The sequence below is a fragment of the Lygodium microphyllum genome, chromosome 17, assembly GCF_053477565.2.
Source record: "Lygodium microphyllum isolate KBCC chromosome 17, Lygodium_microphyllum_v1.1.10, whole genome shotgun sequence".
NCBI lineage: Eukaryota > Viridiplantae > Streptophyta > Polypodiopsida > Schizaeales > Lygodiaceae > Lygodium > Lygodium microphyllum.
The window spans coordinates 68,785,935-68,930,113 of record NC_141151.1 but is presented as its reverse complement, the minus strand read 5'-3'; the positions used below and the strand labels follow the sequence as shown (position 1 = coordinate 68,930,113).

Sequence of the window (144,179 nt, the reverse complement as noted above, 5' to 3'; positions counted from 1 at the left end):
CAAATAAATTGCTCACATGGTGCATCCTAAGAAATGCCCATTGCTAGATAACAAATAGCACATAACTAGAAGGGTTCTTGATTCTAGCGCTTCAACCTAAAGCTCTTGTCCTTGATAAAGATACACCTAAGGTGGAAATCAATTATTAGTAATCTTGAACCTTATTGGGAGGACTTTGAGCCAACTAGACAATAATTAGGCCAATGAATGGGAACCCTATGTAGAAGGTTTCATCATATGATCAAAACTACAACTTAAATCACTATGCTTAGAAGATTGTCATATATTTCTATTCCATATTATTTCTATCTAACTTTTACCTCAATCTTCGAGGGGCTCAAGGCACTTTGACTTCATACCACAAGCAAAGAAGGTGACCCCTATAGTTGAGTGGGTCAATCAATCTTAGGTTCAAGAGTCGAGAAGAGGAAGCCCAATGAAACATTAAAGATGAAGAGTAGTCCAATGTACAATAAACACATTATGACCCTTCTACACTTCTGGAGGTTATAAGGCTTATGGTAATCATAAGGATGTGCAAATGATCTAAAGATAAGGTTGCTTCAAAATAAATTTATATCAATGCCTCCTTGATCCATATGTAAGCCAAGCATGTTGTGCTTGCAAAAGCACCAAAGGTGTTCATCAAGCTTCCTCGACTAGATACGGTCTCTTAGAATGCCATAATTGCTAGATTAACCAAACATTGGGCACTATAATGAATACTTTAAATTTTTTAGATGCATGTTAGGCAATCACCTCTTCAATATGCAATCACATGTACATACATTTTGAAGGCTTGTAGTAACACATAGATATTCCATGAGAATTCCCTGATCAATGGATATGTTGAGTACAAACACAATGTTGAAGCTTTTGAAATGCATTTAATGCATGTGAGATGAGGGCCTTAGTGTAGATTCAATCACCTTGGCTTATATTTTGAAAACTTCCAATAGCATTGTAGCAACCGAGAAGGATAAAGAGATACATGTTAAGGTTGGTAGGTTGGGGCTAACATAAATTATGAGATCGTGTTAGGTGACACACTTGATGAGCATGTTTGCTAAGCATGGTATGCTTACAAGAGCACAAGGTGTGAATGATGAGTTTCCAACTTGAGATCTAGTCTCTTGAAACACTCCAATCATTGGGTATGTTTAGCATGAACAAAGTGATAAATCTTTGAAATGCTTCAGGTGCATATGTTTCCCTAAATGAAGTCACTTTATTTGCCTTTTGAAAGCTTGCAAAGCATAAGAGCAATTGAGAAAAGGGAAGAGCAATAATATAGATGAAATACGTGTTTGATGAGCCTCCAACCCTAAACATACTCTTTTGGAATGCTCTAGTCACTAAATATGCTGAGCTTGGTAATGTTGAAGGGGTTATCAACTCGTTTCATATATTAATAGAGCATTCGAGAGCCAGATGTACTGTTGATTATTGGTAAGTCCTTTGATAATGATAATGACTTGAAGTGCTAGAAAGGAGGAATTGCAAAGTGTGGAAGGAGTAAGGACTTGTTTTTGGAAGTAGAGATAAAGAGTAAGGGTTCTTCACGAGCTTTAATACTTGTAATTAAAGCCCACATGTAATTGCTTCCCAAGGTTGTGGCAGTCTTCTTATGCATAGGACACAAATGCCGTTACATTAGGAGGGCTACAACATTCCATACTTCATGACTAAATCCCCATACAAGTTGTAGTGCTAATAAAACATGAATAAATGTGCTTACATGGGCTAATACATGAGTATTGAAGGATTATCCAATTGCTTATTCTCAAATGTTATTATTGTGGCAAGTGTAATCTCCATGGTTGAGGGATAGGAAGTAATTTTTATGTTGACTAGAAGGGAGTTGTGGAGAAGATTACAAGGATATGAAAAATTGGATAGGTGAATGCATGAGTTTGACCCAAATAATAGTTGAATCATGTATCTCCATTGTAACATGACCAACAATTGAGATGGTAGTTGGTGCATCAAAATCATCACAATGTGAAGAGCCCTTTTTTCTTGGATGTGTGTGGGTTTGTTTCTTGGCACTAGGTTGGTTTAAGGGAGTTGTAAGGATAAGAAGAAGCACAAGTAACTCGAGGGAACCAAGTTTAACATAAGATAAGTAAGAGCTTCCTAGGTGTGTCCTACCCTTGATGTGTAGTAAGTATGCATGGATTAAAGAATAAGACTAGGGGTTTAAAGGTAGTTGATCAAGACCAGTTGGCATCTCTAACTTAAGTATCCCTAGACAATGTATTTTTTTGGGTGAAGTCTCAAAAATTTGGCTATTAATGAGGTCCAAAAATGCAAAATTTTTGCTACAAATCATGCAAAAAATGACCCCTTATTGCCAAATATGCCTATAAGCTAAGTTTTTGCATGTATTTTATCACCAAAAGTCACCTAGACTACAATGCAAAGAGTGATAGTAAATGTGCAATTTCTTAACTTCCATAAAGACCTTGCTCATAAAGTGTACCTTACATACATAATCCAAAATTAGATGAGTACATCAATATATGAATACATGTGTGTATATGTATATATGCCTTAGTTAACTTGACAAGTTTATATATTAGATGAACTTTTTTCCCCACATTATTAAAAGGGCATCCAAAGGAAAAGTAGTACCCTAGGTGGCATGATATATATATATATATATATATATATCCCCTTTTTTTATGAAGTGACATATAACATCATTACATCAAGTTTTGGCCTTGCTTATGTAGTTTTGCAGCATGAAGGTCGATGAGAAAATCCAATTGGCTCTCACACTTAATCACATGCACATGAGCATATGCAAGAAGAGCACTAAGATGACTTTACTTTGAAAGCTTTGATGATAATATTGTCATTGAAAGCAAGCTAGCTACAAATGTTATCAATGAAGACTTTTGAGCTAATTGTAACAAAGAGTGTAGAGAAACTCATATTAAAGAAGTTCAATGTTGGAAAGATGGATTGTCAAGCTACTCTTATTTTGAATTTTTGGAGTTTATATATGTACAAAGAAATGTGGTTTTTTATTTATGAACACGAATCTATGGTTATTTATTTATTTCCAAGAGTTGTGGGACTAGGAAAACCATTTATAAAATTCAAAACTATATTGAAGGATTGCGTAGGTTCTAAGCTAGTTGGTATAATTATTAGCTATGTGATGCTCTAAACAATGTGTAAAAGGAGGTTTCCTATCCCTAATCGACTCACAACTTGCAAATTTTCTTTAGTAAGCATCTTATCAAGGAGAGTAGGATGCTTCAAACAATTATTTAATAGGATCTCGTGCCCCATAACCATCACTCCAAGGGAAATGGATGCTAGTAGCTACATAAGTCAAATCATATTCAACTAAAGCAAAAGAATGTCATTTTAGCCATTACAGGTTTGAATGGTTTGAGCCTCCAAAGATGCTTTGACTGGATAAGAAAATAGCCTAATTCTAAGGGCCATTTAGCCTTTTTCGTATTGCTTCTATATACTTGATTTTGACATACTTTTTTGTTTCTCTTACCTAGTTATTTTAAAACTAATTTATTGAGCATGCATAATAATTAGAGACAACAAATTCATCAAGGCGTATCCATCTTCAAATATATAGATGATGATTTTGTATATAGGTTTTGTATTCACTTTCATAGGTGGTAAAATCTATTGGATCTCTTGATTGCAGCCATGTATGATTTTATGTACGATTGGGGTCGAGTATTTGTAGCCACTAAGGTTTGTAAGGAAGCTATATAGCTTACTCGTTTAATGGGAGACTCGAGCATTGTAGGAGAGGTACCTACATTGCAATGTGATAGTCAGAGTGCCATTCAACTAGCATAGATCCATGTATTTTGTGCAAAGACAAAGCACATTGATGTAAAGTAAGGAGGTGCTTGAGAACAAGCACATTGAGCTTATCAGATCCATACTAATGATAACACTACAGATCTTCTCACGAAGAATTTACCTTCTGAGTGCTTTGCACACTACTACAGAATGCTAATGGGCATAGAATAGTATCTTCACTTTCTTATTATCCTCCTATAATGGCACATTGGCCTTTAAGTGGAAGGATGTTGGGATAAAGGCCAATAGCCAAGCAAGCACCCCTTGTATATATACACACAATACAATTATATATATGTGAAGATAACAAAGAATAATGATATCATTCATTTTATAACCATATAACTCTCTTATGTTATTCTCTCTCTCAACCCTCATGCACAATTGCTTCTATTTTGCATTCCACAATTGCTTCCCTCCCAATAGGCTATCTCTTTACTTTGTTTTATCCTTCTTTCATATCCTAAGACGATCACTTGAATAGGTATTACTATATCATGAGACCGGATTTTCTCTATTTGTGATAAGTGATATAATGGCTCATGTTAAGCTCTTCTTTTAGTGGTTCCTCTATCTAGTGTGCATGAACATTACTAGAGAGCTGCATTATAATTGAATGGGTGGCTTTGGGTATCCCATATGGATTGATTTTTGTTCTGGACACTATACACATTTGGTTAGGTAGTCTTAGCAAGGCTAGTGGAATGTCTCATTGATATAAAGAATCCCTCTATTGCACATATAGGTTGTTGGCATAAGGCATGATAATGCAACCTCATGGGTGCTTATCAAATAGTTGCATTGTGGTCATAATATCCATAGTTGTTACATATTCTACTCCTAGGTTCTAAGGATTCTAACAATAACTAACTACCACTACAATGGAAATATTAGATATTGGGTCTATAGGTCTATCTAGATTTAAGGATTTTTATTAACCTCATCATTTCTTGTTTGAGATTAGTGTTGGGGGTAACACCACATGTGCCTACAATGCTTTGTATTTACTTCACACATTGTGACCATACACTTGTACATTAGAAGTGGCAAGTGCCCATCATTTTCATTTATTCTTTATTCTTTTAGTGACTATTGAATAAGGGAAAGCCGATCGCACATTGTGATTGTTGGAGTTCCCCATATGCGGTCTCTCTCTCTTGCTCTCTTGCTCCATCTGCCATAGCTCTTATTTTGCTCTTGCTTCCCCTTATGTACTTCCATTTGGGCTCTACATTTCAATTGGTATAAGAGTGGCATTTGAGGAGCTTCTTCATCCTTTGCTTTAGACCGAATTTAAAGTTTTAGCTTAAGGTTTCATGGTAGCCATTGTTTCTTCATGTTGGGGGTAAAGGCACCTCTGCCTAGCCGCCCGTGTATTACTACACTGACAGTCACCGCCATTGTTTCTTCCTGTTGGGGGTAAAGGCGTCTCCGCCTAGCCGCCCGTGTATTACTACACTGACAGTCACCACCACTACACACTGCAAGTGGCGGGCGCCTGTCACCATCACTTTATTCTTTATTCTTTTAGTGACAGTTTGAATAAAGGAAGGCCCGATCACACATCGTGACGGTTGGAGTTCCCATTTCTTGTCTCTCTCTCTCTCTCTCTCTCTCTCTCTCTCTCTCTCTCTCTCTCTCTCTCTCTTTTGCTCTTGTCCTCCCGCCATAGCTCTCGAGTCCAAGCTTCGGTTCTTCTCTCCCTTTCAATCGGTATCAGAGCTCGGCTTTCCGACTCTTGAGCTTGGTTTGTGGCATTCTCAACTTCCCCTCGACTCCCCACTCGCATTGGGTCTCCTTCCCGGCAGCCATAGCTCATTCTCTTGAGCTCCCATCACTCCCCGCTTCCCAAACTTCTTTCCGGCCTATTGAGGCACCATCAGGGCATTGACATTGAGGTATTGCTTCATTAGTTCAGAGTTTTACATAAGTTCTCAGGTCTCACAAGCTGTAAATAAGTTGTGGGTAGCCATAGCTCACACCTCTTGGAGCTTCCTTCACCTGCATCTTACTTCCAGCCTATCAAGGCTTGCTGAGGCTTGGTGTAGGCCTTCTTTGGCCCTCATTTGTATCCCCTTTGGGCCCCATTGTTGACACGTGGGACAGCAGACCTCCCCAGCCAGCTCACGTTTTTTTTGCGCCCATTTCAAAATCTGGCCCAAAAATCACTATTTTTGTCATATCTCAGGCATTCGGAACCCGATTCACGCAAGGTAAGAGTCTAAGTTGGGGTTTTGACATGCTCCAGACACGATGGTGAAGCCAGATTTGCCAAATTCTAATGATAGAATCTTTTGCAATAGATTTCATGCCTATGCTTGTTTAGACATGACTACATAACCAATTTGCATCTCGATTGATTGGGGGATTGAAGCTACATGTAATGCTATGATTTTTGCCTAATTTTCAGGCTCGAAATACATAGTTTATAACAGTAAATGCATGCTAAATACTCTTGGGATGAAGCTATCTTTCATGCTTTGACATATGCTTATTAGTTCCGGATGTATGTCTTGGGTTTTGCTATGGTGTATTGATCATCGGGGGATGACCTTGAGCTTGTCATTGAATTTGGATGCTTTTGGAAGCTTGAGCTTATTTCAGCCCACACTTATTGACATTGATATATGCTTTGACAGTGATGCTTCTTGGGTTTATGCATACCCGTTGCCTACGGCTTGATGCTCATGTCACAGCTCATTACCCTATGCATATGTTGAGCTTGAGTGCTCATTGAAGCTCCACCTTGGATGCATTTTGGATTATCTGGAGTAGTCTTGGATGTTACTTGGCTTGTCAGAGTTTGGATTGGGATGTATTTGATGTCTTACATGCTTACGCATGCTACATACGGATGCTCTATCACCTACATGTTCGAGATATACTATTGATGTATTGTCTTGGACTTATGTCATTGGCATTGTGTCTTGCCTTGCCTTGAGCTCTTGAGCTCGTACATATGACTTTTGTGCCAGTGGGAGCATTCTTGAATGCTTATCGGACATTGAGCAGGCGGTACTTTTATGCATTGAGCCGTTACATGCCATTGAGGTACAGACACTTGAGACTTTGGGACATCTTACCTTTTGGCTTGATACATCATATGTCTCGGTTCACTGTATGCTTATGAGCTAAGTCGCAGTTTTGGATCGGTATCTTTGTGAATTGGCACCTACTTGTGTCAAGTTTTGGTAGTAGCAAGACCACTTTGCCCCGTTGACTGGGGGGTGTGCCTACTCACTGGCAGATGTTTGTATGACATACTTGGGTGTTGGATTCATGCTTATCAACCGTCATATGCTTATGCTATACCCGCATGATGCGCGCTTTGGTCTTGGCAATATCTGATTGCCTTGGGATCTGATTTTGGCACTGTTAGCTCTCTTTTATTAAAATTTGAAATTTATTACAGCAAGCATATATGTATGGACTGACATGGATTTTTCATGTTGAAACACTCTAAAATGATGTATTTTCACTAATACTTGGTGGGCAGCAGCTTTGGTTCCACTTTCCTTGTGATTTTCCCTCGATTTTGGTGATTTTTTGGTCATTTTCTACAGTAAACAACAAGCAGTTTTGAACTGTCTATAGTCTTCTAGTCTGCATTATGGCGAGTTCGTCCACTGATCATGCTATTTTCAACATCACTAAGCTTGATGGTACGAATTACTCTTATTAAAAGAGCCAGATTTGGCAGGTGTTGGTGCAGAAATCACAAATCAAACCTTTGAGGTTAAGCGGGCATCCACCTGCAACTATGCCAGATGAGGAATGGCTTGAGCTTGATGAGTTATGCAAGTCCACCATTGTATTGTCTCTCACAGAATAGGTTCACTACAATGTATTTGAGGAAGAACAGAGTGCATGGCAGTTGTGGGATAAAATCAAGAATCTCTATGACAAGAAAAGTCCAGCAAGTCAAATGTATTGGCTGAAGCAGCTTATGGATCTACGCATGAAGGAGAATGTGACTATGTCTGCTCACTTGAGCCAATTCCATGCTATACTCAAGAACTTGACTTCGCAGGACATCACTTTTGCAGAGGATGTCACTTCTCTTTCCTTGCTTGGTACTCTTAATGAGTCATGGGATGTATTCCGCACTGCATTATGTGCCTCTACTTCTACCTTGAAATTATCTGATGTTGAGAGTGCTCTTCTGTAAGAAGAGGTTAACCGTAAGAATTTGAATGCCTCTCGTGTGTCGCATGCTATGATAGTTAGAGGAAGGAATGATGGATATGGAAAGCATGGCAGTGGGCAGTGGCCGTGGACGGGACTCTCAAAAATCACGGTCCAAGTCTCGTGGAAAGTCACGTAGCAAATCTCGTGGGAGGAATGCAGATGTTACTTGTCACCATTGTGGGAAAAAGGGCCATATTAGGCCACAATGCCATGAATTGCGCAATGAAAGGCGCAAAGATAAGGGGAAAGACGAAGTGCAAGATAAGTCTTCTGATCGCAGCATAGTGCCTGCAAAGTCCAATATTAAAATTGAAGAGATTAATGTTATGCAACCTGAGGATGTTGATGATGATGATTATATCCTTGTAGCTTCTTCTAGTGCTTCGCAGATGATAGAGATACACTCTATGTATGCATAGTGTTGGCTCTTGGACTCAGGTGCATCCTTTCATGTAACACCTTGCCGAGAGTGGTTTCATTCATATTGTACTATTTCGGGTAGTGTACGCTTGAATGATAACAGCTCTCTTGATATTGTGGCCATTGGTGATGTTATACTGCAGTTTCCTTCTGGCATCAGTTTTGTTATGCAGGATGTACGTCATGTACATGCTTTGACACGCAATCTCATGTCGGCTGGACAGCTTGATGACACAGGTGATCATGTATCCTTTAGAGACTCTGCATGGAAGATCACTTGTGGCAGACTTGTGATTGCGAGAGATGCCAAGGCTGGCAGTCTCTACCCCTTGATTGTATCAGCTTCTTCCCTTGATCATGTTTTGTCTGTGGGTTCTATCCCACATGTATCTCTTTGGCATGTCTGTTTGGGCCATATGTCTTTGAAGGGAATGAAAATGCTTTCTAGTTTGCAGTACTTACCGCCCCTTTATTATGCATGTTTTGATCCATGTGAGCATTGTCTTTATGGCAGGTAGACTAGGTCTATGCATAAGAAGTCTGGTAGGCCACGCATGAGTGAGCCCTTGGCATTGGTACATTCGGATATCTATGGGCCCATGCCTTGTCAGTCTATGGGTGGTGCAAAGTATTTTGTTACATTCATACATGATTTTTCACGAAAAGTTTGGGCTTATCCCATTAAGTTGAAATGCGATGTCTTGGCTGTGTTTCAGAGATGGCTTGCATTGGTTGAGAACCAGTTTGGGTATTGGCTAAAATGCCTAAGGATAGATAATGGGGGTGAGTATGTCTCAGGTGCTTTTGAGCAGTTATGTGATGAGAGGGGTATTAAATGTCAGTTGAGCGCCCTCTACACCCCCCCCATAATGGTTTGGCTAAGCGGATAAATAGAACCATCCAGAAGCATGTACGCAGTATGCTTAGTCATGCAGGCCTACCACAGAGCTTTTGGGCTGAGGCAGTTAGTACAGTTGTGCATGTCATAAACAGGTTACCTTCTAGTGGTTTGGATTTCTAGGTTGCAAAGGAAGTATGGATTGGAAAACCCCCCTCTTATGCGCATCTCCGTGTCTTTGGATGTGCGGCATTTTCCCATGTGCCCAGGGACAAGAGAAGTAAGCTGGATCCCAAGAGTGTCAAATGCATTTTCCTTGGTAATGGGGATGCAAGCGAGATGGGTTATCATCTCTGGGATCCGCAAGCGTGAAAAGTCATCCGCAGTCATGATGTAGTCTTCCATGAAGACAAGATGCATAGGCAGCCTCAGAAGACATCGCATTTCAACTTAATGGGATAAGCCCAAACTTTTCGTGAAAAATCATGTATGAACGTAACAAAATACTTTGCACCACCCATAGACTGACAAGGCATGGGCCCATAGACATCCGAATGTACTAATGCCAAGGGCTCACTCATGCGTGGCCTACCAGACTTCTTATGTATAGACCTAGTCTGCCTGCCATAAAGACAATGCTCACATGAATCAAAACATGCATAATCAAGGGGCGGTAAGTACTGCAAACTAGAAAGCATTTTCATTCCCTTTAAAGACATATGGCCCAAATGGGCATGCCAAAGAGATACATGTGGGATAGAACCCACAGACAAAACATGATCAAGGGAAGAAGCTGATACAATCAAGGGGTGGAGACTGCCAGCCTTGGCACCTCTTGCAATCACAAGTCTGCCACAAGTGATCTTCCATGCAGAGTCTCCAAAAGATACATGATAACCTGTCTCATCAAGCTGTCCAAACATGAGACTGTACGTCAAAGCAGGGACATGACGTACATCCTACATAACAAAACTGATGCCAGAAGGAAACTGCAGCCTAACATCACCAATGGCCACAATATCAAGAGAGCTGTTATCATTCAAGCGTACACTACCCGAAATAGTACAATATGAATGAAACCACTCTCGGCAAGGTGTTACATGAAAGGATGCACCTGAGTCCAAGAGCCAACACTATGCATACATAAAGTGTATCTTTGTCATCTGCGAAGCACTAGAAGAAGCTACAAGGATATAATCATCATCATCAACATCCTCAGGTTGCATAACATTGATCTCTTCAATTTTAACATTGGACTTTGAAGACACTATGCTACGATCAGAAGACTTATCCTACACTTTGTCTTTCCCCTTATCTTTGCGCCTTTCATTGCGCAATTCATGGCATTGTGGCCTAATATGGCCCTTTTTCCCACAATGGTGACAAGTAACATCTGCATTCCTTCCACGGGATTTGCTACGTGACTTCCTACGACACTTGGACCGAGATTTTTGAGAATCCCGTCCACGGCCTTTGCCCACTGCCATGCTTTCCATATCCATCATTCCTGCCTCTAACTATCATAGCATGCAACACACGAGAAGCATCCAAATTCTTACGGTTAACCTCTTCTTGCAGAAGAGTACTCTTAACATCAGATAATTTCACGGTAGCAGTAGAGGCACATAATGCAGTGCGGAATATATCCCATGACTCATTAAGAGTACCAAGCAAGAAAAGAGGAGTGACATCCTCTGCAAAAGTGATGTCCTACGAAGTCAAGTTTATGAGTATAGCATGGAACTGGCTCAAGTGAGCAGACATAGTCACATTCTCCTTCATGCGTAGATCCATAAGCTGCTTTAGCCAATACATTTGACTTGCTGGACTTTTCTTATCATAGAGATTCTTGATTTTATTCTACGACTGCCATGCACTCTGTTCTTCCTCAAATACATTGTAGTGAACCTTTCTGTGAGAGACAATACAATGGTGGACTTGCATAACTCATCAAGCTCAAGCCATTCCTCATCTGGCATAGTTGCAGGTGGATGCTCGCTTAACCTCAAAGGTTTGATTTGTGATTTCTGCACCAACACCTGTCAAATCTGGCTCTTCCAATAATATTAATTCGTACCATCAAGCTTAGTGATGTTGAAAATAGCATGATCAGTGGACGAACTCGTCATAATGCAGACTGGAAGACTGTAGACTGTTCAAAATTGCTTGCTGTTTACTGTAGAAAATGACAAATAAATCACCAAAATCGACAAAAAATGGCAAGAGAAGTGGAACCAAAGCTGTTGCCTACTAAGTACTAGTGAAAGTACATCATTTTAGAGTGTTTCAGCATGAAATATCCATGTGAGTCCATACATATATGCTTGGTGTAATAAATTTCAGATTTCAGTAAAAGAGAGCTAACAGTGCCAAAATCGGATCCCAAGGCAATCAGATATTGCCAAGACCAAAGCAGGCATCATGCGGGCATAGCATAAGCATATGACGGTCGATAAGCATGAATCCAATACCCAAGTATGTCATACAAACATCTGCCAGTGAGTAGGCATACCCCCAGTCAACGAGGCAAAGTGTTCCTGACACTACCAAAACTTGACACAAGTAGGTGTCAGTTCACAAAGATACGGATCCAAAAATGAGACTTAGCTCATAAGCATACAGTGAACCAAGACATATGATGTATCATTCCAAAAGGTAAGAAGTCCCAAAGTCTCAAGTGTCTGTAACTACTCAATAGCATGTAACGACTCAATGCATAAAAGTACCGCCTGCTCAATGTTTGATAAGCATTCAAGAATGCTCCCACTGGCACAAAAGTCGTATATACGAGCTCAAGAGCTCAAGCCAAGGCAAGCGACAGTGCCAATGACATAAGTCCAAGACAATACATGAATAGTATATCCCGAACATGTAGGCGGTAGAGCATCCGTATGCAGCATTCATACGCATATAAGACATCAAATACATCTCAATCCAAACTCTGACAAGCCAAGTAACATCCAAGACTACTCCAAATAATCCAAAATGCATCCAAGGTAGAGCTTCAATGAGCACTCACGCTCAACGTATGCATAGGGTAATGAACAGTGACATGAGCATCAAGTCGTAGGCAATGGGTATGCATAAACCCAAGGAGCATCACTGTCAAAGCATATACCACTATCAAGCACAAACCATGTCAATGAGTGTGTAATGTCAAAGCTCTTCCAAAAGCATCCAAATTCAATGACAAGCTCAAAGTCGTCCCTCGATAATCAATACATCATAGCATAACCCAAGACATACATCCGAAACCAATAGGCATATGTCAAAGCATGAAAGATAGCTTCATCCCAAGAGTATTTAGCATGCATTTACTGTGGCTGGAGGACACTTTAGTAGAGACACGACAACCCGCAAGGTGCTGCAGTCTCAACTGTGGTGGCCCACGTTTTTTCGTGACGCAACACGATTCGTCAAGCATTATGACGAGTGTCAGTGGACAAAGGTCCCAATCCACAAGGATCAAATGGAGTTAACCCCAATCATTACACGAAAACCCTTCGAAAAGTGGGGGATCGACTTCATAGGACCCATTAGTCTTGCAGCACAGTACTTGCATGCCAAATATATCATTGTGGCCACAGACTACCTAACGAAATGGGCGAAAGCTAGAGCGACATGAAAGAATGTCTGCCAAGTTCTTATGGGAACAAGTGATCTCATGATTTGGCTGCCTCATCGAACTAGTTAGTGACCAGGGCACGCACTTCATTAATGACGTGATTGCGCATCTTCTATCCACCTTTCTAATCATCCATTGAAAATCCTCTCCATACTACCCTCATGCAAACGGACAGGCAGAATCCACAAAAAAGATCCTTGTAAATGTCTTGACCAAAGTAGTCTCTTCTTCGCGCAGCTGGGATAACAAGCTAATGGCAGCCTTGTAGGCTTACCGTATAGCTTATAAAATGGCTATCAACCAGACTCCCTTTAGGTTCACCTATGGGACTGAGGCAATTCTACCAATGGAGTTCTTCGTTCCTAGCCTGAGAATAGCACTTCAAGAACAGTGGGAAGGGAAGGAGGCATGGACACAATGCTTGCTTGAACTTGAACGCCTCTCGGAAACACGTCTTCAAGCCACTGATGCACTCATATGCGAGAAGGCACAACGAAGAGCTGGTTTGACAAGCATATCAAACAACGCGACTTTGAACAGGGTGACTTAGTACTCCTGTACTCAGTTAAAGGACACAAGCAGAAAATGAAGTTTAGAGGTCTTGGGCCTTTCAAAGTTTGTGCAATTAGCCGAACTGGCAACATTGAGCTCGAGACTCTAGATGGCGATGCCATAGGCTTCTTTAATGGAAATCACATTAAGAAGTACTACCCTCCCACGCATCCGCAAGTCTTAACTCACGATCATTGGACCCAACTTGGTAAACCACTACTACAGCCCATTAATGCCCAATTAAACCCATATGGGGGCCACTCATGCGCACTTCTCCGCAAGTGCAGGGGTTGCTATCGAGTATGAGACTGTACCAATGATCTTTTACGTATTGCCAAAAACTAAAGACGTAGGCACAGAGTCGCGGCTAGGGCGAACCTTCAAGAAGCAAAGTCACTGAATGTTGATTATGAGTCGCAGCGCATTCACCCCGCCATAGGCAACGTCCATATTGTTATAGCCTTTAGCAAGGGCTACGCGACCCCATTAAAGTCCGCAAGGCCATCAGTAGAAATGCTCGTAGCCAAGTCTACGAAGGGGGGTAGTGCTCAACCACCATCCACCAAGTCTCGCAGGCCACCGCTCAGAGCGGCAAAAGCTAAGGCCCAACAACCTGAGTTTCAATGGAGGCCTAAACAATCGCAACCTCTGCCTAGGAGTAGATGCCCACGTATTCGTAATACAAGAAACTCTAAACCCATGAGGCCGAGACGTAGTTACAGAAATCAAAGCATGATCAAGCCAAGATGGGTTCCTAAAGCCCTCATGCACGTGTAAGGCTACTATGAGGGAAATGCCTGGCTATGGATCCCTAAGGCTAGAACGGCCCACGACATCACTCAAATGCCACCCTCATGCTTAATCACCCCGAGCCCTGTAGAACCTCGGAACTGGAAGCCACAGTGCTTCCTAAACCCACCTCCTACTAGCTCACCCACGTATAAGCTCAGAAGAGTTGAGCAAGTCTAGCGGCCCAAACCCCAAACAATGTTATCCCCTTCAACCCCTACTAGTGCCAAAAAGACTATCGGCCCAAACCCCAGACAATGTTATCCCCTTCAACCCTACTAGTGCCGATAAGACTTGCCAAACCCACTCCAAGTGTAACAGCCCATCCGTAGCAGCTACTACTCCGACGCTTATCCATGAGGCTCAACCACTGCTTCATGGGCAACTGCCACCATCTGCCGCCAAGCTTCCTAGTCCCATCAAACCCTAGACACCTGTAGGCCTTAAACAATCTTACGAGCGGAAATCATTCTTAACTCTAGTCGCAAACCTAGTTGAAGACATAGGAGATGATGCTATTGCTTGTCTTAGATGCTTAGATGCCACGTTCATGTCACTGGCTCTAAGTTATGACTGCTTGGACTTACGCCTGCTGCAAGAGCCTTTAGTGACAAAAGTTTGCATGATGCCTTGTTCCTGGGAAACATTCAAAATTGCATTTGTCAAAACACCCCACTCACTTGCCGAATTGCTATGCACTGAGATATCAAGAGAACAAGCCATCAAACAATGCCTCATTATGTCTTACGATAAGCATGTGACTTCTTCCATCACTGACAAAGAAGTTGAGGAGTTGAAAGCCTTAGCTAACAATGACTCCCCATTTTTACGAAACTGGTACACTCTGCGATTGCAGTGGGAACTCGAAGGATGTCAAATCATGACCAACGTTGAGCAGCGCCACATAATCAAGACATCAGAGTACGACCCAACCTATGTCGCACCCAGCTCATATAGAGTGTTAGCCACTCTTTGTGGCTGACCCATGGAAGAGCACATCAAAGGACACCCATATCTTGATCGTCTCCTGACCGAAGAAGAGCTCCATATCGCTAGCCGCATCGATTTCGGCGATTTTGTAACGGATGTCCTCACTTAGATCACACACGTAAGTACCCGACCCTTCGCTCTAGACCTCAAGGCTCAGTTGGAATATAACCCAGAATTCTATACTTGGCTCATGTGCAAGTAACCCTTGTGTCTGAACGCTAAATGCCCTTGATCTCCTAACCTTTGATCCATGGAAGGATTCTTCTCAATTTGGAAGGGGAGAGGGTAAGAGGGTAGGGTAAAGGTGAATCAAACTAAAACCAATCAAGATCAAGTAAATGCAATAAACACATAGGAAACTGGTGATGTTGGAGGAATGTCACAAAAACCTTGACATAAAAAATAGAAATTCTGAAGGGAAGAATCTGTATTGGATCTTAACAAGACCTTGCTCTCACCGACTCCCCTTCACGGAGGAAGAGAGAGCGCAGTACAACATCAGCCTAGAAAATCGAGCTTATAGTCAGCTAAAATTCTGCAGCATTCACAACCTTGAGAAGATGGTGGCCAAGGAGCAAGCCACACGGAGAATAGTGGAATAGTGGAACAGTGCAACCTCCATGAGTACCTGGAGAAATTTGCACAGGAACTTGACCACACGAAGTGTGTAGAGTTCTTGAGAACGTACAACCCCGATCAAGAATGCAGAATGGCGATAGGGGAAACAATGCCCAACAAGTGCAGGTACCACTAAACCAGGCCTTGCTGGAAAAAGCTCTGGGGCTAGAATCTAGGGTGGAGAAAAAACGTAAGAGGGATGTGTATGCTCTGGTGAAGATGAAGAGGGAAGAAGTTCTGACAAATGACGGCATCAGCATACAAGACATCCCCGATGCTGAGATTCGCATGTAGGAAAAGTTGGTGCATGCCCTTTTCTCCAGCCAACGCTACAATTCCCTCATGCACTGGATCAGTGTACTTGTGCTAGAGAATGTAGCAGGCCGCACCCTGGATGAGGTGGATTGGAATGGCTACGGGCGCAAAACAATAGACCAAGCGGCCAAAGCACTAGCCCTAGGAAACAAAGAGGCAAGTGGAGAATCCCCCACATCTAAGAATACAGAGAGGAAGAAACCTTCCTCGAAAGCCTCCTTCATCAGGTATGGAAGCATATTGACGGCCATCATCCAGAAGGTTGTGAAACAGGCGCAACAAGGAACCAAAGGAGTAGATGAGACCCTAGACAGGTCGCTGACCCATCAAAAGGATGAGCAATCGAGTGACCAGACAGAAACCGAGACAGAGAAGGAGGAGAGGGAGGCTCAATCCGGATGAAGAAAAACAAAGGAGCTCGCTGGGAAGGCAACTTAGAAGAAGAAACAGAAGGCGGGCACGAAAAAGAAAGAAGAAGATTTGGAAAGAGCAAAAAAGGAATCCCTAAGAGAGGCGACGGAGTGGAAAAAGAAGGAGAATGAAGAAGCTGAAAGGTTGGCCGAGGAAGCAAGAAAAATAGAAGAAGAGAGAGAAAGAAAAGTTATGGAAGAGGAGGCAGAGTTGAGAAGACAGGAGGAGGAAGACATGGCCAAAGCAATTCGCTGGTCCATAGAACAACAGAGTCGACTCGATGGCCTAGGGACTTTAAGTCCGCCTAGGGAAGATAGACTCGGCTCAAGCGCAGAAGTACATGAAGCCATGCCATTCATGGTCATCGAGGGCAAGGGTAAGGCCCCCATCTATCCCATTTCGGCCCCCTTGGTACCTGCTAGCGAAGCCACCATTGCCACCCCAAACATCCCGCCCAGCACCGATGTGAACAGTTTTGTGGCGTGGATGCAATACTTTATCAATAAGGAACTAGCACAAGGAAGGAGCGAGGAGGCCACAGCCACTGGGCACAAAAGGCCAACTACGAATGCCGAATCTAGGCAAGAGCCAAAATGCCAAAAAATGGAAGCTTCGACCACCCCAATCCCCACCACTACGACGCCACACGCAAATTGTGATGAGTACGTTGATGAATTGCTCTCGTAGTTAGAAAGGACAAGGGAGGAAAGGAGGATCGCGATGGCTAAGTTGGAGGCAGAAAGGGAAGCGATAGCGACCTTCCAGCTCGAAAAGACAAAGCAAATGGCTATGCAACAAAAGGAAATTCTTGACCTGAAGAGGGAACTAATGACCAAAGAAGAAAATGAGCAAAGCTGGCGGCGACAACTCATAGATGAAAATCAAGAGCTCAAGAAGATGCAAAAAGAATATAACCTTCTGATCATACAACACGAGGATCTAGCAGCAAAAATAGGGCGGATCAAACAGGGCATGAAGGAGTTTACCGTAGGGAAGGAAGGGAGGAAACAAGAAGAGGAGCACCACCACCAAGAAATGGAAACAATGACTGAAAGGCTGAGCCTCGAAAGAGAAGAGCAAGAGAGAATGAGAAGAGAGTTGGAAGATCAGCATCAGAGGCTCACAGCCTTGGTGCAAAGACAGGGAGAAGGCATGGAAAAAATGAAAAAGAGGGTTGAAGGGTGGGCAGGCCAGAATGAGCAAAGAGTAGGATCAATCTTTCATTACCACACATGTTTGAGAATCCTTTCCTTAATCTAAGTCAATAAGGTAAAGGTGTGAATAATAAAGTACTTCGTATTTGAATCCATCTTGTATGTTTTATATATTCTAATAGTTTGTATTATTTTGGCTTAGACTAACTCTATGTCTTTTGTTGTACTATATATGTCTAATTGGTTGTTGTATGATGTTGAAGTGTTTGAAGTACTTGTTATGTTTTTTGATATAGTTTGTGTTGAGATGGTTGTTTTTGTATATATTTTTTCATTCGAGTTTATTTTGGTGTTGTTTTTAGGTAAATAGTTACTATTTTGTGGTTATTTTAAGTTAATGAAAGAAAACTTAAAATGTGATGTTCATTAAAATAATTATCTAGATATTAATGTTCATTGAAGCATACAAATGATATAATTATATCTTTATGAACATTTTTGAATTTCCCTCTACTTTAGCATTGTTGCATATTCAGCTATATACATTTGCTAGCCTAGTTGGTCATTCGATGTAGTTTTGTATTGTGGCTCTTATTTTAGCTCTTATAATGCAAATTTGCATTTTAATATGATTTTTAAAATTAGTAAGCTCATTTGTGTTTATAACTGTGAATGTTCGAGTAGATGATATTAATACTAAGAATTGCACCATGTATCCTCCTTGTTGTGCCTTTAGTTGGTTGAGTATTAAGTATTGTATTACCAACTTTTCTAAGTCCTTCAATTGTGTGCTATTTATTCTCAACATAATAGCAATTGCATATTTTAATGTTTTTGATGTATTGGTATCTTGTTCTGTCATATATAATGTGTACTAAGTTGTAGTGCCATGAGCATTCATTATATATTGGATGGCAATCATGGCACCCCAAAGCACTAAAGGGTATAACATATGCAATCAGGGCTTAAAATAGTAAATTGGAGTTTCCTCAATCGGGAGTTTTCTCCTGGTAGATTGAAATAAGAATCCCAAATCAAAAAAGAACACATGATAATAGAGCTTGCCAAGCTTGGAGAGAAAGAGAGAGCTTATTCTACACCAAAAGCTTGTTGATCGACCTAGGCCATACAACTGGAAAATGAAAAGGAAAAACGAATATTTGAAAGGCATGATTAGAATTCGATGTATCTAAGTGTAAGCAAGAATGGGAGAAACTTTCAAAGGTATTATTTGAATTTATTGTATTTGATGTATAAGCAAGAATTGAAGAAGCATACTAGGAAATTTTACATGCTTTATTTGTTTTCCAATGTGCAAAGCCAAACAATGGATCCAAAGAATGAAGAAAAGTAGCTCAACCACAAAAAGAAGCAAATACAAAAAGCTCAAAAAGACAACTAGAAAACGAAACGAAAACAACATGCCTCCTCTTAATTTAAAAAATAAGAAGATGCAACCATTAGGGAGCCAACAAATTGAGATCTCCCCTTAATTTATTGCATCTTTATCGATCACAAATTAGATACAACAAGCAAATCATCATGGACACCGAGCGAAGTTCTATCCATTCTATCATCTTATTCTCCATAGTTGTCATCTTTCCCTAAGCATTCTCTCTCTCTCTCTCTCTCTCTCTCTCTCTCTCTCTCTCTCTCTCTCTCTCTCTCTCTCTCTAGAACATTCCAAATAGGGAAGACAACATGTAAGAAAAGGAGAGATATGACAAAGTTGAACTTTATCCAATAGACTAGAAATAATGAAATCAATACTTTTTGTCATTTTTTCTTGCTCTAAATTCTTGAAAAACCCCCTTCCTCCCCTTGATTCCAAATCCTCCTCGAAGTAAATGCTAAGGCTCCCCCTTAGAAGGGGGGTAGACCAAAAAAACTTATAAAGAGATGTAGCACCTTGTCACCACACCATTGTATTAGCCTATGCTCTAACCTGCACTGCTAACAAACTTCATCTTAGGAAGGCACTACTGAAATCGCAACATTTTGAACTAGGTTGACATGTGCAGCCAAGTTTAGGTGGTGGGATTCTATTTGTTTTTTGTACAAGTTCTTTGTCTTGTATATTTTGATAGAGTCTAGTTTACTTTCCAATATTGCTTGAAAATAATAGGTGACTATAACATGCATTTGAAAAAAAGTTTGAGTGGTCTAAAAAGCATTTATAATAAAATGAAGGCCATATCTAAGCAAAATGAATAGGTGTCTTTTGAGCTATGTATGAGAATTGAATGTGTGTTTTCTAATTGAAATCTTGGTGAATTGAATGTGTTTTAACTTGTATCCAAGCAAAACAAATACATGTCTTTTAAATTGTGCATGAGATGAATAACACTTACAAGTTCTTAAAACTAATCAAATTTGATTGGAAACCTATCACTCAACTTGAGATATTGTGTTGATGAGGAATACCCTTGGAATACCTTGCAAATCATCAAAACAAATGTGAGAAAGTTGCTTGATCAAAGTCTAAGATGCAATGACTTTGACATCTCACTGTTTTTTTGTTAAGAATTCACTTATGACTTCGTAAAAACATAGAAATAACACAAAAGAACATATGAACATGTTATACATGTAGCATGTCAAAGAGTTGGCATATGTATATTCATTATTTTGTAATTATGGGGGAAGGTGCCATTCCCCCATCTTTTGAGAGGATATACAATTTTCTTTGCTTTCCTTTAATGTTAATTATGGTAGGAAAAATGCAAATACTAACCTTATGAAAGATTATATGTGTGAAGATTGTAGTTACATTTGCTAAAGTAAAGCCTGCGATAGTGAGACGAAGATGAATGAGCAAGAATTGCATTAATTTTGAGTACATAAATTATTACTTTCATGCTTTAAAAATATCAACCAATAACAAACTATTTTATAATAAATAACAATGTAATTAAATCATTACATATTTAATGACCAAGAAGTAAGTTAATTATATAATATTTATATCAAATATAAACTTTAAATAATAGTTATTATCACTATTAATTTTCATACATGAACTAACAACCTAAATATATAATCCAAACTAGCATATACTATAAATTAGCACATACTATTCTTATATTAACTACCCACTCTAATAATCTAAACATATAATCCAAACTAGCAATAAGCGAATTAACTCAAATACCTTATTCCCATCACTGGCTTTGGTGTGGTGGTGAGGGCAAGGATAGCTAAATTCGACATCATATTGTATAATAAGGACAGGTTTACACGGGCCATCAACATGCTTTAATGATACCCTCTACTGGCTTGACAAGTGGCAGCGTCCCCCATTGCATGCATGCAGCATCACAATTGGCCAGTAGCTGAAGGAGTGCGAGGAGAAGGGAATACCATTAGGCTCAATGGCGACTTTGATAGTGTAGTTCGAAAGTAGGAAATCAACATGATAGAGGTGGAGAAGGATTTGCAAGCAAGTCTAAAGGAGTATAACGATGTCAATAAAAAATTGGTGGGGGAGGGTAGGAAGATCCAGTGAGCCTCTACAGCCTTTAGCCTTCCTAAACTCAAAGCCAAGTTTGCATAGTTTGATAAGGTAGGGGCGTTTTTTTATTTCAAGGTCATGTTCCAAGTGAATCTAAATTTCTTAAGTGGTTCTCCAATACCTATCAAGCAAGAGCTTCCCTAATATAGTTTCGATTCATGGGGTGAGGGCTCTACTTTGCCTTGCTTGCAAATGGATCGAATAAAGAGTTGGTGTTGGAAAGCTCTGTCGACTTCTTAAGAAATTTGGTGTATGTAGTGTCACGGTCCCCAGCATTTGACCTAGTGGACACCCTCAAAACGGAATGTCTAGTGTGGGTGCATTTCCCTAGTTTGCCGGATTGGCTGGAGAGTGAGGTTCAAGTAGTGCCTGAGGCTCTAGGCAGAGTATTGTACGTGCAGAGCATACGGGCTTTGGGATCAGAGTAAGGAGTTTCCCGACTTTTTGGAGCTATACGACGCTAATGGGATTGAAATATGGACTGAAGTCAAATTTTTTGTGTTCCTTGACTCGTGCTATGTTTGCAAAGAATGTGGTCATTTTGCTAGGGCTAGTCTGTAGAGGATCATCATGGCAAAAGCAAAACAGATGCTCCCTCAACCCGAGAAAATACAACAAGAGTCTCGGGTGGCAATAGTGAAGCAATCGAAGTTGGCTACCCCTCTCTCTCCAATGGGCAAATCATCTCTAGGCCAGAGTAAAAAAGAACCAAAAAGAACTCATACTAGCTTGTCAAACATGTTGTCCAAGCCTGCACCGCAACAAGGTGCCCCAAAACCAGAGTCTAATATTTCATGGGGCTTGGAGTCTAGAAAATAAAGTAAAAATAAGAAAAGCATTGATAAGGAAAATGATATGCCACTCCATTACAATAATGTTGGGCAAAATAAGGGAAAAACAGAAAAAACAAAAGCTTAAGAACTCGGCGAGACAACCGTTGGTGGAGCGAAACGTTTTCACCTCTTTGGCAGATGAAGAGGAGGAGCTTATGCAAGAAGAAGATGAATAGGGTTTCTTACAGAGTCAAGATTTTGTCATGGAATGTAAGGGAGGTTTGGAATGGAAAAAGAAAGACCCTATGCTAAAGCTTGATAAGAATACAGAAGCCCAACATTGTAGCTCTACAAGAAATCAAAACGAGCTTGGAGGATACAGACCCTCCCATTGGGTACCAACTCTTCACTGAAGCTCGGACTAAAGGGAAAGGTGGCACAACAATATGCTTTAGAAGTGCATTAAAGCTAAAGATTGTGTGGCAGGATCTCATGAGCTTTGTCATTGAAATTAAGTTCTCATGGGAAGGGGAAGAATTAATCGTAGGGTTGATTTACGCCCCGAATGTATCTGCTTGCAAAGCGAGACTATGGAGATGTCTCCAAGGGCAACTGGATGGAATGCCAACCATACTTATTGGGGATCGAAACATGACAGAGGGCTTAAAGGATAGACACCATGGCTCCAACCATACGATTGAAGAAGATGTTGATGCCTTGGTAAGCTTAATTATGCATTGTGGATTGAAGGAAGTGGCCGCACTTAAGGGTCTCCCAATGCAATTCACTTGGCATAATCGCCACTTAGGTGCCACCTGGAAATGTGCAAGGTTGGATCGGGCCTACAACAACACTAACGCTTGTTGGGTGGGGCATAAATGCAGTCTACACTAACTAAATGAGGTGACAGCTTTCGACCATACCCCTATACTTCTTTCTCTGAATATGATATGTTGTAGGAAGCCAAGCTTGGGGCCCCCTCCTTTCAAATTGAATGTGTCTTTCCTATAGGAACAAGTGTATTACAAGGTGATTGAAAGGATCTAGAAGGAAACTTCGTCCCCTAGACTTGACCATGCAAAAGCAAGAATTGTTGAGAATTGAGGCGGCAAAGATTCAATTGAGGTCTAAGTGGGTTATGGAGGGAGAAGCTCCAAGAAAATTTTACTTTGATGCCCTTAAGGCAAAACAGAGGCACAATATGGTGGTGGTTGCGACCAATGAAAGGGGTGAAACTTGTATTGAAGATCAGGAAATAGCCAAAGTCTTTGATAAGTATTCGACAAGCATAGTAGGAGGCCCCCTTGATCAATCTCTAGCAATACTCCAAAAAATGGAAATTTTTTGGAATCAAATTGACAAATCAATGGGGGCGAAGTAGAGAATGTCATTAGAGAGGCCATTCACAGTCCTTGAACTAGAATCAATTGTCAAGTTGCTAAAACATAATAGGTCTCCTAGCCCAAATGGCCTCTTCTCTTGGGAGAATTATTCCAGAATTTCTGGCACATCCTAGGGCAAGATTTCTACGATTTCCTCAACCTAGTATTCAAGAGAGGCTTTTTGGATCAGGTCACTAATAGAGGGTTAATTAGAGTTCTCCCTAAGTCTGAGAGGAGAACCTCCTTGGTTGACTGGAGATCTACCACCATGTTAAACACCTCCTACAAAGTATTAGCAAAAGCGCTGGCTTGCCAGGTAAAACATGTGCTGCTTACTCTGGTTCATCAGCAACAATACGTGTTTATTCATGGAAGAGGAATTCACGATCCTATTCTCAATTTAGTGCTCTTAATGGATTATGCGATGTAGGTAAAAGGGGAGTATCTGGTCATAAACATGGATTTTGAGAAGGCCTATGATAGGCTCACTTGGGTTTCCTGATAGGGGTAATTTAGGCAATGGGGTTTGGCCCGAACTTCTATAGATGGTGGGGCCCCTCTTCACCAATGTGTTGATGATGACTATGACCATCAATGGCACGCTATTGGAAGGGTTCTCCCTCCAAAGATTGGTCAAGCAAGGCTGCTCATTGGTGCCTCTACTCTTTGCTGCTGCCACTCAGCCCCTTCTTAGGGCCATTCCAGCGAAAGAAGAAATGGCAATCATAAGAGGCATCCAAGCGCCTTCATCACTCAAATGTTTGCGAATGACAATACAAAAGTGGTGGAAGCATCCGTAGAAGTGGTGAGTAATCATCTCATAACTTATAATGACTTCTCATTAGCATCTAGCTCGAAGATAAGGCATACCAAAATAGAATCATCTACCTCTCCCAGGACGCTATTCCCCAATGAATATTGAATATTGGGGGGAAGACTTTTTACCTTGGACAGGTGCTTAGATACTCGGGTTGTCTTGTGGGCATCGGGATTTCTCCATCCCAAAGGTTTCAATGGCCGAAGAACAAAATCAAGAATAAAATGACAAAGTGGCATGGTTTCATGGGGGCCAAGTTGGTAAGGTGGTGATAGTCCAATCCATTCTCATATCCTATAGTCTTTTTGTGGGAATAGTGATGACATTCACTATGTCCAATCAGGAAAGCATTGAGAAGCTATCTAGATCGTTTCTATGGTCTCATGGTGATAAAAAAGGCCTTTCGATAGTGACCTGGGCTCAAATCTGTGCCCCTAGAAATGAGGGAAATTGGGGACTTGAACAGTTCTAGTCCAAAAGAACAAAAACTTGACTGGAAACAACCTTGGCATTCTCTAGTACACTTGTTTGTGCAAAAGGCAGGATGCAAACTAGTGATGCCTGGTCTAGGCTTTGTTGATAGCATCATGGCTCATGGAGTTAGGGTGAAAATCAAGGCCTTTGATGTAGCAAAAAACTTGGTGATATGCTGGCGCACTATACTATTAGCAAGAGGAGTGGGTGGGAAACCCAAGAAGGGACCCTTCATTACAGCAACCTATTTGGTCTTAGTGCCTAGCCTATATGGATGGGTTTTGTCCCATTGCAGTGGAAAAAGGGGCTATCAAGGAAGATTAATGCCAAAGGCATCCAGAAGTGGCAAGATCTATATAGGTCAAATTCGAGAAGGTGGAAAACTTGCAAAGAGCTTGTGCAGGAGTTCTTGCCAACTAATGAAGAGCTCAAGTGGATTGGAGATTGGCCCACTTCTTTCATTAAGGTGGAAAATCACCTGCTTAAATCTCTTCAATCCCCGGTGGGCGTGAGAGTAGATAAGGCCAGAAGGAGGGAAAGTCTATGCAAGCCGAATTAGGAGTTCGTGGTGCTGAAACTAAAAGCATGATGGTTGTTTAGTTCTTGATTGACTCATCTGAGGCTTGGGTGAGAAGAAGCAAGAGAGTTTGGAAAGCTACATTGGCCTTCAGACTGAACTTATTTACGTGGAAGATCATGTTCCTAAGGCTTCCCACGAGGAAGAAAACATGTACTTTTAGGGGCTCAACCCCTTTATGTTCTTTTTGTGGTAGGAAAGAAGAAGATGTCTTGCACCTCTTCTGGGAGTGCCCTTGGGTTAGGCAAGTTTGGAAAAAGATGGAAAAGGTAATGTTCAAAGTGGGTTTCTACAATTTGATTAATCTCAAACAAGCGATCTTAGGGGACCTGGGCACAATGACAGAAGAAGCTTGGTGGATTTGGGCAATTATTAAGGCGATAGTTAGCTCTAATATCTAAAAATGTAAGAACAGGATAGCCCATGATGAGGGGAGATTTTATAAGTTTGATATAGATAATATTTTTGAGATAGTGATGAGAGAGATTAAAGCTATCTTTTAATCCTTACGGAGAAAGAAAATAGTTTACAAAATAGCATCTAAGACTCAAAATTTTGAGTGTGGTAAATTATATTATAATCTCTCTTAAAGAGAGTGCATCTGCTGGTCTCACAGAGACGGATTCCTTTATGATCGCATTCACCCCTCTCTCTCTCTCTCTCTCTTTCGTCGTCGTCTTCTCGTGCTCTCCACACGCACACACTGACTGACACGCCACGCACTCTGCAAACCTACTACTAGCAACCATGAGTACCATGAAATTTTGCCGTGAATGGTTCGCCTCGCCCTTTCTCTCTCTCTTTCTTTGTTGCTGCAATTAACTTGCTCATGTTTGTGCTTCTGCGTCTCGCAGCAATAATATACTGTATCCTCGCGAAGACAGAGATCAAAAGATTCTTCTGTACGCATGTCGGAACTGTGATCACCAGGTACATTCGACTTCAGTTTCTCTTTGAAAGATCCACTTTAAGTTTAAATGAAAAGAGAATACAGAGAAGCCTCTGTGAAGAAGGAAAAAACAAGGAAGCAACATCCCTGGCTAGTGGGTCACGGGTGTTTTGTTTTGTTGAAATTTTCAATATAGGGGCAGCAAAGAAGCTAGACTTGCTTTTATCCACCTCTTGTCAGAATGGCTTTTTGAACTTTTTTAGTAGCTTGGCCCATTAGGACGTGCTATTGTAATGGCTAAGTGACCCAATAGCTCTACATCACCGTTGAGTGAGATTTTAGATAATGTCATCAGGGACCTTTAATAGGGGTAATGCTCCAGCACACCAATGTGCACCCGTGTTTTGTTTTGTTTTAGTTTTAGTTTCTGGGACAAACAAGATGAATTTGCAATGATATGCACCTTTTGTGAGATAACATCCATGCAAAGTCATACATCTTAGGCATGCTGAGAGACATGCATGCAAACTAAGTCACAAATAAGTTACATTCAACTGCACGTATCATGATTGTTTTTCTTCCCCTCTCCCTTGAATGAAGTGAGCTGTCTCTTCTATGAACACATTTTAAAAATACCAATTCACGCGTGAAATAGGTAAAAGAAGCGAGTGAAAAAAAGAAAAAACAGATATTTCCTCTTTCAAAAATTGAGATGGAACAACTCTCTTTTTCGTAGATATTTCATTTGCTTGCTAGTCTCATAAGATTGATCCAAGGAAGGATTTGATGTCTTTTTTCATCGTCATGCAAAAGATTTTCTATATTGTTACAGGTTGCTCTTTTCTAGCAATTTAGTGCGACACAAGGATACGTTTTTAGTGTTCAAGGGTGAACAGGAGGGTTGCGATTCAGAACAAGGTTGAGATGAGTGTGGGCGTGCGAGAAAGGAGAAGATTTATTGAAGCTACTACTGGTTTTTGCTGTTAGAGAAGAAAGAAGGTTGCGTTTTGGGCCTTTAAGTGCAGGTTTGACCTTCTCATCGCCTTTGGTGGGTGAAGGAGCGGGACGAGCGGACATGAGTTCTAGCAAGCTGTAATCTCACAATCAGAGGGGGCTGCTTTTTGTGTTTTATGTAGGCATTGTAGGTGAAGATGTCTTTTGAGGCCAAGACAGAGTTTGAGGCGATTATGGACTGGAAGGTGCTTGGCTTACCAGCTCTTCCATTAGATCAAAAGCTCGATGGCGAGAATTACCGCATTTTGCGGGTCATGATACTTGCCATTTTGGAGTCCTATGATTTGGTGATGCTTGCCATTCTAGAGTCTTATGATTTGGCAAGCTAGTTACGGAGGCTATTCACTGTCCTTTTTCACGAGACGAGTCCTAACTCTCTTCGTGTGATAAGGTGGAGTTGGCAAAGGCTTAGGCACATTGGGATAAACTCAATGCTTGCATTCACTCGTTTTTCTCTCTCATATACTATAGCTGTTATCTCTCATATTGAGCATTTGATGGTGGCTTGGGAGATATGACTGGAGCTTGATTAGATGTACAATTGGATGACCGTCATGAAGTGAGTTTCTTTGGAAGTGTAGATGCGGACCATGAGTGTCAACAAGTTATCTTCTATATGGGAGCATATCAACAAGCTGAGGCAGCTTTAGATATAGGTTCAAAATGTAGGGAAGGTGATCACTTTTGAAGAAATGGTGATAACTCTTCTTTCACAATTACCGCCCCGTTTTAGTGGTTTTTGTTTCGTCTTGATTGCTTTAGGGCAGTCTGAGACTCTTCGGTGGGAAGAGTTGGTTCCTATGGTTTTGGACCAAGAGGAGCAATTCAAAGGACCAATGCTTCTAAATCTGAGGTCTTGGTCGGTTAGTCCTGTGAGAAGAAGGAGAAGGATCACGGGATGTTGAATGTATTTGCGCGAGCCGATCTCTCTCTCCACCCAAAAAGACAAGTGAAGAATGATTGGAGTAGGTTGCCTATAAATAGGCATAAATAAAAGCAATAAAATAATCAGGTTGGCTAGTAAAAATGGGACGATTGCTGCAAATATGCAATCACAGAATACAAAAATATTACGCATAAATGATAATTGCTATGTGGCAACTAGCATAGCTTGCCCGATTGCTCCATAAAGTTGGAAATGACCAATAGATTACATTGAGTTGTGTGACTTGAAGAGTGCTAACTGTGCAATAGTAACTTGCCAATGCTTGTCTAGGGGATGATAAATCTCTAACATCCCCTCGGATCTTGGATGGGGCACAAGGCTCAAGGATTTCGAGTGTTGTTGAAGAAGAGTATGAGAAAGAGCCTTTGTAAACAAATTTGCCAAGTTATCTTGCATCTTGCAGTAAACCACATCAATGGTCTCATCCAAGATCTTCTCCTAAATGAAACAGTACTGTATCTCAATGTGCTTCAACCTAGCATGGGATACGAGATCTCGTGTGAAAGCAATGCAACTCTCATTGTTGCGGTTCGGTGTAGTAGAACTTCTTTGAGGATAGCCAAGCTCTCTTAACAATTGCTGAAGCCACACTATCTCATATGTGGTAGAGGATGTTGCTCGGCTCTCTGCCTTTGTAGATAATAGGGCAATAGTGGGCTGCTTCTTGGTACTCCAAGAGATAGCACCTACACCCGAAAGTGAAGCAATATCTTGTTGTCAACTTATCTAGTCCAATTTGAATTTGTCCACCAGCCTTGTAGCAGTAATAGTAGAACCAAGGCTGAATCTCCTATACCTGTTGGATAATAAATACCTAGGTCGGGGGTTTTCCTCAGGAATTGCAAAATCCTCAAAGTAGCCTATAAATGAACCTTGCAAGCAAACCTATAGGAAAACACAAATCAATCGGAGTGTTAAGGAGCCATACGATGACCCAATCAACTACCTATAGCAGGTAGCATTCACTGTCATGGAATTTGCATGGACCATGGGAGTAGAAGAAGCCTTACATCCCTCCATCTCAAACATAGCAAAAAGCTCTTGCGCATATCATTGTTGGGAGATGTAAATCCCCCTCGGAGTTTGCCAAATCTCATGACCTAGAAAGAAGTGGCGAAGGTCTATATTTGTCATCTTGAACATCCTGTGTAGTGCCTTCTTTGTCTGCTTGACGTGCTAGGCATGGTCACTTGTCAAGATGAGATCATCCACATAAGGCACGAACAATGTATGCCGTCTAGCTGAGGTGTGGACATACAATTAGGGATTGGAAGAGGCGCGTTGATATCCTAACTTTTCGTGGAAGAACAAGTCTATCTTCTTGTACTAAGCACGTGGAGCCTATTTGAGGTCGTAAAGGGCCTTCTTCAGCCTACACACCTTGCTATTTGATAAGGAAAAGCTAGGAGGTTGCTTAACATAGATCTCCTTTAAGTCTCCATTAAGGAAGGCAGACTTCACATCCAGCTAGTAAGCTGGCCATCTTTGATGCTTGGCTAAGGCAAGAATGGCCCTAATGGTACCCATCCGAGCTGTAGGTGCAAAGATGTCATGGAAATCCACCCCTGACCGTTGCGTGGATCCCTTTGCAATGAGCCATGCCTTGTGCTTATCTAGAGTGCCATCACTATGATACTTGGTCTTAAAGACCCATTTGACTCCAATCAGTTTCCTATGTGCGGGCTGAGGCACAAGTTCCCAAGTGCCATTCCACTTGATTGCATCCAACTCTTGCTCCATAGCCTTCTTCCAATGTTGCAAGTCGTGATTGCAAAGCCTACTTCACGGAGGTGGGCTTTGTATCCTACATGGCACGAGACATCAAACAATAGTTAGTATAAACAAGCTTGGTGGAGTTTACTTGGTTCCTTTGAGATTGCCGCGGGCAATCTTGTGGTTGCCACTCCTCAAGAACTCCCTTAATCCTTGCATCATGGAGTGTATTATGTGCTCGATTAGAAGGAGGCCGATACTCCCCTTGTTGCCCTGCCTTTGTCAAAGTTTTTGGAATGTCCACTAGGGCCAACTCAATGGGTGAGTTTGGTGGTGAAGCAATGTCCTCCTTCATTGATGGTGGAGCCTCAAGAGGTAGAGGCTCGGCTCCAAAGGCATTGGATTGGGTAACCAATTGTCACTTGGATCTCCAAGTACGGGATGCTCAACACCCCATCTGCAGCTGGAAACTCCATGAACAGAATATCTTGACTTGTGTATTCCTCCCATGAAATGGGATAGTAAAGCTTGTTTCCTTGGGACTACAAGCTATAACCCACAAATACTTGCTTTTTGAAAGCCAACTTAAACTTATCCCTTTGTTTCTTTTGGATGTGAATATAAGCATGACACCCGAACACCTTGAAATAAGACACATCCGACTTTTGTCCAATGTAAGCCTCAAAAGGTGTCATCATACCAACCACAGACGATGTAGGGAATGAAGTAAGGATGTGGACAATAGTGGCCACTGCTTTGGCCCATAAACACTAAGATGTTTGTCGATGCTCCATTATAGTTCGTGCCATCTCGAACACACTACTATTCTTTTGCTCCAATATGCCATTCTCCTGAGGTGTGTTTGTGTTGGCAAACTCTGGGTGAATGCCATGATCTGCACAAAACCTTGCTAGCTTGTTGGAAACAAACTCTCCTCCTTTGTTGGAATGAAGGGTCTTGAGTTTCTTGTCAGATGTGATTTCCTCAAAGATTGACCAATCTTTAAAGTGGGAGAAAGCTTCAGACTTCAGCTCCAAGAAATACGCCCAAGTCATCCTGCTAAAATCATCAACATTTAGCATAAAGTATAAACTCCCCTTAAGGGACTTTGTCTACATTGATCCATATAAGTCTGTTGAAACAAGCTCCGAGGAGTGCTTTGCCCTATGTGAAGCCTTGTTGGAAATTGCATCTCTATGCTGCTTGTTATGAATGCAAGATATACATGACAGGTGGCTCACCCAAATCTTTGGCAATCCATGCACGAGTTGACCACGAGCTGCCTTCGGAAAGTATAAACTCCCCTTAAGGGACTTTGTCTACATTGATCCATATAAGTCTGTTGAAACAAGCTCCAAGGAGTGCTTAGCCCTATGTGAAGCCTTGTTGGAAATTGCATCTCTATGCTTCTTGTTATGAATGCAAGATATACATGACAGGTGGCTCACCCAAATCTTTGGCAATCCATGCACGAGTTGACCACGAGCTGCCTTCGGAAAGTACTTGTAGTTGAGGTGGCCAAATCAAGCATGCAATAGCTCGGTTTGAGTTTGAGAAGAGAGAAGAAGAGAAGTAAAGGCTAATGAAGTCCGCATCTTGTAGACTCCATTCTTCTCATGACGTGCACAAAGAACTTGTTGAGAATCTCCATTAAGGACTCAGAACGAGTCCTTATCAAACTCAACCATAAGACCAAGAGCACAAATCTTGTTCATTGAAAGAAGATGATATCCCAAACTTGGCACATAGAGAACTTTTGATGTGTGGGCACGACCTTGCCCATTTGGAATTAGTTGCATATCACCTTTGCCTTTGATAGGGTTTGAAGAGCTGTCACCTAAACGAATTTGCCCATGCATTGAACATGTATGGGCAATACCATAAGTGATGGAAAGGTCAGCACATACATGTACGTGGCCAGTGTCTAATTTCAACCACCTAATTTTCGATACATATTTTTTAAAAATTTAAAGTTTTATTTTTTATTTTTTATTTTTAAATATTATTTTTACTTAAATTTGTTGGGATAAAAATCCCTCCTTGATGTTGATGATGAGGATAATTGATTGATGTTGATTGCTTCTGACGGCGTCGCCAAGCACTAGATGCTTGGTGGATCTTTTCTCACCCAATGTCGAAGGTGAGGATCGTGATGGTTGCAAATGTGTCATTGAATACCTTGATTGGATGCTTGAGGTTGCCAACATGAAAAGGCCCAAACTTTATCCATGCAATTTTGAGAGATTTTGAACAAAATTTAAGTGCCCCAAATTCCATGCGAATAGGCTCTATCAAATATTTAAACTTTTTTTTATTGATTAAGGTTTAGTGTGATAAATCTTATCTTTTTGGTGTGTGGCATTGTCGAGGTAGATAGTTGCCTTGATGACGTGGCTGAGATGGGCTGTAGATCTGTCACAAGAAGCAGGAAGGTGATGCCAAGCAAGATTTATGGCAAACTTGAGGTATAGGTCAAGGCAATGCTTGCTCCTCCTCCTCCTCCTCCTCCTCCTCCTCCTCCTCCTCCTCCTCCTCCTCCTCCTCCTCCTCCTCCTCCTCCTCCTCCTCCTCCTCCTCCTCCTCCTCCTCCTCCTCCTCCTCCTCCTCCTCCTCCTCCTCCTCCTTAGCTATTGCAATTGAAGTTGGATAGGTTGGGCCACAATTGAGTCAAATAGCTGGCATGCAAGGAAAATTGTGACGGAGAGTGGTGGCTATGAGGAGGTGGTAGCTTAGTTGATGTTGGGCATGTTGCAGAGGGAGAGGAGATTCATGACAAAAGCAATGGTAGTATTTGTGGCTTTGATACCATTGTTGGGTATGGAGCTTGCACGTGTTTTGCAGGTTATGGTGGATGGAACTCCATGGGGAGAGAGAGAGGGAGAGAGGGAGAGAGAGCTCTTGCAAATACACACAAACTGAAAGATAGATTGATAATGATAAGTGAGAGATAAATGTACATAATAATGTGTGTTCACACCTAAGCATGCTCTTTTACACACAATAATGTGTGGTCACACGAGGATAAAAAAAGCTAATAGTGCTTACAAAGTGGAGACCCTCGGTGTGAGTAGCAGCTGTAAATGAAAAATTTGCAGTCGATCTGAAGGGTTTACCCATTCTCGTTTGATTTGCGTGCATGTGAGAGTTCAAGCATCATTTTGTGCCCAATCTATAGTCAAATCAAGGGGCAAATTGATTCTAGTTACTGCGGGTTATTTTTGATATCTCATACTAATGGATTTGAAGAGAAATGAGCCTATAGCTCCATGTACTTCAACTCAAAGCAATGCAATCTAAAGAAACACTGCTAGGGGCGCTAGTTGTTGAGGTCAATTGGGTGTCAGTTATCCAAGATTAATTGGGTAAAGTGTTATTTTCAAATTTGTGAATTTATTGCTTGCCATAATTTAAGTTAAATCAGGTCAATCACCACCTTGTCCAAGAAGGAAGGTGTTGAGAAACCCATTCATTAAGTGCATTTCTTTTCATTGACTCATTCTAGTTTCACATTTACAGGCCGAAAAAGTGCTGGGTGCCCACATTCTAGGGCACAGGCAGTCACTCCCTTCATTCTATATACATTCACATTCATTCTCTCCATTGGATCATTCTATTCTATCAGTCTCCACACTTTTCCTCAACCTTTCCACCATTGTCCACCTCTACATGGAGGACATCTCAGTTCGTGGATGATTTTGTGCAGCCGTGCATTGATTGGTTCCCTGTTCCACACATAGCAGGCTTTGTTTACAGGTCAGATTCTGCCGTCCAGCTGGTCTACATCATCTAACTGATGGGCATCATCAGGATTGCAGCAAGCGACATCATTCCTACCCTTTAGGATTTGCGTTTTTCAGCCTAGTACCTTCTCAGCATCTGCATTGTCTTTGATAGGCAGTATGCACCTCCAGTATGCCACATTTTGCTGCTGTTGGGCCCTGTACTGCTGTGTTTCAGGTGCCATTGTGCTGTCCGTGAGAATCGAAGTATGGTGGTTGCTGATGATCCTCTCTCTCCTCTTCGACGGCATTTGAGGACTATGTTTTGCTCCCTCTATAGCTGTCCTTCACCATTCAGCGTTTAGCTTTGATACCCTACTACTTGGAGGATTGTGATTCGCTCCCTTCACCATATAGATTCCCTATAGGTGCTGCCACCTGATCCGCCGGGATTGTGCAGTCATCTTCGAGCTTTGCTCCATTGTATTAGCATGATTTATTTAGCATGATTCAATGTTCATCATTCTTTACTTTTCTTTTGAGTTTTCTTCTATTTATTTGCCATACACTCTATGTTTCTCCCTACAAACCCTATAGTCTCTCTGATATGGTATGAGTGCATACCGTTTCGTCACTTTTCTTGATATGGTATCAAAGTAGAGGTGCTTAGAGAGCTAAAGATCCTCTTCATCAGAGAAGGTAAATAAAGGTTGCAGGTTTGACATCACCTTCATATTTCCCCTATTTCTGTTGTATCATTGGGAGATACCATTATCTTCTTTTCCCTTCCACCCTCCTTTATAGGTTTGCCATATCGGTGCTATGTCCTCTTCATATATAGAAGGACATGCTAGTGGGTGCTCCTCCTATGGGCAAGAATGGTTGTGCTATTGGACATTGTTGTCATCAACCTTTGCTCCCTACCCCACTAGTGCATACACATCTTTCCTCGGGCACTCTTTGTGCTACCTCCCCATTCTTGGCTACAGAGATCATTTTGCATCGACTATTAGATTTTTATGCTCACGGCAATGAGATGCATTGGATACACACTAAGCCCTTGCGAGCAAAAGGAGGCTCTAAATGCGGTGATAAGCCCTCTTGGAGACCTTCACAATGCGCTACAGAGGTTTTCCCCACCCATTTTTAGGTCTAATGGTTTCCATGGTCCGCAGTTTTGTAGCCCTCTTGGAGACCTTCACAATGCGCTACAGAGGTTTTCCCCACCCATTTTTAGGTCCAATGGTTTCCATGGTCTGCAGTTTTGTAGTCCACTCACTCCTTCGGCTCAACAATCTGCTCCATCGAGAGAGAAAAACTATTGCCCACTTGTGGCTCCATTGGAGCTACCCATTCCCTCTCCTCCCTCTTCTATTCAAGTTCGAGAGGCCACTTGTGGGAGTTGCCAAGCTTTTGTTTCATTGGAGGCCTAGATACCTTCTTCGGGACTACTAGTGGCATTTCCTTCGTCATTAGACACTTAGGAGGCTGTGATCCATGAGCTTTTAGATTTCCTCTCTCTCGTAGAGGGCTCATCTTTCTTCTACTTTAGAGGGGGATCCCATTCCTTCATCTTAAGAGGGGGTCCTTGTCAGAAGTGGAACAGCGGTGGAAGCATAAACATGTGCTGAAATTAACTGCTGAAACACAAGACAAAAAGAGAAAAGAAAGAACACGATACAGATGAGAACTCAGATGTATGCACGGGAAATGGAATCCATATATCTGAACACGAGACAGTCGCATACAACAGTGAGTCACTGGCTGCGTGGGCACTGGCACTGGCTCCTCTCTCCACAGAGTCTGCAGATGGTGAAGATGAAGTGACTGACTGAGGAGGAGCCACTGAGTATAAATAGGCTGAAAAAGTGGGGAGCAATAATGCTGGTCGGACAGCATTAATGCTGGCCGACTGGTGCATAAAATGCTCCACTGGCATAAAATGCCACACCAGAAAAATACCTAAAATACCTAATAAAAATGCCCAGCCCAGATCAAGCTCAAACTCACACATGAGCTGACAAATACTCTGCTAACACCCTCTCTCAGATCATGAGTGATCTGATACAATACAATAGTCATGAATAGTCATTTAGAATTTACGTTTTGCAATCATGGTTAAAAGAAACACATGAAATGTTAATTTTTGTTCATGAGATACACTTGCATCGTTAGACAAAACCCTAGACTTTCATAGACGCAAGTCACATGTGATCCGGTGCATTAGAATGAGTACTTGTTGCCAAGAATAAAGAGAGATAAAAGTCGTTTAGGAGGTACAACTATACTAAACGCACAATGTGCATGATGGTTAAGGTTGATTGGGAAATCTTGCATAGAACCGCACTAAGACAATTGGAAGAATCGCATGCATCTAGACTGCATCTTTAAAGTCTAAATGAAGAATCATGTGTTGCTATGTGTACTAACTGAGCTTGGTTGGAATTAGAGATTAAAAGACCCTTGGTTGGGTTGCAAATAAGGCATGTCCGTTGCCTTGACTGACCAGCTAATGCTTGAGTTAGGGACTAAGATATCCTAAGGTAAAACCCAAGGGAAAAGGGCAAATATAAGTCAACTTACCAGGACCATTTGCTTGCGTATCTTGTTTGAAATTATTGGGATCTCGCCAAGTCGTGGAAGACCCAAGATCAGATGCTGGGAGCTTCCGGGAAAAAAGGAGTCACACCTTAGCAGTCGGTCGTAGCATACAAGACCATCCTGTCAAAAATGCCTCTGAACATAGGTGACCATGGATTCCCCGCCTTTGGCTAGACCGCCCAAAGTGTCCCCTCATGTGAGCTCCAGACGAAAGCCTCCCGCTCTCTGTCAGATAACCAGCTCAGCATGAACCTGGATATCAATCCCAGCTCCAGGATTTGATTCCGCCAGATTGAAGTCGATGCGTCAGGGACGTCCCTCTCTGGAACCTGTGCACCTGTATAAAAGTATAGATGAGGCGCGGCTGCCCCATCTGAACACCCGCTCACACTTCCTCTCTGGCACAAGAGAGTCGTGAGGGATGACCTCATCACCACCACTAGAAAGCAGCCGAGGAAGGGGCCACCAAGCCCTTCCCACGATCCGAAGAAGAGGATCCCTTCCGCGCCTGGGACTTCACCTTGGTCGGAGGATCGGAGTCGGAGTCTGATGAAGGAGAGGACTCATCGGTAGAGTTAGCATCCCGCTTCGTCTTCTGCTCCTTCCTGGAAGCCGCTAACTTCTTGCAGTCCTTCCGCAAATGTCCCTTCTTGCCACAGTGGTAACACTGGGCCTTCGACTTCTTCTTCCCGTCACCCCTCTCTGAAGCTACATAAGCCTCACCTCAATAATGTGCCGGAAGCCGCCCCTGTAATCTCAAGGATGCCTCATGCTCAAGAAGCATCGAGGTCATATGTGTAAAACTGACAGGAGTCGATGATGTCTGTGCCCGCAAAGCATTGGCCACTCCATCAAACTCCGGGGGGAGCTTGTAGAGGACCGTCCGGACAAGATGCACCTCGGGAAGAGCAGATTGCATGTGCCGAAGCTGGTCCTGTACCTGCGTAACACGAAGAAGAAAAGACTGAATAGTATCTTTCAGCTCAAACTTCATCTGCTGGAGCTGGCCATAAAGTGTGACGGCCCGCATGGTGGAAGGTGCCTCGTACATCTGCTGCAACTTCTGCCATACTTCAGGAGACGTCCTACAGGAGGTAACCGCCGGTAAGACCGCTTTAGAAATACACCGAAGCAACGCCGAGTAAGCACGGGCATCGTCCGAGTCCCATGTGAGCACCGCTTCCTCATGGTTGTCCTCATCAAAGTCTTCAGGAAGAGGAAAAGGACGGAGAGGTCGAGCAATAGCTCCACAGACGATGTACCATAGCCGCTTCTGCACAAACCAAGCTTTCATGACAGCACTCCATGTGAGATAATCAGGTCCATGTAACTTATCATCAGGGGAAGGGCACGGAGGAGCCATATGGAGAGGATAAGAAGAGAAGTAGAGAAGAGATGGAATTGAGAGAGGAAACACAGCCAAAACACAAGCACAGACTGCAGAAAATGAGAGTTCACATGCAATAGAACCCAAAATCTGATCAATAGAAGACAAAATCTGCTGCAGAAAGTCAAAAAATCAGTCAAAAACTGCCAAAAACAGAGAAAACGGCCTGAAGTAACAGTCACCCAGCCACGAGAGATGCTGAATCAGCAAAACGCAGGCTGTAAACTGGAGAAAAACAGGTAGAAAACTGTCGCCAGCAGCTGCAGATGAAAAACGCAGGCAGCAGAGGGTGCGTAGGCAGCAGAGGGTGCGGAGGCAGCAGGCGATGGCAAAACTGCAAAAAACGCAGGCTGAAAACAGCCCCAAAACAGGTCGCCTGGCTGCGACAGCAGTCGTCTGATCAGCAGGGGTATAAAACAGTCCTGAAATCAGCAAGAAAACACAGCAGAAACACAAATCCTGAAAATTGATACCATGTCAGAAGTGGAGCAGCGGTGGAAGCATAGACATGTGCTGAAATAAACTGCTGAAACACAAGACAAAAAGAGAAAAGAAAGAACACGATACAGATGAGAACTCAGATGTATGCACGGGAAATGGAATCCATATATCTGAACACGAGACAATCACATACAACAGTGAGTCACTGGCTGCGTGGGCACTGGCACTGGCTCCTCTCTCCACAGAGTCTGCAGATGGTGAAGATGAAGTGACTGACTGAGGAGGAGCCACTGAGTATAAATAGGCTGAAAAAGTGGGGAGCAATAATGCTGGTCGGACAGCATTAATGCTGGCCGACTGGTGCATAAAATGCTCCATTGGCATAAAATGCCACACCAGAAAAATACCTAAAATACCTAATAAAAATGCCCAGCCCAGATCAAGCTCAGACTCACACATGAGCTGACAAATACTCTGCTAACAGTCCTTACTCATCATGCGGTTCTTCACACACCCTTTACCTTCTCGGGTTGGTTGAGATCTCCCTACCATCTCACCCACTGATATCTAGGATCTATAGGTTTTTTCTAGTTTGGGGCGTTCGATATTTCAGCCATGACTTGGTGGCTAGGCCTTTGTATTCCTTCTAGCATGGATTCACGAAGCTTGTGGCTTTTCTCCTAGGTTGAGTTTCGGGTACTATTAGCTAATCCTATCTATTGTTCCTTACTACAAGTCACCTTACAAGTGGAACATTGGGATTGCAAGGATGATCTTCTTCTCTCTCCCTCTCTCTCATCTCTTATGGCTTTTTTTTTGGGCTTGAGAGAGGGTGTTCAAAAACCCATTCATTAATTGTATTTCTTTTCATTAATTCATTCTAGTTTCACAGTTACAGCCCTGACAAGGGTTGGATGCCCACATTCTAGGGTGCCATTTGAGGCTGTCTGTGCCTATATACATAAAGCATTGACTTCATTCTATACATATTCATTCATTCACTCTCCCCATCAGATCACTCTATTCTATTAGTCTCCATTCTTTTTCTTAGCCTCTCCATTGCTCTCTACACCCCTACCTAGAGGATATCTCAATTCTGTGTAGTTGTCCAATGTTTGGTGTCGTGTTTTACACATACGGTAAGATGCTGTTGCCTAGTTGGTCTACATCCTCTAGCTAATAGGCGTTATCAAGATTGCAGCAAGCGACATCATTTCTACCCTCCAAGATTTGCATTTTGCATCCTATTACCTTCCCCGCATTCGCATCATCTTTGACAAATAATTTGCACCTCCAGTATGTTGTGTTTTGTTGTTGCTGGGCTCTCTACTATTGCATTCTGGCCAAAGGCACACCGCTGTGCCATCCCTTAGATGAGTATTGGTGATCCTCTCTCCCCTCTCCCATCGCATTTGAGGACTGTGTTTCGCTCCCTCTATAACAATCCTTCACCATTCAACATTTACTGTCACGGTGAGGTGAAATTTTTGAGATGCTTTGCTCTTGCTAGTAACATTTAATTAATTTAATAATCAAATGTGCAATGTTGTAAGGCACATGTGATGCACATGGTAGTTATTTCATGGTAATAGGCCAAGGATCCCGAAGATGATGCTAGTGTCAAAGGCAAAAGTTGTGACAAGTTATTCCAGCCGGGTCTTGGATGTCAGTTCGGGTTAGTTTGGCCCTAGGACAATTAATTGGCTACTAAGTATTAGTGGTGACACTAGGGACTAGGCACTAATTAATTAATTTGTGCCTGTTCAAGTGTCAATTAAGGTTGGGGACCACTTGGGGTTGTAAATGGCCTAGCCAATTAAATTGTGATGGGCATATTTAATATTGGGTAGGGTCAAAAGGACTGAAATTAGTTTTTAGAATTACCAATGCACCAGCTACATTTAGTAGAATGATGAATAGAATATTCTTGCATTTTCAGCATTGTGTAATAGTCTTTTTCGATGACATTCTTGTTTTCAGCAAAACTGAAAAAGAACACAAAGAACATTTATCTTTAGTGTTTAGTTTATTAAAACAAAACCATCTATATGCCAACCCTGACAAAGGCATAGATGTAGATCCACGTAAAATTGAAGCAATTAAGTCTTGGCCAACACCTAAAAATGTACATGAAGTTCGTTCATTTCTAGGACTAGCTAGCTTTTATAAAAAATTTGTTAGAAGCTTTTCATTGCTTGCTTTACCGTTAACTCTTTTGTTAAAGAAAGGTTTTGTTTATCGCATCGCACATAAGAGAAAAGCAATCTTGATTCAGAGCATACCTCATGCAAAACTAGGGCATGTTCATCTTTCAAAACCAAGGTGAGGATTCCACGAAGCCACTAGGCAAGCAATTACAAAAAAGTTAACAATCACAATATAGTGACTGGGCTTCTTGCAATAATGATATTTCTCCTTCTTCTTAGACTTTTTTGTGTCTTAGGATGCCTTATTTAATGGTTGTCTAGCATCACCCTTTTATTGATTTTTTACATTTTTGTTGACTTTTCCTTTGCCTTTGTACTTGGAAAGCGTAGCCATATTACGTGAATGCAATGCAACATTCTTTGCAAGTCTATTTCTCTTGAAGTAAGAGGCCTTTTTACTCCACAAATGTAAGGGGTTGCCACTCCCCCCTCAAAGACAACATCAAAGAGGTGTGGAAACCAAGATATGACTCAAGGAGAGAGTTTATGTGATGTTTACCAATTCAACATCCTGAATAACCTTATCAACATTGAGTAGGTGCTCATGCCAATCTTGTATGTGAGTAAGGTGATATGTTATGCTATCACCTTCATCCATGTGGACATTGGCTAGCTGTTTGCGAAGATAGGATATCGTGGTCTCATTGCGTGTTGTAAACATGTACTCAAGTACATCCCAAGTAGATTTTGAGATCCTACAAGACAGAAGGTGCAGAATAATTTCACTTCTCATTGATAAGGCAATCCAAGAAAGTGTATGTGTATCCGCTTTGAGTCCCACTTTCTGTGATCCTCGACAGGAGAAGGAGGAGGAAGGGCAGTAGCACGGGCACCACCAACCTGTCCTTGAGCATTATGCTGAGGTATTTGAGGTGCAAGATTTCCTACTAATTGCAAATCGCTTATGACACAGTCCCACAAGTCCTTTGCCACAAAAAGGTTGTAGACTATAAAACTCCATATTTAAGTTTGTCCTCTTGAGTGAGAATACCAAGTGTCATGAGGATGTGAAATTTTATTGCTTTGCTTAGCATTTGATTAAAAGTTAATCAAATGTGCTAATATGACTTACACATGTAAAGTGCAAGTCAATTATTTCACAGTTTGGGACCTAGGACCTTGAGATATTAGGTGGTGCCAAAGGCAAAAGTTGTAATAAGTTATGTCTAACAAGTACTAGGGGATACTCAGTGTCAGATTTTGGCCTAAACCAATTTATTAGCCATTGATGTTGGTGGTGACATTAAAGACAAGGCATTGAATGAATTAATTAATGTTGGTCTAAGGGCTAATAACTACTCAGGGATATTTGCAAGACAAATTGGCGTAGCCAATTTAATTATTGATTGGTGAAATTAAAATTTTGAGCACTAGAATAATTATTAAATTAATTTTAGAAAAAATATTTTGAAAATTAATTTAATAAGTTGGATAATGTTGGAACATGGGATTAGAAGACTGTCACTTGGCAAAACTTGCTCATGCAAGTGGGAAAAACGTTTTTGGGGTCGGTGGAGTCTATTCGAGCCATTGTGACAAAGGAGGAGGCTGTTAGAGAGCAAGGAGAGGTTGTGCTAATGTGATTTGCAGTCACCAAGGATTAGTTCTATAGCATGTGATAGTAGTTTGGAGCCCTTGAGAAGTAGGTGATAATAGCCCAAGGTCTTTGTAGTGCACATGACAGCAGATAGGGAGGGGGGGCAGCAGTCTTTTTGGTGGTCATAAGCTATAGATGATAGCTTCCATGGCTATTTGAGTCCGGTAGCAATAGCTTTTCAGCGTTTCTCACGATGAAACTTTGGAATTTCTTTCTCTATAGCATTCTCTCTCATCCCCTAGCCATCTCTTAAGTTATCTTAGCATTTTTCAGCAGTTTGAGCCATTAGAGGAAGAGATTTTAGTCAATCTGTGCTGTACACCCTAATTTATAGAAATTAGGGTTTGATAGCTACCTCGGGATGCATGCTTAGAATCTAGGTTGGATTCTGTGCGTGCATGGAACTTTCAGTACAGTACTGTTCTGTACAATCGTACCATATGGTTTCGTGCAGGATCCGTGTGTTTGAACTGTTCTGAAAAGCTGACCATTGCCTATATGCAGAATCCAATCGTTGGTGCCTCTTTTTGACCATTTTTTGGGACTGTTTGGAGTTTGAAGTTTGAACTTCACTCTTTCGTTTACACTCCTTTCTCCTTCATGAATCATACTTCTTCTCCTCTTTTTTCTCATCTCAAGGCTTAGCCCTTTTAAAAGAGTAGCCCCATCCTCCCTATCTTGCCACACAAATTAGCTTGCAGCTTGCTCATCTTCTTCAATCTTCCTCAAGCTTACATCTTCTTCAAGTACCTTGGTCCCTACTCCCTCCCTCCCCCTGTGTGTTTGTGTGTGTGTGTGTGTGTGTGTGTGTGTGTGTGCCTTTCCCTCACCTCTTCCAAGTTTCTTCTATCCTTGTCTTCAAGGATCTCTACATGGAGCTCGAGGAGATCGATCATCAAGTCTCGTACACCCAATGGGGGCATTGAGTTGTTGCTTGAGTTGCAAGTACCAGGATCACCACTCTACCACTCCATAGTTATTAGGTACGAAAGGTACAACACGATAAAATACGATATTAAATGGTATTACTTCACACATGTGAACCCATTCTAATGGGTGTAAGTGTACTGTATCCTAAGTATAAATATATTCTTTCATTCTTTGTGTGTACCACACTAATACACATCCATTCGACAACTCACTCTCACTCAATCACTGTCAAACACTCTTTAGCTTTGAGTCCTTAAACTCCTTGATTACTGTGCCTGTTTTTAGCTTTCTTTCTCGATCTGCTTCTGCTTCAACTCAGCAAACTGGTATCAGAGCCAATGGCTCACGCAAGCAGGCAATCGGTCTGTCAGGCTCTTGAGGAGTAGACGAGCAGGTATCAGGCGGCTGACTGGTTGGGTGATTGGTCGGATGCAACTAAAGTGCCAAGCGTCAACAATCGGGTGCAGGCCAAAAGTGCCAGTAATCAACAGGCGGGCCAGGCGACTAGTTGTGTGCAGGTGTAACGGACGTCAGTCGTAGACTGAGGACTGACGGGACTGCGTGAGGAGGCGACCTGCTCGACTAGACGGGATTGCATGATGAGGCGACCTGCTCGACTGGATGAGACTTCGTGACAAGGTGACTGGACGAGACTGCGCGACGGGGCGACCTGTGCCTCCCGATTGGAGGCATGCTGAACATTAGGTTCATTTTCTGAAGCTCCAGCTGAATCACCAAAAGTAATGGGCAGCAGCCCTTCAAAAACATCACGGGCAGTTTGATATGTGTCCAAACCAGCCAAGGATAATTCTGATTTTTCATCAAAAACATCCCTACTGATAAAAACCTTCTTTGTAACGGGATCATAGAGTCTGTAGCCTTTGCTCTCACTGCTATATCCCATAAAAATGCACTTAACAGCCTTGTTGTCCAACTTTTTTCTAAGTACCCGTGGAATATGGGCATAGGCAAGACACCCAAAGGTATGAAAGTGATCAACAGAAGGTTTACGGCTGTTCCAAGCCTCAAAAGGTGTGATGGTCTTCAAGGCTTTGGTAGGGCATTTGTTCAAAATATGGCAAGCACACATGATTGCTTCCATCCAAAAACTATGAGGCAAGCTCTTTGTCTTCAGCATACATCTGGCCATCTCCATGAGTGACCGATTCTTCCTCTCTACTACCCCATTCTGCTGTGGAGTATAGGCAGTAGTGTACTGATGGACTATGCCTTTCTGCTTCAAAAAAGAATTCAGCATAGAGGACATGTATTCCCCCCCTCGGTCCGAACGGAGAGTCTTAATTTTGCATCCAAATTGATTTTCAACAAGTGCATTGAAAGCCAAAAATGCATCATACACTTCTGACTTTTTTTTCTAACAGTAGACCCAGCAAAAACGTGTAAAGTCATCAATGAATGTCACAAAATAATAACAACCGCCCAATGACATTGTTTGCATAGGCCCACAAACATCTGAATGCACCAACTGCAATCTGGTTGTTGCTCTAAAAGCAACATCACGGGGAAATGAGAAACGATGCATTTTTCCCAAAATGCATCCCTCGCATAAGTGCTCAGGAGGTCTCTCCAAGAGAGGTAAGCCATCCAGCATCTGAGTATGCTGCAAAAGCTTCAAGCTGCCAAAGTTTACATGCCCCAAACGAGCATGCCATAACTCCGCCTGTATCATAGCAGGAGTAAGAGTGGATGTCAAGTATGCCGACTAATCTACTGAAAGAGCATCCAACTCATATAAACCATGACACAAGGATCCTGTCAAGACCAAAGTCATGCGTTCTTTATCTCTAACCATGCAACGGTCATCATCAAATGTGACTTGCAAACCACAACGTGCCAAAGAAGAAATAGAAAGCAAATTCTTCTTGATTCCAAGCACAAACAAAGCATCCTGTAGTAGGCGGAGAATAGAGCCATCAATGGCTGTGAGCTGAATCTCCCCAATACCACGAACAGGGTATGCTGCATTATTGGCACACTGTACAGATTTCCCAACGGGAGGTGCACTAACTGAAGCAAACAGATCTCTGCGAGATGTAATATGTCTAGAAGCACCACTGTCAAAGAACTAAGTGTCAGCATTCTCTGTAGAGCTAAGTGCTCTATCGGCCCAAGAGATGCCATAACTGCAAGTGTAAAAACAATAGTCCCTGTCCACAACAAAGGACTCAGACTCACTAGCAGTGGAAGGAGTAGTAGAAATATACATTCCAGAGTTCTTCTTCTTCTCTTTGGCAATGCGCTTCTTGCACTCAGTGATATAGTGGCCTGGCTTCTTACAATAATGACATTTCCCTTTTTTAGCTTGTGTCCCCCCTTGTGTCTGATTCTGCGATGTGCCCGAAGTGCCAGAACTCTGTGGAGCATTTTTCACCTTGTTGTTTTTGCCTTTCTGTCTTGCCACAAAAGCGTGCTCAGAGACTATAGCATCCACACCACTATTTTTCCTTGTTTGCTCCTCCTCTAGAAGCAAACTAACCAGCTTAATAAAAGTGAGTGGGTGCTCGGCAATCCTCATGGTGAGGTTCAATGCAGTATGAAAAGACAAGTATGAAGGAGGTAAGAAATTCAAGGTGGTGGATATCAACTGTGCATCCGAAAAGTACTCATCTACATTGATGAGCTGCTCCCTCAAGTCCTGAATCTTATTCAAGTGATCCTGCATAGAATCACCCTCATTCATCTTCAAAGTCTCTAACTCTTTCTTCAAGAAAGAGATCTGAGTCTCATTCTTTCCTGCAAACATATGCTCCAAAGTCAACCATGCATCTCGTGAAGAAGATGCTGAACGAATGTGAGGGATGATGGACCGCTGAACTGCCAGAGCAATCAACGACAAGGCCTGTGCATCACGTGTATCCCAAGCTTTTTGAGCTGCAGTTCTTGGAGGAAGTGGCTGAGGTGGTGCGGGCTGAGGTCCCCGTTGTCCACGTGCTCCTTGAGGAGGAGGAGTAACGGGAGCTACAACTCCCGGTCGAGTGTCCTCTCCACTGACATAATCCCATAAATTCTTGGCCACTAATACATTCTTCATCATGAATGACCATAGCGAATAATTGTTTCCGTCCAATTTGTCTTTCTTGGATACATACGTAAATACATCACCTCCCTGATTTGCCATGATGACAAATTTCCAAATTTCCAAAGATAAATGAGCAATGTCAAAGCAGTAAGGACTGGAAATCTGCAAATTTCCAGAAATTGCAGCAAGCATACTTCTGCAATTAATGTGCAAGGGCGTACTCTGTCAAAAACTGTCTTTTAATGCACGCTTCCCAAGGTGCAAACAGTGCTCAGTAAGACTGTAATATCAAAATCCCCAAAATTTTTGCCAAAAATTTATTCAAAACAGTATTTTTGTGATTGTAACTGTAGTTCATATGCAACTATCCTCAAAATACATAAAAGCCCCAAAATTTCTGATGAATGTGCCCAGAAATTTGCAACGAATTTATCCCACACTTGTATCCTGTTTGCTGTGCCTGCTGCGTATGAACCTCCTCTGCCAGAAATTTATTCTGGAATAAAGGGATAATTTTTTTTTGTTAAAAAAAATACCTGACGTGGTTAGGGCGGACGCTAGGCAAGTCGCTGGCAGACGGAACAGTCGGACGGGTAGCTGACGTGGACTGTGCAGACGGTCAAATGACGGGTAGTTGATGTGGATTGGGCAAACCAGGTCGCTGGTCAGATTGCAGGGCTAACGGGATAGTCGAGCGGACGTTTTACGTTGACAGGGCGTGTTTGGTGACACCCGACGCAGCAGTAGTGAGGCGGCGCCCAAGCCTGGTGACGACTGCGCCTGCAGGTGATGGACGAGCTGGAAGCAGGTGGCGCTGGAGGCAGGCGGCGCTGGAGATAGGCGACGCCCAGATCTGGTAGAAGACGTGCTGGAGCAGTCAATTTTGAGCTGCGTGCTAACGACCAGGAGTAGGCAGACGAGCTGCAGGTTGTTCTTGACGAGGATGAGGCGCTGCTGGGACAGGTGGCGTACACAGGTACTGATGGTGCCTTCAGCTACTGGCGAGAGCTGCAGAACTGACGAGGCTATAGTCTGTAGACTGCAGACTGCTCTGATACCAAATGTAAGGATAGTGATAGGATCGAGATGCAGCTGAGAGTGCAGTAGACAGTGTGAGAGTGAGAGAGAGAGAGAGTGAAGCACGACATCCAATCCAATAGACTGAAAGAGTATTACAAGAAAGTACAAAGTACAACCCTTAAACCTTAGGGTTGTAAGGGGTGTTCACACCCGACACACGGTAAGTGCCCATAAGTGTTTAACATAAGCACATACGAAAATAAGACTATAAGTTTGGGGGAAAAAACCTCTCCTACCGAGAGTAAAAAGTGCCCCAGTGTCCTACTGATCACCAACACTCCCATATGAGCATAGGCGTAAGTGAGGCGTGAGTCAAATATCCAACAGGTTGCTCTCTAATCTTTCAATCTTTTGATGCATTTGAGTTCGATGATGAGGAGTCCTCATGAGTCTAGACATTTTGTACTTAGTCCGTTTGTCATTATATATTTTGAGTCCTTTCACGAGACTTTGCATTTGATGTATCTTTTTGAAGCACTTAATACATGACTTTAGTTTTGACTCTTTAGAACCTATATGGCATTGCAATCATTTTCTAAACTCTAGTCTCTAATTCATGAAACTCTGTGATGATTGATCTATCTTTAAATTACACATTCTATATGTATTTTTATATATACATATATAAAATTTTATATGTGTTTTTTAATGAAGTACGAAACACCGTATTTTATTTTTGAAGTTTTTGTGCACGTTTTGTATTACACTAGTTCACATATGACTCATATCGTACTAAACGCACGAAACCACCCTGCTCAGGATTGAGGGCTTAGGACTTAAATTCTAGCAATTGAAATTGAGGAATTTCAAGGAGATTTAAGATGCTAGCTGGCGAATGTTAAATTTGGGGCGGAATTTGTCTTTCAAGGAAGAGAGTGAAGGCCAATGCTAGAGGAAAGTAAGGGGCAAGTTGTTTTAGAGGCTTGCTAGTTGGTTTTGATAGCAAAAGGCACTTGGATTAGCAGAGGAAATCAGAGGATCTCAATTGTAATACTTTCATTTGCAATATAACATAAAAAAATACCATAAGGGGCGCCAATTTTGGTGTCAATCGGTTGTCCATTGTCGAAGATTAAGTGGTAACATTTGCATGTTTGGTTTATGTGAATTTGATGCTTGTTGCAATTAGTTTTAAATTAGGTTATTACCACCCTTTCGAAGAAGGAAGGTTGGTTTCATGGTTCAGTTGTCGGGATACCATCAATTCCTTTGACTTGGGAGGTTCAAGGCACTTGATTGAAGGCTAGAAGCTTTGCTGGAGTGATTAAATTGTATTCAGTTAAGCAGTGTAACAAGAATGGGATCAAGCAATGATTTTGCACAACAAGACTGTCTTTAGATAGTGAGATGGGATCAAGCAAGGATGATGCCTCTCAATCTGAAAATTCACTAAGTGTTGGGAAAAATGCAATGTCTGATCTTCGATAAGGCATGGAGCATGGGTAGCAAGTTGAGGATGAGAGAATTGGACAAGATGGGTCCTTCTAGGCCTTTAGAAGCTGATGATTAGTAGGAAAAAGAGGAATTTGATGATCTGTTTAAAGATCAATTGATGGTAACAATTGAAATGTTGTGTGATGTTCCAAATGTGGGTAGTGAGCATAAGCAAATGATGCCAATGGGGCAATTAATGCATATGCAAGGCCAACTTGGAAGTGCCAATTTAACTCTTTTTGAACAACAGGGAATGTATGCAATTATGGGATAGCTAGGTTACTTTGTTGGTGGCACTAGTTCTCATTCAATGGTTGATCAAGGACCACATATGAGAATGTATGACATAACTCCTTATCATATGCAGCAACCAATGTATGGTATGCAAGGCCCAATGTATCAAGGTATGGTTAGTAATATGCATAATCCCATGTATAACAATATTGGTATGATACTGGGGCACAAAGTGGTATGTATAACAATATTGGTATGATATTGGGACACAAAGTGGTAAGTTTGACAATGCATATATGCAATCCACTGTGTTTTGGACTCATGGTATTAATATTGTTCATGCAAATGCTCCATGTAGTGTTGGTCATGAGAAAAAATGTTGCTAGTTATGTATGCAATGTATGGAAAAATGTATCTTGGTATGGTTGGTAGTATGCAAAATCCCATGTATAGTCACATTGCAATGGTCCAATGTATGCAAACAATAATGTTTTTTTATGCATCTGGTGCTCCTAGCATATCAAGAACACATGAGGGGCTAGTCAACTAGATGCAATGTTGCATGTAGTTAAGTTGGAATTGCCACAATATGAAAGTATAAAGCATTGCAGCTCAAGGGGAAGAAATGCCTACAATCTAGTGGAGGTTTCGAGGCAAGTATAGTTAGAGGCAAAGTTTCCATATACTTCGCAGTGAAGCTTCAACATTGTTTCATCAATAGATGCAAAGTGGATGGAAGCGGATGACTGGGTAGAATCATCCTCAATTGTCGCAACTTTACCTAGATGCCTTTCAATGAGAGTTACTTCAGTTTGAGTTTAGTTAGGTTTAGTAGAGCAAGGATCCAAAGTATTACCTAATGCTCAAGGGGGGGTGCGAGGGAAGCACTTTCACTCTTTCAGTTGTGAACAACTCTCGTATATAGTGGATCTTAGATGTCTTCAACATACATCCAAGGCTCTTAAACTATACTTTTGCATCAGTTTGGGATTAGTTTTTGATTAGCTGGGTATGATCTTTTGCCTTAGTTTTGAGATCAATTTCAAATCAGTTTCAACTCGGTTTTTGATTAGTTTGAGAACTGTTTATGGTTACTTTTGGGATCAATTTTGCGTCAGTTTTTGTATTAGTTATTAATCAATTTTTGCAATCAGTTTATGATGAGTTCTTAGATAAAATAATGATCAGTTCATGATAAGTTGATACTCAGTTTTCAATGGTTTACAATTGGTTCCATGGACAATAGCATGTTAGTAAATGCCATTGATAGTTTCAACCATGGTTTATGTTGAGAATATGCTTTATTGTGGTTATGAAATTGGAATAATTGAGAAACATGAGTTATGGATGCATCCAATGGGTTTCTAGCAACATTTCTAGACTGATTTTCAGTTTTATGTAATGTATATGCTTGCTAAAAATTTTTCAGCAGGTTTGGGATATATAGCATGGTCGAACAATAGTGACCAATGTTGTGACTATGATATCTTATGGAAATTCCAGTGCAGTATGCTTTTCCTTTGACACAATGTAGTACAATGAGAATTGTAGAGATTTCAAGGGGGTGATTTGTCACGAGGACGTAAAATTTTATTACTTTGTTTAACATTTGATTAAAAGTTAATCAAATGTGCTAATGCAACTTGCACATGTAAGTTGCAAGTCAATTATTTCACAATGTGGGACTTGGGACCCCGAGATATCAGTTGGTGCTAAAGGCAAAAATTGTAATAAGTTATGTTTGACAAATACTAGGCGGTACTCAATGTCAGATTTTGGTCTAGATCGATTTATTGGCCACTAATGTTAGTGGTGACATTAGAGGCTAGGCATTTATGAATTAATTAATGTCGATCCAAGGGCTAATAAGTACTTAGGAATACTTGGAAGATAAATTGGCCTAGCTAATTTAATTATTTGTTGGTGAAATTAAATTTTTTGAGTACTAGAATTATTATTAAATTTATTTATAGAATTAATAATTTGAAAATTAATTTAATGAGCTGGATAATGTTGGAAAATGAGATTAGAAGGTGGCAGCTTGGTAAAAACTTGCCTATACAAGTAGGACAAATGTTTAGGGAGGCTATTAGAGAGTAATGAGAGGTTGCTGATGTGATTTGTAGCCACTAGGGATTGGTCCTATAGCATGTGACAACAGTTTGGAACCCTCTAGGAGTAGGTGACAACAGTCTAAGGTCCTTTTGGTGTAGATGACAGTATAGAGAAGAGGGCAACAATCTTTCTGGTGGTCCTAAGCTGTATGTAACAACTTTTGTGGTTATTTGAGCAGGGTAGCTGTAGCTTTTCAGCGTTTCTCGTGATGAAACTTTGAAATTTCTCTCTCTATAGCATTCTCTCTCATCCGTTGGCCATCTCTCAAGTTATCTCAGCATTTACAACAATTTGAGCCATCAGAGGAAGAGATTTTAGTCAATCTCTATTGTAAACCCTAATTTACAATAGACATTAGGTTTTGATAGCCACCTCGAGATGCATGCTGAGAATTTAGAGCTTAACACTTGAATTCCAGGAGCTGAAATTGAGGAATTTCAGGGAGATTCAAAAGGCTTGCCAACCAATGTCAAATTTGGGGCTGAATTTGTATTTCAAGGAGCAGGGTGAAGGTTAATCCTAAAGGAAACTAAGGGTCAAATTTGTTTAGAGGCTCATTGGTTAGCTTTGATAGCAAGAGACACTTGGATTAGCGGAGGAGATCAGAGGATCTCAATTGTACTCCTTTCATTTGCAATATAAGATAAATAAATACCGCAAGGGGCTTCAATTTTGGGTCTAACCGATTGTCCATTATCCAAGATTAAGTAGTAACATTTGCATTTTTAGTTTATGTGAATTTGATGCTTGTTGTAGTTAGTGTTAAATTAGGTTATCACCACCCTTTCGAAGAAGGAAGGCTAGATGCATAGGTGGCTGTTAAAACCCTAATTTTTGCTATAAATTAGGGATTGACTGAAATCTCTTTCTCTGATGGCTCAAACTGTTGGAAAATGTTGAGATAACTGGAGAGATGGCTAGGGGATGAGAGAGAATAATATAGAGAGAAAATTCAGAGTTTCTTCGCGAGAAATGCTTAAAAGGTATTGTTGCCTTGCTCAAACAGCTATGGAAATTGTTACCTATAGCTTAGGGCCCTCTAGAAAGATTGCTGTCAGCATGGTGGACAAAAGGTAGTGGTGATGACCAGGTAGGGGTAGTGGCGTTGGTGTTGGCGCAAGCAACCATAGAGCGGCATAGTGCTATAGGTGGGTGGGCATAGGTGGCGTTGCCTCAGGCAATTGGTAGCAAGATGCATGACTTTATGGCAGCACTTTCACAGGCAGGTGGAGTTGGGCGTAGTCTTGCGAGCTAAGGGTTTAGCGGCAACAACAGCGGGGTTGCTGGTGGTTTTGTTGGGCTCTAGTTTTGTCGCCAATGGCTTTGGCAGTGCTGGCTGTGAAGGGCATCACTGATGGACAAAGCTGGACAACAGCTAGTCTTGGGTGGTTGATAGTGGTAGGACCTCAAGCTGAGTGGCATCGATTGGTGTTGGTTGAATGGAACTTGAGTGGGAGCTACTTTGATACCAAATGTGGGAAAATGAAACGACTACGGAGGAGAGAAACAAGATAGTGATATTAAGTGAGCTGAAGTAAGAGAGTAAAGTGTACTTGCTGAATTGAATTGAAAGGAGTGATGGTGCTAGGTCAAGGGTTGACCTAACCAAGCCTCCACCAACTAACTAGAGTTAAGCTAACTAACCCTAGACCCTCATATACAGACACAAAAGTGATACTTATTAAAGTGTCCACACCACATGAATTACATGGGCATTGCTTGGAATTGGCAAATTTTAACAAAAACAAGAGACATATCTTGCTTTTATACCCACCACCCGCAACATGTACCCCTCTTGTATGCCCCTTCTACCATTAGTGTCCCATACCACCCTTAATGAGATAAAGGCGTACTTGTCAGGCGTTAATCATCATGGTTTTATGAGGGAAAGTGGTTTTGTGCAAGTCCTTGGATCTCCTGTCCAATCGTAGGTTGATGCTTTGATACCAATGAAATGTTCCCTTAGGTCCAACCTACATATTGATATGAGACATTATGCAATGTAAAATCACCATGAAAGGGACTGGACATCAGACTCACCTCCCAACCATAGAGCCAAATGGGCTCACCCTCAAGCTTATGAGTTGGCAGCACTTCGGGTCACAACCACATCCCAAGGGTTGGCATCCCATAGCACCAGTCCACACCATCCGGATGTATGGATGTGTTGGCCAATAGGCCAAGGGTCCAAGAGTCTTAAGAGTGGTGATTACACAATGATGTCCACAATAGGGCCTTGAGTCCTATAAAAAAATAGGACTCAGTTGCGTTAGCCTTGAAGTGCCATTAGTGCATTCACACTAAGTCACTTCATGACCATTGTGACCAATGCTACTAGTGTCTATCCGAATGTCTAGGGACATAATAGCTCCCTAGATATAGATATTTACAATTGGCATTGACTTGCTCTAGACAGTTAGCAAAGAGTGGGAACACATATTGGTGGTATACAGAGATGTAGCCATAGTTTAAGACATGTGGATTAGAGATGGATGCATTCCATCTCTCCAGTATAGTTTGGATTGCCTATTCTTCGATCTCACTCATACAAAGTGGAATCGAGTTATTAGGGTAGATATTGTAAAGATTGATACATATGGTACATGGGTGCATCCCCTAGAGCCCCTTGATACAAAGATGACATAGTATCAATGTCATTTTCTTCACGTGTCAATAGAGGGGCTCATTGTCAGGAAAGTGTACATGGACGCTTGCCTCTATCATGGACCATGGGATATCGAGTGCTATTGGTTAGATATGGAGATCACACACATGTTTGAGGATGCACACATTTGCTAATTATGCCACTAGTAGGGTTGAGTTTAGGAGGGGTTTGAGCCTCTTTGTAGGGTGATGGATATGAGGACTAGAGATATCCTGAGGAATAGGACAAAGATAGAGGTAGAGTTAGCAAGCCAACGGGTTCTTATAGATTTTTTCAATGCTAGCTCACTAGATGCTACCACTATAGCAATGCCACTGCACCATCCATGAGTCAAAGGGGTCACAATAGCCTAGGTAGCCACATTTCGTAGAGCATGGCGCTCACCACCCTGTCGCTCCGTGCTCGACATCCTTACCTTTATCAGATTTGAGCCATCATTGATTGCTTAGAGATGAGTACCTCCCCTTAGTGGGCTTGAAGTCTTGGACCACCCCACCCCATGACAAATATTCTTGCCTTGAGATGAGTACAGTGCTGTTAGAGAGTCATATTGATCAAGGTGGGATCCCATAGGTTAGTTGAAGGATCATCGAGAGATTATTTTGTACATGATGGTAGCCATCAGAGACGAGTACCTCCCCTTAGTGGGCTCGATGTCTTGGACTGGATATTCTTGCCTTGAGGAGAGTATGTTGCTGCTAGAGTCATATTGATCAAGGTGGGATCCTAAGGTTAGCTGAAGGATCATCGAGAGATCATTTTGTACATGGTGGTAGTGTTTACTTGCAGTAGTCATAGTTAGTTATTTTCATTTTCATTGTCGTTTTTCAATAGAGACAACATGGTTAGATGTATTCGTTTTTTCGTTGCATAGGCCATTTTCACTTTTTGGAGATGCAAATACATCTCTCTCCATGTTGGTACCTTTCAATGATATCGCGATTTAAAAAGCGACGACTGTAGCAACAATTTTAAGATGAACTTTGTATTGCATCACCTAATTTGTTACTAATGGCATCTTGGGCTTTTGATCAAGGTTTATTAGTAGTACTTAAAATGCACGGTGAGTTGTGACACACTAATACATGCTGGGGACATTGAAATTAGAGCTTAGCATAGTTGTATAGAAATAGTTAGACATTTGATATATGCTTCTTTTTGCATTCATAGGGCATGATTGACCTTGCAAGTAGTAAGCAGCAAACAATTGCAAGGTTAAATGTGTTGACAGCATCACTTTCGAAATTCGTGATGGCATTGGATGCTAAAGGTTTTGAGCTTGGCAAATTAGTTTATACAATGAGCAACTCTTTATGTCGTTCTTTTAGCATCAAAATTTCAGTTGACTAAAATGCTTTTTAAGCATCTACTTCAAAAGCTTTCTTTGGTTGGAAACTGGAAGTGGCTTATTAAATTTATAGCTCATTTTTAAAAACTTTCATACCTCTTTGCTTATTTAATCCGTTTTGTTGATCAACTATTACGTTGAATGCCATAGCATTCTCCTTGACATTCAACCTTCCCCCATCTTGTATATTGGAAAATTAACCTTAATGGAATCTACGGCTTGTTGGAGGACAATATGTAACCTTTCATCATTTAATTAAGTAGGACCTGGACCTTTGATAAAATTGAAGGATTAAATGCTTGATTAATTATTGAAATTTTGCTTTGCTGATACTTATATCAATTTACAGGAAGTTGCAGACAATAATTGTGTGTACAGAAATGAGATTCATCACTCTGCAGATGAGCGTACCCAAATCTTACAAGATGTGGCTTCTGATCCCACATTACCTCGCACAAAGGCTGTCCGATGTGCTGTTTGTAATCATGGCGAGGCAGTCTTTTTCCAGGTTCACACAAGTTTTAAAAAAAAATGATTTGCATCTTTGTAATAGTATCTTTTGTTCTAAATCTGTGATTCCTTGACTAAGAAATTAAACATTTTCTTGTAGGGTGTATCTCTTCTATTTTGCAAGACTTTGAAACTCTAGAGTTGAGCCTATTTGTGTTGTGTGCTCTTTGTTGATATCCAGTTTTGTTTTTGGCATGTGTGCTTATATTTCTTCTAGCCTTTGTCCTTCCCCTTCTCCCTCCACCCCGTTGGGCTTTGACAAGTCTTCCTAGGATATGGAAGACTTGAAGAGTATGGAGAGCATTTGTTGGATTAGGAGGGGCACATGGACTTGCCATTTTTAATGGCCTCTCTAGATGGACATGATCAAGAGCTTTTGCTTGCTTTTCACATGAGCATGCACCTAGTAGGAGATTGAGAGGGTAGTTTATGATTGATAGATTGGTGCAAGTATGGTGGACTAATTGTTGGGGCTGTTGTCTCCCATATCAAATGTGCAATTCTTAACAATTTCACCACCTCCTTTTGTTGTACCTGCTGAGCATGCATACCTCTCCTACAACTTCTCATTCCACTTTGATTGAGCACCACCACCAAGCATCCCCTAGAGACACCCCAATACTACTCTACTAGGGAGACCACCACAGTTATGCCAACCATCTATACAATGATTTAGGATATGAATCTCCATTTGTTACTAGAGGACTTCACGTCACAGTTCACCATGTGTTTTTCCCCTACGCTAGACGGTTGAGAATGTCCCACATAGAAGTTGGTATGATGACGAATGTTGAGAAACTTGTGCACGTCTCACTTGAGTGGCACATGGGATTTATGTGTATCATTAGGACAAGTGGTTGCTCGTTGCCTTTTATAAAGAAAGAAGTAGGCCTACTTGGCAAAGCTATAACATTAGTTGTGAAATCTATATTTTCTTAGGATAGGATAACAAGGAGGCATGCTGGATTTTTAACCTCCCTAGAGCTCAAACACCCATTACAGTGTTGGAGGTGTGGCATATATATGCCACCTCGGTTTATTAGATAATTGGATAACCGCCTCATCCTCAATCATCAGAGAGGTGACCTTTCTACTCAACCTTGTGCATTGCCAACATGATTTGAGATCCCATAGATATGTTACTGAATTGTTGCACATAGGACATGCAACCATGATGGACTAGTAGTAGAGTAACTCTCGCAAGCACAAGATGTGCTTGCACCACTCTTGGTCCATATATCGAGCCCTTTGGGAGCCGACAAGCTAGTCAATTAATATTACAATATTGATCTTGAAGTGGGTAATCCTATGGTTGCAAGTAACTGTAGGACCATCATGGTTAGCCATGTGCTACCCAAGCTGGATTGAGGCATATCGATATCAAACACATGGATACATGGGCTTTTTTTTGGGGGGGAGGGGAGAGTAAAATCTGTCCTAGATCATATCTTTATAATTCGAGCTATCATTGAGAAGAGCAAAGTCCATCACGCGGACATGAAATTTTGAGATACTCAATCTTGTTGATAACATTTGATTAATATATTAATCAAATGTGCAAGGTTGTTTAGCACATGTGATGTACATGGCAATTATTTCATGGTAATAGGCCAAGGACCCGGAGGATGCAATAGGTGCCAAAGGCAAAAGTTGTAATAAGTTTTGGAACTAGGTGGTATTCAGTGTTAGATTTTGGCCTAGACCAATTTATTGGCTACTAATGTCATTGGTGACATTAGAACCTAGGCGGTCTAAGGGCTAATAACTGCTAAGGGATACTTGAAAGAAAATTTGGCCTAGCCAATTTAATTATTGGTTGGTGAAATTAAAATCTTTAGCACTAGAATAATTATTAAATTATTTTTTAAAATTAATATTTTGAAATTAATTTGATAAGATGGATAATGCTAGAAAATGGGATTAGAAGGCTATCACTGGGCAAAACTTACCCATGCAAGTTAGGAAAACGTTTTTAGGGGCTAGTGGAGTCTATTTGAGCCATTGTGAGAGAGAAAGAGGTTGTTAGAGAGCAAGGAAAGGCTGCTAATGTGATTTGCAGCCACCAAGGATTAGTTCCACAGCATGTGATAGCAATTTGGAGATCTCCAAGATCACTTGACAGCAGCCCAAGGTCCTTTTGGTGCAGATGACAGCATACAGTAGCAGGAACTAGTCTTTTTGGTGGTTCTAAGTTGTAGGTGATAGCTTCCATGGCTATTTGAGCAGGCTGTTGTAAACCCTAATTTATAGTAGAAATTAGGGTTTTGATACCCACCTTGGGGTACGTGCTTAGATTCAAGGGCCTAGGACTTGAATACCAATAATTGAAATTGAGGAATTTTGGGGAGATTTAAGAGGCCGGCCAACTAATATTAGGTTTGGGGCTGAATTTGTCTTTCAAGGAGCAGGTTGAAGGTCCAACCCTACTCGGGGTACATGCTTAGATTTGAGGGTCTAGGACTAGGAGTACAAGTAATTGAATTTGAGGAATTTTAGGGAGATTCAAGAGGCCGGCCAACCAATATCAAGTTTGGGCCTGAATTTGTCTTTCAAGGAGCAGGTTGAAGGCCCAACCCCATAGGGCAAATTGGTTTGGAGGCTTGTTGGTCAGTTTTGACAGCAAGAGGCACTTGGATTAGCAGAGGAGATCAAAGGATCTCTGTTGTAGTCCTTCCATTTGTAATATAAGATAAAGAAATACCTCAAGGGGCGCCAATTTTGGGGCCAATAGGGTGTCAAATGCCCAAGATTAAAGTGGTAAAGTGTGCATTTTCAGTTTACGTGAATTTTATACTTGCTGTAATTAGTGCTCAATCAAGTTATTTACTACCCTATTTGAGGAGGAAGGTTGGTTTCAAAGCCCATGGAAGGAGAGTGCATTGTTGCTATTTAGTCTACAAAGACATTGACATGGTACCATGAGGGAGGTTGATGTAGAGACTACAAGACATAGAGGTACCATATCATAAGGGGAGTATTATATTGAATGTATCTACCTGAGGCTTGGTCCAAGCTGCAAGGGGAAATATTAAAGGAGATAAGATGGAGGTAGTAGAGGAGATGAGATGGGGAGCATATCTTTATATGAGTTTGGCTGGTTTTGAGCCCTAGGGTGGATGTCAAAGGAGATCACAAGCACCATTGATGTAAAGTAGGGTTGCTCGTTATCACTTGCACTCTTTGAGATACATAGCAATGAAATCTCTGGTTACATTGAAAATTTTGGAGCCTAAGTGCTAGCCTAGGAGGAATATTTAATACCTCATAATAGCGGGCAAGCAAACTACTAGATCTCACCTATGAGGTGGTGAGATAGTACAAAGAATAAGGAGATATGTTTACTTGGGGGTTACCTTTGCTGGACCACACTTTAGCATGAGGAGAGCAATGGAGGATAGGTTGACAAGAGGTTTTCTTGCACTTGGAGCCATGGAGAACTAGTGTGCACTTGGAGCCATGGAAAACATTGGTTACAGTTGCATTTCTATATAGTGCTTCCATCTAGGAGTAAGCCTCTATCATAGACAGGCCACAAGAGAGTGAATGATATCAAGGACTAGGGAGTGGGCTCCATGTCGATGCCCTTTATTCCATGTTTTGAGTTCATTAGTGTGTCTATGCTATCACCTAAGACAATTGTTTTATCTAGTCACCTAGGACTCTAGTATCACTAGGGTTATGGTTTCTTATGACGATTAAGCCATTTTAGGGCCAGGTTTGTTTATAAAAGGACATTTTGTGCAACCCTAGCACATTAAGTGTAGCATTATTTATTTTGGTCTTTGAATGTTGTACTTTCAAAATTTGTTCATTAGTACATTGGCTTTCATTTGCGATTGAGTAGCATTGTGCTACAATCTCCTCTCTCTCTCTCTCTCTCACACACACACACACACACACACACACACATCTATTGCGCACAATAACTTCACACTTGGGGCCAATAGAGGTATTAGAGCAGCTTTCCTCCATAGCCATTGCTTGTGATGATCTCCAATGCAGCTGCTGCCATTGAGTGCCGTACCTCGATTGGCTGCCACTTGAAACCATTGCCATTGTACTAGCTTCTATAAACTCTGATGAGTGGCTATTGATGGTCGCACATCATCATTCTGACATTGTATCACCATTCAGTCTTTCTATGTGAATGCCATCAACATCAAGCTACAACCACCCTTGGACCTTCTATTGCTGCCACTATTCAAATGGACAGGCTTTTGACTTTTGCACCTAGGGCACTGCTACATCATGCTGAACATCACTGCCTAGGACATCAGCTGCTGCCTCTTTACTTGGAGAAGTACTGCCTGCCTTGTTGTCTTAGCCACCTTATTGCCACCCATCTTCAGTTGCCTATTCAAGGAGCATCACCCCACCAGTAATGCTGCCTTCCACTCCTTGAGGATGTCATCTAGGTTGCCGTGTTGTCACCAAGCTTGCCCTATCACAAACTCTTACTTGTCATGTGGCTGCCGAGTTTTCCTGTTGCCTTTGCTGCCAAAAGTGGCCTGCCACATTGCCACGAACACACCCCCCTTGCTGGCGACCACCAGAGACATGTTGTTTGGGCTAGTCTCTTCCGCTGCTGCCATGAACATGCCTACCTTTCAACCGTCTTCACATCTTTGGTGTCACTTGATAGATTGACGAGCTTCGACTCCTCAAGTCCATGCCTCCAAGTGGCTTGATAGACTGATGAGCTTTGACTCCTTCAACCTTTGATATCTGTAGGCCCTTGTTCACACATGCCCGCTACCAAGGACAACTTGCATTAAAAATATGGGGGTTTTCTCATATTTGACCTCAGCCAGCAATGAATTCATCTTCAGATTTGGGGATTTCCATGAATTCAAAGAAATCCCACAGTGAATTGCAAAAATTTGCCACTGGTCATTGTTACTTTTGGGATTTTTTACTGTACACCTTCAATTTCCCTCAATTTTTGCCAGCAAGTTTTGGGCTTTTGTCAAATTTGGCCAAATTTATCCGAATTGAAGCCTAATTTGTTATTTGGTGCAACATGGACCATCATCCGGGTAATAGTTTCCCAAAATGCTTCAAATTTCTATTCAATTTCTTGGCATTCTTTGGGGCTTTTGCAACTCTGGCTTGGATTCATCACATTCCAGGTTAATGCAAATGTCCATAATTTGAGTAAAAAATTCTCATAATGTCTGTAATTTCATCTTAAATCAACTGAAAATTTTGGGGCTTTTGCCCAATTTCACTTGCCATCTGAAATTTGGGGCTTTTGTGTCCAATCATTGTTACAGGTGAAAAATCCCATTTTTGGGTCTTTTTGCATCATACTCTCTTGTTTCAGGAATTTTGTTGCCATAGTGGAGAACTTAAGCAGCTTTGGCATTTGGACTATATGCATCATGGTGGGGGGTGTTAGAGGTTTGGTCACCTCTAGGATGGGCATAGGCATGAACGGGGCAGATTGGGGAATTTTATGTAGCATCACATTGTACAACAGTATTTTGACCAGCAGTTTTGCAGTCCCCAGCAGTTGAGCATGCTTTCAGGTAGGTGGATCAAGTCGGGCAGGTTGGGCATATGTGCCATGCGCTAGGCTGGATATTACACAGCATTCTTTTATGCCTTTTTGTGCTGTCAGCCAGAATATGTAGTGGTTGGCTAGTTTTAATTAGCCCAGCCAATCACTTTTGGTTTTTTTATTTTGCGTACTTATGGCAATCTCACTTTTGGTCATGATCATCTTTGTGCGTGCAGATTGAGAGAGTCCTCCGGACGGTTATACTCACACAGCCCTTGTGTATTTCTGCCCTCAGTGTTCAGCATTCATTCTCGCTAGCTTTCAGCATCTCTCTCTCTCTCTCACACACACACCTGCGCACCCCCCCCCCCCCCCCCCCCCCCCCCCCCCCCGAGATACATGGATTCACACTTGTCTCATGGTGTACAATGCGCTATTGGACAACTTATAGTACATCGTCACACCAACTATAAAATTGAGACATATTGATACGATGCAAACTTCCGCCCCCCTAAGGATTGAATTTGCTAGCTCTATCAACTCAAGCCAGAGACAGAGGAGCACTACTTATGCAAATACCCAGTGTATTATGAGATCTAAGGATGCTTCCATGGCCTTTTTAGAGAGGGATTCGGGCCATTATCCAAGGTGATGGATTTCACGCATCAAAGATGTTTCGGACTCTTCTTATTGGAGTTACGTTGACATAGAGAGCACCTCTTGCAGACTCAAGAGCAAGCACATGGAGACACACACTAACACACGGAGTTCTGTAGATCATCAACCACTCTTGTACCATAGAGCCCCATTGGACCAACTGGTGGCTCCACCATTGGGAGCTAAACACAACCATTGAGAGATGCAAAGTCCGTCGTCCACACCCTTGCAAGAAGCATCATTTGCAAATATAGAGGATACTACATTGTCATTGAGAAACCATACCTCACCGCTTCAGCCTCTCTATGCTAGATAGACCCATGAGAGAGATCTTGGGATGAGAGTATCTCCAAAGCAATTCCACGTTGTATTGTTATGTATTGTTTATTCTCCATTTAGTTAGTCATGGCATTAGATGATAGCTATTTTGGGACTTGGGAAAATTCCCTAACTTTCAAATGTAACATTTTTGTCTCCTAGGCCAAAATTGTCCTTTTGTAGATGTTAATATAACTTTTTTTCTTTTTTCTTTTTTCTTCTCTTTACTTTCATTTCTTTCTTTTAGTTTGGTCATATGCTTTTGCATTGGTAGCACTTTGGCATGTTATTAGAGCAATGTTGAAGGGTTGATTGATTGTGGGCAAACTTGAAGAGTAGATTTCCGCGTGATGCCAAGGTTGCATTTTCAGCGTTTGAGCATGAGTGGGTTAGCTGCGTATCGACACAAGGCTGAGGCGAAAGGATACGCATGGGAAAGGAAGTTAGTTTGCTGTTTTTGTGCAAGATTTGCTATTCAAAAAGGAGGAAAGGTTGGTTTTCATCTTTTTGCAGCAAATTGCAGATTTTAATTGCCTTTGGTGCTTAAAGCAAGTTCGGAATGAGGGAAAGATACCCTAGTAGCTTGCCTTTCGAAGTCAAAGGGGCTACCCATTTTCTTGTGTAGGTTATTCAAGCAATCATGTTTTTCAAAATCGACATGGAGTTTTATGCTATATGGATTGTAAGGTCCCGGTGCTATTAGCCCTTCCATAGGATCAAACGCTAGATGGAGAGAACTACCACATTTGGTGGGTGATCATGTTGGCTATCTCAGGGTTTTATGATTTGGTGGAGCTTGTGACCAAGGCCATTGACCATTAAACAACCAATGATCCTTTTAAACTTTCGAATTTGGAGAAAGTGGAGTTGGTGAAGGTATAGGCTCATTGGGACAAGTTAAATGCTCGCATTTACTTATTTTTATTTCTCTCTCATCACACTAGTTGTGATTGCTCACATAAAACATTTGACCAATGCTTGTAAGATATGGTTGGAGTTAGATCAGCTCTATAATAGGATGACTATCATGAAGAAGATATCTTTGGAGATGTAGATGCGAACTTTGAACCTAAGCAAGTCTGCTTCCATGCATGAGCATGCGAACAAGCTTCGATAGTTATAGATGCAGGTTTAGAATGTAAGCAAGGTGATTATCTTTGAGGACATGGTGATTACTTTGTTGTCACACTTGCACCCTAGATTGAGTGCATTCTATTTCGCCTTGATTGCTTCATGTTGGACGAAGATCCTTAAGTAGGAGGAGCTAGTTCCTATGGTTTTGGACCAAGAGAAGCAATCAAAGGGTACAAATTTTGAGAAATCTAAGTGGCTCGTATAATGGGGAAGTAGAAGCAGAAGGATGACAAGAACAACCACAATGAATGTCGTAAGAGAGGTCATTGGAAGAAAGATTGCCTCGATAAGGATAAGGACACCAAGGAGGAGGAGAGAAAGGCTATAAAGGACTTACGAGCGATGGTTGCTTCTTCATCAACCGCCTTTTCGTATCTCCAGGTGATTGTCTTCTACATAGGATCCATTTAATATAGCGTAGATGGTCTCATAGTCTCAAGAGTGGATTATGGACAACTTTTTCCCACCACATTACCCCTTCTCGTATTGCTCATATATATCCAATGCATGGGCACATTCTGATTGGTGGCAGTTCTTCTGGTGCAAAGGTAACAAGTAGTTTATTTTGGACGGACATGGCGGTGCTTTGAAGGTTCTTTATGTTTCAGGCTTGGACTATCAACTATTGTTGATCAGTAAGATTTGTGGACTTAGCCTCATGGTTGAGTTTGACGAGGATTCTTTTTGAGTTCTTGATGGATAGACTATTTGCAAGATGCGGAGTTTCTCAACTCTTACTTCTGATCTTCTATTTTCTTAGCCTTAGACCAAGTTGTGACATGCTTGGTTTTGCCACCTTAACTATCAGTACCTTTGGATGACACCACCTCATGACCAGCTTGTGCATGAACTGCCAAATGTTAGGGTGCATTATCCTCTGTGCGTACCTTGCATGTGAGGTAAATAGCATAGAGATATAATTTCCAACAAGGCTTCAAGATGGGTCAAGGAGCCTTTGGAACTTGTGTCTACAAATTTGTGTGGACCTATACGGATGGAGTCCTTTGAAAGTCTTTACTTTATGTTGATTATGGATGATTATTGTAGGATGACATGCGTTTAATTTTTGATATTGAAATCAAAAGTTTTCCCTCACTTTTAACGATTGGCTTATTTTTTAGGCAAATCATTCAAGGTGGAAGCTTAAGAAAGTGAGATCTAACAGGGGTGCAAAGTCTATCTCTAATGAATTAGCTCTGTTCTTTGTGAATCGTGGAACTCATGAAGAGTTTGCCAATATCAACACTTCTTAGGAGAATGGTATATTAGAGTAGAAGAACAACAGTGTGATCGAGATGGCTTGGACTTTGATGGAGCATCGGTAGTATTTTCCCATTCTCCGCCTTGTCCTTCCCCATCTATCCATATTCCTTCTACTTTTTCTGCTTATCAATTAACACATTTCTTAACTGATTCGCCTAAATTCTCAGCTAATCCTTCTTTAGCTTATTCCTCATTTTATGATTTTGTCTGCTCATCTTTTCATTCTCTTTTTTCCATTCCTCTTCCATCTCATACCACTTCTATTTCTCAACCCCCTCAGTTGGTTAGTGGGTATGAAAGATTTTATCAAAAGATTCCAAGAAGAAGAGGATGGAGCTTAACTGATTTTCTTACGGGACCATACTTTAATTAGCCATTAATTCCAGGGGACTCAACAACTGCTAGTCAAGCATGCCAAAATTATCTCCATTTTGCCCAACAATATTCACAATCTCTAGATCCTTCAGTGAGATTGACAGTCCACTTTGAAGCAGTAGCCACTGCAGTTAATATCCTCAATCGATCTCCCACATCTGTCATTGTTGGTATGATTGCTTTTGAAGCATATTTTGGACTAAAATTAGACGTTTCTTATTTCAAGGTCTTTAGATTTGATACTTATGTTCACATGCCCAAGTAGCAAAGGGATAAGTTTAAGTTGACTTTCAAAAGACAAATGCTTATTGGGTATAGCCTCAATCATGGGGGTACTTGATTTATGATCCTATCTCACAAGATGTCTAAACAAGTCGAGGTGTGCAATTTGTTGAGTTCTAACTGTAGAGGGGTTGAGGAGCACTGTATTCTTGAAGATCTGGGTGATAGTTAAGCATTAGAGCTAGTAACTTTGGTGCCTATATCTGTCGAGGCTCCATCTACAAACCAGGAGGTTGCTTATCCACTAGATTCCCTATTGGTGGATGTTTCAGTGATTTTGGAAAAGAGAGAGAGCGACAAGGGGAGTATTTGCTTGAAACATCCCCCTAGGATCCAATCTGCACACAAGATATGACACAAGTCAAACTTACAATAAAAGGCATTGAACATGAAGCTCACCTCCTAGGTGTAGAGCCAAACAGACTCACCCTTGAGCCTGGGAGCTAGTAGCACTTCGATCACATTTCGAGGGTTGGCATCCCATACCACCAACCCACACATCCGAGCGTACGGATGCAATGACCGGCAGGCCAAGAATCCAAGAGTATTGATCGTATAATCAATGTATACTATAGAGCCTCGAGTCGTATAAATAGGACTTGGTTGCCCTAAATCCAAAGTGTCCTTAGTTCATTCATACTAAGTCACTTCCTCAATCTAAGGAACATAACACTCCCAATTAGATTGTCTACGAGAGACATATGTAGAGTAGCATGCCCTCCATGGTTTGATTCATCTGTTTAGTTTGCCCATCGGTTTTAGGATATTTAGAGGATAACATGGACCATCGAGTTTTCAGTTTTTGAAAAACCATTTGTCAAAAATAGCAGCTCATTGACAATTTCATTGGGCAAACCATAAGGCTTGTAAAGGTGTTTGGCAAAGAGACTAGCCAACTCATGGCTTTTCACAGTTGTTTTTGTAAGAATGAATCGACCATTTTCGTGAATTGATCAATCACAACCCAGATTGTGTCAAGACCTTGAATCGTACGAGACCATCCTACTACAAAATCCATAGAAATGCTCTCCATTTTCTATCGAGGATTTCTAAAGGATGTAGTATTCTCTTCTGTCTATGTCATTCAGCTTTGTTAAGCTGACATTGTGGGTACTCACGTACATAAGACTCAACCATAGTTTTAATATGTGGCCGATAAAAATAACGGGTAACCAAAGCCAAAGTCTAGTGTATGCTAGGGTATCTAGTGCTTGACAAATCATGACACTTGTATAAAATTTTCTTGTGGATATCCTAATTATTGGGCACACATACTTTGCCTTGTTAAAGTAATTAATTATGAACGGAATATCTTTCTGCCATCTTTCTCTAAATAGCTAGCCTTCGAATGTTCGGACCACCTAAGCTTCTTGGGCTACTAGATCTCTCTTAAATTGGTGGATCTTACTAAAGTAAAGATCATTTTGGCAACGCCCTTTGAGAGAACGATAAAACTAGTTGAAATTTTGAAGAATGACAAGTCATTGACTATAGAGTTCACCTAAGAGCATCAGTAATCACATTAGTTGTGCCCTTCCTATAGCAAATGTTGAAGTTAAACTCTTGCATAAGCTCCCCCTATCTCAACTTGTTGCCACAGAGATCAAGCTGATCACATAGATATTTTAATGAGTGGTTGGCCGTTCAAATGATAAATCAGACGTTGTACAAATAATGACGCCATACTTTTAAGTACATGGATAATTGCCAATAATTCCTTCCCTTGGATAATATAATGTGTTTGGGCATTTGAGAGCTTACGGCTTTTGAACGTGATAGATCGATCATCGTGATAAGGGATGGCATCTAAAACATAGTCGCTCGTATTTGTATTAACCTCAAAAGGTTTATTTAGATCAATAATTTGCAACATCGGTAGAGTGGTAATGAGTCGTTCAATGTTTGAAAACATTGATTGAGCTTACTAGTCCAAAAATCGATGGACTAATGTGCTTCTTTTTGCTTCAAATACTGTTAAGCAAACATCTCAATGGTTCAATAATGTGAGCATAGTTCTTTGTAAGTTTTCGAAAAAACGCAGTAAAATCTAAAATAGATTTTACTTGCCTTATGATCCTTGGAATAGGCCAATCAAGCACTACCTGTATCTTTTTGTGATTTATACGGATGCCATCAATTGAGATTACGTGACCAAGGCATAATAGCTCCTTGCAAAAAAGTTCACACTTGCACAGCTTGGCAAACAATTGCTCTTGCCTTAAGAGATATAAGACAATATACAAGTGCTTAGCATGCTCCTCTCATGACTTACTATAAATAAGGATGTCATCTAGAAAAATAACTATTTACTTTTCAAGGAACGGACAAAATAAATCATTCATCATCTGTTGAAAAGTTGCAAGAGCATTAGTCAATCCAAAAGGTAAGGCCAAAATTTGATAATGTCCACACCGCGTTCAAAACGTAGTTTTCGGGATATGTATTTGTTCTTGATGGTTACCTTATTGAGATCTTTGTAATCAATATAGAAATGTATCATATTATTTTTATTTTTAGCAAGAAGGACAAGCACATTCCATGGGGATTTACTCGGCTTAATAATTCCCTTAACTAAATAGTCTTAAAGTTTTCTAGCTATCTTGTATTAGAGATCATAGCCTGTTTGGCAGCAGCAGGGCAGCTGCACAGTCGGACTGCCACATGGCAGTCCGACTGCCTGCAGGCCAGTCGGCTGCATTTAATGCAGCCGACCTATTTCTGGCGCCCTATTTTTCCTGGCAGATCTCGGCTATTTATATCCGATACTTTCAGCAGTCTGGACACACTTCTCTGATGCAGATTACAGACCGGTGACGCACAGTTTCTGTCTCTGTTCACAGATTTCAGACAGCAGATAGTGCAGATTGCAGCAGACTTCGAGGTGGACAGCAGGTTGCATCGTCGATGTGGAGACATGCAGTCTAGCGCACTGCGCCCGTGTATATCGTTGTATTCAGCATTCTTTATACTGCAGATCTTCATCGTCCACTGTCTCTTTCTCTCCCTTCTCTCTCTGCGTTCTCTCTCTCTCAGTCCTACACTTCCGCACCGCTGCACTCTGACATGGTATCAGAGCAGTGTTTGAGGGCTGACTGAGCGCAGAATCAACCTGAAGAGGAGTTTCCATCGCGACACAAATTTGCGTTTTTTACGTTTAAGGGCAGACAAGAGGGCTGCGCCTTGGAACAAGGCTGAAACGAGTGTGGGCGCACAGGAAAGGAGTACAGGTGGTGGATTTGCTGCTGTTTGACGCGGAGGAAGTTTGAGTTTTCAGCCTACAAGTGTAGGTTTTGCTTTTTCATCGCCTCCGACGGGTGAAGAAGCTTCAGGACGCGGAAGAGCCTTAGCAGGCTGAGTTTTCCCAGTCAGAGGGGGCTGCTTTTGCGTTTGTGAAGGCATTGCAGGTGAAGATGTCTACAGAGATGGACTTGGAGTTCCAGGCGATTATGGACCGGAAGGTGCTTGTCTTACCGGCTCTTCCTTCAGATCAGAAGCTCGACGGCGACAACTACCGCATTTGGTGCGTCATGATGTTGGCCATCCTTGAGTCCTATGATTTGGCGGAGTTGGTACAGGAGGAGATTGACCGGCCCTCGGTAAGAGATGAGTCCAAACTCTCTTCCGATGCTCGTGCGGAGTTGGCCAGGGCCCAGTCTCATTGGGACAAATTGAATGCCAGGATTCGATCCTTTCTCTTTCTATCATGCACTACAGTCGTGATCGCTCACATCGAGCACTTGACGGTGGCTCGTGAGATATGGCTGGAGCTTGATCAAATGTACAATCGGATGACCCTGATGAAGAGGGTTTCTTTGGAGGTACAGATGCGGACCTTGTCCGTAAATAAGTCTTCTTCGCTACGGGAACACATTAACAAGCTAAGGCAGCTACAGATGCAGGTTCAGAATGCGGGGAAGCCGATTTCCTCTGAAGACATGGCGATCACACTATTGTTCCAGTTGCCGCCCCGATTCGGTACATTTTACTCTGCCCTTATTGCTTCGGGGCGAGAGTCTACTCTTCGCTGGGAAGAGTTGGTTCCTATGGTCTTGGACCAAGAGGAACAGTTAAAGGGACAGAATGCTTCCAAGTCGGAGGCGTTGACAGGTCAAGCCTCTCAGAAGAAGGGGAAGGACCAAAAGAAGAAGAAGGGGGATAACAAGTCCAAGAAGGACAAGGACAAAGACTCCACATGCCATATTTGTGGAAAGACTGGCCATTGGAAGAAGGATTGCCCTGACAAAGACACGAAGGACACCAAGAAGGACACCAAGGATTCTGGAGCGGTGGCTGCACCCTCATCAGCTGCATTTCTTCATCTAGCTGTCATTGAGGACGCTTCACCGAATGCTTCTGATGCTGCGATGACGGCTCCCCAAGCTCGAGAGTGGATTGTTGATAGTAGTGCCTCACGGCACATGACTCCTTCCTCAGATGGTGTTGCCCAGCTGCGACCCTCGCATGGGCAGATTCTCATTGGAGACAGCTCTTCAGTTTCTGTTGCAGGTCGGGGTAAGATGCAGCTTATTCCGGATGGACGAGGTGGTACCCATACCTCAGAGGTTTTGCATGTACCAGGATTAGGGTACCATCTCCTTTCAGTTCATAAGATTTGCTCCCTTGGTCTTTTAGTGGAGTTTGACAGTACTATGGTGCGTGTCCTTGATCGTGGATCGAGGAAGGTTTTCTCATCCGGATATGAGGAGAACGGCATTTACAAACTGAAGTCTTCCACCGCCCTCTCTACTCTTCTTCTTACCTCACAGTCACAGTCTGAGTTATGGCATGCTCGGTTTGGTCACCTGAACTATGACTATCTTCGGAGGGCGTCACGTGGACAGCTTGTTCGAGGGTTGCCGGATATAGTGGTGAGCCAGCAGCCATGTGTCTCCTGCATTCGGGGGAAGCAGCATAGAGATGCCATTCCTCACACAGCTTCTCGGCGGTCTACTTCACCGATGGAGCTAGTATCTACGGATCTATGTGGCCCTATGAGAAATGAGTCCCTGCGTGGGAGCTCGTACTTCATGCTGATCGTGGATGACTATAGCAGGATGACATGGGCCTACTTTTTGGCACTAAAGTCAGAAGCTTTCTCGCACTTCAAGGATTGGCTTCTCTTTGAGGAGAACCGATCAGGCCGGAAGTTGAAGACCTTGCGATCCGACAAGGGAGGTGAATTTGTGTCTAATGAGTTTGCTCGGTTTTGTGCAGATAGAGGAATTCACCAGGAGTTTGCCAATACCAATACTCCTCAAGAAAATGGTATTCTTGAACGGAAGAACCGTAGTGTGATCGAGATGGCGCGCACCATGATGGAGCACCGACAGACCCCTCAGGTTCTGTGGGCCAAGGCTGTGGCTACTGCAGTCCACATCCTTAATCGATCCTCTACTTCGGCCGTGGAAGGGATGACTCCATTTGAGGCTTATTTTGGGACGAAGCCAGATGTTTCTTACTTTCGGGTCTTTGGCTGTGATGCCTATGTTCACATTCCCAAGGCTCACCGTGATAAATTTGAAGCGGCTTCCCGAAAACAGGTATTTGTTGGCTACAGCTCCCAGTCCCAAGGCTACGGACTGTATGATCCCGTCAAGCGGGATGTGTACACTAGCCGTGATGTGCGGTTTGTGGAGGTTCCGGCTACTTCAACGGGTGAGGAGCATCCCGTTCTTGGAGATCCAGGGGAGAGTTGGGCTCCTTCTACAGTTCCACTGGAGCCCGTGCCTTTTGATTATGATTGTGTTTCTGACACAGAGTCTACTGTTCCACCGGACACCTCTGAGGAGTTACCACCGGTGGATATTCCAGAGTCTTCTGCTGATGGAGAACGACGAGGGGAGGTTCGGTCTCCTCCTCGCTGGGCCCGTGACACACTTCGTGATTCAGGGATTGAGGGGGTTTCTGAAGAGTGGGGACCGCAGGATGGTCCGCGGCGGTCACGGAGGCACCAGGCACATACTTCGGAGCTTGTTTGCTCCAACTATTGTTTGATGACCCGTGTTATGCAGGATCGAGAGCCCACCTCCGTGAAGGAGGCTTTACAGTCCGCCCCATGGAAGAAAGCTATGGAAGCTGAGTTGGAGGCTATTGAGAGGAATGGCACTTGGTCACTCGTGCCCCGCCCCCCGAAGAAGAAGGTGATTGGAGTCAAGTGGGTCTTCAAGACCAAATATCTCAGTGATGGTACTTTGGATAAGCACAAGGCTCGCCTTGTTGCTAAAGGTTTTGCATAGCGCCCAGGTATTGACTGTCATGACACTTTTGCCCCCACAGCTCGTATGGCGACCATTAGAGCTGTTCTTGCTTTGGCTGGCCATAGTGGCCTGTTTATCAGTTGGATGTGAAGTCGGCCTTCCTGAATGGTGATTTGAAGGAGGAGATCTATGTTGAGCAGCCTCCTGGCTTTGGTTCTTCAGATGGGAAAGTCTACAGGTTGAAGAAGGCCTTGTATGGCCTCAAGCAGGCTCCGCGTGCATGGAACGAGAAGATTGATTCGTTCCTCCAGTCTCAGTTGGGATATCGGCGGTCCAAGGCCGATCCGCAGCTGTATGTTCACACTTCCGAGGATGGTTGTGTGCTGTTTGTCTTATATGTTGATGATTTGATTGTCACAAGTGATGATGCACAGTAGGTCCAGGAGGCAAAGTCAGCTTTACATTGGACGTTCGAGATGACGGATTTGGGGCTACTCCATTTCTTTTTGGGCCATGAGATTTATCAGTCTCAGAGGGGGATCTTTATCTCCCAACAGAGATATGTACAGGAGCTCTTGGTGTCTTTTGAGATGGAGGATTGTCGGGCCCTCTCTACTCCTATGGATCCGAACTGGAAGGCCACTTCCCATTCAGCTTCTCCTTTGGCGGATACGTCCCGCTATCGACAGTTGATTGGGTCCTTGATTTGGCTTCTCAACACCAGGGTTGATCTATGTTTTGCTGTTGGGCTCTTGGCAGGGTTCATGAGTGAACATAAGATGGTGCATTGGCAGGCTGCTCAGAGGATACTTCGGTATCTGAGGGGGACGTCTGATTTAGGGATTCATTACTCCGCAGGGACAGATAGGTCAGATCTTGTACTTGCAGGTTGGAGCGACTCGGATTGGGCCGGTGACGTGGACCACAGGCGGTCTACTACAGGTTACTGTTTTACTTTGGGTGCAGGTGTTATTTCATGGAGTAGCAAGAAGCGGCCCACGGTAGCCCTTTCGTCTACTGAGGCGGAGTATCGGGCCGTGTCTTCCACCACATGCGAGGTTGTGTGGCTTCGGAGATTATTGGAGGAGCTTTGGTGCCCCCCAACTCGTCCTACATTGCTGCGATGTGACAATGAGAGTTGCATTGCCTTGGCAAGGAACCCTGTTTTTCATGCCCGGACGAAGCACATTGAGATCCAGTACCACTTCATCCGAGAAAAGCTTCTGGACGAGACCATCACTGTGGAGTATTGCAAGACGGAGGACAATCTTGCGGATTTGTTTACGAAGGCGCTTCCTCAGGCTCTACTTCGGCGACATTCCAGATCCCTCAGGCTTCTGCCCTGTCCAGGCTCTGAGAGGGGGTGTTAGAGATCATAGCCTGTTTGGCAGCAGCAGGGCAGCTGCACAGTCGGACTGTGGCAGTCCGACTGCCCGCAGCGCAGTCAGCTGCATTTAATGCAGCCAACCTATTTCTGGCGCCCTATTTTTCCTGGCAGATCTCGGCTATTTATACCCGATACTTTCAGCAGTCTGGACACACTTCTCTGACGCAGATTACAGACCGGTGACGCACAGTTTCTGTCTCTGTTCACAGATTTCAGACAGCAGACAGTGCAGACTGCAGCAGACTTCGAGGTGGACAGCAGGTTGCATCGTCGAGGTGGAGACACGCAGTCCAGCGCACTGCGCCCGTGTATATCGTTGTATTCAGCATTCTTTATACAGCAGATCTTCATCGTCCACTGTCTCTTTCTCTCCCTTCTCTCTCTGCGTTCTCTCTCTCTCAGTCCTACGCTTCTGCACCGCTGCACTCTGACATCTTGTCATCCTCTTTTGGGCTAAATCTATAAGGTTGCTAAGAGATGGAATGGCTACCGAGCAACATTTCAATGCTATAGTCCAAGGTTTTACAAGACAATGGAAGTCCATCAAGTAGCTCGGACGGAAAGATATAAACATACTCATATAATATTGGATCCAAATATTCACTTACATTTGAATTGATATTAACATTATTATTAAAAAATATCGAATTACATTGAGAATCAAATTATTTAACTTTTTCAACAAAACAAATATAACACTTAGATTAAAAAAACATTGAGTAAACTCTCTTGTTCAAATCATATGTACATTATTTGTTAGGAATAAAGGCTCATCGTGCCTTTTACAATGTTTGAGTGTGAACACACTCTTATACTCTTATACTTTATGTATTATCTAAACCTAAGGTGGTACACCTGTCATTGTATCAAATATTGATTGTGTTGTGCACTCACTCTTCAACTTACTCTTTTTTCTGCACTGAGTTTGTATTGTACTCTATCTTGATCCTAGCAGGTGCTTACAAATTGATATCAGGGAGTAGACAAGCTAGTTAGCTGTCACAGGCGAGCACTTGATGGGTTGTGCAAGTAGACAGGCGAGCACGCAACGGTGCAGTCGACATGCTGGTTAGGCGGAAGCAAGAGTTACAGGTTGATATGTTGGTCATGCGGCGTGAGCTGTGACAAGCCGACATGTTGGTCAGTTGGAAGGCAAGAGTCGTAGGCGACAGGTCGACATGCAGTGCGTAGGTCAAACGGAAGGCGGCAATCACGGGCTGGCCGTTAGGCTGGCAATACAAACGCAAGTCTAGTGGGAGATCGGTCTTTGTCAATGCCAGGATAGACCTATTTTTTCTTTCCTTCTTTTCTTTAATTTCTGTAATTTTTTCTTTCTTCCCTTTGTTGGGCATTCGTATGCACAAGTACAATGTGTAAATTTGATCCAAAAATTTGGGGATTTTCTCTAATTTGGAGATTTCAACACAAAATAAGACAATCAGACTCAGAAATTGTACATTTGGTGCACATTTGCTCGAGAACTTTGGGGCCTTTTCACATTTTAGTGAAAATTTTTCAATTTCACTAAAATTTGTGTACACCAATGTCGTGTCACTACGCAGACAATGTGAAAAACAAGTTTAGCTTATTTTTAATATTTTGGATATTATTTCTTGTAAATATTCTAAAAAGGTATAGAAAACTTTTAGAATAGGGTGATATGTAAAAAACCAAGTGGCTTGTCAGCCAATTTGAGAGACCTCATTAAAAAAAAAGAGCTTCCTAAATCGCGGGCCGCATGATTATAATTTGCAGGCAACAAACGACACTTTGAACGAGGAGTAATGTGGAAGAATTCAAATTAGGTATCCTAGGTTTTTATCCCCTTTTCGAAGCCAACGAACCCATCGAATTTGTTGTTTGAGCAATAGAGAAGAAGCTAGTGTTTGGTGTATGTTTTTTATCTATTTGGGAGCTCCATGAGATCTAATGCTTGGTGATTGCTTTCGAGTAGCCTCAGACAAGGATTTTGTTCATCTTCACAGGTTCTATCAATACATAGAGCTTTGATTCATTGAGCTTTGTCTTTATCTTGTGTACCTCTTGTCTATTCTTTTTGTTCTCTTCTATCTCCTATTCTTTACTTTCTTCTCTCTCTGATTCCCGGTGGATACAACCTTTCGACTAAGATCCCTCGGACATTGGTGAACTCGATGTGAAAGGTTGTCGAAAGGAAAGACTAGATGGGAGAACCTTTAAGCACAATTTCTAGTGATGTTTTGCAATAGTTAGTGCAGGATATGAATATGCTTATGTAGATAATACAACAGGTGATGCAAGCTTCTACTGAAACATAAACTGTTGTGATAAATGCTCTGTTGTTAATAGAGCGTGACATGAAGTTGTTTAATGGCAGGAATGTATTTGCATATTTGCATATCTATGCTCAAAAGATGGAGTTCTTTGGGGTGGCTCAATTTGCATGGAGGCGTTATTTTATACGAGTCACTATACATGAATTGAAAGCCCGAGTTACTAAATTGTATATGCAGGATGTTGACTGGGTAGCTTTCAAGAAGACACTCAGGGAAGAATTTTACATTGAAGACACCAATTTGATTACTTGCAAGACTTTTTGGAAGTGGGTTCTACAACCCAATAAGGGTCTTGTGGCTACAAAGCTATGAAGAGAATTTGAAAGTTAGTTTAGTAGTTAGATCTTGCAGAACATCAAGCTCTTGTAAGTTAAAAAATTGAATTGTTTCTACAAGCGGTAGATCTTGAGCTTCAAGAAAAGCTTGATGATTTGTTAGAGGATGAAACTACAGAGACATGGCTTAAAACAGAGTAGATGTATATTAAGGAAGTTGTTACTGCACTAGTGAAAAAGCATAGAAGAAGAGAAAGATTGCATGTATTTAGATTGCCCACTATTACGTGTAAAACAATTGATGTATCTAGTAAGCCACCCACTTCTGTGGCTAACCCTATGGTTGCACCTGCTGTTCCCACTGTTAGGGAAGATGTATTAGATGAATTAGTCAAAGGCATGCAAGATCTTTAGTTGAAGGTCGCAAAATTGAATGAGAAAGAACAAGAGGAAAGGGAACAAGGAGCAGCCCCTAAACCAGGAAAAAGATGTATGTGTTGTGATAATTTGTAGCATGAAAGGAAGGATTGTACTGCTTATCAAGAGGCCTTGGCATGATAGCTCATCTTTTGGAAAGATGACAAGATTCATGCACAAGAAACGGAATTGCCTCTTGCTTTGAATTTTGGAAAGGGAGGTATGCAAAAGTTGTTGGAAGACTTGGCTGTTCAAAATGCTTATGGGCTGTACATGCTTTTACTTTGATTTGCAGTTTGATAGAATGCCTCACAAAGTGATGGTTGGTCCGAAGGTTGTAATATGGACACATACTTTGCATGCAATTGAAAAAAGGAAAGTTATTGATAGTGAAATGTCTCATGCATGGTAAGAAATTGGTGACATAATTGGCTGGGAATCATTGGTAGATGTATATTCAGTGGATGCATATTTAGCAAAAGGGCAAAACACAAATATTCTTGTGGTAGACAAACAAAAAAGAGATGAAGATAATGCAGGGACATCTAAGAGAGTGACAAGAAGAAGTGTAAATCAGCCTAAAGCTGCAAATCAACCATCTCTCGAGCATGTTATGGAAGAGGTTGTGGAAGAGCAAAAACAAGATAGCAAGCAAGAGGGCTAACAGTTGGGATATAAGTTGTAGGTTGATACTGAGACAACCACAAATACCTTGGAAGATCGTGTAGTGAAAGATTCAGCCATTGCATATGTAGTTTTTCTTAATGCATCTAAAGAGGTTTATGAAGCTCATGTTTTACTTGATGCAGAGACTCAGAGGAAGATTGGTGAAGTTTTGGATATACATGAGTTGTAGGAAACAATTATCGTTTTTGAGACAGTTTATGATCATGAGGATATGCCTTTAGAGGATGTTAGATGTAATGCTCCACAGTTGGAAATTGTTTCAGATACTTTATCAGAGGCTTTGATAGGCAATTTAAATATGCTTCAAGAGATACGGATTGCTTCACTATTTTTGGTAATCGTCGGCATGTGTTAGATGTAAGTGAGGCTCAGTTTATGTTTGATGTGGTATACAATTGTCAGTATAAGTAGATTTCTATGCGCTTGACTTGGAAAGAGTAGGCATGTTGCTATGTATTTGTTGATGGGTGCATTGATAGCACGTATATGGAGATTCAATAGCCTGCCTCTAGTGTATGATACGCACCTAAGGCCTTATGACCCTAGAGGGGATACTAGGTATGGCTCAAGAGTTGTAAAAATTCTGAGTATTTTGATCGACTATCCAGGGGGATGTTTTCTTATATGCATGATAAGCGACAAGTTGACGCTATGGATATTTGACCTGGTTTGTGCATCGGTGGCACATATCGGAGGACGTGCAGGTTCAAATGGGGTGGATGTCGTACCACTACGCGGACATAGTGTGAAGAAACCTAGAGTGCATCATCATTTGTCTTTCTTATGAATCTAGAGAGTCAATGTCAACCTAGCTATTAGTGCTAGTGTCCATAGTATGGTTAGTTTCAAAATAGAGTATATTTGGACAAGTTTAGTCTATTTTTGATATGTTGAATATTATTTCTTGTAAATATCCTAAAAAGGTATAGAAAACTTCTAGAATAGGGTGACATGTAAAAAAGCAAGTAGCTTTTCAGTCAATTTGGGAGATCTCATGCAAAAAGAAGGGCTTCCGAAATCCCGCATGGTGCGATGGCAGTTTACAAGCAACAAATAACAGTCTAAACGAGCAGTGATCTGGGAGAATTCTGGGTAGGTGTCTTGGGGTTTTAGCTCCCTTTCGGAGCCAACGGAACCATCAAATTTGTTGTCTAAGTAGCAAAGAAGAAGCTAGTGTTTGGTGTACATTTTTAACCTACCAGGGAGCTCGAGGAGATCTAATGCTTGGAGATTGCTTCCAAGTAGCCCCAAACAAGGATTTTGTTTATCTTCACAAGTTCCATCAATACATAGTGCTTTGATTCATTGAGCTTTGTCTTTATCTTGTGTACCTCTTGTATATCCTTTTTGTTCTCTTCTATATCCTATTCTCTACTTCCTTCTCTCTTTGATCCTCAGTGGATACGACCTTCTGACTAAAACCCCTTCGACACTGGACCCAAGAAAATTAGGGATTTTGTAAAATTCCTTCAATTTGTGCAACAACTGTCTGGTATGTGCACTTGGGTACATGTATTGATGCAATTTGGATGGATTTCCTTCTGAAAATTTGGGGCTTTTGACCAAAATTGTCAAATTTGTGTCCGTGAATGCTTTTGGAGCAGAAAATTGCAATCAAATTTTGGGGATTTCACATGTAATTGATGCCTTGGTCTCTAAATGTGTTAGTGATTGCTTGAGGGGTGCGGCAACATATAGTCTCTAATTTTGAAAATCTATTTGCAGATCTGAAATTTTTGCAATCTCTGGATTTTCATTACTTGTTGTTGGTACTTGCAGCGTACTGTGGTTACTTATGTGACATTTGGGCTTGCATTTGGTGACCTTTGAGTTAATTTAGTACTGCAAATTATGGTTGGAAACAGTGATAGCAACAATCTTTTGAACATCAAGAAGCTTGAGGGTGCACCTAATTTTGCAATATAGCAAAAACAATGCTACAATGTCTCGGTATAGAAGAAACGGGTGAAGCCCATCAAAACAAAGGGAATAAAACCAACAGATATGGAACAAGACAAGTGGGATGACTTGGATGAGCTTGCACGCTCTACCATTGACCTCTCAAAGTGAGACAACTTGCTGTTTAACATTGAGAAGTTGAATTCAGCATATGCAATGTGTCAAAGGCTTGAAGAGTTGGATGCTTAGAAAAGTGTAGCCAGCAAGGTTTGTTGGCTGAAAAAGTTAATGGACTTTCACATGAAAGAAGATATAGCCATGTTTGTACATTTGAACAAGTTCAACTCAATTTTCAGTCAGTTGATTGCTTTGGATTTCCATATTGATGATGGGTTCAAGGCTACTTTCTTGCTATGCACTTAGCTTGAAATTTGGGATACTTTCAAGACAATTTTGAGTAACTCGAATGCTCAGTTATTATATTCTGATGTGGAGAGTTCTTTATTGATGGAATAACTCAATAGGCAAAATAATTCAGCAAACAAGTCTTCTATTGCACACTAGAGATAGATTTTAGTAAAAGGGCAATTTTGAAAATAGAGCATGCAGCAAGTCTCGTGGCAAAAATATGGAGTGCCATTATTGTGGCAAAAAAAAAGGGACTACAAACGGGATTGTTTTCAATTGAAGAAAGAGAAAGGTAAAAACAAATACATTGAAGATAACAAGACTGAGAAAAAGACAGCCAGCCTACAAAGAAGAGTAGTGTGAAAATAGAAGAGGTCAATATAGTCACCCATGAGGATGATAACGACAATAATGTACTTCTTGCTTCTTCTTTGAGTGCACATGCATTAATTGCAAATTTTGATGATGAACATGCACACTAGGAAAACACATGGGTTGAATTTCCTCAAGATTTTCGGCTAGGGGCATTATTTAAAGAGATAATGGCTCATAGCCTTGTAAGGCTAGCTAATTTTACCCAATTTGGGGGATTGTGGAATGAAGATCTCGATGCTCACAAGCAAAGGTTCGAGGTGACTTGCGTAGTGAATGAGATTGATCAAAAGTTACATATTTTTCCATCAATGCTAAAAGATGAAGCAATCGGATGGTACGATAACCTCAATGCTGAAAGTAAAGGGACCTATGTTGCCTTATCAAGAGCATTTGTAGAAAAGTTTTTGCGGTACGGTTTTCATGATCGGTTAGCTCTTCAATTGGATAATTTATCCCAAGGGACAGCTGAAACTATTGAGCATTACATCGTGTATGGAAACGGTTATCTGAAAGATGAATCCAGCTTGATGAGCCTATGCAAAAGCATAAATTTATTGGCGGGCTTAATTTTGAAGTTCATCAACATGTTAGCCTACAAAGGCCAACTACACTGGTGGATGCTAAAACACATGCTAGATAGTGGGAATAAGTGCAACTCAGCCAACAATGGCAGAAGGATCTATTCAAAGAACCTTGAACGGAATACCCCACTAGTACTCCAAGCGAGGCATCTAAGAACGTGTCTTATGTGATTTTTCCCTTAGATCCATCTACAAATGCAAGTTCCAATGTGTCAAGTGTTTCTTTAAATCCATACACTTCAATCCCAGTCTATATGATGCAGACAAGCATGCCTTCTATGCCTCAGACTCAATCCACTTTAGATGAGGGTAAAGTAGCATAAATTATTGCAAAGTCTCTAGGAGAATCAAAAGAGGAAATAATGGATGTGGTTTAAGCACCATTGAAAGAAATTTATTCAATAACAACATAAGCTGCTAATGGGCAACAACCTATGAGCACCCACCTAGATCAAATATTTGGTGCGGTTAGTGTCACGTTATGGCCATGTGGCTACTGACGCCTTCACGATTAATGCTCGATCATCCTCCATTTTGTACATTTTGTCTTAAAACGGGGCATTTAGACACAAATTGTTGGCACAAGATTGGCCAACTATGTATGTCAAATTGTAGGCATTGGCAGTGTGAAACTGGAATTTCAGCATGGCTCCGTGTTTGTTTTGCATGATGTGAGATATGTATCTCAGCTCAAGAAGAGCTTGATAAACATAGGGCAGCTAAATGATGAAGGCTATCACACCATCTTTGGGGAATAGCAAATGGAAAATTTGTAAGGGTTGTCGCATTGTTGCCAAGGGATCCAAAAGTGATACTTTGTATCCTTTGCATGTATCTAGTATGCGTGACCATGTAGTCGCCATAACCAAGCAGTTAAGTGTTTCTTTGTGGCATAGCCGGTTGGAACACATGAGTCAAACTGGAATGAAAGTGCTTTTTTACTTGGGTTATTTTTCATCTTTGAGATATGCTAATTTTGAACAGTGTGATCATTCTATTTATGGTAAATATGCTCAAATGTCATATAAGAAATCTCTATCTCTAAGTCTTCACTCTTAGAGTTAGTACATTCAGATGTATGTCAAATACCAGGGTTACCTCTAAGGGCAAAGAAGTATTTCATTACCTTTGTTAATGATGCCACACGCAAAGTATGGGTTTATTCAATATGTTGCAAAGACAAGGCCTTGGATAAATTTAAAACATTCCTGATACTTACTGAAAATCAAACCAACAAGACATTACAGTGTCTTCACTCTGGCAATGGTAGGGAATATGTGTCCAAAGCCTTTCAGGACTTTTGTGACAACAAATGCATTAAAAGGGAACTCACCACTCCTCATAATCCATCCCAAAATGGTGTTGTGAAGCGTATGAACATAACCATTCAAGACAAGGTCCGTACAATATTGTCACATGCTGCTTTACCTCATGGATTTTGGGCAAAGGCTGTTATGACAGCCATACACTTGATTAATTGATAACCAAACAAGTCTTTGGGGAAAGGGGAGGGGAAGGAGGTCCTCAAGAAGCATGGTCGAGCACGCCACCTTTGTATGCTCACTTGAGAGTGTTTGGTTGCGAGGCATTTGTGTATATTTGCAAGAAAGAACACAACAAACTTGAGCCAAAGTCCTGTAAATGTATTTTCCTAGGATATGGTGATGAAGATGAGATGGGATATCGATTATGGGATCCCGAGAAAAGACAAGTAGTGCGTAGCAATGATGTTATCTTTCGGGAAGATCACATGCACAAACAGCTTGAAAAGACAGAGGAGGTCAGAAGGGTTGTATTCCGAGAGGATGTATCGATAGGACAGTAAAGAATGCCTGTTAGATAAGAATAAATACTTGTTGTAAATGTTCCTAAAAATGCAAGGAATAATGCTAAAAATGATAAGCAAGATCTTAAGCAAAAATATGGAATTGATTTTGATGAATTTTTTTCTCTTATAGACAAAATGACTACTTTGCGAACCATCTTGGGCTTGGTTGCATCCGAAGATATGGAGCTCATATAGATGGATGTAAAAACTGCTTTCTTACATGGGATGTGCATGAGGAGATCTATATGTAGCAGCCTGATGGTGTTGTTGTAAAGGGGAAAGAGCACATGGTATGTAAACTCTACAAGAGTTTGTACGGGTTGAAGCAGACACCACGAGAATGGTATCACAAATTTGATACATTTATACAATCTCAAGGATTTCATCGCTCTCAAATTGATCACTGCTTATACACCAAGAAGGCAACAGATGACAGTCTTATTCTTTTGGTTTTATGTGTGGGTGATATGTTGATTGCAAGTAGGGATGTTCATGTCTTGGACTCCTTGAAGTAGAGTTTACACAATAGCTTTGATATAAAGGATCTGGGTGAGACCAATCACATTCTTCGTATGCGTATACTCAAAGACAAATCAAAGAGTCTTGTTTATTTGTCACAGTAGGAGTGTGTCACTAAGGTTTTGTAGTGTTTCAATATGGAGGGCGAAAAGCCATTGATGTACTATTGCCTCCATATGTGAAACTTAGTGCAGATGATAGCTCTACATTTGATGATGGAAAGGTTGAAATGATCAAACACCTTATGCTTGAGTTGTTGGTAGCTTAACATATGCTATGGTTGCCACATGTCCTAACATTGCATTTGCAGTGGGAGTGGTTAGCAGATATATGGCATATATTGGCAAAAAGCATTGGGAAGCAGTGAAGGGTATGATGAGATACCTTAAGGGCACAAAGGATTTGTGTATCTACTTTGGTAAGCAAAAGTCATCTGTTGTTAGCTTCATGGATGTAGACCATGTTGGTCATCGTGATTGCAGGAAGTCTACTTTAGGATATGTATTTACGTTTATAGGTGGAGCAGTCTCTTGGATATGCAAACTACAAAAGTGTGTTGCATTGTCTACTACAGAGGCAGAGTGTCATGAGGACATGTATTTTTGAAACCTCACTTAACATGTGGATTTATTTTTAATCACATGGTTAAGTAAATATTGCACATGTTAGGTGTAACTAGGATTAGAGTAAATTTACGAGCCCGTGACCTGAGAAAATCACAAGATGTCAAAGGCAAAAGTTGCTATAAGGTATGCCGCATAGGTACTTGGTGGTATCTGGTGCCAGTTGTTGGCCTAGGTCATTCATTTGGCCATAAGTGTTCGTTAGTGACACTAGAGAAGTGGCGTTTAATGCTATCTAATGCCAATCTGATGGTCAAAGATGGTACAGAGACACTCAGGAATGGAAGTTGCCTAGCCGATTTAATTATTGGCTAGTCAGATTATTTTTTAGGGCACCGAAATAATTATTAGACTAATTTTCAGTATTTAAAGACTAAAAGTTAATTTTTAATTATGGATAATGCTGAAAAAACCATTTGGCAAGGCTGTCACTTGTCAAAAATGCTCATACAAGACTGAAAAATGTCTTTAGAGGTTGGAGAGAGGCATTTTGGCCTGTGGCACTTGATTGCAACTTGGGACTATTGCATTGTTGCTGAAATTGTTCTTAGCAGTGAATTACAGCAAGCATGTCTTCACATGGTGATATGGAATCAAGTGGAGAGGATGTATCACTCCTCGGTCAATCTTGTGGTGAAGGGGGAAATGCAATGACTGATGTTGGGCGTGGTTCTCAGCATGGACAGCATGTTGAAAATGTGTGAAAATATTGGCACTTCAATGCATAAAAAGGCTGATGACCAGCAAGGGGCTGAAAATTTGATGATAGCTTCAAGGATCTAATGCGTACAACATCTAATCTTTTTGCTGAACTGGCAAAGGATCTCTTGTTCACTCGATTCTTGAATGCCCCAAAGAAAGACAACAAAGGCAAAGAGAAGACACCTTCTACAGCTTCGGGACAGCCACAAGAAGCGAAGGAAATGCCTAAGCCTTCTTTAGAAGAGCCCAAAATGCCTGATGAGCACAAACAGTTGGTATCCGTGGGATAGCAAGTGCAAATGCACGGCCAACTTGGTAGTACCAATCCATGTGAACATGGGCAACAAGGCAATTATGCACATGCAAGCATGGGACAACAAGGATATTTTGGTGGTGGTTCCATTTTTCATGCTATGGTTGGACAGGCACTGCATATGGGAATGTATGACACAAATCCTTATGGTATGTAGCAGCCACTGCATGGCTCACAATACCCAATGTATCTGGGTAATGCAAGTGGTATGCCTAACCCCATGTATGGCAGCATAGGCATGATGCTTGGGGCACAAAGCGGGCCATATGGATATGTATCGACACCCCTAGGGACTATTGGAGCACAAGGATTTGGTGGTGGTCATGTAGGTGCTTCAAATAGTACTAGTTTTTATGCAAATACAGTTAATGCACCCTTTTTACAGCAGCCCATTTATGATAACTTGACTCCCATAGGTCCGTTGAAGGACTATGGCAAAAACGTGAAGTTTGAGCCTTTCAGTGGTGCACAAGATAGGCTGAAAACACTTGTTTTTATTCAGCAGTTTGATGCAGCCTATTCTGGAGGCAACTTTAGAGAGGCATCTAAGATGTGCAAGGCAACCACATTTTTTAAGGGAAATGCATTGCAGTGGTGGTCTACATTTCTTATTCAAGGGAAGTCACCTACCACTTGGGTCTAGTTTAAGCAAATCGACAGCGAAGAGTTCTTTATTGCTCCATTGGAAGGATGTGATGTCTTTCTTGGTATGCCTTGGTGTTATCGTGTGCATGCAGTGATTGATACTCATGGTAAGATTGTGACCCTCTTCCACAGAGGCAAAGTTCATACTTTTGATATAAAATTGAAAGTGGAATCTGGCCTTGTTGTATTTGCTTTTGCTATTTCCAAAGTAATGAAAAATCATCTTTCAGCTTACTAAGAGAGCAGCTGATCGTCATAGGCGTGCTTTGCACTTTGCAGAGGGCGATTATGTATTGCTGCGATTTGAAAAGGCACGACTAAGAAAGATGAATGGCAAAGAGCGATTGTATCCAAAACCGTCTATGAGATACTATGGGTCATTTAAAGTGTTGTAGAAGATCAACAATGTGGTATATCGGGTGAAATTACCTCCACATTGGCGGATACACAATGCCTTTCATGTCAGTTTGTTGAAGCCTTTTCATGGTGATGTGCCAGAGGATATGTCTGCTGAAATTCAATCGGAGATTGAAGAGCTCGACGAAATACTGGTACCAGAGTAGATTTTGGCACACAAAGAGAGGAAGATCAAGGGTAAGGGTCCTAAACGGTACTTGGTGAAGTTTCAAGATACCAATGGATGCCAAATGGATGGAGGAGGATGACTTGTCAAACCATCCTCAGTTGTTGTAGCTTTACCTTGATGCTTTCTAGTTAGAGGCGACTTTAGTTCGGGCTCAATCACGTTTAGTAGAGGAGAAAACCAAAGTATTACCTGATGCTTGTGAGGGAGTTAGCACCTCCGCTCCTCCAATTATGGACAGCTCTCGTATGTAGTGGATCTCGCATGTGTTCAATATACATCCAAGATATTGCATTGATAGTATGTTTGCCCTTAGTGTACTAGTCACTGTGAGATATATACAGATGAGTATGAGTTTCACTCGGGCATTAGAACTATACTTTTGCATCAACTTATGATCAATTTGACATGAATTTTGCCTTAATTTTGAGATAAAAATTCTGATCAGTTTCAGCTTTGTTTTTTATCAGCTTGAGAACCATTTATGGTCACTTTTTGGATTAGTTTTTATATTGATTGCTAGTCAATTTTTGCAATGAGTTTGTGATCAATTTGGGGTTACATTTGTAGCAGTTTGTGATCGGTTCTCAGATTAGCAAGTGATGAGTTTATGATCAGATTATGCTCAGTTTTCAATGGTTTACATCTAGTTCCATGGACAACAACATATGTTATGATACCATTGATGTTTTAGCCATGGTTCATGCCCTGAAAATTTGATGTTTTAGCCATGGTTTTTTCAGGGCATTTTAGCCATTGCATTTGGGGCATTTTCCATCTCCATCAAAGCAGATGAAGGCCAATTAAGTACCCAAATCAAGGGGTAAAATAGATTCAAGACTTCTTCTTCAATAAAGGTAAAGAAATACCGAAAGGGGCGCCGATTTTGGGGCCAATCGGAGGTGCATTGTCCAAGATCAGTAGGTAAATTTATATTTTCAGATTTGCATTAATTATTTGCTACTGTAATTAAGTTGTAATCAAGGATTTACCACCCATTCATGGAAGAAAGGCTGGTTACATAGAGTATGTGGCCGCCATTGAGGCATGCAAAGAGGCTTTATGGATTTCACATTTGGTGAGAGAGCTTGGTATTACAGAGGTTCCTATACTCCATTGTGACAGTTAGAGTGCTATCGTGTTAGCATGGAATCTTGTCTTTCACACAAAGACAAAGCAGATACAGGCGAAGTATCATTTTATCAAGGATGTACTTGACAGGAAGAGCATTGAGCTTATCAAGGTACATATAGATAATAACCCTACAGACGTTCTGACAAAGGGTCTTCTAATAGAGTGGTTTGCTCATGTAGTCACATTGCCTTTAGGTGGGAGGTTGTTGGAAACAAAGGATCATCGTGCCTTTTATGGTGTTTAGGTGTGAACATACCCTAACACTCTTGTACTTTATATATTATTGAAACCTAAAGTAGTACAACCATCATAATACCAAATATTGGTTGTGTTGTACACTCACTCCTTCAGCTCACTCTTCTCTTTGCACTCAGTCTACACTGTATTTTGTCTTGATCCTAGCAAGTGCTTACCTCAATTTTAATGATCCCAGAGGGTGAATAGTCCTCAATCACATGAAAATGACCATCAAGTTCAAAAGAAAATACATTATTTTTATTATCAATATAGAAGGAGTATTTTTCAAAGAACCATGGCATACCAAGAATGGCATTGACATGGTGAAGGCTCATAAGTCTGAAATCCATGATCTGATTGTATCGTTGGATTGAAAAATCCAAGTCCAATACCACGTGATCCCAGCGATCCATCCTAGGGCTCTTCGTACATGGGACACAAACGGTTAGTGGATACCATGTGGAGTTGCAATTTGTGTATCAAGCAAGAAAAAGTAAAATTATGAGCAGAAGCATTATCTAATAAATTGGTAACCTCTTGCCTATTTATATGCCCAATAAAATTTAAAAGATCATGCAAGCCAAAAACTATTTTATTAATGAGACTATTGTCGATATTACTTAGAAACATTTTTTGTGATTGAGGGGTTTGCAAACAATGTTAGGGAGTGAGCATAAAAAATATTTGTGGCAAAATGGTCTAGAGTCAACGTTTTGACTTTCGCATAGAAAAGTGAAGGCCAAAAATTACCAACCCCAAGTAATTTCAGTAAAAGAACTGATTTAAGTCATGGAACAAGTGAGCAAGAACCTATAATTCTTGTTCATAGAACAATGCCAATAAATAGATAATAGAGTGATCATCACTACAATTGACCTTACGCTTGTAGTATTTTTTCTTTTGTAACTCTGAAGATGGTTGATGAGTTGTTATCGGGGTAAATAACTTCTTTGACTTAAAGATTAAGGTAGCTGAATGGGAACCCCCAATTAACTAGTTGCACCTACTTGCAGCCAAAGTGTTGTCAATTTTTTTTGCATACCTATAGACGTCCTTGAGCAAGTCAAGAGGATTGTGGAGCACCTCATTCTGCTAGTTCGGTGGCAATCCAAAAAGGTATCACATGTAAAGCAATGCTTGAGGATCGTCCAAGGCCTTCATTTTATGCAATATCTTTAAATTCGTGAGAGTATGCATCCGAGCTCTTCTTTCCCATATCAAGCTCAAATAATTTTCAAGAACTTTCAATCTGATCATCGGCCACGAAATGTTTCCGAAAAACAAATTGAGAATCAAACCAGAGCACTAGCTTAGGATGTGGCATGATTTGTATTTGCCCAATATGCTAGCCATTATCGAACCAATACAAAATCAAAATACATCGTTCATGTTAGGAAGTGGGGTGGGGTGTGGTGTGGTGTGAGGGAGTGGTCACATGTTAGGAAGTTTCCTACTGGACTTCCAAGCTCCTATATTAGTATTGAAATGTTGTTTATATGAAGGGATTTAAACAGTGCACTTGGATGTGTGATTGTGTCTTTGCCTGCAAAGCATCAGCCTCTTGGATGTGCAATTGTGTCTTTGCTTGCAAAGCATCAGCCTGTATAGCTCGTTTGCTGGGGTGGGGTGTGGTGGGGTAGGGTGTGAGAGGGAGTGGTTACATGTTAGGAAGTTTCCTACTGGACTTCCAAGACTCCTACATTAGTATTGAAATGTTGTTTTTATGAAGGGATTTAAACAGTGCACTTGGATGTGCAATTGTGTCTTTGCCTGCAAAGCATCAACCTGTACAGTTCGTTTGCTGCAAATGAAAACGGTTTTGATGATGCATGGCAATTTAAACCATAATTGATGTTCTGGATGTTACACGAGAAGATGCTGGCATTGCAGACTGTTGATAATGTTTTCCATACATGACCTGTTGCTTTTTCTCTTTGAAATTCATATGTTTAAAGCTTTAATGTGGGCTTATTGTTGTTATATACAGGCTACAGCCAGGGGAGAGGAAGGTATGACTCTCTTTTTTGTCTGCTGCAATCCAAACTGCGGGAACAGGTGGAGGGATTAGCAATGTGAGTTGTTACAGCTCTTTATATAGGAAAGATAATTTCCAAGATGGTTACACAAACTCAGGAAAAGCCATAGAGCAGCAGGGCACTATGCAGCAGTGTTTGTGGTTTGTTGCTAGCTGCATGAAACTTACAAACATGGAGTGCAGCAGCTGCAAATATGCAGCAAATTCTGGCCTCAATCCTTTTGCAAAGTTCATTTTCCATTACCATGATGAACATGGAGTGCACAGCTAGTTGGGGGAAAACATTGGTGGACTTGTGCTGTATTTTGGGATCTAAACAGGCACAGTAGATCGGTCAAAGCAAGACAGTTATTTCTTGTCTCTACTGTAACTCAACAGACAGCTTTTCTATAATGTAGCGAGAACAGAGGTTTGTATATCGGCTTCTTAATCTTCTCAGGCAGTTGTTTTGGGTGCTTTGCATTCTGATGTGAGTGCCGAAGCCTAGGTGTAAGTTTGCTCCTTGGCATCATGACCACTCTTTCTAAAGAGAAGTGTACTTGATTAGTCTGTTATGCACTTTGAAACTCACTTTCATTATGAGAGATGGAAAATTTGAGATATAAATGTGAGGACTTTTTGTAGTGTCAAAAGTCTGAAGGCGTTGCATCAAGGCTTTACCAGTTAATCTTTTCTTGCATCAAAGCTTGAGAACTAACAGTGCAGTCAATTATGGTGGACGAAATACATCAGAGAATATTGAGTAGCTTTGCATGGCCGAAAACACAGCGAGTGGAGGAGTGCCATAAGAGTAATCTGTGGTGGAGGATCTATATCTTTGATAAATAACCGTAGGGGATGAGCCTTCCTAGGTACTAGAAAGAATATACCTCATGAATATCCACACAATGTCATCTGCGTAAAATATGAGGGATATCTAGGCACCTACCAACTTAGATTGTTTATCCCCTTTCTTGGAGATATAGCATTGAGTCCAAATAGGGATGTGAAAGAGATCCTTGCTTCACTCCAATGGTGGAATGAACAAGAGCTAATAAATCCCCAAATGTTTGTACTTTGCTAACCACCCTCTTATATAGTGCTAGAATTACCCAAATTAGCTCTCTAGATATTCATGTGTCATATAGTTCGCACCAATCTGGCTCTTGGGATTATATCAAAAACTATGTGCAAATCCATAGAGCAGTAGTAGATTCGTCTCCCATGGATCGTGCCTTGCTCAAGAATAGCCCAGAGTGTGAAAACATGATAATATGTCAAAAAGTCTCTCCTACATATAGCACGTCTATGTGCTCTAATATTCACTCTCTACCTATCAACTCAAATCTTGCTCAAGAATGGAAGCATATGATTTGGCCAATATGTAACTATAGTTTGATCGTTGGTAGGTGAGGCAAGATCATTTAAGTGTTAGAATTTGCCGATTCTATGGACAGCGCCCAATGTAATTTGTGTGGTTGTGGACACTTATCAAAGTGTCAATGTAAGGTGTGTACACCTAGTGTCTTAGAAACTTAAAGTAGTGACACTAGGCTCTAGAGTAAAATAAACCTAACTCTAGTTAGTCGGTCGAAGGTTGGTTAGGTCAACCCTTGACCTAAACACAAGTTGTACTTTCACTCTATCTTTCAATTCTAGCAAGTATACTCTTCTCTTTTTGCTTCAGCTCACTCTCTTGCTGTTAGTCTCTCCTCTCTCTCTCTCTCTCCATAGCTGGCTGCCATTTTCCAACATTTGTTATCAGAGTAGCTCGTAAGCGCGGATTCCATTCAGCCATCGTCAGTCAGTGCCATCCCACCCAAGGTCCTACTACTGCCAGCTTGGTTATCAACTCGAGGAAGAGTTTTCAGTTGTTGTGAGATGCTGCTGAAGTGGAGGAGTTGTAGCTAAGTCGTCTCTTGTCTACTCCAGATCTATCCATCTGCTCTAGATTTGTCCAATTTAGCTATCAACTCCAAATCTGTCCATTTGCTCTAGATTTGTCCAGCTAAGTCATCTGCTCCAGCTTTGCTATTTTCAGCCTACGCGTAGCCTTGCACGCAATCTTGCATGCAATCCCACATGCAGCCCTATACGCAGTCCGAGGAGCTGTTGCTATTTTCAACTTTGCATGCCATTTTCTTAGCTTTGCTCGCCATTTTCTTAGCTTTTCTCGACATTTTCTTAGTCTTGCTCGCTAATATTTGCAAATCCTAAAAAGTGCAGAAGCCCTAATTTTTCAGATTTGGAATTTTTTGGAAATTTCTGGAGTTTTCAGTCTATTTCAGTCATCTCTTCTCAAATCTCAACTTGTGTTGCCCAAAAATTTGGGGCTTTTTCTCATTTTTGCTCCCTGAGTTCGAATTGATAACCAATTTGAAGAAATTTCTTAATTTCTTGAACATTTCCTCAAAAAATTTGAGGCTTTTGCTCAATTGGAGGCCCTTTGTGCAAATTGTTAACAAACTCATAGACATTGTGCAATTTCTTCCACATTGGCTCAAGAAAATTTAGGGCTTTTCAGATTTTTGGATCCGCACGCATCACAAGGTAGATTTCAGTTGTTATTCACTGTTGATACATATTTCGAGGTGCCATTTTTGCAAAAAATCTCGTTGTAAGGTATAAATTTTTTCAATTTCTTCAATTTCTTTGAAATTTTAGAAAGAAATTTAGGGCTTTTGCTCGACACACACTCTAAGGCAAGCAACAAGCAGTACATCAACATTTAGTTGCTGTTACAATCAGATTGGATAGAGAATTTTTGGAAAATTTAGTAAATTTTAGTAAGAATGAGCATTAAGTTGTATTTTGTACTTTTGTGGACACACATTTCGAGGCCAGTGTGGTACAACAATATAGTGCTGTAATTTACTGGCTAAGTGCTGATTTGGGTGGCATTGTACACACTTTGGCATTTGAGTGACAATTTGGTACTTGTTTCTTAACCCCGTGGGGGATTTTAGTACTCTGAGGAGTATACTCTATACTTGAAGTATTTGGTTGAAGATTTTTGTCTATCATTGACAGCATGGTACATCAGGGGAATAATGATCAGAGCAACATCCTTGGTGTCCTCACTCAGGAGAACAAACTTGATGGCTCAAACTAGTTACTGTGGAGTTTTATGGTCCGTAACCTTCTTGTGGCAAAGGACTCGTGGGACTATGTTATAGCTGATTTGCAGCAACCAGGAGGTCTTGCATCTCACATACCTCAACATAACGCTTGAGGACATGTTGTTGGTGTTGCTGGTGGCGATATTGGTGCTGCTACTACTGATGCCCCTCCTCTCCCTCCTACCAAGGATCAGAGGAAATGGGACTCAAAAGATCCACTAGTACTTTCTTTGAAAGCCTTGTTAGTGAAAAGGGCAATTATTTCGCACATTCGGTCTTGTAAGACCTCAAAATCAGCATGGGATGTACTTGAGCATATGTTTGCAACACGCAATGAGGCCACCATATCCTATCTCTATAGAGAGTTGGCCAATGTGACCATGGATGAAGGTGATAGCATGACAGCACCTTACTCACATACAGGATTTGTGTGAGCAGCTACTCAATGTTGATGAGGTCATTCAGGATGCTGAATTGGTAAACATCACAGTGAACTCTCTTCCAAAGTCATATCTTGGTTTCCACACCTCTTTGAAGTTGTCTTTGAGGGGGGAGAGCAGCCCCTTACATTTGTGCACTTGGAAGGCCTCTTGCTGTCACTAAATTGATTGCTTATTACGCATTCTCTATTTAATAAATTCATGTCAATAAATTAATTACTCACTTTTCTTTAAGTGTTGATGATGATCTAGCATGGCCATGAGACTATTTAGAGACCAATATTCCTAGTGCATCACTTAATGGGGTGATCAGAGCACTGTGACGGGGATATCTGGTACATGCAGTACAAGTTATGAAGGGGAAAAGAAGTGTCTGCCAAGTGTAAGAGTGTACACGAGAACCAAGGAGTTACACGTAAATAAAGATGGATTAAGTTCTAAGAAGAGGAAGTGAATTAGCATTGTGTATATGTATTTATGTGTGCATCCGGGGACGGCTGGGAACGTTTACTTGTATGTAATTAGCATTGCATTCATTTGGAGTCATCCTCTCCCTTACAAGTCAAGGTTTAAGGTCTTTTCTTTCATTAAGAAAGACAATAGAGGTAATTCTCTCACTAAGAAAGACAAGAGATGTGATCCTTTGGAAGTAAGGAGAGAAGTGATTCTCTTTCTAAGGTCTAAAAAGACACAAGTTTTTATGTGGAAGTTAATCTTAAGGTTGAGGCCAAGGAAATTTAATGAACTCTCCTTAAGGTGGTTGCATGGACCACAAGTTAAGAGTATAGTTTGAGAAGTTCTTCTTTTTAAAAAAGACATGGTGAATCCATTTTTAAAATATCTCACGATAAAAAGATAATCTCTAAAAACGGACCGCGTGGGTTATCGGAAACAGCGAGATCTACAGCTTTTGTATTGGACGTTTTTTCATTCGAACAATGTACAAAGAGAGATCTTGAAATTAGTGCTCCATAGTATGTCCTAAAACAACCACATCTTGCATGAAGATCAACTCAAGTCTCTCTCCAAGAAAAGAAGCTCTTGAAAGCCTATAAAAGAGGAGGCTCTCCTTGGGTGTGAGGGAGGTAAAGGAAGCATCACTTTGCATGCATCCAAGAGGAGAAGAGAAGGTGCAAGGGCTGCGGAAGCTCTGCTAAAATCAATTGTTGCGGAAGCTTTGTTGAAATCAAGTTCCAAGAGGAGAAGAGAAGGTGCAAGTGCTGCGGAAGCTCAGCTGAAATTAAGCACCAAGAGGAGAGCCCTATACATATTGTGTAGGAGAGAAGGAGACTCAAGAAGGATCAAAAGATACCAACTTCCAAGTTGTGCAAGTGTTAGCCGGTTGTATACTGTGCAAGGAATCGTAATCTTGTATATTGTTCAGGTGATATGGCTATGCTCTCCAAGTTCAAAGGCAAAGGAAAAGTCGAGCAAAATGTATAAAATCAGCAAAAGGGTGATGCTGGATAGCCAAATAAGGTTGTCCAAGACATAGAAAAGACTAATAGGAAGGGGAAATGCCATTATTGCAAGAAGCCCAATCACTAAATCGATGAATGCAGAAAGAGATTGGCCAAAGAGACGAAAAAGAACTCCAGTTTGGCTGTGGAAGAAACATTAGCCAACAAATCTACCAATGATGATACTTCAGCCAACTTTGTAGAGGAGGACTATGCATTTCTCACATGTAGTTATGATTCTTCAATGGCTACTTCAGCATTTAATGCTGCTATAGCAAACATGGTATTTTGACAGTGGGACATCAAAGCACATTACTTCCAGGAAGTGTTTGTTTACCTCTTTGCATTCACCCCCTACTGGGAAGCGTATTACATGTGCGAACAACAGCAATTATGATGTATGTGGCATTGGGACAATCACTATTACTGCTGCAGATGATTGTGATTTCATGCTTCTAGATGTCTTGTTTGTACCTAGCATTACAAAGAACTTGTTGTCTATCTCTACTTTTAATAAGCATGTGTTTCAGGTCATCTTTCAGGATGACAAATGCATTGTTAGAGACAAAGATATGGATTATGCACTTAGGTTGTCTGACACCCTGCATAAGGGTCTATTTTTGTTGGATACATATGACAAACAATCTCATGATACTTTAGCAGTCACTACTCTTTCGCCCACTATGGACACATGAGCTTTGGGAGTTTGATGACCCTTTAGAGGTGTCATATGGTAGATGCATTGCCTCCAGTGGAGACTCCACCTCCTCATGCATATGAGGGATGTATTTTGGGCAAGATGCATAGGTTTGCCTTAAAAAAGGATGGTGCAGTGCGTGGTGTCTAAAAAATGTAGCTTATTCACTCTAATGTTTGTGGACCCATGAGGACACGTATACTTGGAAGTCATCAGAGTACTTTATTACATTTATTGATGACTACTCTCGGTATACATGGATGTATGGGCCGAAGGCAAAATCTAATGTGTTCATGCATATCAAACATCTTGTTGCAAAGCTGGTGAAATTGACTTAAAAATGCAAACACTTTGCAGAGATAGAGGGGGGAGTACATGTCTCATGCTTTTGAGATATATTTGCTTGATCATGGCATTACGCATCAAGCCACTCTTAGAATGACTCCTCAACAAAATGGTGCTCTTGAAAGGAAGAATCAAAATCTTATGGAGATGACTCGTTGTATGCTAAAAAGCAAGGGGCTACCTCATAAATTTTGGCTAGAAGGCCTTCAGTGTGCAAATCATGTGTTGAATTGTGCATCCACTAAGGCAAGAAACCCAAAAGCAGACAACTTTCAGGTGTTTGGTTGCATAGCCTATGCACACGTTCTAAAAGAGCTCCGTGGGAAGCTTGATGACAAGGCTGTAACATGCATATTTATTGGCTACAATTCGGAGAGTAAGGGTTATCACTTGTATGACCCACGCATAAAGAAATCCTTTGTTAGTAGGGATGTTCTATTTGCTGAAAATGTTATATTTTCACATGATCAATTTCAAATGCCAACCACCCATGACATTGGTGATGTCTTTGAGGATCTTTTGCCACTTACTTTGGAGTCTATGCATGTTGTAAATGGTAGGACAGACTTAATACAACAAGTTGTTGGTGCACCATATGCTCCTAAACAGTAGGGTATCGATGAGAGCTTGCCACATGCAGTGGAAGAAGCAGTACAGCATGAAAGGGCTACTATAAATGCAGCCAAAACAGTCCCAAGATGGTTGATACAGACTCTCCATGAGAGTAAAATGGATGCTCCTATACCTCAACGCACTAAAAGGGCTACCAGAAATGCAGCAAATGATGTAGGGGGGCACATTTGATTGATTTTACGGAAGTAAATGATTGTGATGATCATGTGTTTATGAGCTCACTATTGGATGATAATGAGCCTACTTCCTTGGACGAAGCTTAGCAAGATGTACATTGGATGGAGGCCATGCAGGATGAGTTAGACTCTATTGCCACTAACTCTACATGGGATCTTGTGGATTTACCACCTGGCAAGAAGGTCATTGGCACAAAATGGATTTTTAAACTCAAACTTAAGTCGATGGTACAATTGACCGGTACAAAGCACAATTGGTAGCAAAAGGCTATGCATAGAAGAAGGGCATAGATTATGAAGAAACTTTTGCTCCTACATCTTGTATGAGTACGGTGAGATGTGTGATTGCTATGGTTGCAAATTATGGCTCGAAAGTACATCAATTGGACATTAAGACAGCATTCTTAAATGGGGATTTGCATGAGGATGTTTATGTGTCACAACCTCCAGGGTTTGTGGTTAAAGGGAAAGAGCACATGGTATGTAAGCTGCATAAAGCTCTTTATGGTCTCAAACAGGCTCCTCATGCATGGTACTCCAAAATTGATGCTTATTTGGCTAGCAAAGGGTTCAAAAACAATCCAACTACTCCTACTCTATACATTAAGAATGGGGGGGGGGGGGGGGGGGCTTGCTGATTATCATTCTTTATGTAGATGACATGCTGCTCACTAGACCTACATAAGAAATAATTGTAGATTTTAAGGTCGAAAGTCCTTAAACTTGTTACCCTTTGGTGATTGATCATCCTTGTACTTTATCACATTGACACTACAGGGGGTGTTAGAATTTGCCGATTCTATGGGTAGCGCCCAATGTAATTTGTGTGGTATGGACACTTATTAAAGTTTCAATGTAAGGTGTGTACACCTAGTGTCTTAGAAACTTAAAGTAGTGACACTAGGCTCTAGAGTAAAATAAACCTAACTCTAGTTAGTTGGTGGAAGGCTAGTTAGGTCAACCCTTGACCTTAACATAAGTTGTACTTTCACTCTATCTTTCAATTCTAGCAAGTACACTCTTCTCTTTTGCTTCAGCTCACTCTCTTGCTGTTATTGTCTCTCCTCTCTCTCTCTCTCTCTCCATAGTTGGCTACCATTTTCCGACACTAACTTGATTTATACGTAGTAGTTCTAAGGCTTTAGGTCTCTGGAAAGCCTTTATGCATAATTTGATTAAACATGTGTAAGAAGTCTTGCTTGCCCCGATATCTCTAGCATGTATTACATGCTCAAACACTAAGCAATCGTGATATTGTGTTGTACTGGTGTCTGTAGCCTTATTGTGCTATCTATGAGGAGAGTAACTATTTATAGGCAAGGTTCTAACGGATTGGGGAGAGGATGTTGAACTACTATGGTCTAAATGCTACTTGTATACTATTCTCATGTATTAGAAGATTTAATGGGCGTGGTTGGAGAATGCTATTTGAAAAGTCACTAGGCCTCCCTAGAATCCTGGCTAAAATATTAGTATAAGTCTCTCTTCAACTGAGCTTAAAAAACTCATTTTTTAATGCCATCTGAGGCATCAAAAGAGTACTTGTGATTGTTTGTAAGCAATGGATCTCTCTTTGTAAACAAGCTTTCATCTCAGGGCATTCATCATCATACCAAGGTCTTCTAAGACATCAACTTGGAGAGAACTTGATGTGTGGACTACGAGTGTGGGAAAGCTATACTTGGTGCTACATATAAGGCCTCACTAAATTGCTATGTGAAAAGTAATGGAATGTGGGGATCCACATCATACAGCAATATGAAGATCTCCCACAAGTAGAGACCCATTATCACTCTAGAAAAGTAAGATCTTGGATGCTAGTAAGATGTACACAAGATCTGCACTCATGTGACTAGAAAGCTCACTATGAATGGCAAGCAAGCATGATCAATTGTAACTCTAATAGGATGTGATAAGAAGTTGAGATCTTGAATACACTGAATAAGCATGGTGATCCATGTAGTCCAGCATGCTAGCATCATGTCGATGAGGGTAGCATGTGGATGCACTTGACAAAGAATATCGACTAGGTCATTAGATATGGATAATTCATGTGATATGCCCATCTCAATAGGGTATCTCCCATTTTCTATGTATTCTCCCACATCAAATGAGATTTTCTCCATCCCAAGCTCTATCAAATCCAGCTCTTGTAACATATTTTCCAATGTATCAAAGGACACATGGTGACAAGCAATCCTAACATTAACGTTCCCCAATAAAATGACACCACCCTCTCTTGAGAACTCCCAAATGTCTTCATCCAAGATTGTATATTGTGATTCCCCTTGGATGGGGCATATCAAGACATCAGTATGGAGGAAGTAGCATATAGTAATCTATAAAGCATGTTCCTCACCTCACACTCTCACCCATATATGCCTAGCCTACTCATCTTGATCACAGACTCTTTAAATCATCAAGTGCAACACTAAATGAAATTATCCTACCACTTAAACCATAGCTACTTGGATGGGGCATATCAAGACATCACTATAGAGGAAGTAGCATCATATAGTAATCTATAAAGCATGTTCCTCACCTCACCCTCTCACCCATAGATACCTAGCCTACTCATCTTGATCACAAACTCTTTGAATCATCAAGTACAACTCCTCCCTAGATGAAACTATCCTACCACTTAAACCATAGCTATTATACTTATTAGTATATGTATCCATCTTGTATACTAACTCCCATCTGCTTCCAATCACTCATGGGAGTATTCTATGTGGACCCTCATGTGCCTCCAACTTAAATACAATGTATTTGCCTCAATATCAAGTCATGATGCACCATTGTGATTTCAAACTACTACTTTTAGGCTAGCCCCATAGGCCTTACAACATCCTTTGGCATGTCTATCTAAGATTACAACTCTCCCATCTATGTAAAAAGCTACCACCTTACCTAGCTACCTTGATTCTTGATACACATTTCTTGATGAGAGTCACTTGAGTGGGTGTAAGGTCATATTGGAATACATGTATTTCTTTTAGTGCCTAAAGTGTGATAAGAATCTCTCTTAGCCTCCATGATGGGCTAGGACCTTTTCCTTTTTTCCTCTATAAGTTGACTCCATGTTTCTTTGAGGACCTAAAGATGAGTCCATGTCTCTCCTAATGAACCAAAACTTGTAAACCACAACTATTGAGGAGAGGAAGAGAAAGATCTAAGCTCTACAAGTCCAAGTAATTGGATGGAAGGAAATAACAACTCACTAAATGATTCCAAAAGTCTATGTGGAAATTAGAAGTGTCTAAGATGTCTATGAATCAGAGCACATGGCAAGCCTCCAAGGACTCAAACAATGATATTTGACCCTCAAGTTCTTCGATTAAGAGACATGAAGAGGATCTCTCTCCAAAAGGAGAATCCTAAAGGTGGAGAATATCTATGTTGAGGATAATCTGAGACCATCCCTAGTCCACTAATGAGAGTGCATGTTAGAGAGGCACCCATGATAGGTGCGGCCTATGGAAAGTCTTCAAGATCTATGATGTGGAACCATGAAGGAGTGATGAGGAGAGATTATTCACCTCAACACTTCAACCTCTATTCTCATCTTTATGCACTCAACAATCTCTCACTCCCTTTGGCAAGCAAGAATGTCCCATGAAAGACTTAATATGATATGAATGCAAAGTAACTTGTGCTCGTCGGCTCTAGCATGAGCAAGACCTAAGGGCTTGTACACATGGCTAGGCATGCATGATCTTTCTACACCTAGTGCAGATGAAGAAGGGAGCTTGCCTAGACAAGTTGGAATATGAGTATTATCGATTGATTGTCTGATTGCACATCGAGGGGGTATGGAAGGCATTCCAAGAGCTTAGATTTCAAACCCCTTCTCCCTCTCCAAAGAAATGGCATACCTATCCTACCTCACTCTACCAAGTTCCCAAACAATCTTCTCTCCCTTTACTGCCTATTGGTCATCTAATAGTATAGTATCATTCTTGAAGGCTAGAGATCTTTAAGCTTCCTAATAAGTATAGAACCATCATGGTCGGGTGCATACTAGCCAAGCTTTATGGATTGGTACTAGAGCATGAGGTGAGGGTAGAGATGTGCAAGCATTGAGCATGTGAACGGGTCAAGTTTAAAAGAGAATCCTCAAACTTCAAGCCATCATTAAGGAGGGAAAAGCATAAGTGGATATGTTCTTTCTCTAGGTATTTCTACAAAGCCTTTGATATTGTGTCACAAACCCTAACTAATGCAAATATTGTAGGATCTCAAGGTCCCTCTATTGAGGCATGATGGGGTGTGTTGGCATCATATGGGTTTGTCTCATATGACAAGTTGAAGCCCCATGGGCCTGTGGGAGCAGCTCAATGATATGATCGTAGATCTATCCATCCTCACCTACTTTCTTCATGCTACTTCATATCAATAAGATGCCATATTATGTTAATGAGAGGATAGGGACTCTAGCTTTGTTACTATATGTTGTTGATATTATGCTTGTCTCTGATATTACCAAAAGAGCTACAATGGCACCTGGATCATATCATGTCTTTTTCTAGGATAGAACGTGTATGATGAACATTGGGAATGTCACATGTGGAGAAGAAGCATGCAAATATGCACTTCCAAGATTCTCGGATGAAGCTTTGGCTCTTTAATACATTGTTTACACCATTACTCTTCGAGCTCTTATCTTGGGACCAAACATTTACCACCTGAGGAGGAGAATGACCAAAAGGTACACTCTATACTCACTCTTTAACTCATCTAGACAACTAGCATTGCAAGGTGAGAGGGAATGTTAATATGCTCAAATGAGCGCAAAAGTGTAGTTACTTAGGCTACCCATGGATCACCTTCCACAATTGATGCTTCTGTAATCAAGCAAAGTTGCTCAACACTACTTATTTGTTTAAAATGGAGTCAAATTGTTACTTTAGTTACGGATTTCATGGAATGATGTGAGAAATAGTCAATCCAATATCAACTCTTGGAGACAGTGTTATAGCCAGTAATAGAAGGCAACAAAGTGATACTTACCATCTTCATGTGGACATAAAGTTTGATTATCAACCATTGAGAAAATACAATTCTTTCCATTTGTCCCATGAGGAGAAAAAACAAAGGAGGGATCAAGAGATCCATTTGGACTTGCGGATGGATAGGTCATTATACCTGAAGGATTTAGTTGTAGATGCATCACTATCATTTTCAAACATTACCAACTTATTTTATTTTGCAAGTGACAATAGACAAGGTTCTATTCTATTAGGTTTCCTTTCAATACTTGGGAGCCACGCATGAATTTACTATATAAATAAATAATTGAGCTACAAAAACAAAATGGTTTGTATAGAAAAAAAGCTATGGGAAAAAAAGATATCATTCAATAGTTGTAGAGAATGATCAAATCTTTTGATACCAAGGATGTAGCCAGAGGGCCATGTAAAAGGAGACATGCAATTGGAAGCATAACAAAATTGAAAGTTGGAGGTAGAGGGATGAAGAAGCGAACTCAAGCAATGAGGTATTCTCTTGTGATATAAACATCTAAACTTGTTCTCAAACGTAGCCATGTACTAATTAATGAATCTAAATATTGTGAGAGTGTTGCCTTTGCATATTGATATGATTGAGCAAGATTTACCACAATTTTCCTGGCAATGATGCATGTAAGCAAAGAAGTCCATGACATTCTACTTCATATGTTTTCTCAAACCCATGATCTAGATGTGATAAGTGAGCAAAGAATTGGAAGGATGCTTTATGTCAAAAAAATTTATGAAATGACACATGATAAGTTATCTAAAGACTCTTAAATGCATATATAGAATGGGCAAAGGTGCTACCGCAAAGATTTCATGCCTATATTGCATGGGGAACACCACCAAGGATTTGAACAAGGGACAACTGGGCAATGCTTCAAATCGATATTTGGTGAATGCAAATTGGAAACTTGTGCTTGATATACCCTTTTCCAAAGTACACATGCACTTTGCACACACTAGGTAGGATCATAAAGAAGTCTGCATACATGTACATTTATTGTGCATGGAAGTTTGAACAGACACCAACCAAGCCATCAACATATGGTATCAAAGCTAGAAGATTCTTATCATGCTATAAAAATTTCAAAGGAGATGGTAGCATCAATCAACATGTGTTCAATCAATTGAAAGATTTGTACAATTTCAAAGAAGAAAATGCAAGTGGAGGTGCAATTCATAGTTGAAAGGTGGATGTGTTGATATCACTTGGCAAAATATATGCATTCGTAGAGAAATATTCATGGACCAGCATTGATCTATAAGCATATTAGCACACTAGATGATTGGAGGAAGACATTTATTATTGCATCATGGATAGATATACATAGGACTCATTACATGCTAGACACTTTTAGAACAAAGAATAATTGAAATTTTCACATATTAATTGTGGAAAAAGAAATTGGATTTTTGTTTTGGCAATGATCACAACACATACTATAATAAAACCATGTCAATTGATGCGTTGTTTTGACAATGATCATAGTATTCTATAAATCATACACCATATTTTGCAACAATGTATGTTTCACTCTTAGTATCATCAATGCAAGGCATGGAGAAATCAAATTATATGGCATTCTAAGTTATTTTAAGCATAATAGGCATGGTGGAAGCAAGGAGCAAGCCAACATTCTTCCTTAATTACATCAATGAAATTAAGGGAAATTAATACAAAGAGCACAAAAAATGAACATATTGAAGTCCTTGGCAATTACACATGTATTACGCCTACTTAATAAAGAACAATGACAATGCATTTGGAGCAATTCTTCTCCAACCGAACTCTGTGAGATATCCTCATGATTGAGAGGAATTGGGCTCAATGGTATCACTCTGCACCTCTATAGCACATTGTTGCATAAAAGGGTTAAAGTAACTCTCTATGGTGTGGATCATATGTGTTGCCATAAATAAGCAATGCAACTAGTTATATGATTTTCAAGCATATCAACACCTAGCATCCAAGCCCTTGTTTGAATCCTTTATTGCAAATTGCTTGTTGACAAACACCTTGATTTGCACTCTGTATGGAATATAAAGATTTGCACACATCAAATTCATATTACAAAAACAAACAAAAAAAACTTAATTTCCAAACGTGTTCGATGAATTGTAAAAAATGAGTCATATTTACCTTTCAACTATCAAAATATTTTATGTACTTAGCAATTGCAACATCTTTGCATGAGCCTTTTGAATCTAATGTGCAAGCTCTAGATGTTCTCATGTCACCTCTACTCTTTAAGATATCATCGTCCTGTACACAAAATTGATAGAAACACATGGAATGGTCTAAACATTCTCAATATTCACATATTGGTGTGTATTGCAAGAAAAATAAAACAACTTTAAGGTTTCAAGCACCTATTTGTTTTCATCATTCTCAAGCATTAACACTGTCCATAAAAGGGTTGTTGAGTTGGACTCTTGAGATTGTGAGGAATCCATTGCACTTTTGCCCATTTCCTCCAACCCAAGATTGACCATGATGTTTTGCAACCTCCTTGAAGGATGTGACTAACACATCTTATCTTTCATGAAATTTTCCTCAAGCACATCTATGGTATGCACAAATTTGTTATTCTAGACTGAAGATCAAGTAGGAGTATCTATCAACTTTGTGCTTTACCCAATCCTTGTCAGTTTCACTAAGGTTTGCTAATGCAACCTAAGAAACAATTCTTATGCATATTAAAATGATGATTCATGTTTGTTGAAAGGGCATAATCATGTTGGTTTGACACTACAAAGCTAGGTAGGTAGGTTCAACCACTAGACCCTATCTACTAACTATGCATCAAAAAGAACAATGGATACCTCTACGAAAATAACTCCCTTGCAACATTTTTACTTTCCTCTTCTAGATGAATGGAAATCTCTTCCTCCATACCTCACCTTCCACCTGTGTATATATGCTTAGTATTTCAATGTGTTAATCCACATATACATTTGTGAGGAGATGTAGAAACTAATCCATAATTCATATGTTGAAGGACACACCATTTTCCTACATATAATTAGAATCTCTCCTCTACTCATCTCTCACACTTAGGAATTTTTTGCATGCGGCGATCAAGTTTCCTTCTTGTGACTTTGTTTACTACAAGATCTGCATGATGGGTAAAGTATTCACCATCTACCATGAAAATAATTGTAGCTGTTATTTCTTCATGCTATTCAAGTAGTCCCAATACAAAACAAGGATATATCCTAAGGGGAAGTCCACATTGAACATTGATGATAGGACTAGACTATCACACTAAGCATATGCATGGTATAAAAACATCTACATCGATCCTATATCAACAGGATGGAAAACTCATTTTACAAGATGCCACTAAATCAACATATATGTGCCCAAAGAGAAAAGTAGACATGACGCATAGACTCTTAACATAAAGAAGAAAAAAGCAAGCAATAAACATCGATCAATACAATTCTCAATTGTTAATGACTTGGCATTTAATCTCCAAAATGGCTATAGGGCCATTCCTCATATTATAAGAGAATCAAGCATTTTGAATGAGTTTAGGATTTTGAAAATTCAATAAGACTTGAACCATGCAATGCCCAATACTTACTCTCTTTGCATGGACTTCTCCAAAATGGCCATGAGGCCATTCATACATTACAAGAGAGCCAAACCTCGTGAACTGGTTTAGGTTTTCAAGGTAAGCAGAGATAGAGCCTATGCTTTTTAGACATTTAGAGGAGTTTAGACTAAGATAAATATTTAATGGTACAATACCTAACCTTTATTTCACTCAGCACTAACCTCTCCAAAATGGCCATGAGGCCATTCATCACAATATGAGAGTCAAACCTTTTCAAACCAAATTAGGGTTTACGTAAAGTATAGATGGGGCCTAAAATTTGAAAGGCTTAGAGGATTCAAAAGAAGCAATAAACCATGAATAATTAAATTGTTTGACATTGTTTTCTCCAATATAGACATAAGGGACACTTGTCACATTGTAGAAGTCCAAACCTTTTCAACTAGTTTAGGGTTTACGGTCTTCATCATCAACTCTAATAGTGTGATCACTTTGTCTTGCATCTACTTATGCTAGATGTAGTCTTAATTAGTAAAGTTATCAACAAATGGGTATGTGCCAATTAGAATGTGTCATGGCTTGGACTAGTTCTAAAGCTTAGGGCTCTCTCTAGTATGCATGCATCACCTATAGTTGATCCTCCTTTTCCACGGGAGACAGTCTATTGCATCTTCCTCCTTTAGCTTTTGGTCATTTAAATTGTGATGAAATTGATAGTGTAAAGAGCAAGGGATTGCTAACACACTTTGTCCAATCAAAGCCACGAAATATCAAAAGAAACCGATTCCCAAGTGTAGCCAAATGGCTTAGAAGAAGGGAAACCTACATGCATGGAAGGCTTTAAAGAAGAGGAACCTACATGTGTGGAAAGTTGTGATATATAAAGCATGGAGTCTTGGCTTGTTTTTGTCTCTTGGAAGTGTAATTTAGTTTGTAAAATTTTACTTATAAGCTTATTAAGAGAAAGTCTTCTATTAGACTTTGCTTATGGATGTGCCCATGAGAATTGGATGTTACAAAAAGTGTTATATGTATGTATAGCTTCCCCAAGTGAGATACAAGACAACCTTGTGATTATAAGCTCTTGCGTGTTGGCTTATATCACATTGTAACAACTCCTGTGCTTCTAGTGACAAAATGTTATAAAGAATAGAAGTTGAGGCTTGTACAATTTTCTTGAAGAAATTTCTCCAAAAATGCATGACAAAATACCTATAAATTACAAGATGAGGAATAAGATCACAAGACAGCAAATGAGCAACAAATTGAGCACATAAGGTGGAAGCATACAAATAACATTTATAAATTGCAATATAAAATATACTAAAAATAAGTATATAAAGTACTCAAAAAAATGAGAAGAATACCATGATGGGTGTTGGCAATGACTATGGAGCTTCCCCTATGTATGCTTGTTATAGCTCTACACGTCTTTTGTGATGTGGGTGTGTTAACATCTTTGAACTATGAGGAGAAGGATACAATACAGAAGCCCCAAAAGACAGTGCTCCTCCTCTACATGAGCATGATTATATTGAAGAAAGATGATGACTGGCTAAGAATAGAGACACATGGGCATCTTTTGCTAAAAATGGAGATATGCTAACTCTACACACAATTAAGGGCTATTCACACTCAAGGATACTCATAAAAACTAAATAATAAATTTTAAGCCTACAATTCTATATCCTATTAATACTGACTAATGTAATTGTCTCTACTAAAATATTCTAAAATAATGCAACCTAATTCTAAAATAACGAACTTGCAACATGCCTCGAGGATAATAAAGCAAATTACTTCATTTGCTAGTGCTAATCTACATTAAACATTATGTACCACGCACAATTCATATCAAACAAATCATGTAATTAAAACATAATGGTTAAATAAAAACAAAAAGGTTAAAAATCACAATCTTTCAAATAGTTGTATTGCTCTTTCTTTTTTTCAATTCTTAGTCATACGAGGTAGATTACAAAAAAAATTGTAAATGAGAGAACTCTACAAAATTCATAAAACATACTTGAAAACTACAAGATGTGAAATGAAAACACAAGACAATGAATCAAGCATACAAAATGAAAGCATTGAACAACAATAGTAAATTTAAATTTAAATTTTACTAAGAATAATCATTCGTGTCTTTTGTGCAATGGGTGTGTGTAGTTTGTATTATGAGGAGGAGGATATGAAATAGAGAAACCACCAAAAGGGAGTGCTTCTCCTCTACATAGGCATGATTATGCTGAAGAAACAGGATGACTTGTTGAGAATAGAGGTACATTGATGACTTTTGCTAAAAATAGAGATATTCTACATCCTAATGCTAAATAATGTAATTCTATCTAGTAAAATATTCTAAAATAATGCAACATAGATCTTCTAAATTGCAACAACAAGTTCTACTCATAAAACATTTTTCAAGCCATTCTTGATCATATCCTTGCATTAATCACTCTATATTGAATCCATACATATTTTTCTAATCAAAGAAAGAGGTGTGAAGATAAATCTTTACTAAAGAAGCTTGAAGAGAGAGAATACTACCACTTACATTTGTTAACCTTAAAACGTAATAACTGTATGAAAGCAAGCTAATTAAATATTGATGTTGGCATCGTCACTTCTTAATGATGCAAACAAGGTGATCAAAACCATAAGGTCTTGCCTTAACCTAATTCTTAAATGGAGATGTGCATGGAACTCCTTTTAATTATGATTACTAGTATATTTTTGATAGAGGATAAATGCAATCATGATGAACAAAATATCAATGTAAAATCTAATATTTTGCAATAGTTTTCATCATCGAAATGGAAGTGATTAAATGCATTTCATATCTTCATTTTGGACAAGTATTTTAGAAAGAATGTAAGACCTCTTATTCATTTTGAACTTGGGGAGATAGAATTTTAATAAAAGATAGGGAAAAACTATATTATGTAATAAAAAGAGCAACTATGACTTAATGAGAATTGACAGTTGAGATAAGAAAACAATGGATTGTAAGGTGAAATTTAGCTTTGTTATGTATTTGTCCATTGTTTCACTTTGGGGGGGAGAAAACTATATAAACATGTAGAGGAAAATTAGAAAGAATGTAAGACCTCTCATTCATTTTGAACTTGGGGAGATAGAATTTTAATAAAAGATAGGGAAAAACTATATTATGTAATAAAAAGAGCAACTTTGACTTAATGAGAATTGACAGTTGAGATAAGAAAACAATGGATTGTAAGGTGAAATTTAGCTTTGTTATGTATTTGTCCATTGTTTCACTTTGGGGGGGAGAAAACTATATAAACATCTAGAGGAAAATTTTGCATTATTCTAATAAAAGTAGCAATATTCCTTAATGGAAACTAATGATGGACATCCATCCTACAAATAGATTATGCTAAGGTGAAAATTTGTAAATTACAATATCTCACTTCAACTCAACATGTGAGGAAGTTTATAATAAGATATCCATTTCTAATAAAAAATCAATGGATAACTTTGTTACTACAATTTTTTTGCAAAATCAATAAATATAGAAAGGTAAGGATGTGTGGGTGGAGATATATATATATGATATGCCACCCATAAAGCTAGCAAAGAAACAAATTAGATTTTATTTGACTAAACCTTCTTTTGATCGTTTCTGGCCTATTGTAGGAATAGTTTTATTGGCGATTTCTAACCATAGTACTTTTAAGTTTTACCCTTTATACACATTTTCACACAATTCCAATATGATTACCAAAGCCTTATAATAACTAGCAATAGAGAGAGAGAGAGAGAGAGAGAGAGAGAGAGAGAGAGAGAGAGAGAGAGAGAGAGAGAGAGAGAGAGAGAGAGAGAGAGAGAGAGAGAGAGAGAGAGAGAGAGAGAGAGAGAGAGAGAGAGAGAGAGAGAGTGTGTGTGTGTGTGTGTGTGTGTGTGTGTGTGTGTGTGTGTGTGTGTGTGTGTGTGTGTGTGTGTGTGTGTGTGTGTGTGTGTGTGTGTGTGTGTGTGTGTGTGTGTGTGTGTGTGTGTGTGTGTGTGTGTGTGTGTGTGTGTGTGTGTGTGTGTGTGTGTGTGTGTGTGTGTGTGTGTGTGTGTGTGTGTGTGTGTGTGTGTGTGTGTGTGTGTGTGTGTGTGTTGCTGTTGGAGAAGCTCTTATCCTTTTCTATCTTCTTCTTCTCCATTCCTCTCATTATGGAGCTTACACAATTTGATTTGGAGAAATGGAAAGAGAGCATGCCTAAATAGCCAAATTAAAATCATGGAGCCATCGATACAACCACTAGTAATATCTCAAGCATCTGGGACAACACGTCCTCCTCAAACATCGTCTCATTTTTGTCTCACCCCACCTCTATTGTCATTTGGCCAACCTATAGTGGAACTTAGCCTTCTCATTCAACCAATAGTGGATGCCCCTATTTTAGGCACTCATCTATTGCATGCAAATATATGGAGCACTTGACTACATTAGGCATGTCTAGGTAGACACATCCACACCTAGTGTTGAGAAATATGCAATCACACCCATATACGCCTCTTTGTATTGAAGAGCTAGGCAAGGAACATGCAGCTCAATCTAGGAAGAGTTGCCTTTATCCCATAGGCACAGTGAGGGAAAGTGGAACCATCCCCCTACAACTATAAAAGAGTGTACTTAACAATAATTTGAATGTAATGCTATTGTACTTTGTACTTTCAATCTTGTCTCTCTCTACTCAAGATTATGTTTATGAGTCCAAGCCAATCTAACTTGGAACCTAATTCACTTAAGTAACAGTTAATGTCTTTAGTCCCAGTCATCCCTCACCTCATTTAGCTCTCCTTAGTCATCCCTCACCTCAACTTCATAAGAAGTCCATCTCCTACTCTATTTCCTTCCATCCACATTCTATCCTTCACAACCTCCATAGCCAGCCATACCTACCTCACTTGGAGCAGCTAGATCTCCTCAATCAAGAAACATCTCGCCGTGGTTCCTTCTGGAAACTTCTAGCTCTGCTCAGGGCACTTCTCTATGTTATATAAAACCCTGATATTAGTGCCTGCCCAAATCAACATTGCATTTTTTCCAGGTCATCACTGCCAGTTCTGTGCATGTTCATGTTGTACTACTCCCGCAGTCTCCATGCAATGCAATCCTCCTCATAACCATAAGGCAATGGAAGAGCATTACTAAAGCTACTTCTAGCTCAAATCTCAAGCCAAATGGCTCACTGTGGTGGCTGCATATAGAGTAAAAAACCAAAGCCATGTCTTGAAACCCTAATTAGCAAGTTGTTAGCCACTCAACTTCAATCTCATATTTCACTCTATTTTCTCACACCTCTCAATTCAACCAACCCACTGCCACTTTGATCCACTGTATCACTGAAGTTCCAACAAGATTGCCACATAAAATCACAAGGAGGGGAAGATTCAACCATCAAAGCTCGACATCAAGCTCAATAAGCATAATATCTTTTGATACTCATTAGTGCTTCTTGGCACTTTGGTCTCTTGACACATCCAAGCAACTCATTTATTGGTCTAATCTAAGATTTTTGGTGTTGATTTGCTACTGCTCTTGCCATCCAGTATGGGGAAAGATTCACCATCATGCCGCTTCAAAGGAACGGGCTTCCACACTTGGAAGACAAGGATGAGGTTGATCTTGATGAAGAACGGCCTTTGGTCAATAACCAATGGCCAAGAGAAGAAACCCAAAGATGTTACTCTTGCAAACAGTATGGCAAAAGAGTGATGACAAAGCCCAAGCTTATATCCACCATGTAGACACATATGATACATCTCATGCCGCTTGGGAGCAATTGGACACATTGTTTGGTGCCCAATCTAAATATTCAAAATATGGATTGTTGATTGAGTTTTTCCGGTTGGATATGAAATCTAATACATCCCTTGCAACTCACCTTAATTATATGGAAAGTTCGCTAACTCAACTTGTAGGGATTAACTTAAAAATGGAAGAATACATATACCTTGGAGTCTTGCTCAAGAGTGTTCCTCCAGAATTTGATCATGTCTCCACCACACTAATTAATATACTAAATTAAAAGTTGGTAGACATCAAAGCATCACTCCTTGAGAAAGAGAAGAAGCTCAAAGGTAAAGAAAAAACAAGCACTTCTCAAAAGAAAAACATGTGCTCTATGTGAGCAACAAGTACAAAGTGAAGAAAGACATTGTTTGTGACTTTTGTAAAAGAATTGGTCATATTAACCAAAAAAATCATGCTAGAAAAAGATCACAAAGGGCCTACCTTGTAGCTATAAAAGAAGAAGAAGACAATGAAGAAGAAAAAGTTAAGAAGACACTCACGAGCAAAAGGACGAGCCTTATCAGTCCTTCCTTTCCTATCATTCAGACAAACTCTTTTAGAGCATTGTATGTACTTGCCTTAATATTCTTATCATAAGCCTTGTACTCCTCATGTAACCTGTGCACCACAACCTCTTCACACTTGGTGAGGCCTTATAACAGCCCCTGGATATTTTGCTATATTTTGTAATATGCCCACACTTAGCAAGGTTCTACTCATGACAACCTCTATACACTCAGTTCTTTTCACAATTGTGATTGAGGAGGGGTGTTGAGAAATATGCAATCACACCTATATGTGAATCTTTGTATGGAATAGCTAGGCAAGGAACATGCAGCTCAATCTAGGAAGAGTTGCCTCATCCCATAGGCACAGTGAGGAAAAGTGGAACCATCTTGCAACTATAAAAGAGTGTACTTGACAATCTATTGAATGTAATGCTATTATACTTTGTACTTTTAGTCTTGTCTCTCTACTCAAGATTTGTTTATGAGTCCAAGCTAATATATCTTGGAACCTAATTCACTTGAGTAACAATCAGTGTGTTTAGTCTCGGTCATCATGTCTCTTGTCATTGACTTTCACCATCCATAGCTAAACCTTATTCAAGGATCCGTGTTTCTCAACACCTAGGTTATTCAAAAACTAGGGCACTAAAATAGGCACCCACTCATGTGTTTTAGTTTCAAACAAACACACTATGGCCCACCATCCAAGTCAAGATTTCCATCCACACCTAGCACTACGCCATGTTACGAGGCAAATTCAACATTACATGCACTAAGCTACATCATATACTCAAGCATGTACTAAGGGTTCATAAAGGCATAGGTATATGTGTGCATTAAAGTGAGCACTTCGCACTCACCTTAAGGAACTTGAGCACATACTTTGGTCACTAGACAAAGGAGGCAATTGATTGGATACAATTGTGCATTGTCTAGATCTCATCCAAGACCACCACCATTGCTGCACAAGACCCAAATACTATTTAAACCATCCCTCAAGGTGTTCAGGTGTGTGGTTTGAAACCATGGATGCTCTGACTTGTGTAATAACCACTTAAGAATATGGCATTACCTAACCTAGTGAAGAAGCTCCAACACATCATAACAAGTCCTCCAACTTGACTAAGGTGCCCCTCGAGCTATCCATCTCAAGAGTTTTCCTCAAACTCACATATTTTGGAGAGCCTTCCGTACTTACTCACTTATTAGGGGTACTTTCTTGCCCAAGGGTATATACCAAGAACAAGATTATATATTCTACAGATTAAGCAGTTGTAGGTATTGTCTCCAATAGTGTATTAAGCATTCATATCTCTTGTGTGAATGCCCTAGAGTGGCCCATCATGGTATTAGACATTCTTCATTGGCTCATGGAGGGAAAACCATCTTAGGTAAGCTAGGTAACCCTAAGATGTCGTGACTAGGATATTGTGAGGAAACCAATATTAGGCATTGAGATACACAACCATCACTACTCAAAAGACTTCTTAGCTTAGGCTAGCATGAGTCCTGTGTAGCACTTGGAAAGGACTTTGGCTCTCTTGGGCTAGGTATCTCTCACCATGTGGAATACCTTGAACGCTTGGACAAGACATTGCTCATTTGAACAAGTGGTGATCAATTAAAATCCACAAGGGAGGCAAGGAGAGTACCACCAATCAGAACCTTGGAGTTGTGCACATCTTGTGAGGTGCACGCACACACACACACACACACACACACTTAACACACATACCACCTATTTCACATGCACCCCACACTTGTAGCACAAACACATGTGCATGCTTTTGGCATAGGGACAAGCAATAGTGCACAACTTCATGAGCACCTTGAGGCTAGGTGAGCATGCATACATACACACCTCCCTTGGGTTGCATAGGTTATAAACACTTTGAGTCACCTAGAGGTCCACAAGAATAAGGGCACATGCACATTAATAGGCACATAAGTACAGCCCAATAAACAAATCCCTTCTCATCTAGGATACCAACACACACTCCCTTAGATGCAAACCCTAGGACTAGTAAAGGACTTTGTGAGACTACACATCTAGGTGCATGACACTTGGTTCTAATCCCCTCAAATAGAAAACCACCATTCCTTGGCACATCCCTAGGTACAAGTCCATTGCATTTGGGGGGAAGCAAGCAATCAAGATTTTGGGGACAAGGGACAAAGTGCAAACCTTTCATCAAGAGTGATTTGAGATTGTAGGATGGAGTTAAAAGCAATTGAGTCAACACTTCCAATACAACTTGAGCATAACCATGTACTAGAGCTACCATTTAACTTGACTTGGCCTGCATGCACAAGATCTAGTCAATCATCTTGCTTCTTTAAGAAAACCTACAATTACTTCATTTCACAACAAAGTAGCACTATGCTAGTTGACCAAGACCCATTGGCCAACCTAAAGCAAAGAGTAGTGACCTAAATGGCTTCCCCCCAAACGATTCATTTGCCAGGCTACTCTAACCCACTATTCCTCTAGGATGTGCCACCAAAAGAGGTTGGATTCTACCTTCTAAGCTAGGTTCAAGTCTAGGATAACATGCTGTAGGATTTGAATCCAATCTTTTGCCTCAGTATTCCACTGCTCCAATGCTTGGCAATGTTCAACCATCATCTATCACTTCGAATCCAAGGAGCTTATGTCAATGGAGAAGTCAAAAAAGTTTAAGACGTGGGCCTTGGGTGAATCTTTCTCGTTGCTCGAGTTACATATAGCTCCTCCATGACAACCTCCTTTCCTTTTTTCATAAGCATAGGGGGACTTGGCTACAAGTCCAAACTCCCTATCCGACAAATCAATAATGATCCAAAGGGTGAGTGCTCCGAACTTGGGGCAAGGCAATGAGCTTGAATTTGGCCACCAAGCTAGAGGTAGAGTGTGTTGGGGTGGAGCTAGTAGGAGCACTCTTGCCTTACTATTAAGGAGGGGACAAGGCCACAGCAATCGATGGTTGGGTGGGAAGGATGGACTTAGCCTCGGAACTCGGCTCATCTAGCTTCTCAAGCAGAGGTGGGACCTTGGAGCAAGAGTTTGTCATGGCAACATGGAGTTTTTGTTTTAGCTTATCCCAGTAGTCAATCCACACTCACTCGTAGTCCTATTGCAGTTCCTCAATGATGTCTAGGGCAAGTGGGGTTGCATCATTGTTAAACCCTCAGACGAACAAGGTGGAAAATCTTAAAAATCTAAAGCAGAAGAATACGAAGGCATGCTAAGAAAAATATAAAAACACAAGAAGCACAGAAGAGTCCTAAATCAAGAAGAAAGGCACACAAGAAAAAGCGCAAGACAATACTTTTGTAAAAGAGCGCAAGGTGCATCATGATTTATTTTAAGAGCGCCAGGCTCTCACCCATGAAAATTGTAAAGGTAGATGGGTGACAGGAAGGAAGCTAGGAAGATAGAAGAACAATGGAAAAAAATGGCCTAGGCAATGGCCGGCCATGTAAAAAGAGGATGACCACCCAAGGGAAAGAGGGTTTTGTATATAAAGTTCAAAAAGTAAATGAGAGTTCATGTTTTGGTGTGTGGCAAAGTGGACTCTTCTTCTTCTTCTCTTCTTCTCTTCTCTTGCTTGCTTGTAAATGCTTGAGGGAGGGAGTTTGAGGGAGTGAGGGAGTGTGTGTGTGAGGGTGAGGGATCTTGGAGGTGAAGCCCTCCACCATCTCCTCTCTTCTTCTTCTTCTCTTCTCTTCTCTCGTCTCACATGTGGCTATGGAGGATGGAGCTTGGAGGAAGAGGCTTGAGGATGCTTGACCATGCATCACTAATCGTGGAGCTATCAGAGTGCTTGAGAGAGGAAGCAACTCAATTGGGCATCAAGCTAAGCTCACTACACTCACAAAGAGGGATAGTGCATCTGCTATTTGAGAGGAGCCATTAGTGCTCGCTTGAAACGCTTGAAAGAATAAGCGGTCCGTGGGTCTTGGTGGTTGAGCTTGAGCTCGCCGCCTCTACATTTTGACTCCGTTTTGCTGGGACAACAGATTCAAGCTTGAGCAATTACACGCTTCAAATCGAGCATCAAAGTAAGGGTTTCATCCCCGAACCGTAGCTTGAGATAAATAGGAGATTTTGGGTTTTTTAATCCGTGCTACGAGTAAGTATTTTTGGTTTTTTATTATTAGTTGAGTAGGAGAAATCATTTCAGTACTTTGCTTTTGATTTTTATTACGTTTAGAGTAGGATAGGATGGAGAAATCGAAGTGAAAAGCTTAGGGTTTGCTACTGTAAAACAAGCCTGAGCAGGGCACTAACAGGGAAAAAATGGAAAAAAAAAGAGTCCTCAGATGCATCAAGTCACAGGCGGAGTGATCGGGAAGGCTAAGGTGGTATACAACAACAGTTCAAGGTCTTGGATGTGACCAGGGAAAGCCTCATTTGCAGTCTTGGCTTTGTGTGTGTGTGTGTGTGTGTGTGTGTGTGTGTGTGTGTGTGTGTGTGTGTGTGTGTGTGTGTGTGTGTGTGTGTGTGTGTGTGTGTGTGTCACGAGTCTACTTCGCATCAATTGGAGCGTGTTGGAGCTTTCGGTAAGATTCAAGTATAGGATGCCCTTGGCCTACACCCTTGCTTGATTCTTGGAAGTTTTTATAGGTGGTGGCAACATTAAACTGTTTGGCAAAACACAATCAATATACATTTTCGGCCAGCAAAATCGAATGTTTTCTGCAATGTGTTTGATTCCCAGAATCGGACTTGAACGATCTAACTCTCAAAATCGAACTCTGACAAGTCCATCCAGTCCGATTGGACATACCTGTTTGATTTTGAAAATCATACCAACTCATAATCGGACACACCACCTCATCCGATTCCGAGAATTGAACAAGAAGAAATTGGACAACACCACCCTATCCGATCGGACGCTCACGCATCTGATCACAACAGTCAGAGCTAGTGACCTATTCGATCATATTCGAATCAGACCAAGCACCCTTGTCTGATTCCGAGATTTAGACATATCACAATTGGACCACAACTCAAGCTATCCAATCGGACACACCTTGTCTGATTGTGACAATCGGACCTCTAACCCTGTCCCATTCTTAGAATCGGACACTGATAAATCGAACGTCTGATTTTCAAAATTAGACATTGGTAAATCGGACACAGCCTCAAAGAGAAAATCTAGAATTTGACAAACCTCAGCCAACGAGAAGCGTGACCCGCTCCGGGAGAATCCACTGAATGCTTCGCAAATAGTTACAGACCTAGAAATCGCGACCAAACAATTGAGAATTTTGCAGTTGCACATTTTTGCAAGCTTGATGTGTCTGGTGCTATGGGCTGGTTATAAGACCTCAACTTGACCCTGAATGAGCTGAACAAAATATCGCGACGGAAAACCCTATAAGCTGACAAGGACAGCTAAATATCGAACACATAACCCTATCAAGCCAACCCATAGACAGGAGCGCCAGAGCTGCACAGACACTTGTTTTCTCAATCATTCAGATTTTCAACACCCGAAACACACTTGAAAAGAGCGAAGAGCCTAGTTGCGCACAGTGCACTGAAAGGAATACACCCACACACACACACACACACACACACAGAGTGAGGGTAAGTTGAGGACTGGTTGCAATTAACAAGGAACTCACTCAGACATAAAACCTTGAAGGAACCCACCAATAGGAGAAGATCCCAAGACATAGAAGGGTGATCGAATCCCCAAAAGTAGGACCAAGCAAGGAACGCGACCGAAAAGCCAGACATAACGAGGACCAACACTATCAGGGACGTGGATCTACGTGACCTCATCAACCTGATCAACAACTTGGTGCAACAGGAAGTCCTAGACATGGAAGAGGGAAGCTCATGCCATAGAAGCAGCAAGGAACTTGACCTAGGAGACTTTCTTGAGGTTGTCCAGTAGTTAGTGAACAAACACAATGCTCAAACCCATTTAGAACACCACGATAGACCTATAGAGGACATCATAGTAGATCTCAAGGAGGAGAGAAAGCTGGCATGTAGGGCTTTTCAAGGCCTAGCCGCATACAACTAGGACCAACAAACTAGGAGCTTTGAGCCAAAGCATGGAAATGCAAGAGATCCACAGAGAGCTAACTCTAGCAGGCAGAAATCAGTCGGAGAGTGAGAGAGCGCTAGAAGGAGACCTCACACTGAGCGAGCTCGTGACAAAGCGATTGCTAGATAACACAGCAGCAAAGCAGAGTGATGCAGCATTAGCAACATCGTTGCTAGCGGGGTTAGGAGTCAACCAAGGCTCTAAGAGCTAATCGAAAATTCATGTGTAGTGGCAAAGCAACTGGACAAATACCAAGCAAACGATGACCTGTACAGCTTTGTGGAGTAGTTCGGACAGGTCTGCAAGGCCAACGGCCTCATCAATCCTACTCAACCCTCCCAAGCTTTTAGAATATGCTTAGGTGACAAGGGCCAGGACTTGGTACATGAGTTTGGATGCTGCAAAGCATGCCGATTTCAATGGCTTGAAAAAACTCTTCATTAGGAGATTTTCCGAACATGGGTACTCCGATAACCTACTAGTGCGACTCATGAACGTCAAGCAAAGAGAGAAAGAGGATATTCAAGATTATGTGACCCATGTGAGGAGCCTCTTCAAGAGAATCCCTATGGGCGAGAGATCAACCAAAAGAGTGGTATCCACGATATTCATCAATGAAATACGAAGTGAAGAGCTTTGCAAAGCCTTGGCCAGCAACTCAAGCTTGCAGCGAGACGCACTGGAAAGGGTCTTTGAAGAAGCTATTAGAGTAGATGACCAGCTCAATGAAAGAAGCTCTAGAGGCTCGAATCGAGAAGATTCCAGTGCCAGGAGTTCTGAGAGGGCCTCAATGCCGAGTGAGAGAGCAGGCCCAAGCACGAAGGACAAAGGGAAGGGCATTGATTCGGGACAATAGCTAGCAAAGATTAGGATGGACATAGCCAAAGTGCAGGAGATGATGAGATGACCAACACGCCCACACATCCAATGTGTGCATTGTGGCAAAAGCCACTTGCCAGCCAAGTGTCAGGACCCTAGGTCACGACCTTGCGCTAATTGTGGTAGGTTTGGCCATGATGCCATACATTGTCAACTACTTCAGAAACTCCCATACCCGTAGCCTTATGGTCAACCCTACCTTGCAAATAGGCCATTGAACTTCTTTAGAAGGGGAGCCCCATTGGCCCTCCCTGGCCTAATGATGCTAAGCCATCCATCCCTAGAATATAGATAAATCCTATAGGTATCCCTAGACCACCTGGACCCTACATGACCCATCCACCGAATGATACTCTAGTCCACTATGTGGGTGAGCCTAGCAACGACGAGCCTTATGTAAACCCATACATGTCATATGATGAGGAAGGCAACGTATTCCTTATGGACTATCGACTAGTACTAGCGATGGCATTAGGTAGAGGGAGAGGTAGAGGCCTAGGAGCACAGACCCAAGAGCCAATTGTGTGTTGCGGTCACCCATGACACATTTCTTCGCACTGCCCTGAGAGGGAGCAAGCAAATAGAGATAAGGCTAACCTGAGATGCACTGAGTGTGGAATCACTTATCTCTTTGTCATTTGCCCTAGGCGGAGGCCATCCTCTAGTTCGTCAAATGAGCCATCGGTTCCATTGGGGTTGTTCGGTGTCAAGACACTCAATGGGGAGGCCATGCCTATCCCATTGCATGTCATGACCCATGCACAAACAAAGCAGGCTGGCATATCATTGCTAGGGCCTATCAACCTTAATGCAACCTCAGTTTGAAAGAAGAGTCGGAGATGAAGGAAGAAAAGACCAAACGTTAAGGTCACCCTCAAAACCAAAAGTGCCACAACACTGCCTATTGGAAGGAAAGTCATTGATGCAGAGGAAGAAACCTCAGCTCCACGGACGGCTGAAAAGGGAAGCGCTAAGGTCGAGGAGTACCCCACTCAGAAATGCCAACTCGAAGCCATCAAGAAGGTGAAAGAGTGGGTGAAGGAGGCCTAGGAGCACCTAAAATATGCTAAGCCCATACTAGAAGATGAGATCGACGATCTCTCAAGCATAACCTTGCCAATCTCCCTCCCATGACCAATATCAAGGGAGCTGATGGCACCACAAGTAGGGCCGCCGAGACAAAGTCTAGATGCTTTGGGCCAGCAAACCATTCATGGCCATTGGCCAAGAACTGTAGAGTTAGAAGAGAGGCAAGCGAGTAGCAACCTCCTTGATACATTGGTGACCACCCCTATGACTCTAAGTTTAGGCAATTTTCTTAGGCAGCATCCAACGCTATGGCATGAGCTGAAACAGTGGGTCGAGGAATCAATGAGCCAATTACCACAGACTTGCCTAAGCATGATGCAAAAATGCAAATACCAAGTCTGACGTTGCACTCCATGCCTAAATCCTTGCATGTCATTGCTTTTTGGGAAGGCACAGAAATGCATGTAGTCCTACCAGTCCCAGCTCTGGGGGATGTCACAAGAAAGGAAATCGCAAACACGAGGGCAAGATTGAGTGTGCTAAGCCATGCAATACTCCAAAATTGGGATAACCCACCACTCGAGACTACTAGGTTCAATGCCACACTAGCTAACTGAATGAAGGTGAAACCATTCGAGGTGTTGAAAAATTGGCCAATGAAGATCACAGGAATCCAATTCTCTGTTGACTTTATAGTCATGAAGGGAGTGGACTATGACATCCTGCTAGGCCGACCCTGGATGCGCAATGCAAGAGTTGTAGAAGATTGGGGCAATGGTCTCATCTTCTTAGGCAATCAAACAGAGGCTATAAGAGTAGAGATGGACACTTGAAAAACTATACTAGTTGACCTAGATGCCATCTCCACCACGTTGAAGGGTGACGGCCAGATTAGGGGATCCTATGGGGCCCTTACCAAGTACCCGTGCCCTGAGGATGAGCGAGACTGGATGCATGCCCTTGCTACCATTGACCCGCCATTCTCGAACATGGAGGAGTGCGGATGAGCCATCAAGGCAATTGGCGAGCCCAATGACATGCCTTCAATGCCAGTCTACATGATACCTGGAGTGCGAATGAGCCATCAAGGCAATTGGTGAGCCCAATGACATGCCTTCAATGCCAGCCTGCATGATACCTGGAAGCCTACGTGGAAGACCCAACCCTGTTGCATTCCAAGTCCCCAGCAATAGATGAGAGCTCCTAGAGGTCCTAGGGTACTTGATTGACAAGTCGGCTGGAAATCCAAAAACAAATATTAAGCCACTCCAAGATCTCTTAGACGAGCTTGAATGGCAATGGTCCAAGCTACACGATTTAAACTTGAGGTACAATTAGGCTTTAATCCTAGACCCGGCAAGAAGAGACATATCAGAACTTGGAGAATGATGCGCAATCGGATAGAGAGAGCTCTGATGATGAATATGAGGATTGTTGTTCCTTCAGTGATGAGAGTGAAAGAGAAATCGATATTATAGAATACGACACTGGGGGATGTATAATCGAATAAATACAAGTGGACCTCAAACCACGCAAATAGAGCACCCTTAGTGTAGAGAAAGGAGTCAAGCACAACGAATGCGATCAGAGCACACAAGCACAATTGACTACGAGTAGGCATGCCTAACCCAATTGAGTGACGCACCACTACTATGAACGGACTCGCCTTTTGAGCTACGACCACCTAGAGAGAGCCTCTCTTCTAGCGAAGACGAAGAGTTTGATTCTGAGTCAAAAGTCTTCTCAGATAGTGATCCAGAAATACCTCGACCTCCCAAGACTAGATGCACCAAGGGGGACCTACCCATCCACCTAAGACACCGACGGTTAATGGAGGAATGATGGAAGTTGCCTAAAGAAACACAAGTAGAAGAGCAGTGAAAACCGCAAGACCTGCCAAAGCGATTCACGAAGTTCAAAAAGGGAGATAGGGTGGTGATCTTGCTGGGAGCCAAACAACAAGGGCAAGCAAGTGAACCAATTGAGGGACCCACCAAGGTCAAAGAGGTCAATTTAGCCAAGAAAGGGGAGACCCTACAACCTGTCATTATAGTCGATGACTTGGCTGAGCAAGATGAAGCAAGTCTCGTTACTCACTTGTAAGAGTATGTAGACATCTTTGCTTGATTCCTAGAAGAGCTCAAAGGGGTAGACCTGAGTGTGGTGACTCACAACATACCCATGACACCTGACACAACAGTGGTCAAAGCAGCAACCGTATCCCATGAATCCAAAGCAGACCCACACCGTCAAGGAAGAAATTGATAAGCTAATGAGAGCAGGATTCATCTACGAAATTGAACACATGGATTGGGTTTCCCCCATAGTCATCGTGTTAAAGAAGAATGGAAAGATTAGAGTGTGTGTCAATAACAAGAAGGTAAACACAGCTACGAAGAGAGATAATTACCCACTGTTGTACACCAAGCACATGCTTGAGAGAGAGACAGGCAAAGAGGCCTACAGTTTTTTTTTAAACGGTTTCTCTGGACACAATCAGGTGCAAGTGCATCCTAACGATAGGCATAAGACTGCATTCATCATTAAATGGGGAGTCTTTGCCTATGTAATCATGCCTTTTGGGTTTACTAACGCACCAGCCACCTTCCAACGACTAATGTGTATAATATTCAAAGACATGCTAAGTAAGGAGTTAGAAGTCTTCGTGGATGACTTGTGTGTTCACTCAGAGAGAACACTTAGACGGGATTTCGAGCGGTCTTTGAGCGATGTCAACTATACCATCTCTCATTGAATCCCTTGAAGTGCCAGTTTTGGGTGAAGCATGGATGCGTCCTAGGACATGTGGTGTTGAAAAATGGCATTGCCATAGATTTCTCAAAGATCAGGGTCATTGTCGGCATTCCACCCCCAACTGATTACAAGGGTGTTCAGTGCTTCTTAGGACATACAGGGTATTATCGATGGTTCATGTTAAACTATGCATTGATTGCTAGACCTCTATACAAGCCGTTGATCAAAATTTGAATGGACCGAGGAATGCCACGTGCATATGTGGAACTAAAAAAGGCTCTGACCATGGCACCAATTCTACAAGCCCGAAACTGGGCACTCACATTCCATGTGCACATTAACGATTCGAAATTTGCCAGGAACGGTGTTGTGCCAACTTGGTGAACACAACCGGGATTACCCAATGAGCTTTGCTAGTAGAAAACTCACTAACACCGAAATGAATTACTCAAAAATGGAGAGAGAGGGATTGGGCCATGGTGTTTGCTATAAAGAAATTTCAGCATTATCTTCTGGCTACACCTTTTACCTTATTTGTTAACCATCAAGCCTTGTTGTATCTGGTTAACAAACCCTGCACTACATGACACATTGCTAGATGGCTACTTCTGCTTTTGGAGTTTGATTTATCCGTGGTGGTGCATAAAGGGAAGCAGCATTACATGCATGACCATATGTCTTGCATTCCCACAAGAGAACCCGCTAGGCAAGGCATTGTAGACAAACTGCCAGACACACATCTATTTAGCTTGTCCAGTGAAAGGGATTTGTTTAGAGTTGACATGATGTTGTATTAGGCAGATGACATAGTTCAAGTGCTTGAGCATGGACTATCAAAATGACCAATAGGAAAGGCCCGACTTAGGTGACTCATTCTGAAGATCCAATCCTATCAGTTAATACCATGCCAACTATATAGGTTGGGACAGCTTAGGACATGACGGGTTACTGCGCAGATGTGTGTGTGAGCATGAGATGCATGACATACTGATAGAAGCACGCGGTGGAATCGCAAGAGGACATTTCAGCGAAGACGCGAGAACCCGCAAAGTGCTACAATCCCAACTATAGTGGCCTACTCTCTTCCGAGATGCAACACGATTTGTGAAGCATTGTGATGAGTGCCAATGAACTAAAGTCCCCATATGTAAAGATCACATAGAGCTAACCCCAATTATTGCATGACAACCCTTCGAGAAATGGGGATTGACTTCATCAGACCCATTAGTCCTACAACACAGTATTCACAAGCCAAATACATTATCGTGGCCACTGAGACTATCCAACACAATGGATAGAAGCATGAGCTACGAGAAAAAATTGACACTAGGACCACTGCCAAGTTCCTATGGGAGTAGGTGATCTCACGGTTCAGCTGTCCCATCATACTAGTCAGTGACTAGGGCACACACTTCATCAATGAAGTGATAACTCACCTCCTATCCTCCTTCCTAATTATCCATGGAAAATCTTCACCTTATTACCCTCAGGCAAACAGTCAAGCTAAGTCCACGAGTAAAATATTAGTAAACGTCTTGACCAAATTCATCTCTGCCTCGCACAATGATTGGGATAACAAGTTGATGGTAGCCTTGTGGGCCTATCGCATGGCTTACAAGACGGCTGTAGAGGATAGACCCCCTTTAGGTTGATTTATGGTACTGAGGAAATTCTACCCTTGGAGTTATTTGTACCTAGCCTCATGATAGCCCTATAAGAAAGATGGGACGGGAAGGAGGTATGGACGGAATGCCCAATTGAGCTCGAACGCTTATTGAAAACCCAGCTTCTAGCCACCCACGCATTAATATGTGAGAAGGAAAGACACAAACACTGGTTTGACAAGCATGTCAAGCAGCGCAACTTTGAACAGGGTGACTTAGTACTGATGTATTCAGTCAAAGGACATAAGCGTCTTTGAAGGGGGTAGTGACTTGTCACAACCTACCAACCCTCAATGCCAGCAAACCATTGAACCCAATGATGAAGCCCATGAATCCCACTTTAAATGGGTACCTGAACAATAAAAACCTCCACCTAGGAACAAAAACCCATAGCCTCACAAGGCTAATGAACCACACTCGAAACCTAGGAAGCCAAGACGAAACTATAAACATCTACGTATGGTTAAGCCATGATGGGTCCCCAATATCTTATTGCAAGTGCAAGGCTACTATGAGGGTAACACCTGGATTTGGCTACCTAAAGCCAAAAAAAACAAAGGCCCTACTCAAACGCCACCCTCAAGCTTGACCACACGAAACATCACACCAGAGACACTCAAACAACAAGAGAATCAGACCGCTAAGTCCATAAAACCTCCAAAATCTAGCTCGACAAGGCCTAAACAAATCTATCGCCCAAAACCACAGCCTGCTATTAATAAACCTCCTAAATCTAGTCTAAATGGTGCCCCTCAGACCTCAAAAGCACCTAGTAGCATGTCAACCACAGATACAACCAAACCCATCGAACATAAGGCCAAGCTACAACCTCAAGAACAAACCAAGCAGCAAAACATTAGTTGCTGAACTCTCTAGTGTTGTCAAACCTTAACCACCCGAGCTTAGACCCTCTTATGAGTAGCAATTAGTTCTAACCTTGGCCACGGACTTAGCTAAAAATACTAGGGATGACTTGGTTGCTTGCCTAAGATGCTTGGACACTACTTTCATGACATTGGCTAAAAGCTACGATCGACTAGACTTAGGTCTCTTGGAATAACCTATAGTAACGGAAGTATGAACACTCCCTCGCTCTTAGGGGGAGTCGGAATTCACATTCATTAAGTCTTTTGAAGTAGCTGAGGAGTTAATTGCAACTGAGATATCCAAGGAACAAGCAATCAAACAGCATCTCATTACGTCATATAGCAAGAACATGATCATGGCCACAAACCAAGAAATCGAAAAGTTGAAATAGCTTGCTGATAATGACTCCTCCTTCTTGCAAAAATGGCATGCTCTACGATTGCAATGGGAGCTAGACGGATGCCAAATAATGACCAACGTTGAGCAACGACATGCAATCAAGGCATTAGAATACGACCCAATCTATGTAGCTCCAACTTCATATAGGGTGTTGACTACCCTCTGTAATCAACCCCTCAAAGAACACATTAAGGGACATCCTTATTTAGATCGCATTATCACTGAGGAGGAGTTGCATGTTGCTAGCCGAGTGGACTCCAATGACTTCTTGCTTAATGTCCTCACTTACATTACACATGTAGGCATCTGCCCTTTCGATATGGATAGCTATGCTAATTTAGAATATAATCCGCATTTCTACACCTAGCTTATGCAAAAGTAAAACACTAAGATTATGTGTTGAAGGCCCTTCATCCTCTAACCCTTTAATCCTAGGGAGGATTCTTCTCATTTTAGAAGGGGGAGAGAGTAAGGTGAATCAAACCAAACACATAAGAAAAACAACAAAGGAAAAGCACACATTGCAAGGGTAGGATCAAACAACTTGTGATTGAGGAAAATGTCAATAAAATTTGAAATCAATAGACTACTTGGAGGAAAAAGTCTACTTCTACAAGTGTTTCAATTCAACATGTATGTAGTCATTTTCTATTGCTTGTAATTATTCTGAAAAACACTAATGGTGAATATGGCTTCATGACAAGCACCCATCATGGCAAGCCAAGAAAGTGGCAAATTGCCTTTTTCAAAAGAAGAACAAACAAAATAAAGACTTTCAGTGGAAACACAAGCTTTCAACCAGTTCAAGTTTTGGCATATCTTCAACCTAGAAGACGTGGCCATTGAACAAAGGGCTATGAGGTAGATCATCGAGCAATACAATCTACAAAAATACGTGGAAGCAGTAAGCCAAGGGATGACTACTTCCACTGTGCAGAGTTCCTGAGGACTTTCCACAAGAACCGCGGCACCATAACTGTGCATGAGGGAGAGGAAACTCGTCAGGTGCATATTGAATTGACCCGAAGCTAGTGGAAAAGGAATTGGGCTTGGCGAACAAATTACAAAGGAAGCCAAAAAGAGATGTATATACCTGGCTAGGAATGGACAAGGTAAAGGTCCACACCAACGATAGCATTAGATTGGTGGATATCCCAGATCCCAAAGTCCCAACTCCAAGCCAAGATGGTGCACACGTGTTTCTCTAGTCAGAGGTACAACACCATCATGAGCTGTATCAACCTCCCCTACTAGAGAGCATTGCAGCAAGGTTGTTGGATAAGGTGAACCTCAACGGTTTTGTGAGGAAGACCATTGAGACCTCAGCAAAAGCTTTGGCAATAGGAGGACAGCTTGCCAGAGGAGAATCTCCTGCCACCAAGGCTAAAAGGAAAGCTTCGTCTTCAAAGACTGCAACCATTAGATTTGGTGGGGTCCTCACCACGATCATCAAGGAAGCCTTGGAACAATGGTAGGAAGAAATAGGAGAAGGAGTAGATGAAATGCCAAGCAGGTCACCATCTCACCAGGAATAGGAGGTGCAGTCCAATGAAAGAACACTGATGAGAAAGAAGAAGGCAGGGAATAAGAAAAGTAGACTAGCCGGGGGAAGGCTAAGAAGATAAAGAAGAAAATTGTGCTAAGAAAGCAGTAAGAGGAGAGGAGGAAACAAGAGAAGGCGGACTTGCAGAAGGCTCGTAGGGAGTCCAAAAAGACCGAGGAGGAAATAAGGAGAAAGCAGGAGGAGGAAGACATGGCCCTCGTCACACACAAGTCCATTGAGCAGCAGTCCAAGCAGGATGAGCCGGAACCTGCAAGTCCAACCAGAGATGAAAGGCCAAGCTCAAGCACCCATGTGCCAGAGTTCATGCCACTTGTAGTGCAAGAAGGCAAGGGCAAGGCCCCAATCACCCCCATTCCCACTCTCCTGACACTCGCCACCACCACCACCATCTCCACTCCCAGTTCTACGACCCAAGTGGATGCCATCAACTTAATGGCTTGGGTCCAGTACTTCGTAAATAAAGAAATGGGCCAAGGAGCAGGAGAAGGAACCCCCTAGTATAGGAACCAAAAGGCTGGCTGCAATAGACGCTAAGTCAAGGCAAGACCCTAAGAGGCAAAAGGTGGCAAGCTCCACAGCCTTCGTCCCCGCAACAGAGAGGCCATCCAAAGAATATGACGAGTATGTCAAGGAGCTCCTCTCTCAATTAGAGAAAGCCAAGGAGGAGAAAAAATTTGTGGTAGTAGAGCTCAAAGCTGAAAAAGAGGCCATGGTTGCATCCCAGTTGGAGAAAACACGCCAACTAGCCATGGCCCAAAGGAAAGTTCACGAGCTAAAGGAGTAGCCACAAGCTAAGGAAGAGATAGAAGCGGAATGGAAGGTGCAATTGAATGAAGAAACTGAGGTCATACAATGCCTACAATGGCACATGAAGAGATTGTGGCATGCTACAAATATCTACAAGCTGAAATAGAGAAAATCACTAAAGCGACAGAAGAATTAGAGGAGCTAAGGTAGGAAAGCACTCGTAGATATGAAAGAGAGGTGAACAAACTAACTCAAGAGCCTACCTCAGCACAGGAAGAATAGCAAAAGCTAAGGATAGAAATGGAAGATCAAGAATGAAAGTTGACAGTGCTAGCCCAGAGGCAAGGGAAAAGCCTTAAAATTATGAATAAGAGGGCAGAAGAATGGGCTAACTAGAACGAAAAAAGAGTCAAATCCTTAGCACTCCATCTCGCTCAAGTCGAAAAAGAAAAGATACTTGCTGAAAGCATAGCATAAGCAGCCCAAGTGAGCTTCCAAACCCAGCAATGTACCTTCCTGGATACCCTATTGGATGTCACCTAGGCAGAGGAGGGAGAGTCCATAGAGACAATGAAAAAGAAACTGGAAATGGCTCATAGAGCACTAAAAGCAAGACTACAGATGCCGCCATAACCTAGTGGAGTTGGCCTAAGCCTGGAAGAGCAACGCCATTATCTCCTATTGACATGCCTAACCTTGTAGGAAGTGGACGCAATCAGGTTCCTTGAAGAAGAGCAATATGAGCCAAGCCAGGAGAGGGAGGTGAATGTGAACTTTGAAATGAGATCACATGAAGAAGAGCTTGTCCCACCGCCTCCTTCCCCATGGCCTAAAGAGCAGCAACACGCAGACACCTCCACAGAAAGAAAGGCGGCACTGAGGGAAAGAAGAAAACAAATGGTGGAGGACACAAGGAGAAAATGGAATGCCAAGGGAGTGAGGACACCCCATGCACCTATCTCACCATGCGAGGATGATGCCCAGTGAGCTTCTACGCCGACCTTGTAATCTAGGAGAGACAAGAAACATCAAGGATCCCCTTTGATTTTAACTTCCAGTTCCCCAATACCTTGCGTAGGGTCTTGCCCATCAAGGTGGTGGAGAAGGTGACTAACATTAGAAGCAGGCTCGGACAAAAATGGCTGGAGGAGAGAGAGCAGAATCCCACCTTATGGGCCACTAAAAATACCGAGTTTTGGCAGAATAAGGTTTTTGAAGTGCCAAAGTCTGTGTATGGCTACGAATATCAACCTAAATGGAGAAGAAGGGTTTGCCATGCTAACCTGGACACTTGGATGGCCTTTTGCAACACTCAACCCTTCGAGGAGAATGACCCAACCTTTATGCCCTACCCCCAAAGGGTGGGAGTGGATTTTGACTCTAATGTCCACAGCCGCTACAACTTCCCTATAATCTATAATCCTCATTGTACTACATATAAAGATGCCCTTGTCTTTACATCAGAGAACTTGTATGATACCCTAATCCAATTCACTAACGAATTCTCTTCATGCCCTGACCTCGCCTTTATTACTACTTGTAATTACCTTAGATTGCTTAGGATACTACTTAAGCAAGACTCCACCCCGCAGGAGCATGGACTCCCAGTACTCCATTTTGATCCTAACACTACAGATAGTTGCACCATGTCTCGACTAATGATGCAAGCTACTCTATTACCTTCATTTTGCTTAGCTTTTCTAGAGAATATGAATGATAGCCACCTCACCCACTGGAATCATCCATTCCTCTCCACCACCACCCTTTAGGTCTACCTAAACCTCAAGGGGTACCTCCAAAGCCACCAATTCCTTAACAAATCTATTAGGCCCCCTTCTCCACCCCACTCAGATAATGAAGACTAACTTCTACCATGACCACATAACTTGGGCTATTTTTAAAAAAAAGAAATGAAAAAAGAGGAAGAAAATAAGAAGAATAAAAACAAAGATAAGGAGATACAAAGCAAAAAAGGCAGTCATAAAACATGGAAACAAAAACAGATATCACATGTAGACATAGCAGGATGCACAGGGGTCACAGTCACCCACAACACCTAGGGATTCTCAAGTTAGGTTTGATCAGTGGACTTGGTCAGTTGACTCCATGTCTAACCCCCTAGCCCCTTTTGATCCCCCACAACACATGCTTAGGGCACATTAAGGGCAAGATATACCTTGCAAGGTAATTCTTTCCTATGGTTTGACCCGTCACCCTAAGCCCCCTCCACTGCACCTCCCTTATGCACAAACTGGGTCTCAAGTGCGGGACACCACCGAGGTTAGACCCATCTCCCAGTTCCACAAGCACATGCACCACGCACTCCACGGTAAAGCAGAGACACCCCCAGTTAGTGCACCTTCTTTTCTTTCCAAGTACAAATAAAGGCATCAACCATTGACTTCGATGGCCCCATCATCCATGCAATATGCCCCCAACCCCCACCACCTTAACCGGGTGATTTGTTTATTCCCAAGCTCCATTCATCTACAGCCTCATCAACATCAAATTGCATACTCGCCCTTTCTCATTGAACCCTCATCAACTCAAAACCACAATGTCTCTGGACTAGCAACCGCTTACGAGAGGGGCCATTTTATGCGACAATGTTCCCATGAAGGCAAACCAAGGCAGGGGCAGATCGAGGTATCCCCATTCAAAAAGTGAATGAAGAAGCTCATTTGGAACAGCGCAAGAGAAGGCAACCACGAAGGGCCAAACGATGGATCCCCGTCCAACTTTATCTTCGATTTCAAATATGAATACGCACATCTGCCTCTCTCCACTCAGGGATTCATCCAACTTTATCTTCAATTTCAAAGGCATAAATCCCTCCAACACACCCTCAACCAGGGCTCGTATACAAACTCAAGAAGCCACCTGGCTATCCCAGTAACACCGTCCAACTCACCACCAAGCAGTGCCATAAGAGAGTCAAAAAGTGAATGAAGAAGCTCATTTTGAACAATGCAAGAGAAGGCAATTGCGGAGGGCCAGCAAAGGGATTTGTCCAACCCGATGTTCCATTTCAATGGCATAAATCCCTCCAACACACCTTCGACCAGGGTCCATATACAAACTCAAAAAGCCTTTCAAAGGCATAAATCCCTCCAACACACCTTCAACCAGGGCTCGTATCCAAACTCAAAAGGCCTTTCAAAGGCATAAATCCCTCCAACACACCTTCAACCAGGGCTTGCATACAAACTCAAAAAGCCATCTAGCTACACTCATCACCCCTTCCACTGTGCATCAGTGCCATGAGACTGGCACTCATCTAGGAGGGGGTAATGTTAACCCTCAGACGAACAAGGTGAAAAATCTAAAAAATCTAAAGCAAAAGACAAAGACGCGCCAAGAAAAATATGGAAACACAATAAGCGCAGAAGAGTCCTAAATCAAGGAGAAAGGCACACAAGAAAAAGTGCAAGACAATACTTTTGTAAAAGCATGTAAGAAGCATCATGATTTTATTTTAAGAGCGTCCCCATGCAAATTGTAAAGGTAGATGGGCAGTAGGAAGGAAGCTAGGAAGATAGGAGAATAATGGAAAAAAAGGGCCTAGGCCATGGTCGGCCATGTAAAAAGGGGACCACTGCCCAAGGGAAAGAGGGTTTTGTATATAAAGTTCAAAAAGTGAATGAGAGTTCATTCTTTGGTGTGTGGCAAAGTGGACTCTTCTTCTTCTTCTCTTCTCTTGCTTGCTTGTGAGTGCTTGAGGGAGGGAGCATGAGTGAGTGAGGGAGTGAGTGTGTAAGGGTGAGGGATCTTTGAGGTGAAGCCCTCCACCATCTCCTCTCTTCTTCTTCTTCTTCTCTTCTCTTCTCTCATCTCGCGCGTGGCTATGGAGGATGGAGCTTGGAGGAAGAGACTTGAGGATGCTTGAGCATGCATCACAAATCGTGGAGCTATCGGAGTGCTTGAGAGAGGAAGCAACTCAATTGGGTATCAAGGTAAGCTCACTACACTCGCAGAGAGGGATAGCACTTTGGCTATGTGAGAGGTAGCCATTAGTGCTCGCTTAAAACACTTGAAAGAATACGTGGTCCGTGGGTCTTGGCGGTTGAGCTTGAGCTCGCACCTCTACAATCATCCAGGTCCTCCACTTCGACCACTCGAGCTCGAAGAACACATTCTCCCTCTCCTACTACCAAGCATCATTGGTGAAGGCAAGATGGGTATTTTGGGCATGCTTCCAACCATAGCCAATGGTCATGGAGGGCACATCTCTCTAGCTAAGCTACTCGAAGAGGGTGGTGTTTGCCTGCTTTAGGTGATCGACCTATGCGGCAAGCTCTTATTATTGGTGCTAAGAACCCATTGATGAAGATTAATGACTAGAGAGCCATTTCCTAGTTGAACTCTTGCAAGATGAGGATAAAAAATTCATGCATGGTATTGGGAGAGGGGTTCGACAATAGTAAGGGCAATGCTGATTTCAAATCCATTAAGGCGGGGGGCTTGTTCTCCTATTGAGGTTCTTCTTTCTACAAATGCTTTTAGCCCTTCGACTTCAAGAGGGCAAGTTTGGTGGAGAGGTTGGTGCAGAGGTGGCCTTCTTGGGCGAGGTAGGTTTTGAGGTCACCTAATGGGGGCATTCCTAGGTGGCAACTTGCTTGTCAAGGTTGCTCTTTGAGAAGTCCTCCTTTTTTAGGACTTTTTCTTTAATGCTTTGCATGGTGACCAAGACCTCATCTTTGAGTTCTTGTCCTTCCTCGCCTTCCACAGGCTCCTCAATGAGGTTGAGGATGGGCTCTACAGTGGTTTCCCTTTGGGGGCTGTCAACCTCTAGTGAGGCAAGGAGATGGGTAGGATCAATGAGGGCAAGGGGGAAATAGAAGAGTGAAGTGTTGCCACACATCACCTTCATGGCCTTGATAGTGGATGGCTGATGGGCAACACATTTGGCCACGAGAAAGAGGTGCTCCCAAAGAATATGGGCCCATGCAATAGGAAGAGACGAAGGGGAAAAGAAAGAGAGCAGCTACCTTCCTCGAAATGTTCAAGGCCTTTGCCTACATGTAGAGAACCTCGACCAAGAACCTGAGGGCCTCCTGCTTTGACTTGTACGGCATGAGGATGTTACTGAGCTAATATTCATTGTCAATGATGGGGCTAAAGACACCTTCCACCTCCAGTGTGTAGATTGTTGGTGGGTCAGTGTCTCGCCTTATTTTGGCAAAGACAGCTTCTCCTACACGCGAAAGATGGAGAGGTTGCACTTCCAACCTTAGATGAACTCATCCTCCTTGACTCTTGTGACTTTTTGCATCTGTGCTTCAAACTCTCACTCTTGACATAAGATCTCACTGGTGTCAGCATCAACAATCCGATCAATGATGGTGCTGCCTTTGTTGTGGTCTGTGTTCTGAATTTTGAAACTTTTTTAACTATTGTCCTATTCTTACTCTTCTAAGGTCTGAGGTTGCAGACTCTGAGGTTGCATGTACTGTTCACTAATTTGGAGAACATTAATGAGACACCATGATTACAAGACAGCATTAGCCTTCAAGAACTCCTCTTCTTCATCATCACTTAATCATTCAACCATATTGATTATTTTGGCAATAGTTGGTCATTAGTGATGCAGGACAAATGGGGTAACATTAGTCAATAAGACCATTACCTTATGTTGGTTTCTATAGAAAGTTAATTTATCCTTATCCTAGTTTTGACTAACTCTTACTTGTTGTAGTCAAGATCTTCCCAATAGCACATGGTAATCTTTGCCAACATGCTCCATGTTCAGAACTACTAGAGAAATTAGAAACTGCACTATGGAATTTCTAGAAGTATTGACATAATGATGCCTAGAGGTCGTACTTTGATTGACCATCCATACTAGGAAAGGGACATGTCTCCAATCCATCAATCCCAATTGTTGGCAACTAGCCAATGTGATGATATTCACCCCCCTAATCCATTTTTGAGCAAGATATTATGGATGATTTGGTCTTTGTATCAAATAGTAATTATTGGAATGGTTGGGTCGAATAGGGGGCCTACTGGCACTGATTGGTGCTAAATTTTCCTTATTATTTCCTTTAGGGTTTGGGCCATCATGGGTGCTACTTCCAATTTTGGTAGTACCGGGCATTTAGGTTGAATCATCTTTAGGAGATGATCTTTGAAATCTAGGAATAGGTTGAGTAAGTCACATAGTGGGATAGTCATGTTGACAGGACCCCATGTGGTTGATGCTTTGGATGAGTGTGAAACAACCAAAGTGCTTGTCATGTTCCCTTCTACTGTCGCAGGATTGACCTTCGTCTTCTGACTTCCATTGCCATTAAGGTTAGCATCCGCGGTGTTGCTTTGTCTCAGTCCAGGAAGATCCTCCAAATTATTTTTTTGACCTTTTTCAAGGTTATGATTCTAGAATTTGAATTTTTTGCTTGCCAATATGAGCTTCTAGCAACTTCCCTCTTTGACTTCTAAGACCACAACCCGGGTTCTTCACTCTACTACGTTGTGAGTCTTCTTATGCCACTTATTTGGTTTTCTCTTATGGTGGGTTTGATGTTTTAAAGGCCAAATCTAACTGTGGTTTAAACTTCACAAACTCCAAATGTATGCTCAAGTTGGAACTGCATTGGCTTCCTACTAGGTGGAGTTGTGCCCACCCATTGTGTTGTATTCCCTAAATGGGTGGTCTATGCACACTGATTGGATGTTGCATCAAGCTACCCATCTGATTTCCATGTTTAACCTTTGGATTGAAGTGTACAGCTAACACTTTGATTGCCATCGGCCCCATCCTGTCACCTAGTGGTAGACTTTCTCCTGCTCGACCCCCACGAAGTGACTGTGGGTCTCAACGTGGCATCCTTGTAGGTCTTGTCATGGACTGAGTGATCACATGCACCTCCGGATTGGATAATTCCTTAATCTTTGCTATATTGGCTCCTTGCATATGCACCAAGCCCTATCCTTATCTTTCTTGAGCATCATATGCTTAGGCATCTGGGCATTTAGCTCACAAATTTTTAATCCCTTGGGCCTCTTCCACGTTGACACACCCACTACAACCATTGTTGCAAGTTGTTGGTAGTCTTGATTTGTATACGCCATGGCTAGTGTAGGAATTTAATTGGCCTAGAGATTTGTCCATTGGCTGAAGTTGGTTGCTCCAATCCCTTGCCATCCTCCACAATGGGCCATCTAGAACTTTCCATTGAACCGACAATACTTAGAGTTGTGTGTGGCCATGTTGCAAATGTTGGACATATCCAAGAGATTGTTGCATTGTGTGCACCAAAGGTTGCCAACCTCATTCTTCTTAGTATTGGCTACTATTTTCTTTCCTTTATCTTTCTTCTTGCTCTTTTGTTTCTTTCTTTCTTCCTCCTCCTCTGAATCAAACTCAATACTACTAGAAGCTACTTCTAGGTCAAAATCAGAAGTTGATTCACTATTGTCTTTGTGTTGGTGTTTTCTGACTTACTTACCAGATCTCTTCCCTTTTCCTAAGTTCTTGTTCAATAGTTTAGGAAATGCTCTAACTTGAGAGCTTTCTTAATAAAATGGGTCAATGTTGGTACCAAATAGATCATTAGAAGCAAAGACTTTCGAAGAGGTTTATTGAAACCTTGGACATACATGGTATTCAGCATTTCATCCTTTCGTTGCACATTTGGATCAATGCAACGTTTCAATATTGTGAACTTGGCAATATGTGCGTGAACTGATCTCTCATCTTGCTTGAGGTGGCAGAATCATTCAAGTTTTTGCGCATTTGTTCGATTTGGTTGAAACTAGATATGGAAGGCATTGAGGGCTTCATTCCATGATGGCCAACCATGCTTCATAGCTGGCCACGATTGCAGCCTTCTTCCGCATTGAGGATTCAAAGATGACAACCTTGTGAGCTTCATTAACCTAACCAAGGTGTTTGACTGTGTACGCCATGTCAAACTATCGAAGAAAAGCATCCGGATCTTCATTGGAAGATCCAGAGAATTTTGGGAGGAGATTCAAAGGTGCAATAGGCAAAAAGACAGAAGGGTTCCAGTTTGTTCCCAGTCGGGGGAGTGGAATGCAAACGATGCTTCTAGAATTTTGGAGTAGTTTACTATGCCTTGAATACAGCCTCATTGTGGAACTAGATAGCCTCAAGAGGTCATATCGTCTAGCATTGTCAAGATTGGGATCACCATGTATGGCTTACAATCAAATTGCCTTAGGCAACAAACCATGTGAACACCTATGCATTCAACTTAGTGTGTGGAGGAATGGTAATCATGGTTACCATGTGTTATCAATATCCAAGCACAACCACCTCAGAAATGACAACGTGCACACTTAAAACCAACACATACAAACAGTAACATCAATTTCAACATTCAAAGTCCAAGTTGAAGAGCAATATATAATCACACTACAAGAAATCAAATACAAAAATATACTCAAAACTAAATACGAAGTGTATTGCTAGAATGAAAGTTGATATATCAATCAAGGATCAAATGGTCACATCACAATTCTCTAAGAGAATAAGGACTAGACAATTGATGAATACAATGATCAAGGCAGTACTATTGCCGAACACAATGACTGAGGACAATACAACATAAGCTCTATTGTGAGAAAGCACTTAGGATGCCAATTAGGAAGACGGGAAGAAAGACTCATGAAGGATATGGCATCAAGCAAGAGAACTTCTTGCTACTTGGCTTCCAAGACTATGAGTATGCTTGAACAAAACGATAACCATCATGCTTTTGCTTCCTATCATTATATAAGTTGCTGTCTACAATGGGACCTTCTCTCTGCCCATGTGCCATGTTAGGTGGCGAGGCATTCTCTCCATCCATGTGTCATGCTGGGTCACCTTTACTCCTCTATTCTCGTTCGCTCTTCAATGCACCTCTCCCGGCTCCTATGTTTAATGCCGCCACTACCTTTAACAAATAGCAAAGGATTGCCTCATTAGTTCTCATGGCATCCATATACCAAATTCACAGTGCATGCCTGTTGAATAATTTCTTCTATCACACACATGTATATGTGTGCACATCCACACATTATACTAAGTGGTAGGACAAGACCACCTCATGACATGTATATATCGAATTCATGATGCATGCCAGGTAGCCCTACCCTACCACTCACACTACATAACAAGAGAGAGAGAGAGAGAGAGAGAGAGAGAGAGAGAGAGAGAGAGAGAGAGTACCTAGAATAGATTCAAAATGAATCCCCAAGGGCCTCTCTTTTATATATTTTCAAGACCATTTGGCTTTTTGTCAATCCTAGCAAGAACTTTCGACTACTTTTATATCCTAGTGGGCCTGCTAATCACACATCCTATTTACATAAAATTTTAAGTAGTTATATAGATATTCAATCCCTACCACCATAGATGCTAAAATTATGGGACCAACCCACCATTTGATTAATGTCTCTGCAAGCCCTCGCCATCTCCCTTTGTAGTTTGGGCCATAGCTGCCTCCACTATCTCCCTTGTGTCTTCATAGACCTTCTAGAATCTAGGGCCATACCATTCGATCAATGTCTCCTCCAGTCCCCACTATCACCCCCACTATCTGTACCTCAAATCTCCCTCACCTCCCTTAATCTCCATATGCGACCATCTCTCTCTCTCTCTCTCTCTCTCTCTCTCTCTCTCTCTCTCTCTCTCTCTCTCTCTCTCCCAACAAAAAGCAATGGGCTCGAAGGTTAGGAAGATTGCAATAAAGCTTTTAAAGCCTTAGAAAGCATTGTAATGTAGCTAACACATCTAGTTTTTACTTAATAGGATAGGCCCAAACTTTATGTGAAAATCATCCATGAACATCACAAAGTATTTAGCACCACCTAATGACTAGTAGGACATGGGACCACAAACATATGAATGAAGAGCCAAATGCTCAGCCATGAGCATAGAGCCAAACTTTTTATGAGAGTTATGTGTTTGCTTGCCACATAAACAATTATCATAAGAGTCAAAACATGAGTAGTCAAGAGGCGGAAGATACTGCAAATGAGTACGTACTTTTATTCATTTCAAGGACATATGTCCAAGGAGATGATGCCATAAAGATACATGTGGAAGATCAGTCATAGCCAAAACATGTTCAATGGACCTAGAAACAAGTAAGGAATAAAGATTGCCAACCTTGGTAAAGTGAAGTTCACTTGCAATTCATAGGTTTAGGGTTTGCCATTATGCTCAAGCACTTATTTTCCTTCATTGTAGAGACTCCAGAGTTTGTGAGTTACAAATATGGCACTTGTGTTGCAAAAGCATTGCACATTTACTTGGTGTAAGCTATATCAGCTAGTACGAAGGAGTAGATATTATTTATTAATAGTAATGAAATCACTGTTGTGAACTTTTGCAACGGGGAATATGTAACTATGTGCCTGCTACTACAAAAAAATCTCGTGCGACAACGTTCCAAGCTTCTTATCAAGAAGGCACATGCAAGAGTAATAGCTCAACACTCTTTTGAAACTAGTGAGTGTATTGTGAGTGATAATAGCCCCCCAGTGGCCGACAACGATGACCCTACTACAACTTCTAATAATGGTGGTGCTACTATGGCCAGCAATGGTGGCCCTAATATGGTCAATACTGATGGCCTATCTATCGAGAATAATGGTCCACCATTATCTAGAAATGGTGGTCCACATGCTCCAATTTCTCCAGCTTCCACTACTGCTCCAGCTAGTAATACACGTCCTCCAATACATAAGAAGTGAAGATGGAGATCAAGCACAACTACTCTATGTGAAATAAGAAAATTCCATAAGACTACCAACATAATTATTCCTAAGGCACCATTCTCTAGGTTGGTGTAAGAAATACTATAAGATCTACAGTTAGGGCATCATCACAAGTTCTTTTCAAGGAACCACGCAAGGAATGTGGGGCGATGGTCAAGCTAAGCCTTGCTTGCTCTCTAAGAGGCAATTGAAAGCTACTTAATTGATCTCATGAGGGATCGCCTTCCACACTTGGTTGTTGACACAATTTAGGATGCCAAGAAGAATTTATACTTTGCTACACACTATTGGGAAATGCAAGATGGTAGAGGATCTCAAGGAGCTACTAGTAGTGTCAACTTCAAGGGAGAAGTTGGCATTGTGAAAAACAAAATGGAAGGAGTTGGTATGTTGAAAGTGGGCAAAAGACCTACCAAGTGCAACCTCTCTTCCCAAGCGACTAAAGACCACCATAGATGGAAGTACTAGCTTGGGTTCCACAAGGCATTTAGTTGATTCATTAGGGGTAGGTACAATTATGCGCACATTGTGGAATCATCAATGTCACTATAGATATCACTTCTTATTTCCCTTTAGATTTGGTATATCGCACCAAAATGTACAAGGGATCCAATAATGCCAAGCTACAGCAATTCCAAGATGAGTGTGGAATGTAGAAGGTCAATGTATCGATTATGTGATGCATTGCCTTCCCTACGAGCCCTCGTAGTTTACATTTCTCTCTCTCTTTGGTATGTTAAATGACATACTTTTTCAAACCTAATCTTAATGTGGAATGTGATGCAAGCATCAAAGCTAAAGTACTAGGCATCATTGATAACATGTTGAATATAATTTGTGTGCTCCTAGATGTGATGAAAACTGTGCATAATGCTAGCATCATCCATTCAAACTTTCATGCCAAGAATGTAGTATGACTTCACTAGAGATAACACCTAGGGTGGATATCATTGATTGGGTTATAATGCTCATTTGCAACATGGTAAGGCCATCTCTCAAGTAGAATGCTAGGTTGCATGATGTGAAGGCGCATGCCATAAAAGAGTGGCATCAGAAAGGAGAGGATGAAAGGAGAAGAAGGCCATGGACTACAACCAGGAACTATGAGCCACTATGCCAATCTGACCACAACACGGAGTTTGATGTCTATGCAATCGACTAGCTCATCATCAACCTTGTTGATTTTTGGTGCTTAAGCTCTAATACCTATATTGCATAGGGAGCCAAGGGATCCACCAAACAACCATATGATGCATGCAACAAAATGGAAGGAAAGGGATCATATGTTGCTAGAGAATAGAGTTACATGAATATCCTTCATAGATCTTGAGGACTTCATGAGGGAGAAGTGACACACAAATCTTGTTTGCAAAGATTGCTCGTAGATATTGGCCCTATCTTGGCTTACCCTCTCTAAATATTCTTGCTTGTGCCATCTTTCTTTGTACTTTGTAAAATAGTTTATCAAATTTTTGAGTCTTTATGACTTGTGAATAAATGGATACCTTGAATGGATGGCCAATGTTTTGTAACACTTTGTACTCTATTAATGGAATGAAATTTGTAATTTGCATCTCTAATTATTTATATCTTATTGTGACAGCTTGTCATTTGTTGTATTAACTTCTAAACATTTTATATCTCATAGTGTTAACTTGTCATTTGTTATACCGAGTCATCATTTGCTATGCTAAGTTGTCATTGTAATAACTTGTTTTCTATTCATCATTTGTCTAAGACGTCTTGCATTGAGTAGCACTACTCCTAAAACCATTGCTATTCCAATGATTGTTCCTACTTGATTTGGGCCTCTGTTTCGTCTTACCAAATTAGTAGAAGAAGCTTATCATATCATGCATTAAATAAGACATCATCCATCATCAACATGACTTCTGATCTTAGGCTTTTCTTCATTAGTGCAAGCTGATGCAATTTGTGATGTTGTATGCTTCATTTCCCTTTGATTGAATCTATTGAATGAGTTGGGTTCTCAAAAGCTAATGGAAGTCTTCCACCACCCACATGGACGTGCTTTGATAATCAGCTTCAACTTCAAGAATGATAAATGCAGTAACACTAACATATAGCTTCGGCTTCAAATGTGATAATGCAATTGCAATGTGTTGGATGACTCTGTAAAAATCATCTTCTACTACAGTATCATTCAATTGCCTATGCAGGCCGATGCATACTTTGTATAGCAATCGCAATATTCAAGGCTTGGGCCAATACGCATTGATAGTATCCTCAATACATTCATTCTAGATCACTATACAAGCCACGGCTATCCATGTTTAGGAATTCACACTCTCCAAACATGTTGTAGTGGTCTGGCCTGCTCAAGTAGAAATGAAGGCTAATAATATGATGGCTATGATAGTCAAATAGATGACTTTGTTACACTCGTGCAATCAGCGTCATGTAGCATGATAGATTGCACGTGATATATCAGCTTTACTTATTTTTAATTGATAAGATATAGAGGCTTATTATTGAATTTGTCGACTATCATCCTTGATCTCATATAGAATGATCTATGATGGCTTAATATGGACCACATTTATGCACACATTGGAAACTCTAAACCTAGTGCACAATAGACTTGAGATAAATGTATGGTACGTGCATATGATTATAAAATGACTAACTAGATATTGCACTACACATCCTTGAAATGACTAATGACACAAAGTTTGGTATGAGGAATCACCCTAACATCTTGGCCATTGTCATTTTGGATGCACTGTAGTTGTGCCCTTAGGTACTTTAGGAACTTCTTGCATACTCAATAAGAAGATGATCACATCTATGCTCAATGAAGCCTTGAGCTCATTAGTTGATATTGATCCTAAAGGTAGCACTTTGGAATGGCTAATAACTATAACAAAAGTGCAACTATTACTAAATTTAGATGTGATAGTACCATGAAATAATTGTGACAATGCTTTGGTATACCTTATCCAAGGTTAGTAGACGTAGATGGATTGAATAACATGTATACAATTCAAAGAAAGTTTTTCTTAAAGTGGGGATGTGATCAACACTTATTATGATTTGGAGTGTTTTAATTGTATACGATGACTTACCTTTGGACTATCTTGCATTAGCAATCTATAGGTTTTAAGCCGTAATTATTTATTTGATGCTACCATTATTCTCTTAGTTTGTTCATTTGTTAACCCCTAACAAATGTATAGTTAAAGGAACTCTCTAAGTTAGGTTCTTCATTTGTTCCTTTTCAAATGATAGTATATTTAAAGAAGATATATAAATGATATTAGAATTATTGTGTTATCTTACCTCTACTTGGTGGTGATTGGCAATATGGTTGTATTATCTTGATGTCATTCCCTAAGACCAAACATAGATCTTGTATGAAAACTTAGTGAAATCTAGAGTTTAATAGCACTACTATTATGAATGTGTGGAGGTGATAAATTCTATGGAATTGGGTTAAATTGAACTTCGTATCTCAGGAGCTTTGTGTATATAAATGTATCTCACAAGTTTTCTAACTCTCTTTGGCTCATAATAGCTCAGCCATGGTATATTTTGTTAAGAAAATCAAGTTTTTGATCCTAAGATCATTCTTTACATAGTCTTCTCATCTCTAATCTAGTGATGATTAGTGTAATGGTTAATAGTAATCGATGGTAATATAGTAAAATGGATCTGTCACAACTTCTTTTTGATGGTTACGATGGGTTAAGAATATTGAGATAGGATCAAAGGCTTACACACTCTAATGAAACTATCATGCTTAACTAAGTAATAATTATTTGAAATTTATAGTAGTATTAATTCCAATTCTCTTTGGATTACAATGCTCACATTGAGTATAAGTTGAACTAGTTATTTATACTTTTAAGTCCCTAGGGTTTTTTTTTTCTGTGACTTTGTAGGTGTGATCAGGATGACAATTAGGTCCCATGATGAGACTTGCAATATGTATTAGAGGGCTAGGTTCTTACCTTCTTCTTTTGTATAGATGTAAGTAATAGCTAGACCTTTCACCCACTCATGCATGGAAAGATTACTCCCAAGGACTCTCTTTTGACAAAAATTAACAATGTTTGTATACTTTATGAAAAACTATTTGAATACATTCCAAATGACAAATTACACATATTGCATCTTAAGGATCATTTTCAAGTGTAATCAATTCTTTATTTTTTATTTATCAATTATATTTGAATTAGCTATAAAATTTATGTTAATTTAGTAAAATTGTAATAATCCTATATGATTCATTTTTATGTGAGAGAATACATATATTAAACACATGCACACAAACATGAATGTATGTATGTGTGTGTGTGTGTGTGTGTATAGATAGAGAGAGAGAGAATAAATAACTAAGAGAGAGAGAGAGGCTAGAAAGAGAATGTTTTTTAAACATTCATTTTATTCAAACATCTTTTTATTTGTAGAGAGAGAGAACGAATGTGTGTGTGTGGAGAGAGAGAGAGAGAGAATAGAAAAATTACACGAAAACATTGGGAGAGAGAGATGGGGGAAAGAAAAAATTAAGAGAGAGAGAGGGAAAAAACTAGAGAGAGAGAGAGAGGAAAGAAAAAAATTAAAAGAAAATAGGGGGAGAGAGAGGGAAGAGAAATAATTAAAATTTAGAGAGAGAGAGAGAGAGAGGAAAAAAATCTATAGAGAGAAGAAAGAAAATCGAGAGAGAGAGAGAGGGGGGAAGGGAGAGGAGAAAATTAGAGAGATAGCGAGAGCGAATATAAATTAAGAGAGAGGAAATATATCTAGAGAGATAATGAGAACTAAGAGAGAGATGGAAAGGCTAGAGAGAGGAGGGAAAATTTAGAGAGAATAATTTAAAATATCTAGAGAGAAATAGAGAGAAAAGAGTGTAGATAGAGAGAGAGAAATGAGAGAGAACTTTAAAAAAATCTAGAGAGAGATAGAGAGAGGTTTAGAGAGGAAAAAGATCCAGAGAAAGAAAAAGAGGAAAAATGAAAATTGAGAGAGAGAGAGAGAGAGAGAGAGAGAGAGAGAGAGAGAGAGAGAGAGAGAGAGAGAGAGGGTAGGAAATTTTTGAGATAGAAAGAGGATGAATTTTGGGAGACAAAGAGATTGGATTTAGTGGGAGGGGACAACAGAGAGAGAGAGAGAGAGAGAGAGAGAGAGAGAGAGAGAGAGAGAGAGAGAGAGAGAGAGAGATGAAATGATATATTAACATCACCAAAAAGGCCAAAATAACCCATCAGACCTTGAGCTACAATCGTCTGTATGATGTTACAACTAAATTTAAAAACAATAAATGAAAATCTAATAAATAGTATAAGAAGACTATGAGCTATGAGTAAGGAGAATTCTAGCCAATAAATAATGAGATCTAGCTAATATAATCTCATGGTGAGTAGAGGGCTTGGCTCTAGCTCATTACCTATGGAAATGTCATCCACACTTGTGTCAAGGTCTAGGACGTTTGGACCGGTCAAATTGGACGGCACGATCAATCAATACCCCTTGTATATGTATAGATGACTAAGGCTACAGCTATGCTGAAACCTCTTGGGTCTCTCTTGCAAAGGAATGTATAAGTTATCTCTAAGTGGGGCCTCGGTGTCCTAGGGCTATTATACCCCTAAGGAGCTAGTCTTTAAGTCATTGTATCTCTAAGAGAAAAAGACCAATGCATTGTTGACAAGTGAAATCCATTACTCTAGATAGTGGTCCAAATTGGTCTTTGAAAAAACAATGGAAACAGTCTCGAATCTCGTAGTATGCTAGGTAATGGTGGATATAGTGCTCCTCTATCTTTGGCTCTAGTTGGCATATTTAGCATATGCACTTTTGTGGTGGTCTGGATATGTATCTACTAGTCTCAATCTCTAACTAGTGTGAAGATGTACGTAGTTAACCAATATTACTGGGTGTCCATGTATTTCGTGCAAATAATAAATCCATCATCTGTAATATGGAGAAGATGCCCTCTATAAAAATCCATATTTGTTCCCCTAGCTCCTATATTGTGCCAACCATGTCCTACAGATGTCTAGTTGAGGTGAGCTTCATCCTAATAATAACCTTACTGATCTCTAAGTGGCTCAAGGTAAGTGATGGTGCATTGAGGGAGTATTGGAAGGGGTAGCTTGTCCATGCTAAAGGCATGGAACTCAAACTAGGCTGACATCTCTACGTACCAACACGAAGTGTCGCCCTTCTTGGCAAGTTGATGAGAGGATTCAAGCACCAACCATGCATATCTATGTCTAGTTATATATCATAGACTATGTATATATGCGAATGATTTGATAAGGGTCTCTACTACAACTAGTATGGTCCCTAGCTTAGCTCTAATAATCTCATGTGGTATCCAGGCCTTACATCTAATCATCCTAGAAATTATGGATACAAGTGGCCTCTCCATCATATGTCAACATGATCTATTGCAATGATCAAGACTAGGGCCCCATACTTGTACTCTGTAAAGTAATGTGGATGTGACTAATGTATCAAAGAGCCTGATCGGGATAGTCTAGTATTTGCAACATCCCTCACAAAGAGAGTGGGACCTACAAATAACACCCCCAAATATGTATATGAATCCACATACTCCAACTCCCCCTACCCATATGTGAGTTTAGGTGGTGATCTCCTAACCCATTGTGGTATAGTGTTAAACACCATTACCTTGGTTTTACCAAGGTCCATTGAGATTCCACTTTCCAATGCATAAGAGTGTAGTGCATCCAAATGTCTATGTAGTCCCTATGGGGAAGCAACTACTATCAATACAATATCATTTGCATGTAAGAGGCAATGTATCGACGTGCTAGCTAGTGGAGCTTCTCTATCTCCTCCTTGGAACATGGAGTTAGCAATCCCACTCCAATCCCATCAATGTCTAGGCCAATTTGTGTCAAAGAAAGTGGGCATTCCTACACCCCATTGGTGGAGTGAACATAAGCTAAAAGGCTCTGGAGTGTCCATACTCTACCAATAACCCTCTCCCATAGTGCTAGAATCCCCCAACTGAGCTCCTTAGGCAATCCCATAGCACATAGTTTGTGTATCAAATTGTCTCTCAACATTGTGTTAAAGGCTTTGTAGAAATCCACAAAGTAGCAATAGATCCATTGGCTACGATCCTTGTCCTTATCATTTTGAGCATGCGGATGTGATCCAATGTAGAGAAGGCTTTCCTAAAGCCAACTTGTACCTATACTCCGAGCCCCCACCTCTTCAATCATATGCTCAACCCTTGCTCAAGAATGGAGACATATAGCTTAGCCAATTTGTGTCCAACCATAATAGTTCGAATAGTTACTGGGTAGAGTGGAATCTCCTAACTTGAGGATAGGTACAACGATGTTTGTGCTCCAACTCTCTAGGAGGCCTTTGCACATGGCTCTGTTAAACATGCAAGCTAGGAACTTTGTCACCAAATCTCTAGCATGAATCAAGTGCTCAATTACTAAATCATTATGATCTTGTGTCTTACTTCTACTAAATCTACCAATAGGCTCATGGACCTTGCTCTCTATAGAGAAGGTGGTAGTTTCTAGGAAAGATTCTAGTGGATCAGGGAGAGAAGGCTGACCTGCTACTATGAAGAGATTGGTTGCATATTGCTCTCGTGTACCAGGAGAGAGATGGGTGTGGTTGGACAATGCTCTTTGAAAAGGTGCCATGCTCTCTAGAATCCTAACTCAAGAACAGTTTTGGTATAAGTCTCTCTCCAACTAAGCTAAGAATGCTCTCTTCTTTCATTGTATGAGGTGCCCAAAGACTAATTGTGCATGCATGTGTGCAATGGATCCTGATGCCATCTCTCTCTGTAGGAGAGCTCTAGTTTTGTGGCACTCATCATCACATTAGTTATTTCAAGGTGTCACGTCAAAATAGGCTCTTTGTGTAGGCCTAGATTGTGGAAAGGTTGCCCTTGCTATTGTGTGTAGA

At 41.2% G+C, this 144,179-nt stretch overlaps 1 protein-coding gene across 1 annotated transcript; it reads left to right on the top strand.

The window, feature by feature from the left end:
* The first annotated feature begins 25,894 nt into the window (after nucleotides 1–25,894).
* On the top strand, nucleotides 25,895–88,459 carry LOC148022007 (DNA-directed RNA polymerases II, IV and V subunit 9A). The gene is made up of 4 exons (XM_087696685.1): nucleotides 25,895–26,053; nucleotides 26,132–26,207; nucleotides 54,987–55,145; nucleotides 87,789–88,459. The coding sequence occupies exons 1-4, from the start codon at nucleotides 26,025–26,027 to the stop codon at nucleotides 87,867–87,869; spliced, it is 345 nt and encodes a 114-aa protein (XP_087552811.1). The 5' UTR covers nucleotides 25,895–26,024; the 3' UTR covers nucleotides 87,870–88,459.
* Nucleotides 88,460–144,179: the final 55,720 nt, after the last annotated feature.

Coding starts and splice junctions, on each gene's coding strand:
- LOC148022007 (XM_087696685.1), top strand. CDS start 26,025: ATGAGTACCATGAAATTTTGCCGTGAATG. Junction 26,054..26,131: donor ATGAAATTTTGCCGTGAATG/GTTCGCCTCGCC, acceptor TGCGTCTCGCAG/CAATAATATACTGTATCCTC. Junction 26,208..54,986: donor GTCGGAACTGTGATCACCAG/GTACATTCGACT, acceptor ATCAATTTACAG/GAAGTTGCAGACAATAATTG.